At 50.2% G+C, this 112,142-nt stretch overlaps 8 protein-coding genes and 1 long non-coding RNA gene across 24 annotated transcripts; 7 read left to right on the forward strand and 2 right to left on the reverse strand.

Annotated features, from left to right (window-relative positions):
* The first annotated feature begins 3,806 nt into the window (after positions 1-3,806).
* XKR7 (XK related 7) lies at positions 3,807-11,935 on the forward strand. The gene is made up of 3 exons (XM_062589330.1): positions 3,807-4,252; positions 10,560-10,759; positions 10,983-11,935. Exons 1-3 carry the CDS (start codon positions 3,807-3,809, stop codon positions 11,933-11,935), a joined length of 1,599 nt encoding a protein of 532 aa, XP_062445314.1.
* Positions 11,936-15,277: 3,342 nt separating this feature from the next.
* Positions 15,278-20,255, forward strand: CCM2L (CCM2 like scaffold protein). Of its 10 annotated transcripts, none has more exons than XM_062589432.1 (10): positions 15,278-15,477; positions 15,707-15,874; positions 16,098-16,181; positions 16,264-16,447; positions 17,461-17,927; positions 18,000-18,070; positions 18,278-18,341; positions 19,235-19,382; positions 19,466-19,604; positions 19,697-20,255. In XM_062589432.1, exons 1-10 carry the CDS (start codon positions 15,448-15,450, stop codon positions 20,085-20,087), a joined length of 1,746 nt encoding a protein of 581 aa, XP_062445416.1. In that variant the 5' UTR covers positions 15,278-15,447; the 3' UTR covers positions 20,088-20,255. The 10 variants fall into 10 exon arrangements, with proteins under 10 accessions (XP_062445416.1, XP_062445419.1, XP_062445420.1 ...); XM_062589435.1 differs by having other exon boundaries at positions 18,045-18,070; XM_062589436.1 differs by having other exon boundaries at positions 18,045-18,135; positions 19,697-20,074.
* Positions 20,256-22,167: 1,912 nt separating this feature from the next.
* HCK (HCK proto-oncogene, Src family tyrosine kinase) lies at positions 22,168-32,938 on the forward strand. Its single transcript, XM_062589505.1, has 13 exons — positions 22,168-22,250; positions 24,076-24,193; positions 24,610-24,652; positions 24,758-24,851; positions 24,967-25,065; positions 25,246-25,349; positions 25,426-25,575; positions 25,662-25,814; positions 25,986-26,168; positions 26,381-26,457; positions 29,588-29,741; positions 29,988-30,119; positions 31,577-32,938. Exons 2-13 carry the CDS (start codon positions 24,077-24,079, stop codon positions 31,777-31,779), a joined length of 1,509 nt encoding a protein of 502 aa, XP_062445489.1. The 5' UTR covers positions 22,168-22,250; position 24,076; the 3' UTR covers positions 31,780-32,938.
* On the reverse strand, positions 31,277-33,631 carry LOC134147920 (uncharacterized). Its single transcript, XR_009960107.1, has 4 exons — positions 33,571-33,631; positions 32,378-32,482; positions 31,865-31,949; positions 31,277-31,744 (listed from the first exon to the last, which is right to left on the reverse strand). It is a non-coding gene; the product is annotated as an uncharacterized LOC134147920 (long non-coding RNA).
* Positions 33,632-33,635: 4 nt separating this feature from the next.
* On the forward strand, positions 33,636-51,337 carry TM9SF4 (transmembrane 9 superfamily member 4). Its single transcript, XM_062589507.1, has 18 exons — positions 33,636-33,682; positions 38,800-38,913; positions 40,501-40,600; positions 41,037-41,205; positions 41,286-41,415; positions 42,741-42,864; positions 43,716-43,834; positions 44,038-44,149; positions 44,647-44,717; positions 45,173-45,305; positions 45,924-46,005; positions 46,091-46,166; positions 46,533-46,616; positions 46,820-46,995; positions 47,344-47,407; positions 47,992-48,111; positions 48,687-48,776; positions 49,201-51,337. The coding sequence occupies exons 1-18, from the start codon at positions 33,662-33,664 to the stop codon at positions 49,348-49,350; spliced, it is 1,935 nt and encodes a 644-aa protein (XP_062445491.1). The 5' UTR covers positions 33,636-33,661; the 3' UTR covers positions 49,351-51,337.
* A 1,572-nt stretch (positions 51,338-52,909) lies between these two features.
* On the reverse strand, positions 52,910-68,055 carry PLAGL2 (PLAG1 like zinc finger 2). 3 transcript variants are annotated; one of them, XM_062588897.1, is made up of 5 exons: positions 67,957-68,055; positions 64,434-64,657; positions 62,391-62,789; positions 60,868-61,463; positions 52,910-53,613 (listed from the first exon to the last, which is right to left on the reverse strand). In XM_062588897.1, exons 3-5 carry the CDS (start codon positions 62,657-62,659, stop codon positions 53,579-53,581), a joined length of 900 nt encoding a protein of 299 aa, XP_062444881.1. In that variant the 5' UTR covers positions 62,660-62,789; positions 64,434-64,657; positions 67,957-68,055; the 3' UTR covers positions 52,910-53,578. The 3 variants fall into 3 exon arrangements, with proteins under 3 accessions (XP_062444881.1, XP_062444880.1, XP_062444879.1); XM_062588896.1 differs by lacking the exon at positions 52,910-53,613 and having other exon boundaries at positions 57,635-61,463; positions 64,434-64,653; XM_062588895.1 differs by lacking the exon at positions 52,910-53,613 and having other exon boundaries at positions 57,635-61,463.
* A 70-nt stretch (positions 68,056-68,125) lies between these two features.
* On the forward strand, positions 68,126-71,358 carry POFUT1 (protein O-fucosyltransferase 1). The gene is given in 7 exon segments (XM_062588898.1): positions 68,126-68,274; positions 68,377-68,498; positions 68,610-68,792; positions 69,416-69,528; positions 70,652-70,844; positions 71,118-71,167; positions 71,169-71,358. Coding segments are annotated over 7 exon segments (885 nt in total). The 5' UTR covers positions 68,126-68,159; the 3' UTR covers positions 71,278-71,358.
* A 5,168-nt stretch (positions 71,359-76,526) lies between these two features.
* Positions 76,527-91,565, forward strand: KIF3B (kinesin family member 3B). 3 transcript variants are annotated; one of them, XR_009960079.1, is made up of 10 exons: positions 76,527-76,594; positions 82,847-84,285; positions 84,908-85,009; positions 85,683-85,805; positions 85,923-86,041; positions 86,250-86,363; positions 87,057-87,162; positions 87,393-87,571; positions 87,837-89,649; positions 91,027-91,565. XR_009960079.1 is itself a non-coding variant. In XM_062589347.1 (9 exons), the coding sequence occupies exons 2-9, from the start codon at positions 82,903-82,905 to the stop codon at positions 87,928-87,930; spliced, it is 2,220 nt and encodes a 739-aa protein (XP_062445331.1). In that variant the 5' UTR covers positions 76,527-76,594; positions 82,847-82,902; the 3' UTR covers positions 87,931-91,565. The 3 variants fall into 3 exon arrangements, 2 of the variants coding, with proteins under 2 accessions (XP_062445331.1, XP_062445333.1); XM_062589347.1 differs by having other exon boundaries at positions 87,837-91,565; XM_062589349.1 differs by having other exon boundaries at positions 89,434-91,565.
* An 885-nt stretch (positions 91,566-92,450) lies between these two features.
* Positions 92,451-108,597, forward strand: ASXL1 (ASXL transcriptional regulator 1). 3 transcript variants are annotated; one of them, XM_062589317.1, is made up of 13 exons: positions 92,451-92,523; positions 97,621-97,703; positions 100,067-100,175; positions 101,315-101,435; positions 101,511-101,608; positions 101,954-102,047; positions 102,357-102,509; positions 102,966-103,129; positions 103,235-103,331; positions 103,779-103,884; positions 104,334-104,949; positions 105,631-106,227; positions 106,732-108,597. In XM_062589317.1, exons 1-13 carry the CDS (start codon positions 92,464-92,466, stop codon positions 108,568-108,570), a joined length of 4,137 nt encoding a protein of 1,378 aa, XP_062445301.1. In that variant the 5' UTR covers positions 92,451-92,463; the 3' UTR covers positions 108,571-108,597. The 3 variants fall into 3 exon arrangements, 2 of the variants coding, with proteins under 2 accessions (XP_062445301.1, XP_062445300.1); XM_062589316.1 differs by having other exon boundaries at positions 105,631-108,597; XR_009960078.1 differs by lacking the exons at positions 102,966-103,129; positions 103,235-103,331; positions 103,779-103,884; ... (1 more) ...; positions 105,631-106,227; positions 106,732-108,597 and having other exon boundaries at positions 101,315-101,416; positions 102,357-102,439.
* The last annotated feature ends 3,545 nt before the right edge of the window (positions 108,598-112,142 follow it).

Consider the following 112,142-nt stretch of genomic DNA (forward strand, 5'->3'; position numbering starts at 1 on the left):
TCAGGCCAGTGACAGAAGGCTCAGTGGGTCTGAAACGCTTGTCCTGCCGCACACAGGTGGATGTAGAGCCTGAAATGGGCTCTCGAAGTGGGGATTTGGCTGCACAGCCCCGAGCCGGGGACAGTGCTCGGGATGCATTGCCTGGCTGCCCACACCATCCCTGGCCGCTTGTGTTGGGGCACCTTTTGCTGCTGTTGGGCGGTGACTGTCCCCCTCCATCGGGCTGGAAACCTCCTCTGGACCCTGGGCCAGCTCCGGGCTGTGAGCTGAGCCCTCGGCCCCTGCGCTGCCCAGCGCGGCGGGGGGGGGAGTGAGCATGTCCGACCCCGTTGCAGGAGGGCTGGGGACGGGGCAGGCTGCAGCTGGCACGCGGTGAAACGAAGGCATTGCCTCGCCAGGGACGCTCAGCCCCGCGGAGAGACGGAGGCAAAACTCAGCGTGCGACTGTGCGGGAAGCAGCAGCTGAGGCTGCTGAGGGCAGGAGGCATCGCAAAACCACCACAAGCACCTGCAAAACCTTTTCGCAGCAGCAAGTGGCCGCTGGGCCCGCGCTCTGCAGGCCTCTTCGCAGCCGAGCTCCGAGCCAGCCACAAACCATCGCGGCGCTGCGGGCAGGCTGTTTGGATCCGGGCTCGGCCCGGACACCAGCGCCCTGTTTGGACCGGCTGCAGGTTTACAGCCCTCCCGGCAAACTGTGCAGGCGGAGTGACCGACCAGCCGCACACTGCCAGCAGCTGGCTTGCATTTCTCTGTATTTTGCTTTGGAAAGAGCAGGTTTTAGTTTCAGCACGTTCCCTTTTCTTCCTTGCAGTGCTTTTATTTACGCAGCTAAAAACCCTGCCAGCCTGCTGACAGCTGCATGGGAAGGCTGCAGGCTTGTTTATAGGGTTTTCTCTCTCTTTTTTTTTTTTTCCATCCCTTTTTCCCTGTGGCTGTTGGGGTTTGTTGTTAAGATAAATCAAGCTTCAAACCACAGGTCATATGTTTCCAGGCTATAGACGTTCAACTCCTCTTCCAGAGGGGCATTTCAGGATCCATGAAGACAGCTGGGTCCCTCTCCCTGGCTTGCCATATTCCCTTTCCCTGCTATCATATCCACTCTCCCTGCAGATGTCCTGGGTGCCCGGCCAGGGCAGCACAGCTCTGCACTGTGGCACAGCCAGGGCAGAGGCAGCTCTGGATTTCCCTCTGGCCTCAGTCAGATCCACAGCTCCTTCCTGACATCGCAGCCGAGCCCTGGGAACCTCCACTTTTCAGTGTCCTTTGCACTATCTGAACAAACCTTCGCAGCCCTGGGCTCGCTCCTGGACAGGGGGCATCAGCAGGCAGCGGTGCCGTGGGGTGGGGGGATTCCCAGGCAGCTGGGGCCAGATGACCCCCAAGCTTCCGGCAGCCCTGGGCCGTGCAGGGGCCGGGGGGTCTCCCTGCGTGGTGGTCTGGGGAGCCACGTTGCAGCCATTTGGGAGACCACTGCAGCAGGAACCCCAGGCTTCTCTTCCCATCCATGGGGATTGGACATGGCCAGGGTGGTGTGAAAGGAGCAGAGGGGTTTGGGGACGTTTTCTTGCTGGTCTGCATAAGGGCTGGCCCATCTGCAGCACCAGAAAAGCCTGATGGAAGCAGCAAGTCCCAGCTCTAGGAGCAGAGAGTGTGGAGCAGCACTTTGTCCCCAGCATCGCCTCCGAGGCCGGGCAGGATGGGGCCTGGACAAGGCCGGGGCTGCGCAGGCAGCGCTGAGATCTCGCAGCGTCCCCCGAGGCACCCGGGGGCTCTGGAGAGGATCCTCTGAAGGAGCCTCGCTCTTGAAAGGCCGGCTGATGAAAGGCTTCTTTCTCCGGGCTCTGGGATGATTGGAGCATCCCCTCCCCCTGGCAGGCTTTTGTCGGAGGGGATCTGTCAGGAGCATCTCAAGGTTAGTATTTAAGTCACATTACCCATGCTAATACGTGCAGCATGGAGGGGCCGACTCTGCTCCCCGGTGCTGACTAACGCCTTCTTCCTCCAGCTCCTTCCCTCGATTTCATGCACCAAGAGCCTGGGCTCGCCCCAGGCTTGAGCTGATCCCCTTGCTGCTGTGCAAGGCAGAGTTGGGAAGTTGGCTGAGTCTTCTGGAATAAAACGTGCCCCTCCTCCCTGCTGCGCACTGTGACATGGACACTGTGGGCCAGGCTCCATCCGCACATTTGGCTTCTCTGCAGGCGGGGACGCCAGGGCGAATCTCAAAGGCTGAACCACAGCGAGCGAGCAGGACTCCATCCATCTGGGCTGGGGGCTAAAGCTGCCCAGGCGTGCTGCTGTGCGTGCGTGCGTGTGTGTGTGTGTGTGTGTGTGCACACGTCCAGTGCGTGTGTGTGCTGAGGAGCAGCTGGTGTGTTGGGACACAGCATGGAGCAGAGCAGCCCAGGTGCTGCCAAGGGAAGCCACATCTGCCGTTCTCCTGGCACCAGCCTCACTCTGCACGGTAGCGTGAGATGTGAGTGCCCTCCCCAGAGAAACCCTGCAAAGGAGCAAAAAGCCCTTTCCCCTCCCAGCAGCAGGTCTCCAGCGGGATGTCGGCACTGTGCTCCTTATGCACAGCGCTTGTCCCAGGTCACGCCAGCCCCTCGCACCGAGAGAGCCAGCCCAAGACAGCCTGACTGTGCTGGACACTGCTCCCAAAATCTGATGTGCAGCAAGTAGGAGAGATGGTGGGGCAGAGCCAAGGAGCTGGGCAGCGCGGGGTGACAGGTGTCTGTGCACACGGGCTCCCTGCAGGGCTATTGCTGCAGGTCCACCCGGAGCCCTCAGCATTGCACAGCTGCCTCCACCTCCCCGCCGGCAGTGACAGCTTGACCTGGCTGTGCGGCTCCTCCCGGACTTTTTCCAAGGCTTCCAGAGTAGAGCTCCACTCTGGTTCTGTGGGTCACCACTGCCAGGGGAGGAACAGCCACAGCAGCTCTCCTGTTCCCTCCCTCAGGGGCTGCCGGGGCAGGAGACCGGCAGCCTGCGCAGGTTGCCTCCAGCCTTCCCATGGCCCCTCCAAACCCTCGAGGCCTCCCCGTGTGAGGAGGCACCTCTGCAGGGGCTGTGCTGCAGAGGTGGAGGATGGTGCCTTGGGCCCCGCTCTGGACCTGCAGCTGGAGGACCTGGTTCTCCATCCGTGCAGACCCATGCCAGGGACTCGCACCGTGACCTGCGCCAGAGCTGGACCCACAAAGAGGGTCTCGCCCGGGCTAGGGGCTCACACCCGGGGCCAGGGGAGCCCGGAGCCGCGCAGGGCGCTGCCTGCTGAGCTCCTGTGCCTGACAGTCTGGCCGGGGGGGGAGGCAGAAATGTGACTGGTGTCGTGGGGCTCCCAGCCAGGATCGCGGCAGGGTGCAGGGAGGTGCCGAGTGTCCCCGTCCCTGGAGGGGGCTCAGTGGCAGCCAGGCGGCCCTTGGTGGCGGGTTACGGGGTGGGTGGGTGGGGGAGCACCCGCCCTTTGCGGAGCGGGCCGGGGGGGTGCGGGGTGCAGCGGGGCCCCGCTGCCCTTCAGGGCGGGCGCCGGCAGGGCCGGTGCGGGCGGGCGGTGGCGGAGCCGGGGCCGAGCGGCGGCGGGGAGGCGGTGCGGGGCGGGCGGGGGGGGGGGGCCGAGACCGGGCGGCGGGTGGTGCCGAGGTGCCGGCGCGGCGGCGCCGGGGCCGGGGCCGGGGCCGGGGCCGGGGCCGGTGCGGCGGGCGCGGGGCGAGGCCGGCGGGGGCGGGCGCTGCCGGGGCGGGCTCGGCGGCGCCGTCCTCCCTCCGGAAGTCTCTCCCGCTCCCTCCTTTCTCCTCCTCTCCCCCGACAACATGGCCGCGAAGTCGGACGGCGGCGGCGGCGGCCCGGCCGTGCGGCTGGAGAGCCCGGGCGGCGGCGGCGGCGGCGGGGGGCGGCGGGCGGCGGCGGGCGGCGGCTCCCCGCCGGCGCGGCGCTACCGGCTGCGGGACGGCTGCTGGGTGCTCTGCGCCCTGCTCGTCTGCTTCGCGGACGGCGCCTCCGACCTGTGGCTCGCGGCCCACTACTACGTGCGGGGGCAGCGCTGGTGGTTCGGGCTGACGCTGCTCTTCGTGCTGCTGCCCTCGCTCGTGGTGCAGCTGCTCAGCTTCAGGTGGTTCGTGTACGACTTCGCCGCCAGCACCAAGGACAGCGCCGGCAGCACCAAGGACAGCGCCCGCGGCCCCCGCGGCTGCTGCCGCCTCTGCGTCTGGCTGCTGCAGGGCCTCATCCACCTGCTGCAGCTGGGGCAGGTCTGGAGGTACGGGCCGGGGGCGCCGCGGGGGCGGAGGGGGTCCGCAACAGGGCACCCGGCCTCGGGGGGTGGAGGGGGGACGGCTGCTGCGGGGCCTCACCCACCTGCTGCAGCTGGGGCAGGTCTGGAGGTGGGGCTGGGTCAGGGACCTAGTCGTGGAGGGGGCGGCGGGTGCAGCAGGGACACGCTTGAGGGTAGCAGTGTGCGCTGGGGACGCTGGTGGGGACGGCTGGGACACAGGTGGGGACAGCGGAGCAGCAGGGACATGTACGGTGATGGCTGGGGCACCGGTGAATGTGGTAAGGTGCAGTGAGGGCCCCAATGGGGATGGTGGGGTGCAGTGGAGACATAAGTGTGGGTGCTGGGGACACAGCCTGAACCCAGGAGAGGGTGATGAGGACCCAGGCAGGGACGGTGGGGCAGAGCAGGGACCCACACAGGGATGGCAGGGAGCAGTGGAGACCGAGGCAGCTGGGGTGGATGGGAACCAACCCCTCTGCAGCTGCAGCAGGAGGGACAAGGGGTGCAAAGCCCCCAGCAGAGCCTGTCTGAGAGTGAAGGTGGGTGTGGTGAAGGTGCCCACAGCCCAGCTGGGTGGTGCAGGCCTGCTCTCCCCGTGACTGGGCAGTGCTGGGCCTGGCAGGGTGATTGCCCGGCCCTGGCCGTGGAGCCAGGCCTGGTGGATGTGGAGTGACTCTGCCAGGCACCAGACAGATTCACCCCCCTGGAGCCTCTCTGTGCTCCTGCTCTTGGAGCCACTTATAGGCAGGGTCACCGGTGAGGAGGTGCAGTTTTCCCCCCAGTTTGTCCGGTATCCCCACTGCGGTGTGTTTCTGTTGTCTGCCCCTTCCTGGCCTGAGGAAAGGCGGTCTGTGGAGGCAGCCTGAGGGCACAGAGCAGCCCCGAGCAGGCTTGAGCCCCACTGCCTGCTTCTCCGTAGCCCCTCCAGAGGTCCGAGCAGTGGTTTATTGGCAGGACTGTTTCCCTTGAAGCTGTCCTTTCTTCCCGTTGCCTTAGAGCCGGCACCGCTCCCTCCCAGCTTGGCAGAGCTCCGTCTGCAGCATGTGCTGGGGAAGAGCCGGGGCTCTGCAACGGATCTGATTCCTGGGGAATGATGCTGGGAGGAGAGCGGAGACAATGGCAAATTCCTGAAACAATGCACTGAGCAAGCAGCGCTTCCGGGAAGTGTTTTGGTGCTGTTTCTCCTCATGAGCTACTGTGGAGCAGAGACTCTTCCAATCTCTGTTGTTTCCTGCATGCATTTGTCTGCTGCTTTTCCTGGGATGCTCCAGGGATCTCCAACTTTGTTTCACAGTGTAAGGTGTGCCTTGCTGGGGAGGTGGTTTTCCCCCACCGCAGACACAGTCACCCGACCCGCCCCTTCCCTGGGGCAATTGCAGGCGCCTGGGTATCTGTGGCTGCAGGATGGGTGTAAACCCTGGTTTTCATGTGCTTGAGGAGCCGGCAAGGGGGAGGGCAGCCACCCTGCAGCCAGGCCAGCCGGCTCCGCAGCTGCCCACGTTGGCCCTTGGCCCCCCCAAGGGCCCTGTGGCCGATTGCTGGGGCCCAGCCTGAGCTGGGGCCACGCCGCCGTCGGGGTTTTGCTCTCGGGTCTGTGAGCAAGCCGTGTCCTGATCTGCTGCAGCGCAGGGGCTCCTAAGCCCATTAAAGCAGTAACTCTCAGCACTGACCTTCCAGGACTTGTTGGTCTCAAGCTGCAGCTGAGGCTCTTTCTAATCTCGGGATTTGCGATTTGCTCGGGTGACCAGTTAAATGCAGTTTACTAAACCCATTAGCGAGGCTGGATCTGGTGCAGGTGGATATGACAGTTTAAGAAGTGTTGAATTATGGCTGAATAAATACTGTGTGTGTGTGTGTGGCAGGGGGGAGGCTTTTCTTTGGCTGGGGGGCTGGGCCCTTGCCCGGGCCCTTGCAGAACACCTCCCCCTTCCCTGATTTATCTGCACGTCCCTGGCCTGAGCAGCCTCACGACTGCCTTGGCATGTCTTGCCCCTGGAAAATCGATTGCTGCACAGCCCTGAGCCCCAGCTGTGATACAGCCAGTCCTACAAAGAAACTGAAATCACAAAAAATACAGCTGCAGGCCTCGGGGGTGTAAAAACATGCTCGCTAAAAGCACTATCTCGGAGATTCTTCCGAATTAAAGCTGCTGCAAGAATCTGATGAAGTTAGTTGCAGTCAGCACTCGCCACGCACACGCGAACACGCTGCCCCGGAGGCCTCCGGAGACGGTGTGGCTGCACGGACGTGTCCTCGGGTAGTCGGCAGCCGCCGGCGGAGCCGCGCGCAGAGCTTGCGCGGGCGCCGGGCCGGGGAGCGGGCGCCGCTGCCGGCTCCGTTCGGATGGTGCCTCTCCACGTGGCTCATGCTGATGCGATTTTGCAGCTCGGGAATTTGTATCCCTTTTGCTTGCAAAAGGTCAACCGCTTTTTCAGCAAATGTGGAAATACCAAAGGGAAGGGCTGCGCAGAGGGGCCTCGCCGTGCTCCCTGCCTCCCGTTGGCAGTGGCGGGAGCCTGCGAGGGGCCGGAGGGGCCCTTTCCCTGCTCTTTCCCTGCTCTTTCCCTTCCCTTTTCCTGCCGGCCCCCATGCCTGGACTCGCGCCGAGGCTTCGCTCTCCCTGCCCGGGGGCTGCAGCCCTCCAAGCCCTCAAATTGGGCGGCTTTTCCCTGGTGGACTTGTCCCCATGCAGGATGCTGGCTCTGAAGTTGGTCCCTTCGCTTGCCCAGCCCTGTGCACAGACCAAGGGGGTTTTTAGGGCCAGATTGAGTGTTTTCCGATGGCCCCAGCTGCTTCAGCCTGCCCCAGGGAGTCACGGTGCGCAGGGAGGTGTGGGCAAGGGGGGACGCTGAGCCCCTAATCACCATGCTGACGTGACACCAGCAAGCACGTGGAGCTCTCCCTAGTTATTTGGCTTTGCAAGATGCATAATGGATTAAAATGGCTGCAAAAGGAAAGCAGTTTTCTCCTTGTTTAAATGAAGGATTATGGAAAGATAGCCCAAATATTACCTTTCAGGAAAATTGTGCTCTTTATCACCTGCTCTTAGACTGGTGGATCCCTCTAGTTTTTTTGATAGGGACTGATGATTAATGAATTTGGTTATAGCCGGGGCCTGGCTTTTCTCCACACACTTATTTTGCCCCAACACTTGAAAATTGGAGCCCATAATTGCGACACCGTAAGGCCGGAGCTGGCTCAGCACCGGAGCGGAGGAGATGCTGGGATTGCTCGGGATTGCTTCCACCGCTCGGAGCGCGGCGAGCAGCGAGGCCCGCGGGCGGCCGTGCAGCTCGCCGAGGGTGAGCCGCCCCGTGGGAACCTGCGTTTCAACAGGTCGGATCAGCAGGAGGAGCCGGGAATGGAGCAAACCGCGCTGCCAGCAGCAAACCGGGCACTGGAAGGGCGCGTGGGGGACGAGCTCCCATCCATCGAAGCCCTTCAGATTCATTCTGCAATGGCTTTCATCGGGTTATTCTTCTTAATACAAAGGAGGTAGTAATTAGCCCTAAGAGCCCGCTCCGTTGGTTTCTGCCTCATCATCAGTTTTTTTAAAATTAAATGATTTTTTTTAAAGTAATTGATTCCGTATTTCTCATGCAGCTGCTGCTGCGTTTGGTTCATAAAAACCTCGCGGTGCTCTGTCAGTGCGCATGAGGATATTTTTCTGGGTTGAAACATAAACTGCATGATCAAATGCATAACAAATAAGAATCAACATTTCATTCTGGCAAGTTGATGGGAGATGAAATCTCGTTTTAATGAGATCTGTGGAAGTGACAGGATGATGGGAGAATAATCGTGCCCCCGCCGGAAGCGGGGGGAGGCGGGCGGTCACCTGTTGAGCTGCCGGCGAGCCGGGGCCCGGGCGCGCAGCACGTGGGGCAGTTTCCCGGCTCCCGCCCCTGCCTCGGCCGCGGCGCTGCGTGTGCGCGGCAGCCGCCGGCCGCGCGGGGCCAAGGCGCTGCTGGCGGATCGGCCCGCGCCGGGCTGCTGCGCGCCGCGGCCAGCGCGATGGTGGCAGCGACGAGCCCGGTTAGTGAGTTAGTGAGCTCGATTGCAGGCAAGGTCGCCGGTGCCCGGGCTTCGTGCGCCGGGGCAGGGGAAGGCAGGATCCTTCCCGGGAGCCGGGCTCTGCCCAGGAATGCGGGGCAGCTCCGCGGGGCCGGCATCGCTGCTAGGAGGCTGTGCATGCCCCAGGTGAAAAACTTTTCACATTTGCTGAAAAAGCAGTTGACCTTTTGCAAGCAAAGGAGATACAAATTCCTGAGCCGCAAAATCGCGTTTTCAGCCTGCAAAGGGCTGCATTCGGATTGCTTCTCCCTTTGCTTTCCCGCGCTGCTCCCTGGGCTGGCAGGTGAGTCCCCCCGGTTGGCTCCGCTGCCTGCGAGGGGGAGCACGTCAGCGCGCAGGTCCCGCGGGGCGAGCGGCCCTGGCAGGGCCGGGGGGGCCGGGAAGGGGCAGCGGGCGCTCGCGGCCGCCCTGGCGCCACGCTGGCAGAGCTGGCCGCGCCGGCCGGGAGCAGATGGTGGCAGCTCCCAGCCCCGGCCGCGAGCGGCACCGAGGGCCGAGCTCGCGTCCTCGCCGCGCGCCGGGGCTGCTCCTGCCGCCGATGCCACCCGGCTGCGCGGGGAGGGCAGGGAGCTTCCCCCGCTTCCCATCCGGATCCCCGAGAGGCAAATCCGCAGCGTGGGAGACGCAAGCCCAGGCGCTGGGGCACCGGGGAGCGCACGGCTTGCCGTGACCCTGCAGCTCTCCCAGCCCCCGTGGAGCCACGGGAGCGTGGGCGCTGCGGGCACCCCGGGCCTGGAGCTCCCTCCCGAGGATGCTCTGGGCATCCCAGGCAGGGCTTGGACACAGGAAGGTCAAACCCAGCTCCTTGCCCTGGGGCCGTGGGGATGGGGGAAACCTCCCATGAGCAGGGCTGAATTTGCTTTTCCAGGCCTTTTCCGGCGCGTTTCAGGGCTGGTGAGCCCCAGCTGCGCGCTGCGCCCGCGGGCAGCGATCTGCTCCCGTGCCTCCCTGCACGCAGGTCGCTCAGCCGGGAAGGCGGGAGCCTGGCAGACGCGGCCTCCCCGTGCTGAGCGGTGAGTTATGGGCTGCAGAAAGCACTAAAATTAGCCGCTCCTTTGGAGCTGCACGTTAAAGCCTCATTTCTGCACTAACGCAAACAAACAAATCGGAGCCCGGGAACCTGGCGCTGGCGGCAGGGTCCCAGGCCGGCACCCGGCGGTAATTGGCACGTAATGAAGCTGGGATGCGGCTATTAAAATCGCATTATCTGCTGACACCGATGCCGTGCGCGGCTGCCAGCGCTCGGAAGGCCTTTCTGTGGCTCCCCGCAGGACGGACGGGCGACACTCACCGAAAGGGAGGGGATGAGGATGGGCTGCTGACGCGGCCGCTGCGGCAGCTCCGGTTGGGCTGCTGGGGAAGGGGCGCGTGGGGAAGGGGCCTCCCGCGTGGGGCGGCCGGGCCGTGGGGGCTCTCAGGGCCGGGGCCACTGTGGCAGAGCACAGGACGCCCGGTCCCACCTGAGTCTCCCGCAGCTGGGCCCGGGGCCCGGCTCTGCCCTCCTCCGGGTGTCCCGCGCCCCGGCACGTGGGGCCCCTGGGCGCTGTGACTCAGCCGGGAGCGTGGCCGAGCTCCGGCGAGCAGATGGCCGGGGCCGGCGCGCAGCCCTGCCAAGAGCCGGGCAGCGGCCGGCACGACCATCCCGCGGGCTCCTGGCGAGGTCTCGGCCACGCCAGCTGGTCCCTCCTTCCTCTCCGCTCCGCGCGGCCGGAGGAGAGGGAAGGAAAGACGGGCGCTGCGCCAGCCGGGACAAAAATATCCCCTTTACGAGCCAGGCAGGTGCCGGTGGGCCAAGACCGGAACCCCTGCGAGGTGCCGGCGGTGCAGAGAGCCTGGCTGCGGGCTGGGATCCCCGGCTGCAGGATGCTGGACCCCGCCGCGCGGGCAGATGGGCGCAGGGGAAACACCGTGACGAGCAGAGGCGCCGGGGAGCGGCACGGCCCCGTCGCCCGCCGCACGGGGTGCTCAGCCGGGCACTCCGCTCCGGTGCTGCTGACGGTGGCTCCCACGTCGGCGCAGCGCCCCGGGGGCAGCGGGGTCCTGGGCCGGGTTTGCAGGAGCTCCCCTGTGCCCACCTCCCAGGGCCATTCGCACACGGGGACCCTCCAAGCTGCCCAGCCTCGGGGTGGGACGTGGTCGCGGCGCTCGGCATCGCCGCCTCGCTCGGCATCGCCGCCAGCCGCTCGTCTCTCAGCTCTCCCTGCCCTCCCTCGCGCAGGTACCTCCGCACCCTGTACCTGGGGCTGCAGAGCCGGTGGCAGACCGAGCATCGCCGCCGCCACTTCTACTGGCGGATGATGTTCGAGAGCGCGGACATCAGCATGCTGCGGCTGCTAGAGACCTTCCTGAAGAGCGCGCCCCAGCTGGTGCTGCAGCTCAGCATCATGGTGCAGCAGAACAGCGTCGAGCCGCTGCAGGGTAAGGGCGGCCGCGCCGCGCGCCCGGCCCCGGGCACGCCGGGCATGCCGAGCCACCGGGCATGGTGGCCAGTTTGGGGCCAGGCTGGCTGGGGAGGGGGACCCCGGGCCGCTCCGGTCCGGCAACGGCTGTCGCAGCCCCCTCGTCCCTCGCCGTTGTCCCCCCAGCCGTCCGCTCCCCCCGCAGCCCCGCTCTCACGGCCGTCTCCGCTTTGTGCCCGCAGGGCTCTCGGCCTCGGCCTCGCTCCTCTCCCTGGCCTGGATGATCGCCTCCTACCAGAAGGTGCTGCGGGACTCGCGGGAGGACAAGATGCCCATGTCCTACAAAGGGGCCATGGTGCAGATCCTGTGGCACCTCTTCACCATCGCTGCTCGCGCCATCGCGTTCGCCCTCTTCGCCTCCGTGTTCCAGCTCTACTTCGGCATCTTCATCGTCACCCACTGGTGCATCATGACCTTCTGGATCATCCAGGGCGAAACGGACTTCTGCATGTCCAAGTGGGAGGAGATCATCTACAACATGGTGGTGGGCATCATCTACATCTTCTGCTGGTTCAACGTCAAGGAGGGACGGAGCCGCTACCGCATGTGCATCTACTACGTCATCACGCTGTCGGAGAATGCCGCCCTCACCGTCCTCTGGTTTCTCTACTACGACCGCAAGACCACGTCCGACTTTGACGCCTTAATCCTCGTCTGCGTGGTCAGCTCCAGCTTCGCCCTCGGCATCTTCTTCATGTTCATCTACTACTGCCTCTTGCACCCCAACGGCCCCATGTTTGGCCCCCCATCCGGGGGCTGCATTTTCCAGGAGCCGCCGGCCCCAGCCCCAGGGCCGCCCGCGGACGTGGTCACCAGCCCCCCGCGCTCGCTGCCGCGGACTACAGGGGGGGAGCGGGAAGGGGCGCCGGGGGACCGGGACAGCTGCGTGCCCGTCTTCCAGGTGCGGCCCTGCGCCCCGCCGCCGCCGGCCGCCCGCGCCCCGCGGACAGAAGGGCCCGTCATCCGCATAGACCTGCCCAGGAAGAAGTACCCGGCCTGGGACGCCCACTTCATCGACAGGCGCCTGCGCAAGACCATCCTGGCGCTGGAGTACGCGTCGCCCACCACGCCGCGCCTGCAGTACCGCACGCCCGGCGCCGCCCAGGAGGTGCTGGAGTACGAGACCACCGTGTAGGGGCGCGGGGGGCCGGGGCCGCGGCGAGCCGGCGGGGGGGCAGTCCCATTCCTTAGCGTTTTGCCTTTTTTTCTGTTCGCCAGCGCTGACGTGCCGCCGGCGGCCCCGCGCGCCCGGAGCCCGCCGGGTCTCTTGGTGCTACCGCCCGCCGTGGGGGGCCCGGGGCTGAGACCTGGGCGCCTCGTCACACGCCGCGGCGGCCCCGGGGCGGGCTGCCCTGCCGGGGGCTGGGTGCCTCCCCCGTGCCTGAGCCTGCGCAGCCCCGCGGCGGTGCAGGATGGGGCCGGGCAGCGCCAGGCGGCCTCGTGCCACGGAGCTGTGATGCGCTGGGGTCTCCAGCGCGGTGCCGGGAGCACGCTGGGGTCCAGCCCTGGTCCCGGGGGGCATCAGTGCAGGGCCTGGGCATGGGGCATGGGCATCCCGGACGGGGAGCGCCTGTGGGTGCTGCCGCTGCCCACGACCCGGCTCCACGCTCGTGCTGGGAGCGGGATGCTGGTGCAGGGCTGCGCTGGGGGCTGCGCGGGGGCTGCCCAGAGCCGGGGCTGGGCAGGGAGCGCCCGGGGTGCTGCTGGCCGTGGGCAGCTCTGCGCGCCCCTCTCGGCCCCGCGGTGCCCCTGGGGAACGGCTTCTCATCGCGTTTTCTTTGTTTTCACCTGATAGGTGACGTTTTATGTGACATTTTCTACCTCGGTTGGCGCTGATGGCACCACGGGGCTGGGGGCACACGGGACCCCCGGTGCCCGTGGGGCACCCGGCCGCTCCCCACTCAGCGGGGACCCCGGGGCAGGATCCCCCGCTGCTCCCCTGCCTGAGCTGGGCATCGCTGTCTGTCTGGGAGAGTTTCCGTCTGTCCCCTGCCATCAGCACCAGCCTCCCTCCCCTTCGCCAGTGTAAAGCTGGGCCGGGATCTGGCCATCCCTCTCCCCTCCCACTGCCCCAGGGAGCTGCCCCCCTCCCCAGGGGCCGGGGTGCACGGCTGCACCGCGTCCGGGTGCGACCGCGTCCCCCTCCTGGGGCTGGGGTGCACGGCTGCACCGCGTCCGGGTGTGACTGCGTCCCCGTCCCGGGGACGGGGTGCACGGCTGCACCGCGTCTGGGTGCGACCGCATCCCTGTCCCGGGGCCGGGGTGCACGGCTGCACCGCGTCCGGGTGCGACCGCGTCCCCCTCCTGGGGCTGGGGTGCACGGCTGCACCGCGTCCGGGTGCGACCGCGTCCCCCTCCTGGGGCTGGGGTGCACGGCTGCACCGCGTCCGGGTGCGACCGCGTCCCCGTCCCGGCACCCTGCCCCTCCCGGCCGCCGGCGCACGGAGGCACCGCGTGCCCCGTGCCCAGAGGGCTCTGCTGAATGTACCCTGCCCCGCGCGGCGCCGTGTGCCTTGTCCGGCCGCCCCGGCCGCAGCCGCCCCGAGGCGCCAGCGTGACTCCCCGGCCCCGGGACCCCGGGTTCCCGCAGCGGTGCACGGTGCCCAGCCAGCACCCCGGCCGGGGCCGCTGCTTGCGGGGGCATCATGTTGCTTTCCCTTCCCGTTTCCCTGTAGCTCGGAGGCCCGGGATGGCGGCAGGCTGGGATGGTCATCGCTCGGGTCACCGATGCTAACTGGTGCTAACTGGACGCCTTGGAAAACCCTTTTGGAGGAGGCTGTGGAGCGTCGCGGGGCCAGGGCCGCGGGCTGGCCCGTCGCCACGATTCGGGGGCCAAACCCGGCTCGGCGCAGCCTCGCTGCCTGGGCAGCCGCGGCCCGGCGGCTCCGCATGCCCGGGGGCTCCACGTGCTCCGGCGGCTCCGGGCGCCCGGGACGCGGCAGCTGCCTGGCGGCTGGGCCCCCGCGAGCCTCTGGGTTTGGCAGCTGCTTTCCGAGCCGGAGGTCTGTGTTTCCCTGGGGAATCCGCTCCTGGGGTTGCCCGCGGGGTGCTGCGTGCCGGCTGGGGTGCGGGACGGCCCTGGCGGGAGCCCAGCCCAGCCCACAGCTCTGTGTCACCCGTGTGATGAGCTCCACGGTCCTCAGAGGGGCCGGGAAGGGCTGCGGCACGCGGCACCAGCGCGTCCCCCCTGCCTCGAGCCAGAGGCTGCCTTTGCCGGGGCCGGGGGATGCAGAGCCCGGTGCGGTGGGGGGCAGCCGGCGCGGGGGAGCTTCGCGGGCGCCCCGTCCCCACCGGCGCCGCCGGGAGCGGGCAGCCCGGCGGGCGTTTTCTATGCATTCAAGCCACGGTATCCTCGGCCTTCGGGCTGCTCCCGGGCGCCGGCAGCGCCCGCTGTAACGCCCGGGCCGCCGGCCGCAGCGTGCACGGCGCAGGGGAGCGCGCCGGGCCACGGGCTCCGGACACGGGCGCGCTCCGGGCTGCCGAGGCCCTGCCGGGACAGAAGCACCCGGTCAGAGGTGAAAACAGACCCCGGCTGCCGGGAACGGCGTTTCCAGCGGCTCCTGGTCCGCCCGGCCCCGGCAGGGCTGCGCCGCGGCCCCCCGGACGCCGTGGGGCGGGGGGTCCCAGCCATGGGGCCGCCCCGGATTCAGGGAAGGGGGCCAGGGCTGCACCGGGACCGATCCCCGCTTGCTCTTCGTCAGGGCTGAGTGTTTTCTCCAGGCGGGCGGCCGCGGCGGGCGAGGGGCCGCACGGCCGCGGCGCCCAGCCGAGACCCCGCGCCGCCGCCGCCCCCTGCAACCCCCCGCCGCCGACTGTAAATACTCCGTGTGCCACCTTCTTCTCTGAGACCCTCGGCGCGGGCGGGAGGGGGCGAGCGGGGGGGGGCCCGTACTGAGACTTTTTTGTATACCACAAACTTTTTGTATATTTTTAATTTTGCTGCAACATGAGATATTAAATTCATTTCAATAAACCCTGCCTGCGGGCCCTTCTCATTGCCGGCACGTCCCGCGGCGGCCGCGGCGACGCCGGGGCACGGAGCGGAGCCCGCGGGCTTGCCCGGCGCGGCCCCCCGCGGCGGCCGGCAGCAAAGGGGTGCCGGCCGCGTCGCCGGCGGGGCAGGATGCGGAGCGCCGGGGCAGGAAGGCCGCCGGACGCGGCCCCGCCGCCGGCTGCCGAGGCCTCTTCCAAGCCGGGCCCCTCCCTGCAAGGGGGCCCCGTGCCAGCGCCGACCCCTGCGGACCGCGGGGCTTCGGCGCCCGCCGCAGACGGGGTCCCCGGGCGGCGGCCGCCCCGTGCCGGCTCCGGCTCCGCGGTCCCCCGGCGCGGTTGCGGCGGCGGCGCGGAGCAGCGGGGATGGTGCCCGGGGCAGTTCCCCCCCCCGCCCCGGCCTTGGTCCTCGCCCCGGGGCAGGATGTGGGGCGAAGCAGCTCGCTGCCGGCCGCGGGCACTGCCGGCGGGTGCGGGCGCCGAGCGCGGCGGGGGCCGGCGGGGGCCGGGGCTCGTCCCTCGCAGGGCGGGCAGGAACTGGGCGAGCAGGCGGCCGAGCCGTCGCTGGTGGAGTTTCCGACACAGGAAAAAAACAAAGGAGCCGGAGGCAGAGGGAAAAGCTGCCGGCGGCGCGGCGGGGCCCAGCGGCACCGCGGCATGGAGCACGACGGCAAGAAGGGCAAGAAGGTGGGTGGGCGCCGCGGCGCCTGCCCGCGCGCCGGGGACCACGCCGCGGGACGGGGCGCGGGGTCCCCGCGCGGGGACGGGGCTGGGCGCCCCCGCGCCCGCCCCGCCGCTCCCCGGCGCCGGCTCCCTGTCCGCCAGCTCCCGCCGGGGACGGGGGCGGGTGGCACCGGCCGGGCCCTTCGCCCGCCGCCGCCGGCGACTCGTCCGCGCCGCCCCGCTCTCGCTGCAGGGCTTCGTGTCGCCCATCAAGCGGCTGGTCTTCCCCAAGACGGCGCGACGGCCGGCGCCGCGGAGCAGCGCGTGCCGGCGGCCGCTGCACTCGGTGCCGCTCTACCCGCCGGACTATCTGATAGACCCGCAGATCCTGCTGCACGACTACGTGGAGAAGGAGGTGAAGGTATCGGGCTGGGGGAGCCGCTGCCGGGCGAGGGGGGCGGCCACGGCAGAGCCCCCCCCCCCCCCACGAGGGAGCGGAGGGGCGGCATGGGGCCGGCACGGGACGGTCCTGAGCCCTGGGGTGCCCGGGGGTGCTGGGTGCCGGGGGGGCTCTGGGGGAGCGGGCTCCCCCCCCCCCGCCGCCCCGACAGCTGCCCTGGGTTTTGTCCCCCCCCCCCCCACAGTTTTTGGGCCACCTGACGTGGGTAACAGCCTCCTTGAACCCCTCCAGCCGGGATGAGGTGCTGCAGCTGCTGGACACGGCCAGGGTAGGCGGGTGCCCGGCGGGGCGCGGGGTGCGGGCGCGGGGCTCGGGCGCCCGGCGGCCCCTGGCACGCTCTCGCCCCGCAGCAGCTGAAGGAGCTGCCGCTGCAGACGACGCCGGCGCAGGACAGCATCCTGAGCCTGTCGGCCCGCTGCCTGCTGCTCACGTGGCGGGACGACGAGGAGCTCATCCTGCGCATCCCCACCCACGAGATCGCCGCCGCCTCCTACCTGCGCGACGACGCCCTGCACCTCCTCATCCTCAAAACCGGTGCGGGAGCCCCCCGGGGGGGGGGGGCCGGCCCGGCCGTGCCTGCTGCGGGCCGCGGGGCAGCGCGCACCGACGCGGCCCGGGTCCCCGCAGCCCCCGGCCCCGCAGCCTCCATCCCTGGAGCCCCCAAACCCGCAGCCCCCATCCCCACAGCCTCCATCCCTGGAGCCCCCAAACCCGCAGCCCCCAAACCCGCAGACCCCATCCCCACAGCCCCCATCCCCATAGCCTCCATCCCCACAGCCTCCATTCCTGCAGCCCCCATCCCCATAGCCTCCATCCCCACAGACCCCATCCCCACAGACCCCATCCCCACAGACCCCATCCCCACAGCCTCCATCGCCGCAGCCCCCAAACCCGCAGCCCCCATCCCCACAGACTCCATCCCCACAGCCCCCGTCCCCATAGCCTCCATCCCCACAGACCCCATCCCCACAGCCCCCATCCCCACAGACCCCATCCCCGCAGCCTCCATTGCCGCAGCCCCCAAACCCGCAGCCCCCATCCCCACAGACTCCATCCCCACAGCCCCCGTCCCCATAGCCTCCATCCCCACAACCTCCATCTCTACAGCTCCCATCCCTGCAGCCCCTGTCCCCACTGCCCCCATCCCTGCAGCCCCCATCCCCACAGCCCCCATCCCTGCAGCCCCTAATGTCACTGACTCCAACCTCACTGCAGCTTCTGTCCCTGCCAAAACCACCGGTCCCAGCCCCACCATCCCCAGCCCCACTGCCCCTAATACCACTGCCCCCAGCCCCACTGCTCCCAGCCCCATCATCCCCAGCCCCTCCGCAGCCCCCACCATCCCCAGCCCCAGTGCACAGACCCCACTGCATCCCGCTTTGCTCCCAGCCCCACGGCAGCCCCGACCCCGCAGCACCCATCCTGGGCCGGGGGGGACCAGGACCCACTCCCGTGGGCTGCCCCAGGTCCAGGGAGGGCCAGGGTGGGGGGCAAGCGCAGCCCCCAGCCCCAGCCCCGACGCCCCGCGTCTCCTCCGCCCTGCCCAGGCCTGGGGGTGGACCTGGTGCCCGCCGGAGCCCACCCCGAGGCGGCGGGGGGCGGCGGGCCGGAGCCGGCCCCCGCCGGGGCGGCCGAGACGAGGCCGGGGGGGCCGTGGCCGGAGCCGGGGCGGCTGGGCGGCCCCATGGAGCGGCGGCACACCATCTGCAGCCTGGACTGGCGGGCGGCGCGGGGCGGGCAGGAGGGCCGGCAGGGCGGCAGCCTGGAGCGCAAGGCGGCCGGCGGCAGCTGGGAGAAGCGGCAGGGCGGCCGGGCCTTCGGCAGCTGGGAGCGGCGGCAGCCCCGCGGCGGCGGCGGCGGCGGCGAGCGGCGGCAGGCGGCCGGCGGCAGCTGGGAGCGCGGCAAGGTCTACGGCAGCTGGGAGCGGCGGCACGCCGGCAGCAACCCGCTGGACCCCCAGGAGCCCTGCCCCGGCGCCTACTCCAACCTCGTCATCCTGGCCGTGGCCAACAGGGTGGGTTGGGGGGCTGGCGGCGGCGGGGCGGCCGCCGGCCCCCGCCCAGCGCCCCGCTCCCTCCCGCCGCAGGATGCCGCCGAGGAGTCCTGCGCGCTCATCTGCCAGGTCTTCCAGATCATCTACGGCGACCAGAGCATCGAGTGCGTGGACCGCGCCGGGTACCACTACACCTGCACGCCCGAGCGGCCCTGGCTCCGCAGCAGGAGTGAGCGCCGGGGCACGGGGCTGGCGGCGGGGGGCTCGCGCCGGGGCCGGGGCCGGGGCCGGGGGCCGGGGGCACGGCTGCCCGGGTGCAGCGCCGGGGGGGCTGCCGTCCCCCATCGCAGAGCTCGCCTCTCCCTCCCCAGGCGAGAGCTGCCGCACGGACGGGACGTACGGCTACGACGCCGACTTCAGCTGCTGCAGCTCCTTGTAAGGCTGCTTCCACCGGGAGCCCTGCCCCGTGGGGAGCTCCTGCCCCGTGGGGAGCCCTGCCCCGTGGGGAGCCCTGCCCCGTGGGGTGCGCCTGCCCCGTGGGGAGCCCTGCCCCGTGGGGTGCCCCTGCCCCGTGGGGTGCGCCTGCCCCGTGGGGAGCCCTGCCCCGTGGGGAGCCCCTGCCCCGTGGGGAGCCCCTGCCCCGTGGGGAGCCCTGCCCCGTGGGGAGCCCCTGCCCCATGGGGAGCCCTGCCCCGTGGGGAGCCCTGCCCCGTGGAGAGCCCCTGCCCCGTGGGGAGCCCTGCCCTGTGGGGAGCCCCTGCCCCATGGGGAGCTCCTGCCCCGTGGGGAGCCCTGCCCCGTGGGGAGCCCTGCCCCATGGGGAGCTCCTGCCCCGTGGGGAGCTCCTGCCCCGTGGAGAGCCCCTGCCCCGTGGGGAGCCCTGCCCTGTGGGGAGCCCCTGCCCCATGGGGTGCGCCTGCCCCGTGGGGAGCCCTGCCCCGTGGGGTGCGCCTGCCCCGTGGGGTGCCCCTGCCCCGTGGGGTGCGCCTGCCCCGTGGGGAGCCCTGCCCCGTGGGGAGCCCCTGCCCCATGGGCAGCCCCTGCCCCGTGGGGAGCCCTGCCCCGTGGGGTGCCCCTGCCCTGAGTGGGCGGTCACGGTCCAGGGTGGGTGTCCCTGCCTGGGCTGGGTGTCCTGTACCCTGGTGGGGGTCCAGGCCTGGTGGGGGTCCATGCCCCCGATGGGTCTCCACGCCCAGGGCGGGTGCTCGCCAGGCTGCAGAGACGCCCCAGCGCTGCGGATGGAGGGTGCCCCCGCGGGGGGGAGGGCAGCCGGGCTGGGCCGCGCGAGCGGGGGGCCGGGGCCCGCTGACCCCTTCATCCCGCCGCAGCAACGGCTCCCACGAGACCTTCGAAGCCTACTACAGCGGCGGCTCCTCGCCCTCCTTCCACCAGTCCCACCACAGCCTGGCCACAGCCTGCAGCGGCAGCGACCAGAGCGGCGCGGGGCTGGAGCAGCTGCAGGACTACATGGTGACGGTGAGGGGCCGGGCCAGGTGAGCCGAGCCGAGCCGAGCCGAGCCGAGCCGGGCCGCTGCTGCAGCCCTGACCCGTCCCCGCAGCTGCGCAACAAGCTCTCGCCCCCGGAGATCCAGCAGTTCGCGCTGCTGCTCCGCGAGTACCGCCTGGGGCTGCCGGTCCGGGAGTACTGCTCCGACCTCCTGCGGCTCTACGGGGACAAGAGGAAATTCCTCCTCCTGGGTGAGCAGCCCACGTGCCCGCCGGCTGCAGCGGAGCAGCCCGGGGCGACGTGCCGGCGCCGGCCGTGCCGAGCCTCTCGGCGTCTGTCGCAGGAATGAGGCCCTTCATCCCCGACCAAGACATCGGGTACTTCGAGACCTTCCTGGAGAGCATCGGCATCCGCGAGGGCGGCATCCTCACCGACAGCTTCGGCCGCATCAAGCGCAGCATGAGCAACACGTCGGCCTCGGCCGTGCGCAGCTACGACAGCTGGTCCCTGCGCTCCGAGTCCGAGTCCTTCAACCGCATGATCACGGACATCACCCACGACATCGAGGCCCTGGCGCGGGACGAGGACGAGGACGAGGACGAGGAGGAGGAGGAGGAGGACAACTACCTGTGAGGGGCTGGGGAAGGTCGGCGTCCCGCCTGCCGCAGCTCCCAGCCCGGTTTGCAGGGTGCTGGGCTCAGCCCCGGGGGGCCCCGGGGTGCGGGGGGAGCTGATCTCGCCCCCCTCCCCACCCCGTTGCTGCAGGAGGGCAGGTGCCTGCCTGCACCGGCGGCTCGTTAGCGTTAACGGGATCCCAGGGCGGCCCTGAGGTTGGGGGGCCCCCGGCTGGCAGTGGCACATGCTGTAATTAGTGCAATTGCAATTAAACCACAGGGCAGGGAGCAGAGCGGGTCTTTCTGGAGGGTGTCGGGGGGGGCACGGCCAGGCCTGGGGCAGGCGGGGGCCGGCTGGGTCCCGGCTGGGGACGGCGCGGGCTGGTGCGTCCCCCCGGCCCCGGCGGGACACGCGGTTGCTCCCGGCCGCTCCCGGCCCCGCAGGGCTCCGAGTCCACTCCAGCAGCGTGGGGCTGGACCCTGGGGTGCTGGGGACTGGGATGGGGATCAGGAGGCGGGTGGGGCGATGGGGGACGCGTGGCATTGGAGGGGGCGAGGGGCCCCAGCACCATCGGGGGCGGGTAGGAGGCACCGGCGTGCATGGAGCCTGGGAAGCGGCTCTGCAGGACCAGCACCCGGAGCAGGATGTGCTCCAGCACCGGGAGAGGCCGGGCGGGGAGGCGCGGGGGAGCCCGAGCCGGGCGAGGAGGGAGCAGAGGCCGGGCGCTGCTCCTGCCCGAGGCGCGCACACGTGCGCACACGCACGGACACGCGTGCGCCCGGGGCCGGCACGCGCCGCCGGCAGCCCCCGGCCCCTGGCAGCGACCTTGCGGCTGCTGCACCGGCCTCCGGCGCAACGGGCGTTGCGCAAAAGGAAGTTCGCGCCCTGAGGCAGGATTTCCCCCCCCTCCCCGGGCGCGGGGCGGGAGCCGCTTCGGCCGGCGGCGCCCGGGGACGCGGCGCGGCGGCTGCGGAGGCCCCGGGAGGCCGCGGCGCTCGGCCCCGGGGCGGCAGCGAAGCCGCCGGTCCCGGATGCGCAGGGCGGCCCTGGGGCCGCTGCACGGCTGCCGAATGCCGGGGCTGCCTGCGGCTGTCTGGTGCTGTGAAAGAAATTGAGCCTGCAAATCCTTGCTCTCGGGTTGCAAGAGTTGGGTGAGGTTGGGGCGATCCCACGGCCCCGTGCCCGGCCAGGGCGATCCCACGGCCCCGTGCCCGGCCACGGCGATCCCACGGCCCCGTGCCCGGCCGGGGCGATCCCACGGCCCCGTGCCCAGCCGGGGCGATCCCACGGCCCCACGCCCGGCCGGGGCGATCCCACAGCCCCGTGCCCAGCCAGGGCAATCCCACGGCCCCGTGCCCGGCCGGGGCGATCCCACGGCCCCGTGCCCGGCCACGGCGATCCCACGGCCCCGTGCCCGGCCGGGGCGATCCCACGGCCCCGTGCCCCGCCAGGGCGATCCCACGGCCCCGTGCCCGGCCAGGGTGATCCCACGGTCCCATGCCCAGCCGGGGTGATCCCGCAGCACCATGCCCGGCCGGAGCGATCCCTTGGCCCCGTGCCCAGCTGGGGCTATCCTATGGCACCATGTCTGGCTGGGGTGATCCCATGGCACCATGCTCAGCCGGGGCGATCCCACGGCCCCATGCCCGGCCAGGGCTTTTCCACGGGCCCGTGCTCAGCTGGGGTGACCCCATGGCCCCGTGCCCGGCCGGGTGCCCTCGGGCTGGCGTCGCCCCCGGAGCAGCGGGCCGGTTTGCTGCCTCCATTCCCGTTGGAACCTCCGAGGTTCGGGACTAAGGACAAACCAGAGCAAACGCAATGCCGTCAGTCCCGACCCGCCAGCGGAGCCCCTTCGGCAGTGCCGGCCCGCTCGGCACGGGAGCGCCGCCGGCTCGGGGGAGGCCCCCCAAGCCCGCCGCCCCCGCGGCCGTCGTGCCTGGCAGCGTGGCAAGGGGAAGCGCTGGGGAGAAACGCAGCCCGGGGCGCCGCCACCCGCGTGTCCCCCCGTGTCCGCCCCGGCGCCCCGGCCCCGGGTCGGCGCCGGTGGGGCGGGGCCTCGCGGAGGGGGGCGGGGCCTCGCGGAGGGGGGCGGGGCCTCGCCGAATGAGGCGGAGGCTCGCAGAGGGGCGGGGCCTCGCGGAGGGGGCGGGGCCTCGCGGAGGGGGCGGGGCGCCGGGCGCTCACCCCGGGAGGGCGCGGCGGCGGCTGCCCCGGGGCCGGGGCCGGGGCCGCGAGTGCCCGGGACGCCGGGAGCCGCACGAGTCCCGGGACGGCGGCCGGAGGTGGGAGCGCTGCGATGCGCCGGGGCCCCGGGGGAGGCACCGGGGCCGGCAGCGGTACTGAGGGCAGTGCCGGGGGCGATGCCTGCGTGCCCCGGGGGGAGCAGGATGCTCCGGGGGGTGATGCCCGGGATAGCGATGCCCGGTGCCCAGATCCCCCTGGCAGTGATGCCCGTCGCCCTCGGGGGGTGATGCCTGGTGCCCTGGGGGGCCTGGCAGCGGGCTGCTGGGGAGCCCCCACACACCTCCCCGTGGTGATGAAGGATTGGAGCTGGGCTCCTGGGGGCCCCGGGGCTGCCCCCCATTTCCTTCCCTCGCCAGCTCACTTCATGCCCTGGGATCCACCGGTCCAGGGGCAGCTGTGCACCTCGTGAGCCACATGCTCTGGGGTGGATGTGCCAGGAACGGCGGCTCCCACAGCTCCTGCCCTGAGCTGGTGGGTCTCAGCCCCTGCCACAGGAGCTGGGGGGCTGGCTACTGGTGCAGGGGGGGCTGGGACCCCATGCCGGGGGCAATGCCAACCTGAGAAGCAGCGCACGCTGGTGCTGCCAGGCACTCACTGCTGGCAGCACCTCCCAGCAGCATCCGTGTTTCCCGAATGCACCTGCCCGTGGGGAGGTGCTGAGTTTCGGAGCAGCCAGCCAAGCGCTCCGCAGCCGTGTAAGATTTCCAGGGCCGATGCAGAGCGGGGCTGCGGAGCGCCAGGCCAGCCGATGCGCAGGATGTGCTATCAGCGCCCATCATCGAGGGCTGCTGCTCTCACTCCAGCCCAGAGATGGGGTCTGGCTAACGGCCTGGCACAGGGGGAAGGATGAGGAGCATCTGCAGGGCTTGGCTGGGAAGGTGGTGGTGGTGGCAGGGCTGAGGGACAGCCGGAGAGGCCGACGTGCTGCTGTTGGCCCCGGCTGCTGTGGGGGGTGGCCGGTTCCCAGCCCTGCTCAGTGGGGACATGCCCCAGTGCCACAGGGTCCCACGCTCGAGCTCCTCGCTTCCTCTTTCACTGCTGGCATCCTTCTCCTTTCCCCTGAGGTCTCCACCGGACAGAAGGAAGCTGCCACTTTTGAGGGGAGGGGGTTCCTCTTGTGCGCTGCTTTTTGCAGTACCTTTTCCTGCTGAAGCTTCTCCCAGGGAGCAGGCAAAAGTTTAGCACTTGCACTTGTCCAGGCCCCTTCCCTGGCTCCTGGCATGATGCTGCCCACGGGACACCACTTGCCTGTGCACTGTCACCCTCTGCTGTGATAAACCTCTGCTCATTTCCCTTCTTTAAAAGAAATAAACAAGGAAACACCGGTTGCTGCGCCGAGCTGCAGCGGCTGGAGCTCAGAGGCCGCCCCGGTCGTTCGGCTGCGGCGGTTTGGTGCAAAGCGCAGCTCTTGGGGATGTGGCTCCAGCCTGGCCTCTGCCTCCACCGAGCACCGTGGGGTCAATCGGCGCGACCGCAGCCCGGCTCCTCTGCCGGGCTCCTGTCCGCGCCGGCTAAAATAGCCCGGGGCCGCGGCCGCCTGCGAGCCAGCGGAGCGGGGCTGCTCCGTCGCTGCCTGCCCCAAACCCGCCTACTGACACTTCTCTTTTCTCGGAACAAGATCCCTTTTCTCTTCGCGACGAGGCTGTGTCTTTGCTGGGCTCCCGCGGCCGCGACCCGTCCCGCCGGACGCTCCTGGCCTGCGGCACAGCCGGGGCGGCGGGAGCCGGAGCGTCGCCGGCGGCGAGCCAGTCCCGCGGCCGGCGGGAGCCGTGGTGCTGCTGGCCCGCAGCTGGCGTGGCAGAGCCGGCATCGGGCTCTCGCCGCCGTCGCAAACGGGCTTTATTTCCTCTCGGCTCATTGCAGGATGGGTTGCAAGAAGTCCAAGGAAGCTGGGGTCCAGGAGAAGGAAATAGAAGCGGAGCTGGGTCCCGAGCCCCAGCAGGGCCGCTATGTGCAAGACCCCACGTCCGCCAACAAGAGGGTGAGCGGGAGGCCCGGGGCCGGCCCGGCACGGTGCGGCGGGAGCGGGGCAGCGAGCCGGGAGCGGGGACACGCGCGGCTCCCCCGCCGTGCCGCTGCGGTTCGGGCTGAGCCCTGCTCCCCGGCGCCCGGGAGAGCGCTCCCGCCCGGATGGGAGCGCAGAGGCCACCCCGGATCGAGGAACTGCGGAAAAGGGCAGGATGCTGAGAGGGAAAAACGAAGGCCTCTGAGCGCGGGAGAGGGGGATGCGGGTGCTGAGCGGGTGGGGGACTGGGCGACCCGCCTGTGACGGGCTGCGGCGTGCTTTGCGGTGCAAGCTCCCGGCTCAGCCGTGCCCGCTCTCCCGCCTGCCTGGGGGCCGGTGCCGCGGTGCGAATCTCTGCCCGCCGCGACGTTGCTCTCCGCTTCGCTTTCCAGAGCGATCCCGCTGCCGGCGCGGCAGCGCGCCAGCCCGCGGATGGTACGTGCGGACGCGGCTGCGACGGGGCGCTCGGGGCAGAGCGGTGCAGGCCCCCTCGTCCCGGCACGGGAGAGGTGCGCAGGGCTCTCTGCGCCTCTCCCGCAGGCAACGGCGTGGTGCTGGCGCTCTACGACTATGAGGCCATGCACGCCGAGGACCTCGGCTTCCAGAAGGGAGAGCGGCTCAGGGTCCTGGAGGAGTAAGGGCTCTTTGCCGACCTTGCCCGTCGGCTGCAGCGCCTGGCTGGCGCCGGATGAGAAGCCGCCCCCAGAGCCGGGATGCCGCGGGCTGACAGATGCCGCCCCTGTCCTCAGGTCGGGAGAGTGGTGGAGAGCCCAGTCGCTGGCCACGGGGCGCGAAGGCTTCATCCCCAGCAACTACGTCGCCCGAGCCGACTCGCTGGAGACGGAAGAGTGAGGCGGCCCCGGCGCTCCCCTTCCCCGCGCTGCCCCGTCCCCCCGCTCCCTGCTCCTCCTGCCTCTGCCCCGGGCCCGACGAGGAGCCCGCCGCCAGCTCTGCCCCGAAGCCCAGGCTTTACCCGCCGCTTCCCGGCAGCAGCTTCGCGCTTGTCGGTCCCTTTATTTTCGCTGCAGGTGGTTTTTCAAGGGCATCAGCCGGAAGGATGCCGAGCGGCAGCTCCTCAGCCCTGGGAACGCGGTAGGATCCTTCATGCTACGGGACAGCGAGACGAGCAGAGGTAGCGCCGGGCGCCCGCCCCGCCGAGGGGCTCGGGAAATCCCGCGCTCCCGCTCAGCCCGCGCTTTCGCCGGCAGGCTGCTACTCCCTGTCGGTGCGGGACGGGGACGACGCGCAGGGGGGCACCGTGAAGCATTACAAGATCCGGACGCTGGATAGCGGCGGCTTCTACATCTCCCCGCGGAGCAGCTTCGACACGCTGCAGGAGCTGGTGGAGCACTACAAGGGTGAGCCGCCGGCGCGGCACCCCGCGTGCGGCACGGGCCGGCCGGCGGGCAGAGCCCGGCTGACGGCGCCTGCTGCTCCCCGGCAGGCCAGAGCGACGGGCTGTGCCAGAAGCTCACCTGCCCCTGCCGCGTGCCGCAGCCGCAGAAGCCCTGGGAGAAGGACGCCTGGGAGATTCCTCGGGAGTCGCTCAAGCTGGAGAAGAAGCTGGGAGCCGGGCAGTTCGGAGAAGTGTGGATGGGTGAGAGCGCCGGGGCAGTCGCGGGGAGGAAGACGAAGGTGGGGAGGAAGGAGGCCAGTGAACCGCGGTAGCCCTTTCCCTTCTGCTGGGCTTGCCTGGGGCTGGGCGCTGCCGGGCGGCCGCGGAGCCCAAAAGCCCGGCGGACCGGCCCAACGCCTCTCCTGCCCGCAGCGACCTACAACAAGCACACCAAGGTGGCGGTGAAGACCATGAAGCCGGGCAGCATGTCGGTGGCCGCCTTCCTGGCGGAGGCAGAGCTCATGAAGACCCTGCAGCACAGCAAGCTGGTGAAGCTGCACGCCGTGGTCACCACGGAGGAGCCCATCTACATCATCACCGAGTTCATGGAGAAAGGTGCCGCGGGGAGGCGGTGGCGTCCGCGGGACCCGGAGGGATGGCGGGAGCGGAGGAGGCCGGGGGGCCCGCGGCGGCTGGCGTGCCCGGCCGCATCCCGAGCGGCTTGCCGTGCCCCGGGGGACGGTGCCGGGCGCAGCCCCGGGGGAGGCGGCGGGGGCCCGGGCGGTGGGTGCCACGGGCTGCCGTCAGCCCGGCCCTTCCCCGCGCAGGGAGCTTGCTGGACTTCCTCAAGAGCGACGAGGGGCGCAAGCAGCCGCTCCCGAAGCTGATCGACTTCTGCGCCCAGGTGAGCAGGGAAGACAGCCGGACCGTCCCCAGCGCTCCGTGGGGACGTGCAGTCGGGAGGAGCTGCGCGAGAGCAGCCTGAGCTGCTGCAGTGCCCCGGCTCGGCTCCGGCTCCCCGGAGCGGCAGGAAGCCCTCGCTGCCCCGGGCGCCTCGGCCCCGGAGCAGGAGACCTCGAGCACCCTTGCCCTGCCCTGCCTTCGGAAGGCAAAGCCCGTGCTCGTCTCCCAGAGGTTGGGTGCCAACAGCTGCCGCCCGCGGAGCGGCGGGGGGCACCGGGTGCTGCCGGGGCTGTGGAAGGGGCCGGCAGAGCCAGCTGCCTTTTGGGCAGCTCCCTCCTGGGAAAGGAGCTCCCGTTGGTGAGTTTTATTCCCGTAGAGGCAGTAATCCCGGAGCGGGGAGGGCCAGAGAGCGGGTCCGTTTGGGAATCGAGGGGTGCCAGGCCAGGAGCAAATAGCGCAGGAGGTGCGGTGGAAAGGGCACGGGAGAGGGGGCGTCCCGGGGGCGAGCCGGCGAGGTTTTCCCGCGCTGCCGCCCGCCCGGAGGCAGCCGGCGGCTGGCCGCAGCACCGCTGGGAGCGCCGTCCAGGAGCAGGGGTGCGGCGAAAGGAGAAGTGCTGCGCTTCCTTCCCGTTTACCCGATAGCTGTAGCACAGGGCAGCGGGTGCGTCTGGGTCGCGGCAGGCAGCCCGCGCGGGACCCGGGTGGGCTCGCGCGGAGCCGGGCACCGTCTCCTCCCTCCCGGCTGCCGGGTCGCTGCCCCGCGGCTGCAGCCCCCGCAGCCGGCGGCAGCGGGCGGCCTCTGCGTGGGTCGCAGCGGGCGAAGGGGCAGAGTGTATTTTCGCTGGTTCGCATTTGCATGGTCCTCTCTCCGGGCTGCAGCCGCGCTGGGTGCTGTGGCCATTTCCGAACACGTAGCTCCCCAGGGAGCAGCAGTGAAAAGAAGTGTTGTTTTTATCCATTGCTGCTGCTGTGAGAGCTGTTTGTGAGTGACCCGTTCTGCATGAAAGTGCCAGGTCTACAAACCTGGCAAAGTTCCACAAGCCTGGCATTACCTAGCATCAACTATAATGCCATAGTACAGCATTTTAACTTGTTCTGGTTCTGCAGTCAGCCAGGGCACCTTTAGCTTTGACGTTAAGCTTAACATGAAATCTACTGCGTGCCCACTTTATTGCACTCACAGGATGTGAGAGGCCAAACTGATTTGAGCACAATTTTTAGAATGTGCATTACTTAACCCCACTGTGATGCATATGCAGGGTTTATGGCAGTAACCATGTTTAAGACTATTTTCTTGCCAAAAGGCTGTTAGTAGCAGGAAGACCACTGGGGAGGAAGGAGCACTGCATGAAAATACTTTGGGGGATATTTATTTGGGGGTGATAATTCTGAGCACTGCTGAGTGTGCTGTTATACACCCAGTGTTGTATGTGCAATCACTTGTGCAACCACTGTATTCTCACTGCTGCTTCAGAGGCCAAAGTCAAAGCTTTGAGCTAAGCTGGGTACCTCTGCAAAATAATAAACTGCTCAAGCCTTGAGCAACAGCAAAGCAAGGGCTGGAGCCCAGACAGGGGAGGCTTATGCCAGGGAGGCCCCCAGCTCCCAGAGCTTGCCATGTCAGGGGATGTGAGCATGTATATCAGATACGCAGTTGTGCACCAACCTTTTTCTACCAAGCTGGCTCTTGCAAACCATCTGCCTCTGCTCTATAACGCAAAGGGGCTGATTTCTTTAGCGCCAAGAAGCCAGTCTGAGCGCTTCCATGTGCAGACGGCAGGCTGCAGGCAGGCAGCCCAGCGCGCAGGCCTGTGCCGGGAGTGAGTCATTGCGAGAATGGCTGCTTGTGTGGCCGAGGAGATGATCCTTCCGTTCTTGCAGTGCGTGTTTACTTCTGTATTTTGTGGGTGAATAGCTGCACCTTGCTCTGGCCCAGTTTGCACCAGTCTGGCAGGGGAAGTGCATCTCTGCTCTGGCTCCTTCCCTGGCTCAGCCGCTCCATGCTGGGGGCTCTGCGCTGCCCACCGAGAGCCGTCTCTGGCTCTGCCCCGGTCACCTGGCTCTGTCCTGTGCTGTCCCGTGCAGGTTCTCCCTAAAAGCCCAGCCCTTGGGGCAGGAACCCTGGGCAGCCTGTGAGGACATGTCTCTGGGCACGGCTCTCTCCCCACCGCTGCCAGGGCTGGCGAGAGTGGCACGCTCCTTCCCCCCGTGCACCTTTGCCTCTGGCAGCCTTGCCAGAGACTGTTTCCTCCGCCTCGTCATAGCAAGAGCTGGAAGAAGGTCATCAAGCCAACGCGAAACTAGACACCAGACACAGATAGCGTCCAAACTCATAAAAATTTGACACAGATTTGGGTTGTGGTTTTGTACATATCAGTTTCCCTCTGTGTTGGTCAGGAGTTAATAACTGCATCTGATGTTGCGGTTCCTGAGAGCAGAGAAAGTGCTGGGGGAAATCTTCAGGGCTCATCCCCCCGTCCAGCCCCAGGGCAGGACAGACTCAGTATCAACTATCCTTGAAGACCTCAGGTGGCTCCCCACTCTCATTGGAAGACCCACCACAGTGCTTTTCCATCCTCACCAAGGAAGCTCTGTATTGCAGAGCAGCAATTAAAGCCCATTGCTCTTTGGTGCCTTCTCAGCAGGGAGACAGAATAATCTATTCCTTGCTTCTCTCAAGAAGCTGTTTATGTACTTGGAGACTTTGCTCATGTCCTCTCTTAATGGAGAAAGATTTACTCTCTTCACATTTACATGACTACAGATGAACGAGTTACACCTCCGTTTGTGGACAGCCACAGACACTTGTGAGCACGTCAACACTGACACCAGTTCTTGTTGCTGTTCCTATGCATAGACTTAAATGGGTTGCATTTGCCTGGTCATCAAAAATCCTGATCTTTTCAAGGGGCTCCCTGCATGTAGAGTAGTTCGCACACAGGAGAGCAAGTCGGGTTCCTACAGGGATTGCCCTGTGCCTGACCATGATTTAGCCTCCTTTCACCCTGCTCTCCAGGGTGAGATGGCCTGAAGCAGTTAACCTCTGTCAGGTCCTAGAAACAGTTGCTTTTAGGGTTCTTGTGGTATTTCAAACAGACCCTTTGCATTTTTTCTTATTCCACTTTTTACAGATTGCAGAAGGAATGGCTTTTATTGAGAAGAGGAACTACATCCACAGAGACTTGAGAGCTGCCAACATTTTAGTCTCAGCAATACTGGTGTGCAAGATTGCAGACTTTGGACTGGCCAGAATCATTGAGGACAACGAGTACACGGCTAGGGAAGGTACCAAGAGCTGCTGTGGGCTCTGGCCACTTTCTGAGCTCATTAGGGCTCTCTTTAGACCCACTTACTAATGTGTAACTTCTGTGGCGAGGGCCCAGGGAGGGATATACTGCATAAACAGATACATGAGGGGAAACTATTCTCATTTGCACCTCTTTACATCTGCCTGTATTTTTTGTTGCTTGTCAGTTTCTCAGTATTAATTCACAAGTTAATTCACGTCTCTTTTCGGCTCTCTTTGTCCAGGTGCCAAGTTTCCTATTAAATGGACTGCCCCAGAAGCCATCAACTATGGATCTTTCACTATAAAATCAGATGTCTGGTCCTTTGGGATCCTCCTAACCGAGATCATTACCTATGGGCGCATCCCATACCCAGGTAAGAAGGTGAAATGCCTCTTGAAATCTGCTTCCAAAGATGTGCTCTATTTTCTGGGCAGTGTTCTTAGCCCCAACCATGGGATCTGCTTCTCTATGAAGTTAGAGCACAGGAAAACAGAGTAATTCCTAAGAAATTCCAATCTTGCACTAGGAGCAGCACTCAAAGATAGTAGCATAAGCACAAGATCTCAATATGACAATTGTTTCAGTGAGCTGTGGAGAGGAGCCTAGAGCCCAGAACAGCCTCTGATCAGTATGTGCTTTTCCTTCAGCTACATCTACTGTTTGGACAAATGCTCACCCAGAATAGATAATTAGGAAGAGTCTCTCTGGAATTCCTCTGTCGACACTAGCTCTTCTCACTGACCTGAAAATGCATGTGAGATGTAACACAGCCCTGTGCTTTTCAGCTTCCTCAGAGCAGAGCTGAGAGATCTCCTTTGAGGAGCCCAAGAATGAACCCCAGCGAGTTCAGACTTACGGGTGCCTCCGCTCTGTGGGAGGAGGGCAGCTACCTTGTGTGCTGTCGGGGACGGACACTGAGAGGAGATGCTGAGCTCCTCCACCTTCATGAGAAACCAGCAGTACTCAGGATCTCTGAAAGATCCAGTCTCCTTGTTTCTAAAATAGAAGAGCATATTTTTAACACAAGAGGATAATTGATTTGCCCCAGCTTCTACAGCATGTCACTGAGAGAACTGTTATCAAACCCCAAGGGTTCCTGGCTCATAGGTCTACATTCACTAACTCATGTTCCTCCTCCTGTAGATTAAACATGTTTGGAAGTAGTGCATGAGTTCAGGGTTAAAAGAGGAGCCAGGTGTTTTCAGGAAAGCTCAAACAATCTGTAAGTCAGCAGCAGCAGGAACCACCTTGTATTTTATACAGATTTGTCTCTCTGGTGCCTTTTCTCAATTGGAAATGATTCTGTACAAGAATAGCAAATGTGGCAGTGAATCATTGACAAAGCACTTGGAATGGCTTAAAGGGTTGCTGAGGAAGGATCAGTTCTGCCTTTTATTCTTTAATTCTTTTTTTTCCCCTATTTTTCTTCCTTTAATTCTGCTAATTTATTTTTATGAGTGACACTGGAAAGAATAGCTTAATATTGGGAAATAGCTCATTAATAGGAAATGAAAATCCACATCCAATAGCTCAGTAGACAGAAAAGTTTGGCATTTATTTTTTGGAATTTTATACAAAATGATTACAGTTCCCATCTAATTTGCTCAGCTGGGTTACAAAACTGATTGTTGCAGCAACAAATATCTCAGCATCTCACTTGTTTGCATCTTTCCCAGAAAAGGAGTAAAATGACTTCTTCCCTCACCCTTGCTCCTCTAACCTGTCCTTTTCCTCCACCCTTTGGACAATGCCAGTAGAATGCTGGATTTTTGCCTTTTAAACAACCCATCAAGTATTCACGCAGGCTTCTACCCTGCCCTGTTTCTCTAGGGATGTCAAGCGTGGAGGTGATCAGGGCCCTGGATCACGGGTACCGGATGCCACGCACAGAGAACTGCCCAGAAGAGCTGTATGACATTATGATGAGATGCTGGAAGACTAAACCAGAGGATCGTCCTACCTTCGAGTACACCCAGAGCGTTTTGGAGGATTTCTTTACTGCAACAGAGAGCCAGTATCAGCACCAGCCATAATGCAGAGAGCTCGGTGAAAGCAGCAGAGACCTGTGCACTGCACATACTGCGCTACTGACAGCACCCATGCACACGCTGTTCTTACCTGTCCTAGTCCCAATATCCCCGTGCGTGCCTTCCTCATCTTTCAGCCCAGAAACCAAAGACTTCCTGACATGGCTTCATTGGACCTGGGGGCAGAATGAACCAAAGTCCTGGTCAGCCTCCCCAGGCTGTGTGACCAATGGATTAGCTGAGCGTCGTTATTCCTTGTGCCTCCTGCGGATGCAAGACTCCCAGGAAAGACCCGCTGCAGAAAGCACTCAGTGGATGGTGTTTAACTAGGGCTGTAGCACAATGCAAAGAAGGCCTGCAGTGTGCCTGCTTCAGATAAGAAACGGGGGGGGAAATAACTTTTTTTTTTTTTTGATTCTTTAGAGATCTTATCATGCCAAGTTTGCAGAAGTAGTTACGTCACTTCTGATATGCTGGCTGTAATGGCATTGCCTTCCAGTGAGCCTCTGCTGTACAGTCCCATGCGCTGGTTGTTAACAGCCCCTCGCACTTGCAGAGAAGCTCTGCCTTAGTAAAACCCTGGCAGATTTCCACCTAGGCATACCCGCACTTCCGCAGCTCTTCTTGTCACTTGTCATCGCCTCTGGAGCCTTTTTCGAATGCCAAGTGTCACAGAAGCATGCTTCTTTCAAAGCTGGACAGCGAGCACCTTGGGATGCGGATGGATATGGTGCTTTATAACGTAAGTCAGCGGCCTGGCACCTCCCTCCCCCCGTCCGTGTTGGGACGAACTTCCCGAGCCATTTCAGGGCGAGCACCAGAGCCCATCGCACTCCGGCGTCCTCCACGGGCAGCGGGCCGAGCCCGTTCCCTCGCCGCCACCCATCTCTGCTCATCTGACTCACGGGTGTCATGTAATTTGTACTTTCATTTGCATTATCAGCAATGAACCATGCATTTCTTGCACACAGATTTCATGTTTTTTCTTTGTTTTTAGTATTTAATGAAGGGCTATTTGGGGACAGGGGGATAGAGGAAGTAAATTTGTTTTTTATAAGATTGTCCTGTATTTCTCACGAGTTTCTGAGACTGTGACTATCTTTCCTCGTATAAGGAGACAACCATAGTAGCTTACAAGCTTTTATTTTAGCTTGGAGAAGCTTCTTTTTCTAGTCAATAAAATATTTTAAAAGTCTGGTGGTGGTGGCAGCGGCGGCAGCCCTTGCTGGAGGGTGAGGCGGGGGCAGCAGGGACCCCGGGACACGGGTGCTCTGCCCCTCGGGCACCGCGACCAAGCCCTTCTTCCCCCCAGGCCTTTTCCGTCCCCAGATCTCTTCCCCCAATCTCTTCCCCCCCCCCCCCCCCCGATCTCTTCCCCCTCCCCAAACCCTCCCCCCATCTCTCCCCTCCAAGCCCCGCTGTTTCTCCCCCGGTCGAGCCGAGGTGCCCCCGGCCGCCGCCCCTCGGGGGGCTCCTGCCCGGCCGCCGCCGCCCCTCGCGGGGCTCCGCGGGCTCCGGCCCGGCCGCGCCGTCCCACAGCGCCCGCGTCAAACATGGCGCCCGCGGCGTCGCGGCCGCCGTCCGGCGCGCGCTGCGCCCCCAGGGAACATGGCGGCGCGGGTCGCCCCCGGCCGCTAACCCCCTCCCCGGGGACGGGAGCCCGCCGGCGACGGGCCGGGGCCGCCTCCCGCGGGCCCGCCGCGCCCGGGAGCAGGCCCCGGCTCGGCTCGGCTCGGCCCGGCCCGGCCCGGCCCGGCCCGGCCTGCCCGGCGCGGCGCGGCGCGGCGCGGCACTCACCGCCCCCCGGCCGCTGTCGCCATGGTGATAAACGTCCCCAGCCAACCGGCACCCGCTTCCGCTGACGTCGGTGGCGACACGTGGATGCAAGATGGCGGCATCGGCGGCGATGGTGAGTGCGGCGGGGCCGGCGGGGCCGGCGGGGCCCGGCCGCCCCCAGGGCCCCCGCTCCGCCCTCTCGGCCCGGCCCGGCCCGGCGGCGGGGCGCTGCGGCGCGGCCCGGCCCGCGGCGCCCCCGGCCCGGTGCTGCGGGCGGGCGCGCGGGGCCGGCGCAGGCCTCGGGGCCTCCAGCGGCGCCTCCTGGGGGCCCGGGGAGGAGGGGGGGAGCGCGGCGCGGCGCCCGCCGGAGCCTGTGGCGGGCCGGGCCCCGGGCCGGAGCCGGCCGGCGGGGCCGGGCCCGGTCCGCCGCGGCGTTCCGGCGGCCGCTGTCTCGCCTGCTCCGGCGGGGAAGCGCCGGCCGCGGCCACCCGCTGTCGCCGCGGGGCCCGCGGTGCGGCTCGGCTCCTGTTTTTCCTGAACCCCGGCGGAGCTGCGGGTGCTTCTGGGGGGGGATCTGGCCGCGGGAGGCAGGCGTGAGGAGAGGAGATGGTGTGACACTAGCTGCCCGCCCGATGTCTCGCACTAGGAAAGTGGATTTTCCTCCTTGCTTTCATGGAAGGGCATTTCCTTGATAACGCGTGGTAAGAAAAGCTGTAGGAATAGATGATGTATGTTGATTTTACGAAGTACTTTGTTGGCCAGGTGATGAGTGTGAGGTGACTCATGTAGTGTGAAGGCCGGCAGAAAGTCGAATAGAAATTGGAAGAGTTGAAATGTTCTTTTATTTTGTTTCAAATGTCTTTCTGCTCTGCATGCTTCCTCCTGGCTAGGGCAGGAGGGAGTAGTTTCTGAGCTTGTTTTTAGGGCTGAAGATGGGTCTACCGGGAATTTCCTCTCAGCCTCCTCTTTTATGAAAAGAAGAGAAGACTGCTAACAGCTCTCCTGGTGTCAAAGGAGCTCTCTGAAATCATTGTGAATGCAGCACTTGTCTCCTTTCTAAAGCCTTTCAGTGACTTTTCTGAGTGGAAGTATAAGCTAGTCAGAAATGCAATAAAGATGAGCTTGTCCAAATAGTTGTTGAGAATATCTAATGAGGCAGCCCTTAAAAGGGAGAGGGTGTCAGCCTGGCAGCTCAGATGAGGGTGAAGAGCAGGTGCCACTAACATTATAGATGTCCTGCTAATGTGCCTGATGACAGAATAAACATTATACATAGGAAAGAGCTTTGCTTTGCTGTTATATGAAGCTTTTTGTTTCCTCCCCTCAAACTCTAGGATTATGTTTGTCTTCCCTTTCTGACACCTCATTAAAAAGACTTGGTAACTGGAATAAGATGGCAGATCTTTCTGAATCTGGTTACCTCAACTGTGCAAATAGGTTATATTTTCCCTACTTTTCTTCCAAAGTGCCTTTGGAGTAAGAAGGTCTTGATGATTCGTGTTTGATCTACATCTTTTCCCTTCTCTGCGGGGGGGGGGGGGGGGGGAGGGGCAGGGAAAGGGGAAGAGAGAGAGAAATCCCACTTTGGATCCCACTCCTCATCTTTGCATGTTTTTCTACTTCTTTCCCTCCCTTTGGGTAAATGTTATATTGTCTTCCGAAGTTTATGGGTATATTTTGAATCAGTCAGACTTAAACCAACCCTAATTCAGCACCAGCCTTATTAAAATGTTCACAGAATGCTTAAAATGCTGCTGTTTGAAGGCTCCTTAATGTGATTAGTCCCTAGAACATGTTTGCTTGTGTTCTGAGCTGGGATACGCTGGGCCTGAATGGGTCTGGAGATGCTGCCTCTGAATCATAATAAAGCGCATTGGCAGAGCGCTGCAGGGAAGAAAGCTTGTGGTGGCTTTCTGTTAATTTTGCTTCTGTACTCTCTTGCTTACTTCTCTTGCTTAGGGAATATCCTCCTAAGACAGGGTTATTTACAAGTGCATGTGTGTGCATGTAGCAAAATAAAAAGGTTTAGTCAAGCCAGAATATTTTTGTGTAAGTACAAGTCTTCTCATGTTCAGAGTTGTGTATGCTTGTCTTGCTGCTTGTTGCTTCAGTGTACAGTTTCCTGGCATCTTAGATGTGAGACCGTCATCTCAGTGATTTTTCCGATGTGTTTTGAAATGTGTATTGATGGAAGAGGGTGCAGAAGGACAGTCCCTTGTGTTCTGGAAGTCTGTGCCTCACTAGAGTGCTTCACTTTTATAAAGCTTGGTTCTGAAACCTTTGATCTTGCGTAGATGACAAGTTAGCCCAAAGGCATCTCACAAATGAGATGACAGCCTGGCCAAGCCCACAACTTATGCAGATGTTTTGGCATGTGTCCATATTGTCATTGCTTTGCTTCTGTCTTTATTTGGAGAAAATGAAGTGTGTCTGTAAATATGAGAGATCTCAGTAACAAAGGCCCTTGGCTTTACCCTGAGTGTGGTCTGTTGAGCAGTTGGTCCAAAAGCTGTTTGGTTAAGAACCTGTTTTGGAAAATCCCTTCAAATTTCACTTTCAGAGCTCACCTCTACCTGTTGTGTAGCTATGTTTTCATTTCTTCATAACAAATATTTGTTTCCTGATGACGCTTTTGGTAGTCCCCCTCTGGTCTGTTCTGTTGCCTGGTACTTTTTGAGGCATCATCATCTGTATGCAAGGAGCAGAACCTGTCTTCTGCCAAAGGTATAATCAAAAACTTCATCTTCTACATGCTTGCCTGTCTCCTGAGCTCATTCCAAAGTTCTGTCTTTATTTTGTTATCTTGCAAGCTGTTCAAGACAAGAATTGTATCTGTTTGTTTTGATTTTTTGTTTGTTTTTTGTTAAGTAACATTATGGTGTGTATTTCTGGCACTTCATTGACAAATAAAATGAGATAATTGCTGCAGGTAGCTGACAGCTGCAGAGCATGATGTGGGAAAAGTGCTGTGTTCTTATAGCACTTCATCTGCCTGAGAGACCTTTTCTTAATTGGTCCAAGAGAGAACTATAAAACATTCTTTTACAGAGAAGGAAAAACTTAAGTACAGAAAACAAAAGTAAGTACAGAAAACAAAAGCCACAGTGTTTCAACTGGATCAGTATTTAAGTCTAAGTGATTTAAAAAAAAATCATTCTATATTTACACTTTCCAGTTTCTTTCCAAATAAGCTTTCTGCTTGCTCTAGTTACATTAAGCAGTACTTAGAGTAGATCTAGAGATCTACATTGTAAGCAGAAAAGATACATCTGATAATTTAGTATTAACACATTTTAGGTAGGTTCCTAGTCTTCACATTTTAAATACATACTAGGTTAAAAATTCAATATTTATTGGCTACTATTTATCCATCTAACTCAGTGCCACTATTTTTGGATGCTTTATTGACTTTCACTGGTGTCTGGGCCAAATGTACTTTACTAGCCCCACAGTAGGGAAGAGGGTGTGGGGGCAATAAACCTGTGTTATTTTTTTATTTTTTTCCCCGACTCCGCACTGATAAAGAGCCTCCTAATAGAGCTGCCTTTTGACTCTCTCTGGTTTGCAAATTTAAGGGTATGTAATGTTTTCTCTTACATTTTGTGTATGCTAACTTACTCCAGGGTACTCCATTGACACACTGTGAGAAGGAAGCTGGGATTATACCAGTGTAGTAATCTGCCTCCTACAGTCAGAATGATCTGTCCTGTTGGCAATGCAAATATATTAGCAGAGCTGTATCAGCACTAAGAGCTCCTGCCAGCCCAGCTCTCTGGGGTCCCAGATCCTGTCTCCCCACATCCCGTCCTCCTAGATCTCTGCTGACAGGGCTGTAGGCTGCGGTTAGACTTGCAGTCTGGGGTGGGCTCTGTCTTGCCTCTTTGCAATGCTTGAGGTGGGTGAGCTGCTGGGAGTCTGAAGGTCATTTTTTTCCTCTATGGTTGTGTGTGGTGACTGACTTTTGCCAAAAAGGGCTGGACTTGTGTTTAATTCCTTTGTGGCCTGCCCAAGTGGTGTTACTTGGTGGGAGAGGCAGGCTGTGAACCCTGTGCCCTACTGCGCCAGACCAGGCAATAATCTGGTGGCTCATTTTACTCCAAGCCAGTCTGTCTTGGTCAGTCTGCTTCCTCTCTCTTTTCCCTCCTGTATTTAGCTCCTCATTTCGTGACTGCTGGTGCTTCTGCTTGTAGGTGTAAGGGCAGTAGGTCGCTGAAGCTAGCTTTGCTTTGCTTGCCGTATTGAGGAAGTGCAGAGGAAGGCAACAATTGGTTTATTAGCACCCCAACAGTAGTTCAAAAGTTGTCCCAAACAAGACTCTAGCTTTTGTGTAGTCTTTCAGCCTGAGTTAAATAGTGCATTACATATGCTGACGTGTAGGAAGCTAGTGGTGCAGAGAAATTGTACTGGAGTTAATATTCTAGTCTAGCCATTCTGCTGCTATCTAACATTCTTTAAAGTTCACTTTTTATTTCAGGGCCTTACTGCTCTTGTATGGATTGATTGGGATAATGGCACAGTTTAATGAAATTTTGCTGCCACATTTGTTATACTGTGTGTGGTTCTTGCGGGATCCCATCCTGAACTGATTCAGCTTGCTAGCTTGACCCCCACACCCACTCCCTGAAAAGGGGATGACTTTTTGCCATGTTGAGCTGAAATTGTGCTCCACAGAGTGAGGGGAAAGAAGAGTATGGACTAGGAAGAAGAGGTAATGTGACCAACCCCTTTGAATGCAATGAGCTGTTAGGTTGGCTTGGTTGTAGTATCAAACCATATCCTATTCTAAGTACTTCATTGAAGGTGTGTGTGTGTGAACATCAGTTTATAAGCTGGAGTAACTCCTGAAGTACACAGCTGACAGAAACCTACTGCCACAGTTAATGCTCCGTTCTCTAGTAAGCCGTGAAGTTATGTTGTTCTTCGCAAGAGTATTAGATGGGTGGGAGTAGAAGAGTCAGATGATGGCCTGGTAAGTGAAGCAAGTTACAAATATTAAGTACATCTTTCTCGTATCTGAGCGGGGACAAAGTTTTCCTAATTACAGATGAGCAAATGCCCAGAAAATGGAAACTGATTTGATGAGAGTCACAACTTTTAGTTAACAACAGTTAACTTTGTCATCTGTGTTTAGTTGCTTGAACACAGCCTTTATAATGTCTCAGATGAATACTTGTTGCTGCCCATCTCTAAAGCTGTTCTGAAGTTTGTATCTACTGTCTTGTAATTTAATATCTTTTTTGATTTCTGTAGGAAAGGCTAAGATATTTGCTGGTTTTGCTCTCATTGCTTCATGGTACAGACTCTTTCTACGTACCTGGTGTGGCTCCTATCAACTTCCACCGGAATGATCCTGTGGAAATTAAGGTAGGGTGAACTTTAGATGGAGCTGCTATTTTTTTTCCTCTTGTTTATATCATAGCAGCTAAATATGTCTGTCAAGTCAAACTTTGGAATCCTTTTATTAAAATTCTGGGGCATATATTTTCTTTTTCATAACATTTGTGCTGGAGGAAAGCAGCCTCCAGTGGTTACTATCATCAGTTCACTCTGCTAGTCCCAGCTTGACTCTTTCTTGCTTCTTATTACTTCCTAATTCCTTCAGTAGTTACAGCAAAGTCCTCAAGGTGTTGCTATACTTGACAAAATGGCTTTCTTTTTCCCATTCTAGTTTTGAAGTGAATTTAATCATAGATTTTTTTTTCCTTTGGTATTGTACTGATTCTCAAAGTGAATATAGAGACTGAGTCTTTAGATGGTAGGCCAAAGTAATGATTTGAATCAGACCTTTACAGCTTTCTCTTCTACCCAGTTTCTACGTGTTGTGTCTTCAAGTCATGTGAAATCCACAATAAACCCATTCCAAGTACAGGCATTTGTCCTTGAGCATCATAATCTTCCAGCCTTGCTGCTGAAAAGCTGTTCCTGTACAGTATTGCTGGTAGTGAATGATGGAACTGCTCATCTAGTAAAGGAGGAAGCCAGCTTTGCTTCCAGACATCAGCAATTTAAAGCCTCCTTCATTTATTTTTCTAAAGATGTGGCCTCTGTCTCAGCACAGTTGGCACCCTTGGGGATGTTGAGGTTGCCTTCTCCCACAAGAAGCACAACACAATTTGCTCTCTGGCCACAGGCTGCCAGACCTAAGCTATTTTTAAGCAAATGAGACTGGCCTGTGGCTACAGTAAGCTTCCCTGGGGAAGGGGATATTGAATTGGCTGTTCTCAATGGGATTTTATGAGCCAAATATTTTCTCCGGTGATGAGACAAGTTGGCAGGTTTGCCAGCACTCTTCCAATAAATGAGCTTGGCTGCGTTACAAAATACTCTTACTTTTCTGAGCAACTGTGGCCTGGGCTATATATGGTATGTCTCTGCACTTCTCTTGTGCCGTGTGATTTGTGGGTACTCTCCTGAAATGTTTTGAGTTTTGTCACTATCCTTTGTTTTTCCAATCTGATGGTTCTCTAGCTTTCTTCAGAGATAAAAGTTGCTCAGTTTTTCATATCAGTAGAGGTCAGACCTCTAGGTCCAATGTGACTTGGATTTTTTTTTTTTTTTTTTTTTTTTTTTTTTTTTGGTAATAACTGCAGTCTTCCGTGGAATGAAGCTCTTGAACATCTCTCAGACACTTTGCACTTTGTTGTTTTGCAGGACTTCACTGGGTCATAAATTTGTGAAACCAATTTAATTTACCATACCTTTCTGCAGGTGTTTCTCTGTTAATAAAATAATTGCTAGCAAATCATAGTGTGGGGAATATACAACTAGAAATTATGCAAAAGTGAAGAAAGGAGATCTCTCAGGATCATCTGTTCTTTCTTGCAGTTTCTATAACTGAGCTTTATGGAAGATGTTTCTATGTGAGCTTCAGCTTCTAGTTGGCATAGAGAAGGTATGAAATCATCTGAGCTCTTTCATGTAGATAATTTTTCTTTTTTTTTTTTTTTCCAGGCTGTGAAGCTCACCAGTTCACGAACCCAGCTGCCATATGAATACTACTCATTGCCTTTCTGTCAGCCCACCAAGATAACATACAAGGCAGAGAATCTAGGTATGTATCTGTTGAACAGCATGCTACCTGTCAGTTAACAGACTGCCACTGATAAGCTATGTGAGGTTATGTTTACAGGAGAAGAAGCAATTGCAGGTGTCACCTCTAATAAACCGCTTGAGTTGAGATAAACTGCCTGTTCTCTTTATTTGTTATACACTAGCTGTTTGCAGACTAGAGTATCCATGCATCAGAATGTGGAAGCGCCTTTCAAAAAAGAGGACCTGTAACCAGTTTTGTAAGCAGTGCTCAGTATGTCAGGCAAATGACATAACCAGAATATCCTTCCATTTTTTCCACACAGCGGGCATCCATAGTAACACAGGAGACTTGTTCTCAGCATTTTAGTCATACAGAGCACTGCAAATCCTGTGGCAGTATGAGTGACAAGAAGCCTGGCAGCCCTCAACTCTGCCCTTATTTTCCTGTTTTCCAGGTGAGGTTCTCCGTGGAGATCGAATTGTAAATACACCTTTCCAGGTTTCCATGAGTGTGGAGAAGAAATGTGAGGTTCTGTGCAACTTTCCTAATAAGCCAGTCACTCTGACAGTTGAGCAGAGCAAGCTGATTGCTGAGCGAATCAGGGAAGATTACTATGTCCATCTGTGAGTCATCTCAGGCATGGGTTTGTGTCAGTGGGGATTCTGTGTAGTGGACAAATTTTATCTGAAATCTGTGCTTTCAGCATTGCTGATAACCTCCCTGTGGCAACACGGCTGGAGTTTTATTCAAATCGTGAGGAAGAGGAAAAGAAGAAGGAGAAGGATGTGCAGTTCGAGCATGGATACAGGCTTGGGTTTATGGACGGTAACAAGGTAGAGAATCCAGATGCTGTCTAAGGGGTGCCTAGAGGAGCTCTGGGTGTCTGTCAGATGATGTTAGAAGCTACCAAAGAGCATCAGGGTTGGGAATGTAACCAAAGGGTTTTATAAAGAGTGGATATAAGAATGGAAATGAGGAATAGATCTTGTACTGGAAGAGGGAGAGCAGGTGCTAAAATACTGGAATGAAAAAAGAGTTTTAGCACTAGCACTGGCTTGCCCCATGATGTTGGACAGCCTCATGCCATGGTTCTCCCTCGACAGAACAGGGGCAATGTACTTCCCAGAGATGCCCCAAAGGCTGGTTAGTCTTTAGCAATGACAGTGCCCCCTTCAGAGGGGAGGAGAATTGTCAAGTGTTTAATTTTTACATGAAACTGTCTGGGGTCTGACTGGAACTTTGGTTCAGTTCAGAAGATAGCAGTTGAATTCCTTCAGTATAGTGCGATTGCTTATGCCTGAAAGAAACAAATATGCTTAAGGAAGGGGAGAAAAGATACATGATACTAGGAAGAAAATAAAGAAGACTGCAAATAGTACAAAATGGAACATCTTTCTGCTTGTAAATATCTTGGGAAAAATGATTAAATTTGAAAATGAAAATTTAGCATGCCTATTTCTGCAAACGTTTTCCATGATTGCTTGCCCTAAAGATTAGTTGTTTGACTTAACAGAGGCATCTTTTTAGCCTACTCAAGTATTCAGCTATATGCATGGCTCTGATCACTTGAGACTAAGTTATTATGGATGAAAGAGCTTAATGCACCTGTTTCAAGTTGCTGCACTTCCTTTTGTCATAGGTGATGTGTGTGTGTAATTTTATATATATATGTGTGTGTGTGTGTGTATAAAAGCCTGTTGAAAGTGCAAACTTAGGGCAGTTGTGATCCCCCACAGAATCTGAATAATGTTTATTTATCTGGTGGAAAAGGTAGACAGGAAACTTAAGGTTGTAGTTAGTGAGGTGCTTCCAAGCCAATCCTATGATTTTTGCTGCCACTGAAGTCTCCAGTGAATGCATGGTTGAGATATGTCTTAATACATTGGTATTCTCCTGGCCAGAAATGGACTCAGACATTGTTGCTGATGCTTGGAGTGGTTGAGATGTCACCTTTTCAACGGCTATGTTCTCTCCTTTTGTTTCTTTAGCATTGCAGAGTGTTAGAGAGCCTGGTCTTGCTCTGTAGCACAACATATCTGGAGCGGTTGGGGTCTTCAGTTTCCAGCATTGAAACTGCTTTCTCTAGTAGCTGCTTCTAAACATTGCCTGTTCTTCCCTTGGGATGCTAACACTTTTGTTTAATGTCAATCCATTTTAGTTCTACCTGCACAACCACCTCTCCTTCATCCTTTACTACCACAGAGAGGATGTGGAAGAGAACCAGGAGCCCACATACAGGGTTGTGCGCTTTGAAGTGGTACCCCAAAGTATTAAACTGGAAGGTGAGAGATTTTTAGGCAATGGAGTTGGGGAGGAGAGTCTCTTGAAGGGCTGGGAGTTGAACACCACTAACACATCAGGGTAGTAATTGTTACTTCCATTGTAGATCTCATGGCACAGAAATAAGGGGGTCTGAATTATAAGAACAATATAAGGTCTTGTTAGTAAGGAAATATCAAAAATAGGGATATATTTTTAAAATGCAGCACATGGGAAATGAATCAATTTCAAGAGACTTGGGGGGTTTTCGCACTGTGTCATCTGATGTGTAGTATGCGTGGCATCTCGCGTCCATTGTGGCCCAGATCTCCCCCACTGAGACAGAACAGCAGGCATGCCAGTCCAGAGACCCACGGAATATTTGGAGCTGTTCTAGAGGGATTAAAACTTTGAATTTTTGAGTTACGGAGTTAATCTTCCTAGTTCAGTGGGCCCAGTATGAAACAGCAATCTCAAAGGGAGAAGTTGCCCATATCGTATATTGTCCCATACAACTCCTCTAGCGGCAGCAGCAGGCCCTGCTGGAGAGGCTTGTTTCTCAGCATCTCATGTGGAATAGAGGATTTGTTCTTTGATCTAGATCCTTGTTTTCAGATCCTCTAGCTTCTATCCTTTCAGTTAGGGAAAGGCTCACACATAGCTTTCCTTAAAGGTTTGTTAATACTGCTGTATTCCTGATTGGAAGAATAGTCTTGGAAAAAGCAAAGCAGCAGAGAAAGGAATGGATGCTTCCCCTGCAGTATTTGGAGTAAATGCAACACAGTGGCTTGTACTTGCGTCGGGATGGTCAGTGGGAGAGCTTGTGCTGTAGAGGGAAGTGTTGACCTAGTGTGTGCCTTGTTTTCTCTTGTAGACTTGAAGGCTGATGAGAAGGGTATGTGTACCCTACCTGAAGCTACAGGCTCTGCTCCCCAGGAAATAGATCCTTCTAAAGAGAATCAGATGCTCTTCACCTACTCTGTCCATTGGGAGGTGAGGGGATAATGCGAAGCTGGCTGCCAACTAACTCCCCTAACTGGCATTGACTGTCTGGCAGTTAGTGCTCAGAGTGCCTGTATCACAGAAGTGTTGTGGAAGGCACTGGGAACCCTGTGGTGTAACATGACATGGGGCTGTGATAACATGACATCGGGCGTTTCAGAAGGGTGTCTGGTCATGTGGGGTTGTTCTTCTAGGAAAGTGACATTAAATGGGCTTCCCGCTGGGACACCTACCTGACCATGAGTGATGTGCAGATTCATTGGTTCTCCATCATTAATTCAGTTGTGGTCGTCTTTTTCCTTTCAGGTGAGTGATGTGTGGGATGAAGAAGGCTTTCCCATTTATCTGCAGGGAGTTTGCTTTAAGCTTCAGCTGCAAGTAGCCTGAGGAGGATGTGGCCAGATCTGAACTGTCAGAAGGGCCAGGAAACAAACGTTAGCACGTATAAAATCTTCCAGTTCAGGCAGCACCCTGTAGGGTTGGGCTCTTACTCGCTTCTGTTCTCCAGTTGGGGCACTTGGGGAAGGGTAGAATCATTAATGTGGTTAATGCGTCTTGTATGTCCACATTTAAGAAGAATAAACAGGAAGGCCACAGTACTGTATTCATATGGGAATGCTGCCTTCCTTATCTCCTGGAGTTTTGCTCCTGTCTTTGCTGAAGGCTGGGAGAGATGACTAATGCTCAGGGCCTCCTCTGCTAGCCAGAACCATATATTCTGGCGCAACCTTGTAGTTGCACAGCGTCAGAACAGTAGGGCCATCTGGGAGCCTCTGAGCCAAATTCAGTTTGTGTGTTTTCAGGTATTCTCAGCATGATCATCATCCGCACTCTCCGGAAGGACATTGCCAACTACAACAAGGAAGATGACATTGTATGATGTGTTCACTCTTGGGGCTGGGATCAGAGAGGGAGGGAAGCACAACTGAGGAGGGATCTAGTATGAGGAAACTAGATGTATTTTCTCTTCTATTTCCCTAGTTTTGCTGCTAGTCTTGAAGATGGGAGGGAGAGTTCTGTAATACACTGTCATGGTATCTTTGGCTCTCTGTACAATGGCAGATCACCAGTTTGGACATTTTCAGACCTAAGTAATTACTGTTGACACTTTTGTAGATGAGTGCCTTGGCATTGGTAATCCAGGCCTAAACTGATTGTATAGACCCTCAACCTAAAGCCTAGGAGGAAAGAAGTTTCTTAACTAGGATGATGTAATTCTTTTAAAGACCTGGTTACAAGGAAATTCACCTCTTAGACTGGCTGTGGTAGGACATTCATTTCCACTGACAGACAGCATCTAAGTACCTTCTTTTTTTGTTGTTGCTACAGGAAGATACCATGGAAGAATCTGGTTGGAAACTTGTGCATGGAGATGTCTTCAGGCCTCCGCAGTATCCTATGATCCTCAGCTCTCTCCTGGGTTCTGGGATTCAGCTCTTTTGTATGATCCTGATTGTCATCTGTGAGTGGCACATGTTGAGTTGGGGTGGTTTTAACAAGAAGAGAAACAATGCTCAAGGGCATTTGTAGCTCTCATTGACTTCAGCATATGCTTGCCTTTGCTCAAGTTAAGCTGGATAAGGCCTACTTCCTGTTGCAGGGTTGATCTAGGCTGCAGGCCTATGGCCTAAATGGCTTCTAAATCTCTAGATACCCTTCCCTAAATGAAAGCCTTATTTTCTGCATTTGTATTGTCTTTTATCAAGTTATGAGGACAGGGATATTGTGGAAACACTGGGTGGTAGCAAGCTGAGGGACTGTTGCTTATGTGTACTTTGCCTTCTGAGCTGCACCTGTTCAGCACTGGAAAAATGAGGCTGAAACATGTCTGTAGCTTGAGATCAAAGCTGTGGCTTTCTCTCTGGCTGATGCTGGAGGCTGTAGATGTATTATGCTGCAGGGGAAGTGAGATCTGTACAGGAGGCAGAGTCATTCCAGGCAGCTGCAATCTGTCATGTAGCAGAGGGCCCCTGGCCTCCAGATGCTGACTAGCACACATACATCGGAGCTGCTATTTCTCGTGATTTGTTTTTTTGTTTTGTTTTGTTTTTTTGTTTTTGTTTTTTTTAACCTTCTGCAGTTGTTGCCATGCTGGGAATGCTGTCACCTTCTAGCCGGGGTGCACTGATGACTACTGCCTGCTTTCTCTTCATGTTCATGGGGTAGGTGTGTCCACTGCTTCCCACTGCAAGATTGTTTTCTCCCAGGGAAGGGAAACTAACTTTGTCTTGGTCTGTTTTTATCCAGAGTTTTTGGTGGATTCTTTGCTGGCCGTTTATACCGGACTCTGAAAGGACATAGATGGAAGAAGGGAGCCTTTTGTGTAAGTCTTCTGGTGTGCTGTGCTGCTCAGCCATCTCTGTGGGTGGGTAATACCTGTGGATAAGCTCCATGTATGTTTCTGGATAGCTGGGTGCAGCCTGGCTGTGTGATAGAGATTTGTTATGGATTGAGACCTTGTAGCTTTACACAAAAGGGAGGACACCAGAGCATGTACCATAGTAAAGCAGGAGGATTGTCTAATATCTTCCTCATATACTTCACCATAGTCTTACAGCACTAATAAACAGAGGATGGAAAAGGGATGCTTCTTCCATGTGTGCTTCATCCCAGCAATGGAGTCATTAAAAAGAAACATCTGGTTTGTAATAGCCTCATGTTTTCTCTTAACTTGTGTTTGTTCTTGCAGACAGCTACTCTGTATCCAGGTGTAGTCTTTGGTATTTGCTTTGTCCTGAACTGTTTCATCTGGGGGAAACACTCCTCTGGAGCGGTAGGTACCCTCCTTATCCTGCAGGTGTGCCAGAGAGGGGAGGAGGGTGACTGGAGTGTCAGAGTTGCTTAGTTTCCTGGCAACTTCCTAAATGTGGGTGCCAGCACAATGGTTAGCTGAAAAGTTGGTCTGGCCAGTGACTTCAGTCTCCAGGGCAAGGGAACTTGCTGGAAGTCTCACTTGTGACATTGATGTGGTTCCAGGTGCCTTTCCCAACTATGGTGGCCTTGCTGTGCATGTGGTTTGGGATCTCCTTGCCATTGGTCTACCTGGGTTACTACTTTGGATTTCGCAAACAGCCATATGACAATCCTGTACGGACCAATCAGATTCCAAGACAGATTCCAGAGCAGAGGTGGTATATGAACAAATTTGTCGGGTGAGTGATGAGTGTCTGGGAAATATGGTGAGTTAAGATCTCCCCCACCTCAGTCTCTTTAGGCTGCTGAACATCACGTTTCTGCTAGTCTCTGGACACAGACAATTCCTTATGAGGAATGCGATATTACGGACTTAATCTTGACAAGCTGTGGTATGACTCTGGTGCACAGAGAAGTGGTATGCACTAAAAGATAGGAGCAGCTGTGTCATTTATTGTATGAAATTTATTCCAGTAATCTGAAGCTGTAGAGCTTTTGCTAGGAGTGCCTTTGTGTGATTGCAGGTGACTTTTAATAGCTAGACAGTTATATTGTGCTGCTAATTATTTTCTTTTTTCGTTCTGTAGGATTCTCATGGCTGGTATTCTGCCTTTTGGAGCCATGTTCATTGAGTTGTTCTTCATTTTCAGTGTAAGTATTAAACCTGCTTTGCTTCTGAATAGGATACCTATCATGCCAAAGCCAAGGTGGTTTTGAAAGGGAGGGGGCGTCCATTTGGAATACGGTCCTATTTCTGTTCTTACTGAAGGGGCTAACGGTTCTCCTTGAGGCCTTTCAGTATTGCCTCCAGAGAGAGCAGGGGCATGGATGTCTTCAGTCTGTTTTCTTGCTGGAGATCCTGGAGATGTCTGTAAAACTTTCTTGGATTATATGAAGGACAGTGGCAAAGATGAAAGCCATGTAACATCATGCCTCGGAAGGGTCCTGGCCTTAAAACATTCAAATAAGACTGCAGCTGTTCATTTTTCCACTTTTTTGTGAACAGTAATAGGGAGATAATGGATATGAACAAAATACCTCATAACTATCTTTGGGCACCTTGCAACCTGATTCTTTTGAAGGCACATTGTGAAATGCGCTTGATTTAAGGCTTTGTCTGTATGAGGCCAAGGTGGCCCTTATTTCTCCTAGGGTCATCCAGTAGAATTTAATCTCGTATTCCCTGTTTAATTGCAGTAGCATAGAGACAAATTTATGTTGTGTCTTTTTTTCAGGCAATCTGGGAGAACCAGTTCTATTACCTTTTTGGCTTTCTCTTCCTGGTGTTTATAATCTTGGTGGTATCGTGCTCTCAGATCAGCATTGTCATGGTGTACTTCCAGCTTTGTGCTGAGGTGAGATTTCCTCTACTATAGTTTTAGTAGCTGACAGGAGCAGGAGGAGTTCCTGCTCCTGGAAAACCACAGATCACTGTATGGCTGCTTCTCAGCAGAAATGTAGTGTGGCCCAGCTTCATCAGTGCAAGTGTCCGTAACACCTTTTGACTTCAAGGAGAGTTGAAGCTACTTGTTATCTGCTCAGCTGAGGAGGTTTTCACATTGGAAATTCTGCTTGGGGCAGGATGCTTAGAGCTGACTTCTCTTCCTGAAGAAGCAGTTTCATTTCATCTGTGTATGAGGGAGAAATGCAAGGCCAGAGGCTGAGCAGTGTTCTTCTGCAGCAAGTGCTGTAACGCTGGCCTGGCTTTGTTTCACTGTCAACTTTTCATCCTCTTCATTTGGAAACACTTCAGTTACTACTTCTGTAACAAAGTAGTTCCCCACCCCAAACTGTGGTTATCTTTTGGAGGAAAATAGATGATGATCTGACTGTCTCAAAGTTTGTGGTCACCTGAGTCAGAGGCCCTGGTGACACAGGAAAAGGAAGCCTGTGGGAGAATGCTAAGGCTTAAGGCTTTTTACCCTCTCAGGATTACCGTTGGTGGTGGAGGACCTTCTTGGTGTCTGGAGGATCTGCCTTCTATGTGCTGATTTATGCCATCTTCTACTTTGTGAACAAGGTATCGTTATCCCTATTGTGTAAAGCTAACACCTTTCTAGAGATTTGGAGAAGGATTTAGATTTGGAGAAGGAAAATGCAAAACTGCCTAGTTATGGTGTGAACCATGCCAGGATAGGGTAGCTCACCAGGCAACTATGCTAATAATTCTTTACAAAGGAGAGAGCAGATCATAGGTACGTGAGATCCTGGTCTGTGCTCACCTGTGGGGAGTGATCAGTTGCGAGTATAAGTGCTAGCATGATGTACCTTAACCCTGCTTCGAAGGGGATGTCTTTTCAGCAAACCAAAAGAGATTCAGTAGAGGGTTTCTTTTGCTTTTTTGCTGAATGTGCTCTTGTAGGAGGCATTGGCTGAGTTGGGAAGGTGACTCTTGTTAACCCTGTACTCAATTTTACTTGTTTTCTCCTCCTCTTCTGTTTTAGCTGGATATTGTTGAGTTCATTCCCTCCTTACTATACTTTGGCTACACCGCCCTTATGGTCTTGTCCTTCTGGCTCCTCACTGGAACCATTGGCTTCTATGCAGCCTACATGTTTGTCCGGAAGATCTATGCCGCAGTGAAAATAGACTGAAGATGCACAGATTCAGCAGAAAGTAGACACCTCTGTATGCGTGTCCTCTTGAGAGTGAAGGGGTCCTCTTCTCCCCACTCTTTTAAGGAAACGAAACGCAGTGGGAGAGTGACAAGAGAAATAAATAACTCCTCATTTTGGAATGTAACTTTTGGCACAGTGTACATGGATTCTGGGCTACTTCTGGGGGGAAGAGGGGTCTGTAGATACCTTGCATTTTAACTTTATTATCCTATTCCAGTTTTGAGGGAGTTTTTTAGCAGAAAAATGTCCCTCTGTATAAGCAAACACTTTTTTTTTTTTCCGGCTAATTCATCTTTTTTTAATGATGATGAATGGATTTGAAACAGCAGTGGAAACACTTGTGAAAATGTTTTCTTCCAGCCCCTAGGGTGCTCTAGGATTCAGGGAGACTCTTCAAAACAGTATCAGGCCGGGTTTCTTTCCTGCCTTCATGTCTGCATGGAAGAGGGAGCTTGAATATGGCAAAATAAGAGGATTCTAAAGGCTCACTCTGCGTGACTGTGGTGTGCTCTGACTGTATAAGTTCTGGCTCCAGCTTGTTTACGGTTCCATGGAGGTGGCACTCAGAGCCTGGGAAGTGCAATTTGACACAGAGAGCACGAGAACCTTCTCCATCACTTCTTCCCTCTGGCCTTGGACAATATGTGCTTCCACTGGAAGGGCTTTAGGGAGGGTGGGATTTCCTCTCTTTTTGAAGATGCAACTGGATGCAGCAGGATGAAACGTTCTTGTGGAAGCAGCGTGATTCTGCTGGTGCTAGAGTACGCAACTAGAAGAATGTTTGAGGTAACTGCAAGGGTCTGTTCTGTGATACGATAGTTTTGCTCCTGCCACATGAGGAAACAGTGTAGACTTCCTTCCTAGGAACTCCTCTGGGACTGCATAGAGAAATCCACTGTGGAGAGAAATCCACTGTGATGTTGCTTTAGTGCCGAGGAATGTGATGCAGTGTTCGGGCTCGGCTGCTGTGAAATGTGTGCAAACCATGTAGAAGGGGCTGGGAACAGAGTGGCCCCAACAAGTTCTCCCATTGCCAGAAGTGGTCTGTCTCACTACCTGCCCTGTTTTCCAGCTGCTCTTGCTGCTCTCTTCTCCTGTTTTAGATTCTCTACCTCCAGGCTACAGAAAAAGTGTACACCCCAAAAGTTGTGTTTTGTTCTTCTCTGCAAAATGATCCAAGATCTCTGGAATAGCCAATATGCAGAGCTCCTCTTTTTCCGTGGCTTGATGCTTGAATCAGCACATGGGAAGTTGTTTTTTAAATGAGGTTATAGTTTTATTTTGGTCACTTAAATGATGTTTACCAGTAAAAAAGATTCCACGTTATAGTGAAGGCTCCCTCCATCCCCTGATTAGCTTGATTCAGTCAGGGTTACAGGGGAGAGTTTTTAGTGAGATCCATGGAAGTTCTACTTTTGCTTCTTTCTGTAGTAAGAAATAAGGTCTCCAAATAGTCAGCTGCCACAGGTTGCTATTCCAACACAGAACTGTGAAAAGCCCTCCCAGTTACCAACACTGATGTATGCACACTTAAGAGTTTGGGCTTTTGTACTTTATCCAAGTCACTGTAAGAGTCTCCACTGGGCCTGCGTCTCATAGCAATGGCATTTGCTGACTTCCCCAAAGGCCTGTTTCCTTTTCAGCACTTGGTCTTTACAGTCTTGCCCAATAACTTCAGCTACCCATCGTGCCAAAGTTCAGTCATCCAGAAATCAAGGATGGAAAAAAGGAGCATAGGATACACAAGCCAGCTGTGCTGTGGAGTTCTCCACTAGTTCTAATTTAAGATCTTTCTCTTGAGATTTTTTTTCTCTCCCTCCCCCCCCCCCAACTCAGTGGAGAGGTTCAGCCAGCATTGATTTCTCTCCTTTCCCCAAAGTGTTTTCTTTGTATTCTTTGTAATTTTTAATTAATGTATGTATTCTTTGTGTCCTATTGTAAATAAATCTGCCATTGTCCTGTTGTCCTGCTCTCCTGGGTTCTCCTGAGCCACTTCTAATGATTTTCTTTTCATATCACGAACTCAGACATTGTTTAAACACCTGCATGGTCTTTGACATGTAGCTTCAATTAGAAGCACAGCCCAGCACATGCTTAAGTTTTCTACATAATGTTTTTCCCCTGGTGAACTTCACTTGGCAGTGAAGTTTCTCCCAGTGCGGCATGTCCTGCATACTGCCAGGTATTATAATTAAAATGCCACCAGTCAAGGCATTTTTATTCTGCTTCTCACTGTACTGATTTCATGTGCTATGTAAGACTGCTTAAGCAGCTCAGTTCTCTCATGTGGAAAAATGTGGTTTGACTTCTGTAGCACTAATGGGTGGAGGATCACAGTTGTCAGGCGACTGACAGGGTGACACTGTTCTGCAAATAAAGCATCTTCCACAGTGCTTTAAAGCAACAGTCAAGGATATGAGTACAGCTAAGAAGAGAGCTGTCATTTCCTTCCTTGATAGTATTTTGGAGGTGTGTTGGTGCTGTGGAAGCTGGACCTTCATTGTTAGCTTTCAGCTTAATGTCTTCACCAGTACTTACGTGAAACGCTGCAGGTATTTTTGCTTTGTGGTGTAATGTGACTAGACAGCAGCAAGCTTCCTTTAAAGAAGATTAATGAGGGCTATGTCTACTGACTTAACCTTTTTGAGAAGTTCTGCCTAGCAAAGCAATGGGAGATCCACAGCCTTAGCTGTAGCTGGTAACAGTTTACTGGGATGGCAGTGTTCACAGCTGCTGAACCTCTGTGGTGCTCATCAGCTACTGAGACCAGAGTGGGCAAATAATTTGAATTTCGATTCCCGATTCCTTAAAAAAAAAAAAAAAAAAAAAAAAAAAAGCTTCAGTTTCACCAACAAGATAATCTCTTCTAGTCCCTTTAAAAATGAAAAGGAAAAATTGGAAAAATTCAGCAAAGTGGGACTACCTTAGTTGTGAAAATAGCAATTTCTTCTGGTGTCCATACTGAGCATTAAACTAGTTCATATGTGGAGAAGTATATGAATGCTGAAAGCTATTTTCAGCTTTTAAACTGTATGCTGGAAATGGATCTCCGAGGGCAGGATTCTCTTCCGATACTCTCTGTCAAAGTGGTACTGTGACTGGTGTTAGCAGATGCTTGTTGCTTATGCTTTAAGACTTGGTTCTTTCCCTCATTCTGGTGCTGACTTTGTAGGAGGGGGCACACACAGGCTTGGGGCAGTTAATTGTGTCGGGGCTATTGGGAAGGGAGGAGCAGGTGGCCAGAGTTATCCTAAATGCTTCCACACTGCTGGTAGTTGTAGTGCAACCAAGCAACCAGAACTTCCTTGCTGAAACAAGATAACGGCATCAGCTGTTACTACACTCAGAAGCAGGGTGCCTTTTCATTTTTTGTGATCTTATTCTCTGCTTGAAAGAAATTTGGATTCATGTAGGGACCTGGGTCTTTGACTTGCCTTATGATTCTGCATTTATTTAAAAAGAAATCATTCCCCTCCAAGGAGACGCTTAGGGCAGATAATTCAAATGCTTTTATTAAACAACTTTGTTATAAAAATGCTTTCCATTTGAACTTCATTTTGTAAAACAATGAAAAAACTAATTAAAGAGATGAACTGTACATTTCCTAATGGCACTTAATATTTTTACAATTTAAAAAACTTATCTTATAAAGCCCCAAAAATATTTCGTTAAAAGAGGTTATTCACTGTGTGTAAAAGTGCTAGAAAGTTTCCTTTTAGAGAAAAAAAATGTCAAGCTCTAACAATGGGAAGCTTTTGCCCTTGACAGCTGTAGGAAAGGAGACCAGATACTGGTACTTCTGAGATACAGAAATGACAGTGTGAATTGCAGTCACAGTGGAAGTTAAAAGATGCTGCATCCCTTCCATCAGCTGTGATGGCTGAGAAATTCCAAGCTGTTTACAGATGTTTACAGGCCCTGGATCAAATGCTGCCCTCTGGTCAGAAACTCGCTCCCGAACAGCACCGTCAAACAGGTGCTGTATGCTGGTACCTGAAGGCAGAATTTGTCCTGCTGTGCCATGGTGCAGCCCTGAGGGGAGGAGGATTCGCAGTGTGATTCCGTCTTAGCCGTAAAGGCCACTCAGTAGCTTTTCCTCCAGCGGCAGTTTCAGAACGTAGCTGCTTCCAGGGGTGAGTCTTCAAGGCTTCCAAGAGTTCCCTGTGCTTGTCCCTCTTGCAAGTACCCAGTTGTCAGACTACCTCTAAGGCAGACTTTTCTCCTTCTTTGTTAAATATCCTTGTTAAAGTAAATTGTTGATACAAACGTTACAAATTTTCTAAAAATAGTTTCTAGAAATTAGGAAACACTACCCCCCCCCCCCAAAAAAAAAAAAAAAAAGTCAAGGCTGAGGTACAAAATAGGGCAGGGAGAAGTCAAACTCAAGACAGGTTTATAGCAAATGTAATTGAATCTGCTGTGCAGATTCCAGCCCACTCAAAGGACCCAAATGTCAGCTCTTTGCCCAAATGTGCTGGATTGTGCACTAGTTTCGGTTGCATCTTGAAGCAAGGTGTGCTGGTACATTCCGTAAGTGTGAGCTTATGCATTCCCTTCAAGTGCAATACAAGGAAATGCAGAGGTAAACGGACTGCTAAGGCAGATGCCAGTAAGTGATCATTTCCTCTGGATGCTTAAACTAGCCAGGATTCCTTTGCTGAGTGATATGTTGTTATTATTTGTTATAAAATGTTGTTATGAATACAGCTATTCCTGTACTGTAGACTTTTATACAGACCTTTCCCTTTATCATCTCAGTATCTTTTGCGTTAGACTTGATTGTCTACTTGCATAGTAGCTGCAGAGAAAAATACTGTGTACGAAGCAAATGCTGAGAATGAAGGTGAAGGTAATTGTCAAAATACATGGGGGGTGTTTGGTTTTGCTTGCTTGTTTGTTTTTTCAAACAAAGAAGCTCGGACTTTCATGTTGAGGATTATATTCCTCTAACAGGAAATGAAGAGCTGACTAATAATAATAAAACAGATTCCAAATTTCATGTTCTTCATCTTTTGTAATGCCTTTGTCACTGTTACTAGCTGTTTTTTCTTATGTGACCTCTCAATACACAGAAGGTATTTCTGTCATGTATATTCATTGTGCATGCTGATACTTAGAGACTAATGGAAAGGCCTGTCGAAGACCTAGCTTCAGATAGGAGCATTCGGTGTTGAAGATGCTTCAGTCTCTTCCTATAGGACTATCTATATACATAAGCAATAAAGGGTACTTTTGATAGGAAAGCAAGAAAATCCCATGTTGTAATTTGTGAGAAGCAGAACATGATCTTTTCTGTGTCTGCCTTTCTGATGATCATATTGAAGATTTCTTTGCTTAATCTGCTTCTGTAGAGGTCTAAAGCATTTACTTACAAATGCTCTGCATAATGGTGGAGCTGGAGATGGCTCTGGATGCAAATCACACAGGAATCCACTAAGGGAATGCCCTGGGAGAAAACTCTTACCTTTCCAGATCAGTAAAACCACAAAATGTCTGCAATATGAGGAAGGATTCCTAAAAGATTCTGGTTATTGACCTGAATAAAGTGAGTACATTTTGGGAGGTAGGGGGGAATGGACGTGACACACAGGAAAGCCTAATGCAACTATGCATGAATTCATTGTGCAGCAAGGACAGCAGCACCCGAGAGGAATCTACTGCCACTGGGGAGAAGGTGGGAGGGAAAAGAGGTAAGAAACAGGAAAGAAAGAGGTCCTGTAAGAAGAGAGTTATGTCAGGAGTAATGATGGGTTTCCAGGTGTAGAGGTTGCTTTACAAAGGCAGTCATCCCAGCACTCTACAGGGAAAGAGACAAAGGTTTGGGAGGGTTATCAAGGTCCATGATGCGCTATTGGCTAAACCAAACTGCCTTCCCATATCATGCAGGTGTCAGGTACAGTTGTATTTAGAGCTATAGATATCAATTCTCATCTTTGAGAATAGGGAAAAATACAAGAGCTAAGTTACGAAAAAGAAACAAGCAAATTTTGGATAAAGATGGAAACCCATAACATCTTAATGAAGTGGTGCCGTTGTTTTACATGGATTCACGTACTTCACCCTTCGGTGGCAGAACAGCTAAAGGACTTGGACAAGCCATTAACTAAAAATAGGCACCCAAGGGAGAATCCAGTGAGCCTGAGTAACTAGGCTTAGAAAGGATAAGCAAGAAGGTGGGGTGACTGGGGAAAGCATTTTTGAAGATTTTTTTTGGTAAAAGTCTTAATTGCAGGAAGTAGAAAATGCCTCTGCAGGATTATTCTTTCCAGACTGCAAGGGTGATGCCATGTCAGAGAAAGGAAATGGGGATTTTCAGAATGAACTGCAGGAAATCTTCCCAGCAGCTGCAATTCACCTGTCAGCAATGAAGGAATTAAAGAACAAAGAGGTGAGCTTCCAACAAAAGTACTAGAATCATCAATCTATCTGAGAAGAAGAAAGGGAACCCCACTGAAGTGACATTTTCCAATGTTATTTGAGGCTAAAGGCCAGGCACTATTGTGAGACGGTTGAACAGGATGACAAAATGCTGTACGTGAAATTCAGTGGAAACAAATACAAGTTAATGTGTTGTTCCTTCATACAAATGAATTTTGAGCCAGCTATAATCCCATGGGGAAAAGATCTTCAGCCTTTCACATAGCTCTAGAAATCTGAGTCTAGGAAGGACTGATTAGGAGAGTTAACCTCATGCTGCCATGGGAATGGCTTATCTTGTATGTTTTCTAATGAGTGAGCTGGAATGGTACTTATCTCTGGTGAGACATTACGCCCTTCTCTTTTTGAGAATTTAGGGAGATTCTGACTTACAAATGCTGACATGTTTGTGTCCTGTCCTTTCACAAATTTGCTCTAAGTTTTAGCTTGTCTTCACAGTTCCTGTGGATCTTAAACCCCCAAGTCAGTTTAGTAAATAGGTGTTCTTTTTAAAGAAGTGTGGCTAAACCCTTCTGGGCAATTATTTGCTGTAGCCGTTTCTCTTGAGCTCAATTTGTTGACACCTTTCTGCTATAGCTGTGCCTGGAATAAAGATATTATGGGATGATTCACAGGGCTGTCCTACTGAAGCAGTCCTGGTCCTGTAGCTAGCAGTTGTAATGCTCATCTTTGGAATCTTTCTGCTTTGTACTCAGTGGGATAAGAATGTGACATTTGGGCTTGCATAGTGCTTATCACAGATGAGTTTTATCTGTTCTGACAGATTCAACCTCTGAGTGGTATTGCTCTCTCAAACAACTGGTGCTTAGTGTCTCAAATATCGTAGAACTTCTCTGCTGTCCTCTCTCAGTGTAAAAACAAATCTTCCTGGCTGTCTTTTATTCATTTAGCCTCTTTCAAATATTGCTTTAAAAATGCCTCTCTTCCATCCAAACTATTTTATGTCTTCCAAGATGGCTTAACTTGTATTTGTCATGAGTGAATTGCAATAATATCTTGCACCATAGAGTTCCTACTCTTGGTCCCCCAATGATCTGCAAAATAAGAATGTATATATGCAAATATTATGCCTGATCCTATATTTACTAACACTGATGCTTTGAGTCTTTGGAGAGAACTTTCATATTCGCCCACCACTCCCTACAGTTTCCCTATCTTAATAATCATCTTATGATAGAAAGTAGCATGGTGACTTATACATCCCTAAGTCTTGATTTAACAAAAAACTTTGTGACAAAACTTTTTTTTTAACCCCATAATGAGCATAATGGGATGCCGTTCCCTCATGCACAAGTGTCACGAACATAAACAGTACAGTTTTTCAGACTGTGCTACAGCAATCATTCTCACAGTGTGGTAAGTTTAACATTATACTTTCTCTACAATTGCATAAGGAAGAGGTTGTCTAAGCTGACTTGTAATCATTTTTATAACAATTTATTGAAGCTCAGTGCATATTTCCTAATGAATTTAGATTCTGAAGTGGTGCAGTTCATACATTCAAAAATTTCTGTTATGAGCTAACTGAAAAATTTTCACTAACTTCACAAAATAATTTATTATGTGAATAAAGTACTCCGTATTTTGATTCGAAGTTGTCTCATTAGTTTTAGACTGGCTGAGAAAATATTTGCAAATGATTAGTTCTGTTGGGAAACAGGAACTCATATTCAGGTTCCAGTGCAAATACTTGGTATTAGCATGAGCTTGCCTTCTGTGAATGTGGTCCCTTTGTTGGTTTAAACTTTCATTTAATTCACAAACGTTACTGCAATTTTGCTCATTAGAATAGCTGTGAAAAGCAAATAACACATGCAAATAGTAGTGAAATGAATTCCATTTATTCTTTGACAGACTACTGGTAGGAAAGAGATGTCTGGCTCTAAGTTTAGCTACCACTGCTAAAGAAATTCAGTGATGACAGCTGTTCAGAGTACAATGCAGGCATAAAGCAAGAAAGCTGAATGTTATGAAATGGAAGAAAAAAATATATGATGGCATTGCAAAAATCTGATATATCTTCACTTGCAGGAAGTGATCAGTTCTGACCACTTATTTTTCAAAATAAATTCTCTCAACTGAAGATGGATAAGGCTTGCATATGTTTTAACATTATGAAACACTTTACTTTGCAAAGAGAAAAGCAATAGAAGACAGGATTGAGGTATTTAATGATGGTAAACAGAAGAGTAGCTGACATGTTCTATTTACCTTTTCTATGTTAGAGAACAAGAAGGCACTCATTGAACTTTGAAAGGCAACATTTTAAGTGGAGAGAAGGAAGTACTGCATTTAACTCAGGGTCATTGCCACAGGATATTGCTGAGGTAAATAAATCTTATATTACATTTTGATACAAAAGTATTATTTGCAGCATTGCTGGCTAACCTAAAACAATTGATCTATGTTTTGGAGAATCATTGGATCACTAAAGAGTCATTCTGGGAAGAATTACTAAACTAAATTAAAAATAAAATTCTTGAGTAAAATGGAAGGGGGACAAGCCTATGAACAAACAAAGCACAGCTAATCTCATGCTGTGGTATCAATGGCTCAGCAGAAAGTAAAATGCATTAACTGAAATGGATGTATTCTGAGGAAAGGAGGGAAGACAGTATCTGACTTCATTGAAGGAGCTGAGATAACAAAGTAGAGGTAGATTTTGCATTTTCTAAATTTATGGAGAACAATATTGATAGGTTTCCTAGTTCATATTGGCCTATGATGATTCCTGCACGCTGAGGCATTAAGATCTGCGTGTCTATATTCATAAATACGCACTAAAGTATAGCAAAATTGACCTTCGTATGTTACTATCCTGAGTACAAGTGCCCAGGAAAATGAGAACAGGAGACAATACAAATGCTAAATGACATTAGCAGCTCACTCATTAGCAGCTGTTAGTGCCACTTAACAGTTTAACTCTTTTGCTATCAGTAGGTAAACATTCCATAGAAGAATTTTAAGAGGTGGTACAGGGAGCAAGGGAAGCAGAAATTTAAGTTGAGGAGGCAAGGCTTGAGGAAGAGAGAACAAAAAAGCTTGTGGCTCCAAATCTTAAGTGAAAAGGCAACTGCAGATCCAAGCCCTCAGCTTTTGTTAGAACTATTAGTGTTGGGGAAAATGTTTCAAATACAGTGACAAAGTGTAAATGAACCTGGGACCAATTTTTTCCTCCTGATTCCTGGTTGTCATCATCCTAGATTGGAGGTCAAATTGTATCTCTTGAGCTCAAACAGCATGGTATTGACCTCACTGAATGGTTATGTTAAAAAAAAAAAAAAAAGAAAGAAAGAAAGAGAAATTCATATTCTGTCCCTCATTTCAAAACAGATGTCAGAAGTTTGTTCTTGTACAGTTCTGGTATGACAGCACTTGATGCTGCTAGCCCCTACCTAGCTCCTCACCTTGCTTTTTCACATCCTTTGGTTTCCAGAACAGATGCATGATCTATTTGCCTGTATGCTTTACTTAAAAGGGCTCTATCCATACACCACAAAAATAAGCTAAGTTGCGAGAGTTGCGCTGTCCTCTTGATGCATATGGATAGCCAGAGGGAATACGCAGGAAACTGCCACTTACAGCAGCAGGGGCTGAAATGGTCCAAAAAAGCAGTGTATTTCCCCATGGGGGAAGAACTTGAAAGTGAAGAGAAATCAGTGCAACCTGACTTCATTGTGTAAACAGTGTTCTAGCTACACTAGATATAAAACCAGTGTATTCTGATGCCTCCTATTTTTGTAATGGTGGAAACAGATTTACGTTGTGTAAACAATGTTCACTGTAATGAGTTTAACCTAATGGCTCCGTAAAGAAAAATGAGGTGATGTGTCTGAATTCACTGTGTAAACGGTCTTGTTACTTAACACTGATGTGGAGTAAGCTGTATTAGGTGGAGTAAGCTGTATTAGGTGATAGGATGAGAGGTAGTGGGGAAGGGCAACCTCTTCCCCATTGGCTTCATATAGAGTGGGTATCCTGACTTCTCCTCCTCCTCCATGTGGAGGTATTGACTATTTTGCCAGAATTGCAGTGTGATAATATGAAATGGAAGCTGGACTCTTCAAAAGTTTAGCCCAAGATGAAAGAGCCTCAACTCCTTCTCTGGGTCAGTCCCTTCCCAAAGAGGAACACAGCTCCAGGATCTTAGGGAAGGTCAGTGCTAAGTGTGGCTCCTGATTCACAGATTAAAAAATAGATAAAATATATCCAGTCTATTAGATGAAATCTTTTCACTATACAGGACTGGGACTTGCATGGGAATATCTGCTGTTCCAGTCTACAAGTGCTCCCTCCAGTGATCAGAAACCTCCTGTCTGAAACAGCTTTGGAAAGCTTTCACACCCCAAAGGGAAGTAAGAGTTGTGCGTTTTTAAGGCTCTCCACAAAAGGGTGACAGAAAGATCTGTTCTCCAGTGCTATTTTCAGCTTATTGAAATGCCTGGTGGAAACGTGGCAGTGTGGTTGTGCTCAAGCTGGAGGTGAAAACAGGGGGCAATGAATGAAGGGGACCAAAGTTCAGTGAGGCCCCAGTTCCAGGGGAGTCTTGAGGTTGATGTTGCAAAGTGGTAAGCAGTGGCTGTGTCTCTCCCTGTGAGTAGCCCATGACCAATCCCCCTGAAGATACAGGTGGATTGCAAGGAGGAAGATTTAGGGGGAGGAAGCCAAGAAGGTGAGAAAAGTCCATGTTAGCAGCACAGAGAGCCTCTGAAAGGTTAGCAGGGCTCTTGGAAAGCAAAGCCTCGTCCAGAGAGGGTGGCTGAGGCGAAGAGGACTGAGGCTCACCAGATGAGAGAGACAGGCTGCCAGGGAAGTCTGACAAAAAGCTGTCCACCTCTACTTTGGGTAGTTTCTCAGGCAAATATGAGGTAGGTCCGAGCTGATACTTTGGAGGAGGTTGCGGTGGGGAGGAGATGGGAGAAGAAGACTCCAGAGGATAGCTCATTCCCATTGGAAGAGAATTAGGAACCAAAGAATGGGGCATCCCTGAGCTTGGCATGGTTTGGAGATGTGTACTGTACATGCCCACAGGCAACATGCCAGGGAAGCTCTTACCACCTATCATGTCTCTGGATGCCATACATAGGACTGGACTCAGCTCTTCTTTCACTGCTACAGATGAGCTGCAGCTTAGGAGACCCAACATGTCAACTGGCTCTGTCTTTATCTTCAGCAGTTCCTGGGAGTGGCTTTTCTTCATGTGCCTGGTCAGATGATCTTTCCGCCCAAATCTTTGAGCACAGTATTGGCACAGGAAGTCCTTCCGCCCCGTGTGTACTACTAAATGTCTCCGCACATCTTTCCGAGTGTAGAAGCGCCGATCGCAGTGGTCACAGGGATGTTTCTTTTCTTTTGCTCCACCAGAGGCCCGCCTAGAATGAGCTTTGAGGTGCTCCAGCAGGACTTGCGTACTTTCGAATGTCTGGAGACATACTTTACAGCTAAGATCACCACTAGCAGCTGCATGCATGGCCAGATGTCGCCTAAAGCCAAGTTTTGTGTTGTAGTTCTTGCCACACTCAGGACAATGGAGGGCCTCCTTGTTGGGATCATGGGTCTGAAGGTGGTTGCGCAGGTGATCTTTCCGGTGGAACATCTTTTCACAATACATACACTGATGAGGCTTCTGAGCAGAGTGAGTGGCCATATGCCTTTTGGGAGAAAAGCAGGAGAGTTTAGACTAGAGTTCAACCCCTAAGAGAACACATGCTACTTTCTCAAGTTTTTCCTTGTCCTACACTTATTGGCACAAAAATGCCAGCTGGAGTTTTAATGCTACTAAAAAGATGCTGAACAGCCAGCCTAGGCAGCAGTGATTCTCCAGGCACAGAAGCACATTACTAACAACAGTTACAGAATCTAAGTGGTGCCTGTCCTGCCTGGAATGCATCACCTCTGCACTTGATTACTTCAATCTTCTACTCATCTCCTGTTCTCTCTGTTGAGGCTACCAAAAAGGGAAATGACAAAGACAGCCTTGGTAGTTTATGACAAGAAATGCTTGTCTACTGGTGAGACCATTTCATTTCAAGAGGCATCAGTTTGTGGCAATGTCTTTTGACTACCACTGTTGACTGATCTCACCTTGGTATCCTTTACTCTATGAAACCATGTTCCTAGTGATTTTATAATTTATTTTTCTACCCTATATTTCAGTACACAAATAGAAGCTCTACTTCTTCATGCTAGAACAATAACTTTCACAGAAATGCTGCTGTGATTAAAATTACAGAGGTAGGGCTTAGGTAATACGAATGCTATTCTTGCTTTTCAGGTTGTGTGTTTTTTTTTTTTTTTTTTTTTTTTTTGTAAACTTCACTTTATGCTTCAATTTCCTCCTTAGTAATACAGAAAATATCTTGAGCTCAGGATAAAGTATTGTCTGAGGTTCTCTGGAAGGTGCTTAAACAGATGCCAAGTATGGTAATGTCTGGGACTCAACTGCTTTGCAAGGTAACAAGGGCATTCCCCCTCCTCCACCTTCTCAGAAATTATATCAAAAAAACATCATGGAGGGGTTTTCCCCTCTCTTCTGGTAGGAGAGAACTGTTCTGCAGAGGCACTCAGCAGTTACCTACCTATATAGCTTGTACTTAGAAGCAAAGGCTTTGCCACAGTGCAGCTGAGGACAGTTGTATGGTCTCTGCTCAGTATGAGAAAGTGTGTGAGCTCTTAGCTTGTCCACATTAGGGAAGGAGGTCTCCGATATTTCACATTGGCATTTTCCCTGACTTTCAGTCTCTTCACCTCTTGGCCTGGAGACTAATTTCCAGCCTGTCTCCTCCTCCTCCTCCTCCTGCTTTGCATCTTGAATCCAGTTGGGGATACTGGGGAAGAATGCCGTCATGGCAGGTCTAGTAGAACATAGCCATGTCAAGCAGAACTCAAGCCTGCGGGCATCTGGCTGTGATGTCCTGGTACAGCCGTCAGTTGGAACCTTCTGTGGTGAAACTGCTTTAATAGCAAAAAATCTTCATCTGAAATCACAGAATAGTGTTAAGATACTGTATCTCTCATCTGTGCACACAAAGATGTATGAGCATTCAACAAGCACTGTAAGTATGTGAAGATGCTTGTCTTGCACGTCGCTTGTTCGCAGACAAGGGAAACTCCCACCTCTAGAATGTCTGTGCTTTGCAGAATAAAATGTAGTCAATTATGTTACAGTGTGGTAGAGCAGATCAGCTAGAGAGTGCTTCTAACGTGGGAGCACTAGATTTGAGTTTAACCCAGGAATATATCTATATGGCAATCCAATATATGAGATGAAGTGCCAGCAGTAGTTGATGCATTCTGAGCACAGCAGAGATAATTTACTGCTGAGCAGAAAGACATTAAATCACTTCTGTAACACAGAGGATGAGGTTTTATTCTCCCTTAACCCCCTGTTTCTCTTTAGTTCCCTGAACAAAATAATGTTAAATTTCTGTGAATAACATCTTTTTGCAACTATTAAGAGCCTGTGTCACTTGCGTTCGTTTTCTTCTGAAATATTGCAGATAGGTGTGTCTCTGCAGCTCTACCTCACCTTTCCCAGCTTTTTTTTATGGATCTCTTTTCATACTTTTTGCTTATACTTTATAGCTTATTCTTACTTGCTCTTGATTATTATTCATGTGCGAGTATCTTCTAAAGCTTCTCTGAGAAATTAAGGTTCTCATGTAATTTTTTTTCATCCACTCTGCTACAAACTTGGTGAACTGTTAAGACCACCTCCAAGCAAACCAATCTGAATTACCATACATGGGTCAATAGGAGAGTGGAGGAAAACCTGCTACTCTCAGCAACACTGCACATTTTTCAAAAAGATAACAGATTCTGCTTCTCTTCAGAGTATGTTTAGTCATGGTATTTTCTCTTTTCTACTGCAGGGCAGATTCCACCTCTCTCAATTAGCATGTTTTCTATAGTAATGAGCAAATATCCTTCTTTTACAGTCTCATCCATTGATATAGAAGGTCAAACTGTTTCCTCCTCAACAAAATATACCTCCTACATCCTCTTCATCTACGGGTATTTTTTGTTGGCTTTCATATCCGTGAACATCTATATTAATCGCTGTTAGTAGGTTGGTCTTAAGTTGTATTTGTCTTGTGCATAAAGTCCTGCATTTTTATAAAGTTCCACCAGCACCTGAACTGTTAAATGGTTAGCTGGAATAAAAACCTCAGAATAGATCCTTTTCATTAGTTAGCTGCCTGAGAAACACTTCTTAAAGTAACACAAAACCCTCAAACTCTTTCTTTCTCCATGATTGCTTCAGAAGGAGGAACTTCCTGCCTGCACATCAACATGAGTGCCAGTTGTGGGCAGGATGTGCAACTACGAGGGAACAAACCTATCCCCATTAAGAAAGTGCATGACTGAACGTTATGAATAGATGAAATGACACTAATTGTAACTACACAATCAAATCACGATACCACGAATGGTTCCCTCAGGGTGAAAACACTGGGAAATGGCATGATTCTAGGAATGTATTTCACTAAGCATGAGGTTTCAAAATGACCATCAGGGACAGAATTTGATTTTATGAGGACTGAGCCTACTCGAGCAGAGCACAACAAAGAAAGGATTAAAACTGCTGAGATACCACAGTGTGATGTGATGGCTCCTTTTACCTCTCAGGATGCAGGTGTCCTGCGTTTCAGAATAATCTTTCTTTGTAGGTGTCTAACACTATGAGTATTTCACCTCTTTTGAGGTGGGTGCTGAAAAGTATAAATGAGCTCTATCTCCTGCTTCAGAGTTTTGCACACGTTCCAAGAGTCTTTACCACTTTCTCCAGGTATTTGCTTCTTTCCCTCTGAACAAGCTCAGCCATCTGTTCCAGTTTCAAAGCTACCTGAAAAAAAGACAAAGTTTAAATGTTGCCATCTTTAATATTAAGGCACATGAACTATCACCTTCCAAGCAGAAACTCAAATACTCACAAATGAATTAAAAAATAATTTTCCTGTAATCAATTACTGTAAAATTTCATAAACCTTCCTTTAAAATTTTAAGGTTCTAGAAAGAAAAAGGGCTAATTGTTTGGGTTTCTTTCTAATTCTAAACACTTATCACAGGACACAAGCAGCTGTAAATTAAGAAAAAAATACAGATGAGGATCTTGCATAGTATCAGTGAAACTATTGCAACCTAGTTTTGCTAAAAGTAGTAGCATAAAAATAGCAACAGATCTTTGAAAGAGTAACAACACGATTCATGCTTGGCTAATAAACTCTCTGCATGATCTATATTTTAATTTTCAAAAGATCTTGGCTAGGTTTTTTATGCAACATTTCCCTAAAGAATGTTTCCAATATACTCCCTGTTCAGAATAAGTCTGTAGCTACCAGAGAGAAACAATTACTGTATTTTTTTGAACTCTCAGATATTTTTACCTATACTTCTTCAGAAAACATCTTTCTGATCACAGAATCTATACCAGGACTGGGAAACTTGCTCAACATAAAAGGTTCAGTACTTGTCCTTGAATAATATTTCTAGCCCAAAGAACTCAAGAGATCTCAGATCTGATGGTTACAAAAAAGTCCCGTCACCAGGTCAGTCTTCCTCTCCTTCAATGCTACAGAGGTTAAGAGGTTGTCATGGTGAACAGAGAGCTGGAAAAAGTTTCATCCATCTGAATGCTGGGTTCCTATAGGCTGCCAATTAATATGAAATATTTCATTTCTACATATATCAAGCTTGTGCAAATTAAAGCTAGAAGAGATCATATCAAGTGATGGAGCATATACTGTGTATGAGATTCCACCCATTTATCTTTGCACAGAAAAATGATATGTCTGAGTAAGTACATAGCACAAAAAAGCACTCAGCCTTGACTGAAAGACCTTGGGATAGAGAGCATACCACCTGCTTTGACAGTTTGTTCCGGTGTTTAATCATTCTCAAATCATGGTTCAATTATGTAGCACTTAGTGCTGCACTGCACTATTTCTGCATCTAGATATCACTCTGGTGATGCAGAGTACCATTCCCTCTGTTGCACATGAAAACTCTGTGACCTGTTCTGGGAACCAGATCAGGGAACTGATCCATGTTAAAAACAATCAAGAAAAAATAAAAGGTGCCTGGGTCAGTTCTCTGATCTGAGAACACAGTTGTGCTAATCCTGGTGCAAAGGGCTTACAGCAATAGGGAAGTAGGGACAACTACCCTGGAAGACTGACTGTTGACCTCCTGTATTATGGAGCTGCAGTTTCTTTTTTCACAGAATCAAAAACAGTTGGGGATGGCAGGGACCTCTGGAGATCACCTGTCCAACCCCCTGCTAAAGCAGGGTCAGCTAGAGCAGATTACCCAAGGCTATGTCCAGATAGGTTTTGAATATCTTCAAGGATGGAGACTAAACAATCTCTCCAGGCAGCCTGTTCCATTACTCAACCGCTCTCACGGTAAAAAAAAAAAAAAAAAAAAAAAAAAAAAAAAAAAAAAGTGTTTTTTTTTTTGTGTTCAGATGGAATTTCCTGTGTTTCAGTTTGTGCCTACTACCTCTCATCCTGTCACTGGCAACCACTGAGAAGAGTCTTGCTCTGCCTCCCATATACTTCCCACCAGATCATTATACACATTGATAAGATCCCCACAAGCCATCTCTTCTCCAGGCTAAACAGTCCCAGCTCTTTCTCTAAAGGGCATCTCTCGCATCTAATTCAAAATTGTCTGTCCTTGGCTTCTAGGTGCTGAGTCTCATTATGCCTCTGCTAAGGAGCTGCACCAGTATTGTCACTTTTCTTTCTGAGACATAGCTCTCGGAATGGCTGAGCTTCTGTATTTTGTGGTGGGACTGGGGAAACTGGCCTACAGAATCCTGTGCCCGCACAGTCCTGATCGTCTGCTTCTGCACTGTGCTGGCAGAGCTATTTGTATATCTGCACAGTGCTGTGGCCAAAAGAACTGAAAAGTAACTTCTTGAAATTCTCCTCTCCTAGTCAGATCAGTTCCCCAGTCAGGTTTGCGACAGTATTTAAAGTTTTTAAACTAAAGCAGAAGGTACTAGCTGTGCAGGAGAAATGGGAGAACAGAATCCAGGAGGGAAACTCAACTGAGTACTGGAACTCAACTACAGCCCAGTGTCATAGCTCAAACTCACCTTCTGGACAACCTAAGCCTGAGTGTCAAACATAGCATCAGTTTGTCGGAGACATGGGTTCGCTTATCTTTTATTGATTTTGCTACATGTTGACCACTGACCATAATGCTTTATACTGCTGCAACGACATTTATCAGAGCTCATCTTTCAAAGCCTTCATGCATCATACTGAAATTATTCTATGCTCTTCCTCACAGTGCTCTAATTAAGTTCAGCTCTAATATCTGACTGTAAGGTATTAGTTCCAGATCCCAAATCATTTTTGTGGCTTTTTTTTTTTTTTGTGTGTGTCCAATGCTGTTTTCCAATATCCTTTTTTTAAAAAAGAAGCGAATACCAGAGCTACACGCAACGCTTCGGTACTAGCCTTGCCAATGCAACACATGGATGTAAAAATCACTGTCCTGCTTCCCTGCGCATCCAAGGCTTGTGTTAATCCCTGCTATTATACTTTTGCTACAGCATTCCATGCTGACTGAAATGTCATTCTGATTCCTAATTTCCTCTACGGAAACCACTGTTTTCTCGCAGTGAGTGACTTTGTTTCTAGATTTGTAACTTCTTATGCCCCAACCCGGTCACTTTCCCGACTGAACCGCCCCCAAGCCTTCTCACCGCTTGCCACTCGCGTGGTCCCCTACGGAGCCCGCACACCCGCTCCACGCTCGCTTGCAGACAAGAGCTTGCCGCCCCTCTGCCCCGCGCTCCGAAGAGAAGCCCCCTCCCCGGCTGACGGCAGCCCCCGCCGCAAAATGGCCCCGGGCGCGGCGGCGGCGGCGGCGGCGGCGGCGGCGGCGGCGGGGCCCGCGCGGGGCTGCGCGGGGCGGCGGGAGGCCGCGGCGCCGCACGTGCCCCCGCCCCGCCCCTCCCCCCGTCTCCATGGCGCACCCGGGGGGGAGGGGCGGGCCCGGCCTACGCCCCCCTCGCCCGCCCCTCGCGGCCCCGCCGCCCCCTCGCGCCGCCGCCGAGGGGAGGGCAGGGCAGGGGGCGGGAGGGGGCCGCCGTGACGCCGCCCCGCTCCCGCCCTCCCCCGCCGGACTCACCCGGTTCCCCCGGGCGCCGCCCGGCGCGGCTGCGGCCCCGGCCCCGGCGGCCCCATTGTGCGGGGCATTGTGGGAGTGACGCCGCGCTCGCGCTCGCGCTCCCGCTTCCGCCTCGATGGTGGCCGCTTCCCGCTAGAGCGGCCGTTCCGGCGGGCCCCGGGGCATGCCGGGACGGCGCGGGCCCGCCTCCCTCCTCCGCCGCCATGGCGGCGCCGCCGGTCGCCGTCCTCCTAGCGCTGCTGCCGCTTCTTGCGGGCGGCGGCGGCGCGGGGCCCGCCTGGGAACCCGCCGGTTACCTGCTCTACTGCCCCTGCATGGGTGAGGCCTTCCGGCCGGGGCGGGGCGGGGCGGGCCCCGGCGCCGCGGGGGCCCCGGCGCCGCGGGGGCCCCGCCTCAGGCCTGCTCTCGCCCTTCTCGCAGGCCGCTTCGGGAACCAGGCCGAGCATTTCCTGGGCGCCCTGGCCTTCGCCCGCGCCCTCAACCGCACCCTGGCCGTGCCTCCCTGGATCGAGTACCGCCACCACCGCCCGCCCTACACCAACGTGAGCCGCGGGGCCCCGGGGGGCGGGGAGGCGCGGAGGGGGCTCCGGGCGGGCGCGGCTGGGGCTTGCCTCCTCCCTCCCCGGGAATGAGCCTGTTCCTGCCCTTCCCAGCTGCACGTTTCCTACGCGGAGTACTTTAAGCTGGAGCCTCTCCTCGAGTACCACCGCGTTGTCAGTTTGGAGGAGTTCATGGAGCAGCTGGCGCCCACCCATTGGCCTCCGGGCAAGCGAGTGGCTTACTGCTTCGAAGCAGCAGCTCAGAGAAGTGCTGACAAAAGCACTTGTCCCATGAAGGTAAGATTCCTCTCCCTCTCCACCTGCCCGGTTTGATTTTGCTAGCTTTGATGAAAGCAGTGACCGACTCGCTGAGGTTGGCATTCGTTTGCGGCTTTGTTTAGGAGGTGCACGCTCCCAATCGTTCCCAGTAGCATTCCTTTCACCACTTACCAGCTCAGCTGGCTATGCCCTATTTTGAGTCAGCTCCGTGCCTTGCTTTATCACCACATGCTTGGGATTCAGTTAGACTGTGTAAGTAGGTGTTGTCACTACAGAATTGGTTATGACTAAAAGGCAAATAGATCCGTAACAAAAAGCTTATCTGCTACGGGTCTTTACTTGTTTCCATGCTAGAGTTGTCCAACTGGATTTGAAGCAGCCACCCTAAAATGCAAGTCTGTAGTATTTGAGATTTTTTAGGGCAGCCTTTGTATTAGTTCTCAGTAGACTTTTTAAATGTGTTTAACTCGCTCCTCCTTATGGAGTTAGGTGGCAAGCAGGCTGTTATTTTCAGTATGCTTTCCTCCTATAACAGAAAGAGCACCTGCAGAACTCCTCAGCTTTACAGGCCAGGATTTTGTCCAATCTGTGTTTTAAGGCTCTGTGTATGTATTGAATGAATGCTTGTCTTTCCTTTGCAGGATGGAAACCCATTTGGTCCATTTTGGGATCAGTTCAAAGTGGATTTTGATAAGTCTGAGCTCTTCAAGGGAATTTCATTCAGTTCCACGTATAAGGACCATTGGATCCAAAGGTGGCAAAAAGTTGGGGAAACTTTAGCATGCTGGTGTAGGCATTTAAAGTAACTCTTAAAAACAGTTATGCCCATCACTGTGCTGTCTTTATCATCTTGCGGGGAGGGGGGGAGAGAGATTGGAGTATTTGTTTAGCAATATAATTGAAAACCTTAATGCTCTTTCCATGAAATACTGGCTGAATGGGTTCTTCCTGTGGACAATACTAGCAGTGAACTCTGTTAGCTGATTGATTTCTGAGCTGGTAATTAACACTTAATGGCTGTGTTTATTGACTAAATGTTTAATTGCTCCTCAGAAAGATTTTGGTTCTCAGATACCAATCGTGAACCTTTGCAGGTTATCTCATGTTATCAGAGACACAAGTGAATTTGATCGTATGAGCAGGATTGGATGACAGAATTGCTGTAGCCTGGGATGAAAAATATAATCTCTCATTGCTTGCTAGCTCATTATTGAATGTATCAGATTCTTATCTTTGTGTTGTCCATCAAATGAGATTTGATGAACAACACTTTTTTCACATTTGTTACCAGGTCTGAGGTAAAAAGTAGTATCTGAGTTTTGCTTCTGTTCACATGGCATAATGATTTGGATTCGTCTTGTGTAAAGTGCTCTATATTTCAGGGTGCATCATAATTCCATTGTAACCTTCAAAAAAATCAATCTGCAGCAATTTTGTGTGAGGTTTCAAACTTGGAATATGGAGCTAAGGATGGCATCACTTTCTGAACAGGACTAACTAGTTGACCAGAGTTCAGGCCAGAACTCAGGTCCTGTTTTATGTATGTTTGTTCTAACAGGAACAGAAGTCAAATAGGCCTTCGCTATCAAGTTCCTGAAGACAAAAAAGAGGAAGAGCTTTTCTGCCCTACCTTTTTTGGAGATAGGGGCTTCTAGTCCAGAACTTGTAAAAATAAAGGATGTGGATGGAGCAGTGAAGGCTGGGTCTAAGGCATAAGGCAGCTGCAAGAATTGGGGGCTGAAGAAGCTATTTTCCTGGTGCAAGATATAGTTTACCTTTTTTTTTTTTTTTTTTTTGTAACTATATAATACTACAGTGAGCCGTAAGACTGTTCAGCAGAAAAGCTGAAAGCTTGTGTTCCTGTGTTTAATTTCTAGGTTTCCGCCCTCTGAGCATCCTGTACTTGCCTTGCCTGGAGCTCCAGCCCAGTTTCCAGTCTTAGAGGAGCATCGACCTCTGCATAAGTATATTGTGTGGTCTGACGAAATGGTGAAGAAAGGAGAATCCTATATTCATTCTCTCCTGGTTAGGCCCTACATAGGAATCCATCTGAGGATCGGCTCTGACTGGGTATGACTACTGTGTAGTGCTTGTTGCTGTAGTTCATGCAGTTCCCATAGGCTAGCTGTCATTCTGTGGAAAACACTATCAAAAGAGCATCTCCTGTTCTGGGATGAAAACTTAAACACAGCTCACATTCAGTAATTCACTGTTAGATTATTAGAAATACTATTGAGATTCATATTTCAAACAGACTAACTCTGCCTGCAGTGCAAGGTTCTGTTGGTACCGTTCTCTCTAGCTGTTGCCATTCAAATGTGGTGTTTTTTCTCCTTCCAATAGAAAAATGCTTGTAATATGTTAAAGGATGGGACAGCTGGGCCTCACTTCATGGCTTCACCTCAGTGTGTGGGCTATGACCGAAACACTGCTGTATCTCTTACCATGGACATGTGCCTTCCAGACCTCAAAGAGATCAAGCGTGCTCTCAAGCTCTGGGTAGAAAAGACAGAAGCTAAATCTGTTTATATTGCTACTGATTCTGAGCCCTACACCAAGGAAATACAGCAGTTCTTCCAAGAAAAGGTAATTCTTTCAGAAACTCATTCTAGCAGGAATGCTTTAATAAAGACTTTCCTCAGCTTCTGTTCTGTTGCTGCCACAAGCAGCAGACATTTCAGTGAAATTGAGGTTATGTTCAACAAATAATGGGAAGTACCAGTGTGACCTACTGTTGAAGTAAAACTTAAGACCGCCTAGTGTGCGAGTCAAATGTTGGCATGTTGGTTGTCCTTTGACATACTGAAATATCGATATAGTCCTAAGGCATTTGGAATTTTGTACTAAAATGAAAATAAGTAACTGGCTGTGCTGAGAACATCAGCCACTCTTCTCACTGGATGGATAGACATACTTAGGCAGAGTGTTTCCTGGTTCTGTTTCAGTGTGGTCCTCTGGCTATTAGGTGTCTAAAATGTTTCATGTCCGTTACAAGAAAGTGTCCCCTATAAGTAGCAGCTGGACTAGGTGCAATGGGAGGTGGGGAGTGGATTTTTGAATGGGGAAAACTGTTGGGTTAAATTAGAGAATGAAATTTTGGGAGAAACAAGTTGTGGTAACCCATGTCTTTGGCGAGTGGGCTTGGTATTTGAGCTAGTTGGTGTCAAATAATATGACACTATCTTTAGAATAAAGGCAAATTTTAGAATCAAGGTTTAGGATAAGGCAAAAATAAGGCAGTTGGGATCTAATAAGTTATGTGGCTTTTTTAATATAGCACACAAGTGTGGTATATGTATATCCACAGACAAATATTGGCATCTTGGAGAGAATTTTGTTCAATAAAAATGAAACTGTAAAACTGTTTGGAGAACTCCCTCTTTCCTAGAGGCTGAAGAGCATTGACCTGCATGGTAGTGAATTTTTGACTGACAGATTTCAGTTGAAGATAAGTGATGTCAGTGACTTGTTCATAGAACAATTGTAGTGCAGCTTAAGATAGAGTCCACTCTCTTTCATGTTGTACATCCATATTCCCATTTCTAGTGTTATGCTAAGAGATTTGGATCATATGAGTAGATGTCTGGATTAATTTACTTTCCTTATTTCCCCCTACAGATCAAAGTTGTAACCTTACAGCCTGAAGTGGCCCAGATTGACTTGTATGTTCTTGGCCAGTCTGATCATTTTATTGGGAACTGTGTCTCTTCATTTACCGCCTTTGTGAAACGAGAGCGTGATGTGCATGGAAAACCCTCTTCGTTTTTTGGCATGGACTACCCACCAAGGTTACGGGATGAATTCTGACCAAAAGAGAAACAGGCTTGATAGTTCTCAGAGCTCTGAGCTCAGTACTTTACTGAGGGACCACTCAACATTAACATTGTTCTGCCGTGTGTAGAACATTCAGCCAAACTATGGCAGACTGGTTTTCAAACCTTCGTTACTCTCCACAGTGATTACTAGACTATTCTGTCTGACTTCTCAGTTCTCCCATACTTCTGGCATGAGATCAGACAGAAAGGAAACTTTAGATAATGTAGTTTATAGGAAACTATAAACTACATAGCTTATAAGCTATAGTTTATATAGTTTTCCGTTCTCATTATTTGGGATTTGTCAACAATTATGATCTAGCAGCTGCTCAACTTTATTCTCCTTTATTTTTTTTCTCTTACATCTTAATCATTTTACCTGGAGATGTTGAAGTTTCTTGTTGTCCAAAACTGACCATAAGTTCTCTTTAAGTGCAAAGTATTTTCAGGAAGATCATGTTTCCTGAAAAAGAATGCAAGATAAAACTCAGGCTTGAGAGTTAGAAGGTCTGGGGTTTATCAAGTACTGCTGCTGCCTTATAAGAGCCAATCACCTCTGTGCCTTCATTCCTATTCTCCTGTGAAAAGGGGTTTAAAAGCTACTTCACAACAGTGTTGTGAGAGTAAACACTTGTGGAGCCCTCTCATAAGTGGTGCTACAGAAGTACAGTGGTGTCATGTTGTAACATTACCATTGCCAGTTCAGCCAATCTTAGTACCTGTATTGTCCTGAGGAAGGTGGTTTAGAGGGATGCAGACAGGTAATTTTTTGTAGATAGTCTTAAGTGGTGAATGAGGGTTTTATAGCTGTTAATTTAAGGTGGAGGTCTGTGGTGGAAATGTATCTTTTATTTTTGCGCTAAGAATTCTAAAATAGCCTTAGTATAGATGGATGTATGTCTTATCTAGGTCCACGTTAATGGTTTTCTGATTTTTGTTGTAGTAAAATAATCCCTCTGACAACACAGTTGTCTGTAGGATTGGTTCCCATTGTAGCTATCTGTGGAAATCATTAGCTAATGATGAAGCAGTAACCACAAAAAAAGTTAGTTTGACCCAGTGCAGTTTAGTGCTGTTAACAGTGGTAATCCCTATCTGATAAATATCAATTTGACCAATGCCTTTGGTTACTCCTATGATTTTTTTCAAAGACTGAGTGTAGAACTTTCTGTTTACTCTTTAAAAATGATGACTAGATATGTCTGTAGTACCAAGGTGGCTTCCTCTGATGCACTGTTATTGTCTACAGAATGCTCTCTTAGGTCATTTACTTGGGTTTAATTCTGAATGCCTCACTTTCCCCTCTCACTTTGGAAATGTTTCTGTGGCTTGAAGGAATTTGAAGGTTCAAAGCAAAAGAGGTCTGAATTATAAGTAAGATTCATGAAATGTTAGTGTGGCATAAACTTGTGTCTTGATTCCTCAGTGCTAGCTCCCAGAAACATGTGGGACTGAGTTGTTGCAGGGAATCTAGCTGTTCTTTCATCCTGTAATTGAGTGATTAGAGTTGATGTTTGATTAATACTTTTTGAGTAAAGCACAAGCAGTTTTCTGTAATTGAAGGTTGCTGTTGAGAGCTAGTGCAGGAGCACCAACTAGGGAGACAGCTGAGAGGTTGAGATGTTTTAAGGTGATGATGCATGGCTTGTAGCTAACCTTGTAATTGCATCACATATTGCATCACCTGTTCATCTTCTGCCAAAAGACTGGTGTGAGGGGAACAAAAGTCCTGGGAATTCCATCTGGTTGGCCAAATAGAATTTCCTAGGGTGTTAAACCTAAGGTTGGAATATATGTCATACACTTAGTGTCAGTGGTAGGGCTTCTGGCCACTTAAACCCTGTTTTCCCTCTTCAAGGATGGTGGTCATCCCATCTGGCAATTGTAAAGTTAGCCCTCTCTTGACATGTAACGATGGCTTGGGTGTTACACAGCAGGTCTCTCCCTAGTAGATTATTTGGACTTCCTCTCATTATTAGAAATTCATGCCAGAAGGAACAGTTACCAATTTCTATTTCAAAAGGCTTGGTAAGAGATAAGGTCTGTGGTCTTCAATTCCTAGGATACATACAGTCTTTTCGGACGATGGACTGATACGCCAGTTCGACATTGAATAGATGGCTCTGATATTCACCAGTAAGATTTGTAAGACTATCCCCACTTTCAAACAGGTTCCGAATTGTTCCCCTATCACAAGTTCATAAAACTCTTAAATTTCTGGCTCCCCATTCTGCAGTCATTGATTATACAATAAATCCATGGGGCATTTGGAGGGTGAGCTTCTCCAGTAGCCCCCGGTGAGGTTCATAGTGACCATTCCCATAAACACCCTTCATTCTTGACGGACATTCTCTTTTTCAGTGTGCGGCTTGTTGGTAATAGTTTCTGCAAACTCATGACATGAGACCCAGGTCTACTCTCGGATCCATGGCTTCTTGCCCTCCCCCAGATACTGAAAATCCCCATCATCTGCCTTGCTCCTTGTCTTTTCTTGTTCCTGTTATACCACGTGGGGCTTGGAAAGCCACTACAAGTAAGCTAGCTTCTTTGCTTTTTTTTCTTGTTGCTTTTCTTTTTTTTCTTTCTTTCATCTCTCCCATTAAACACAAAAGTAGCTATAGAGATTACTTCTGTGAGCGGCTTCCCTTGCCATCCGGGAGCATATTTAGTGAAGTATTTTTGGATGTGTGGAGCTGCTTGGTTCCCAAGCAGGCTAGACGTCAGTGGTTCATTAAAATTAGTCTGTCATGCCCCCATGTCGTAATAGGCCTGTTGAAGACAGGGTGCATATTCAGAGGAGTGCTCATGAGAGAGAGAGTACTGACATGTTTCTTGAACTTTTGTCCAATTCACCCTTGTTGAGGCCATAGGAGAATCTGGTCCGAGTAATCCTTTCTGACCTCTCCTATGGCAATCGTTGACAAATCTCACAGAACAAACACACGAACTTATGGAGAATTTATTTTGCCAGGCAAAATAGTGTCTCCTGCAGGAGAGACCTCTTACCCCTGTACAGCCCTCAATTTATACACAACTGGTCATCATGCATATTTGATTTTTTTCTTACAAAGTTCTTCCCTGATGTGGGCAAATAACCAGTTCTGAGTTTGAAATCTATTTATGTCCAACAACAAAAGCTATTAAATATTTAGCTCTGTTTGCTGTGTAGGCCTAACAAAGAAGGAAGTTTATGTTAAGAAACACGGTGAATCTGCACAAAATGGCGATTTTCCTGAGCAAGATGGAGGTAACCAAAGTCTCAACAATGTTCATCAGTGTAATGGTCTTGAGCAATGCTGTCACAAAACCAAATGAGACTTTCCAAATGTTATTGGGAATACTGTGTATTAGGAGAGAACATAAAGAAAATTTTGTACTTTTTTAACAGTAAAAAATTGACTGCGTTTAGTAGTATTGGACTGAAAATCCTCTTTCTTCCTCTCGCCCACCACCCAGCCTTGCCTGGCTCGGCCTGCGCGGCCCGGGCGCGTCTCGAGAGGGCAGCGGTGGGCGGCTGTGCCGCCTCGCCCGCCCTGGGGGCCCTGCGGCTGCCCGCGCCCCGGGGCCGGGAGGGAGGCGGCCGGGCCGGGGCTGCGGCCGGGCCGGGGCCGCTGCCGGCTCCTTTGTTCCCCTCCCCGAGGCCCGGGCCGCCGCCGCCGCCCCCCGCGCGGAGCCGCAGCGCTCGGGCCCGGCCCGGCCCGGCCCGGCCGCCCTCCTTCCCCTCCGGGCCCGGTTTGACGCCCGGCCCGGCCCGGCCCGGCCCGCTCCGCTCCGGCCGGGCCCCGGGGGGGCCGTTGCTAGGGAAGCGGCGGCGCCCCGCCCCGCCCGGTCGCTAGGGAAGTGTGCCCGTTGCCAGGGCGGCGGTCGCTAAGGAAGTGATGGCTTGGGGGCGGGCGCGCGCGTTGCCAAGGAAGTGCGCGGGGGGCGGCGGGCCGGGCCCGCCCCGCCGTATCCGGTGCGGCGGGAGCGAGGCGGCCGGGCGGGGGCTCCATGGTGACGGCGCAGGTGAGTCCCGGCCCCCAGCGCCGCGGGCCGCGCTGCGCGCCGGGGCCGGGGCCGGGCCGGGGCGGCGGCGCGGCCTGGCGGCGGGCGGGCCCTTGCACGCGCGTGTGCAGCGGCGCACCGAGGCGGCCCCGTTGCACGGGCCTGTGCAGCGGGGCACGTGCGCGTGCCCGCCGGCGAGGGCGCGGGGCGCCGCGCGCGCACACGCGTGTGCCGGGGCTGTGTGCATCCCTGTGCGCACACGCCTGTGCCAGAGGATCAGTTCATCCCTGTGTGCACACGTGTGTGTCGGGGGTGCATGCATCCCTGTGTGCACACGCGTGTGCCAGGGGGTCAGTTCATCCCTGTGTGCACACGTGTGTGTCGGGGGTGCGTGCATCCCTGTGCGCACACGCCTGTGCCAGAGGATCAGTTCATCCCTGTGTGCACACGTGTGTGTCGGGGGTGCATGCATCCCTGTGTGCACACGCGTGTGCCAGGGGGTCAGTTCATCCCTGTGTGCACACGTGTGTGTCGGGGGTGCGTGCATCCCTGTGTGCACACGCGTGTGCCAGTGGGTCAGTTCATCCCTGTGTGCACACGTGTGTGTCGGGGGTGCGTGCATCCCTGTGTGCACACGCGTGTGCCAGTGGGTCAGTTCATCCCTGTGTGCACACGTGTGTGTCGGGGGTGCGTGCATCCCTGTGTGCACACGCGTGTGCCAGGGGGTCAGTTCATCCCTGTGTGCACACGTGTGTGTTGGGGGTGCGTGCATCCCTGTGCGCACACGCCTGTGCCAGAGGATCAGTTCATCCCTGTGTGCACACGCGTGTGCCAGGGGGTCAGTTCATCCCTGTGTGCACACGTGTGTGTCAGGGGTGTGTGCATCCCTGTGCGCACACGCCTGTGCCAGAGGATCAGTTCATCCCTGTGTGCACACATGTGTGTCGGGGGTGCATGCATCCCTGTGTGCACATGCGTGTGCCAGTGGGTCAGTTCATCCCTGTGTGCACACGTGTGTGTCGGGGGTGCGTGCATCCCTGTGTGCACACGCGTGTGCCAGTGGGTCAGTTCATCCCTGTGTGCACACGTGTGTGTCGGGGGTGCATGCATCCCTGTGTGCACATGCGTGTGCCAGAGGGTCAGTTTATCCCTGTGTGCACACGTGTGTGCTGGGGGCACCTGTGTCCCCGTGTTTACAGGGATGTGCCAGCCCAAGGGGCACATGCATCCCCATTTGCACACGCGTGTGCTGACCCACGGGGGTGCGTGTGCATGCATTATGCATATCCCTGTTGGTTTCGTGCTCGCGTGCAGCCCGTGGCGGCGAAGCCGCGTGTGGCCGTGCGAAGGGTGGTGCCGTCCCCGCAGCCCGTGAGGGGCCCGTGCCCCGCTCGAGTCTGGGCACGCGGCGCCCTTCCCGGCCCCGACGGCCACCTCGCCCACGGCCGTCGCCCCGCGCGCTCCCGTCCGCGCCCCGCCTGGGTGCCGCTCGCTCCTCGGCTGGGCAGGGCAGCCGCGATGCCGACCGAAGAGCTGACGCTTCGCACGGTTGCTGCGCGGGCTGTCGCAGCTGTACGGGCGAAGCGCCGGTGAACGGCGTCAGAAATGAAACAACAACCTCGACTGCACGTGGGGCTGGGCGTTGCGTAGCTCTGTAATCGCTCTGCGGGAGGGCGACATCCAAGAAGCAGCGGTGCTGAAACAAACCAAGATGATCACAGGCAACAAATTAAATAAGGGCTTACGGTGTCGGGGTAGCAGAAGATGTGTTGTGGGCAGAGAGATGGCAAATGTCTGCCTAGCTCAGCCAATTGCACTGGAAATACCATGCTCGGTCCTTGGCGATGCACTGGAGAGAAACTGGAGGGAGTTTAGAAGAGAACAACAACAAAGAAGTGATGAGCTTACGAAGAAAGGGTAAAAGACAAAAGCAAATAAGCCGAGATGCAACAAGTCCACAAATATTTGAAGGATTTAAACTGCAAGAAGGCAATAGTATTTTTTAAGTCATACCTGGAGATTAGACAGAAAAACATGAGATAAAAATTTAGGCAGCCTACCAAGAAACTCTTCCTGATCAGATCTTTAAGCTCAAACCAGGAGGTGGAGAGGCTTCGGGACTGCAGCCCGCGTGTGGGGGATTGAATAAGCAGGGATAGATACCTCCTAGGAGCTGAGCCTTCCACTGGCATGGGCCGGCTGAGCTGACCTCCTCTAACGTCTAAACCTTTCTGACGATAAGTGGTTACGTTAATTTAGAGTCAAATTGTGGCATTGCTTATTTTCCCAGGTGTGATCTCAGGTTGTATGAAAAGGAAAAAAAAAATAAATGCTTTGATTTCTACCTGTCTTCCCCTCTTGGTCAGCTGGAATACATTTTAAAACATGTTCATCTCAACCTTGAAATCTAACAGATTAAGATGCTTAGGGAACTGATCCAAATTGCTTTAGGCTTAATAATTTTACAGAACAAAATCCTTCCCCACAGAGTAAGAACAAATGGTACTGTGACCTGAAGTAGACTTAATTTCCAGGCTATTCTAGGTGGTCCTTTTCCAACTGCTCCGTGCAGTTCAAGCTTTACAGTAGTACTTTTGGCCAATATAAATGCTAAAACTAAATTGTTTCTTGCTTTTTAAATCACATGTTTGGATAAATCTGAGAAGAAACATAGTTTGTTATGCTTTCAGTAAACTGTTAGTCGCAATAGCTAAATTAAGTGGAAATGTTTCATGGCATATTGTTATGAAAAGAGCCCAATCAGGGGTGAGATAAGTTTTTTGTGACTTTGAAAAGAGACTTGGAAGTGAAATGGGGAACTGTGGCAAAAGATTATCAAGCTCACATCAATGAGATATACCCAAAGGAATGGGGAATATACGTCATAATTCTTGTTAAATTTATACCTCTGCCAACACTGGATATTTTGCTTTTAACTTCCAGGTAACTGTGAATAATGTTGGGGAAAAAAGCAGACTACTAAAAGTTTACTTATATTTGTTTAATTCTACCCAGCATCTCTTAAAAAAAAAAAAAAAAAAAAAAAAAAAGCTGTACTACTTATCCAAATAGTATTTTGGATATTAACCTTACTATAATAAATCAAGGCTCCTCCTTTCAGAACTCATGCCTAATTTGAGTATTTGCCAACGTGAACATTAACCAGAATAGGGCAGGCAAGTGAAGCCTCATTTGTTACAGAAACTTATCTGAAAAAAATGGCTCTTGTATATTTGGAACAATAGGATTATCTCAGGTAAATATGGAATAAGCACGTATTGGTAATGATGAGTAGAAGGAGAATTGCTTTTTATGCTTCTGCAAGTCTTGTCCCCGTTTCAAATATTTTCTTTCTCTGTTCATATTCTAAAATACATATTCCTTGTGGCTCAGACAATAAGGTCATGTTTATCTGGAGTTGTCAATCAGGAGGGAAATGTATTCCTATTACTCAGTAGCAATCCAAGATTCCTATAGTAGATTGAATTCATTGTGCAAGTTGTCAAGCACTTATGGATGGTCGTCTAGTTTGGTCACCTCAAAACACCCTCCTCATCTTCCTCTTTAACTAGCAAGTGCTTTTGTGGGAATAACAAGGGAGCAAGTAGTTTTCCCTCATGACAACGAGGAAATTCTGAAGGTTATATTGAGGTTTCCAAACACTTTATTAAGTGTGTGTAGTCGTTGCCCTGGTGTTCTTTTTAGTGGGGACCGACAGTAGGGATATTGGGGTAGAAATGTGCTGCTTTCTTTCCCAATCCTCTAGCTGTGCTCCTGAAGTTCTCTGTCATGTTATTTGAGAGGATCTCCTGAGACAACAAGCAATTATTGCATCAAAAAAACACAGGTAAAAATGCATTGGTTTTGCTGCAATCCAGCTGGTAGAGGAGTGGCAAGAAAGTCATGAGGAGGCCAAACTGAATGTATTTCAATGCTGCCTGGGATTTCCACATTGTATTTGTTTTACATTTACTTGCAGTATGTGCATGTGTTCAAAATCCTACCTGAAAAATACATTTTAAAAAAGCTTATTAGAAATGTCCTCATTGTGTTTCACCAACTGTGCAGTTCTAGATCTTTAGTGTAAGGCTTTCAATGAGTAATAAAACAGTTGTCTTGTTCTGATTTAAATGGTAGCTCACTGTGCTAATGACTGAGGAATGCATCAGCATGTTTCTTCATCTCTGCAGCACAGAGTCATAAGCAGCATGAATCCATAAACTGGATTTTGTGCAACATGTGTTTAGACTAATGCTGAATCTTATAAACCAGATGGTATTGAATCAAGTGGTGCACCAGAGCAGGAGCATGGAATATACTTCATTGTAGAGCCAGCTTTTATGGAAGATCCTGATAAAAAGTATATCGGCAAAAGAAAAATAATAGTATAGATCTGTTTGAAGCAGTTCTGCTTGAAGTATCTAAAGCAAGTATGATTGTCTTCAATTTCCCCATGAAAACAGATGCATGAGTTCTAGCTGAGAAAGATCCTAGGGTTAGTTTGCAGAATCCATCCATAAGGGCAATCACATTAGAGAAAGAATAGGGTGGGCTCCAATCACTGAGTGCTTTATGAAATTTTTGTAAGAAGTGGTATGAAAGGAGTTGAAATTCTCCCTCTAAAGTGTATTGAGAAGGGCATATCCTGGCTGATGTCCGTATCGCACCCTGATGGCCTTCGGGTGCTTGAGGAATAGACAACACAAAATGCAGGTTATCCCACCTTTATAGCTTTCCCTTCTGGCCTCTACTGAATGCAAGCTGGAAATGCTGCCCTCGATTTTAAGTATGCTAATGATATTTGTGCTAATACAAATCCGTAACATCGACAAGGAAGTTTTGGAAATGAGATAGAAAGATCATGAGTTCTGTAGCTTCAAGGGACGCAGACAGCACAGGGCCTTGAACTGTTCCTATCAGAGGCGGTCTGGCTTCTGAGACTGGCTAGAACATGCTTCTCCCTTCAGTCCCCCTCGTGAGCAGGATTAGAAGTGACTTTGAATTTTGTGGTATGAAAGATTTGACTTTACAGCACTGAAAAAATGTCCTGAGTGATGGCACAAACATGGGCTAAACAGGCATTCTAGGGTAACAGGCATCGGAGCTTAGCTAAACTAGGTGCAAATATTACTCTTAGTTGCCAACTGATTGCAGCATCCATCTCACTGGGGTACTTTACTCCTCTTACTCATTTGTTTTATGATATTTGTTAGTGTTAGAAGAGTATGCTACATTTGGTTGCTTTAATGATTTCCCTTTCAGTGAGGTAGATTGCAAGACTGTGTGTACATTTTTGTGTAGCAATTATCTTCTGTCACTTGATTCTTTGACAGACAGTAAAATTAACATTATTTCCTCCAACTGTAGAAATGCAGAATATGCAGGAGATACGATGCCTTGGAAATGGACAAACTATGTAATGATTTTATCTTGTGTTCTAGCAGTGGCTGCAGTCCAGCCAAACATCTATTATGCTGTAACTAGGCTTTGAGAAAGTGGCTTAAAAAGTTTTAATACAGAAGAGAGAAAAGCATCTGGGCTGCATTCCAGAGGACTGTTTTCTTTAACAAAACCTAGTTAGGAGGTTTAAACCTTTGTGGCCGGATGGTCCTGATGACACATCACATAACATGTGAAGGGGATTGGCAAAATTACTGTAATATAAATGTCTCATAAAAATGAAAATGTTTCCTCAATAGACAGGAGACTTAAGAAGAGGCAGCTCTGAAAGTGCTATATTTCTGGTTTACAATCGCTCTTCAATTCTGGTGAGTAGGTGAAGCACTTGGTCTAAGTACTTGGCTGATTTCCTTTCAAGAACCTGTGAACTGCATCCTGAGCTATATGGAAAGAGCAACTCTGCACTGGATTTTCACAGTATGAGATTTAAAACAAAAAGCTAATACCAGACCACAAAGGGTATCCATGGTAAAGCATTATTATTTTTAAATAGTTTTGAAAGTATTATTTCTATTTTAAGGGTCAAGAAAATGATCTCTCATAGCTGTAAAGGTGTGATTCAATGAAGATTCTTTGCAGTGTAGCTTGTATAAATGATACTGATTGATAGCCAGGCTTTTATAAAATAGTATTTTGTCAGTTCAGCACTTTTTAAAGTTTTAATCTTGTATATTATTTTTATGCTTCAGAATCCCTCAAAGCTTAATGAATGCAAAATGCTGTTCAAATAGATGAACTGAATCTTTGCCTTTGTGTAAAATTGTTGTCTACTGAAAACTGCATTCATATGTTCTTCCTTTGTTTCTTCTTTAGGTTTCTGGCATTGGATCATTCATTGGTCAGATCATACCAGCCATAGACCTGCTGTCATGTCCAAGTTAAAGAGCTCTGAGTCTGTTAGGGTGGTGGTACGATGCCGGCCAATGAACAGCAAAGAGAAGACAGCTTCGTATGAAAAAGTAGTTAACGTGGATGTCAAATTAGGGCAGGTTTCAGTGAAAAATCCAAGAGGAACATCTCATGAGCTGCCTAAAACTTTCACTTTTGATGCTGTGTATGACTGGAATTCCAAACAGGTTGAGCTCTATGATGAGACCTTCAGACCTCTTGTGGACTCTGTTTTGCAAGGGTTTAATGGGACAATATTTGCATATGGGCAAACTGGGACAGGGAAAACATATACCATGGAGGGAGTGCGTGGTGATCCTGAGAAAAGAGGGGTCATCCCTAACTCATTTGAGCATATTTTCACCCACATCTCTAGATCTCAAAATCAGCAGTACTTAGTTAGAGCTTCTTATTTGGAAATTTACCAAGAAGAAATCAGAGACTTGTTATCAAAGGATCAGTCCAAGAGGCTGGAGTTGAAAGAGAGACCAGACACGGGTGTGTACGTTAAGGACTTGTCTTCCTTTGTTACAAAGAGTGTCAAAGAGATAGAGCATGTCATGAATGTGGGAAACCAAAATCGCTCAGTTGGTGCCACCAATATGAATGAACACAGCTCTCGTTCTCATGCCATTTTTGTGATCACTATTGAATGCAGTGAGTTAGGACTTGATGGAGAGAATCACATCCGTGTTGGAAAACTTAACTTGGTAGATCTCGCAGGCAGCGAGCGCCAAGCAAAGACTGGAGCGCAGGGGGAAAGGTTAAAGGAAGCTACTAAAATCAATCTCTCCCTGTCAGCTTTGGGCAATGTTATATCTGCCTTAGTGGATGGCAAAAGCACACACATTCCATACCGGGACTCAAAACTAACTAGGCTTCTTCAAGACTCTTTAGGTGGCAATGCCAAGACTGTGATGGTGGCCAATATAGGCCCTGCTTCTTACAATGTAGAGGAAACTCTTACAACACTGAGGTATGCCAATCGTGCCAAAAACATCAAAAACAAGCCAAGAGTGAACGAGGATCCTAAGGATGCTCTGCTACGAGAATTCCAGGAAGAAATTGCTCGACTAAAAGCACAATTGGAAAAACGGTCTATTGGCAAAAGGAAGAGGAGGGATAGAAGGAGAGATGGTGGGGAAGAAGAGGAGGATACTGAAGAGGGAGAGGATGAAGGGGATGACAAAGATGACTATTGGAGGGAACAACAAGAGAAGTTAGAGATCGAAAAAAAAGCTATTGTTGAGGATCACAGCTTGGTAGCAGAAGAAAAGATGAGACTGCTGAAAGAGAAGGAGAAGAAAATGGAGGACCTGAGGCGAGAGAAAGAAGCAACAGAAATGCTGAGTGCTAAAATCAAGGTAGAATTCTTCCTTGTCACTTTTTGAAGTGAATTTAGGGCTGTGGTGAGAACGGCAGGTTTCCCAATTTGGAAAGATAACTTATCACTGTTTTGAAATCCTCTTTTGATATTTTAAAATAACCATTTCTAAACGGAAATTGAAATTATTTTAATTTGCACCATTAATTCCATATTTCAACATTCACAAGTTTCTTCATTTTTTTTTATGTGCTGTTCTTGTAGTATCTTAAGCAATCAGCAGAATAAAATGTGATGGTAAATCTTTTTACAAGCCATAGCACAAAAATGCTTCATTCTGAAATGAATCATTAAAAAGTTGTTTGTTTTTTTGGTTTTTTTTCCTTTTTACATGAGAGTATGCATTTTAGTTCTTCAAATTTGCCACACATTGCAGCAATGTGAATTCTAAGCAAGTTAACTGTTTTATTAACCCCACAGTTTTATAGGAATTCTAAGAAGTAGTAATTCTTGAAGCAGATGACTTAAACAGGATGTTAAGTAAGGGAACTGCCCTCATAAAGAAGTTGTATACACAAGAGAGAAAAAATGTATTCTGTGGAAAGGATTGATCAGATGATCACTGAAAGAGAAACTTAGGACCTTTTTTTTTCCTCCTTCAGGCAATGGAAAGCAAGCTTCTAGTGGGAGGGAAAAATATTGTGGATCACACAAATGAACAGCAGAAAATCCTGGAACAGAAACGTCAGGAAATTGCAGAACAGGTATGAGGAAGAACATTTGTTTTAGCTGCAGAACTTTCATGAAGCATTATATTAGGAGAAACTAAACAAATTTGCTGAAAATTAATGATGAAATTGGTTTAATGGCAATCATTAATTTCAAAAGAAAGGGGAAGGTCTTGTGTCCTTTTTGTTGCTATATGAAATAGCAACGTAAAGAAAGTTCATGATAGTTTTCTTCTAGATTTTCACACCAAAGATTTGTGTCCTATCTTGACTGGAAATACCTATAAGTGAAGAAATAATTGCAAGATCCCAGAGAGTGATAGTTTAGCAGTTAGTTTAAGGGAGGGATGTTTGCTGTGGGATAAAAGTTTTTCTGTTACACTTTTTTGTTGATGATTGTTTAATCGAAATGACTAGTATGAATTGATAAATAGAAGAAAGAAAAAGAATCTAAACACAACATTTAATTCCTTTAATTGAAGTCTGAGAACTTATTCACACTATCTGATGACAATTCCAATAGGCCCTTCAGCAAAATAAAGACCAAGAAGAGCACATGCTTCTGGTATTTCTAAGGCAAGAAATAGGAAGAACTAGAAGCTAAAGCAAAAGCCCTGGATCCCAGGGAAGTAAAAACATCTTGAGTGTTGGTTTCATGTATGTCAGGCGCGTAATTGTGGTCTGTAATATAGTATATCACGTCTTTTAGAAACGTCGGGAGCGAGAAATCCAACAACAGATGGAAAGTCGGGATGAGGAAACACTGGAACTGAAGGAGACCTATAGTTCGCTACAGCAAGAGGTGGACATAAAGACCAAAAAACTCAAAAAGGTAAAAAAAAAAAAAAAAAAAAAATCCACGTGCATTGGGTTAGGAAAAATCAAGGTATATGTGAAACTGAGAGGAACACTGAGGAGTTATGACTTTGGCTCTTCTTGTTTGTTCCAGTTATTTTCCAAGCTGCAGGCTGTGAAGGCAGAGATCCATGATCTTCAAGAAGAGCACATCAAGGAGCGTCAGGAACTGGAACAGACTCAGAATGAGCTTACCAGGGAACTAAAGCTAAAGTAAGTCCCAACATTTCACTGCATGCCATTAACTCTGACAGAGGTGGTTTCTTTGGATGAGGAGTGAAAGGAGGGACTGCATTCCACATGCTTTTAGAACAAGATTTAAACATGATAAAATGAATATTAAGTCTGTGTGAGAGGAGCAGTGGGGAAGGTCATTCATTCATTTTCTTGTGTATTTCCCGTTTTTTGTGTTTGCCTACAGGCACCTGATTATTGAAAATTTTATTCCCCTGGAAGAAAAGAATAAGATCATGAACAGATCATTCTTTGATGAAGAGGAGGACCAGTGGAAACTGCATCCCATAACTCGTCTGGAGTGAGCATACTTCTAAGTTTTTATTTAGGATGAGATTATAGGTTATGTAAAGCAAGCCCTCAGGATGTCAAGAGTTACCCCAACAGAGGGATTGAATTGGGGTTTTAACTGGCCCCCTGCAAAGTTTTTAACTTTTTACTGTATTATAAAATAAAGATTTTATTCTTCTTAGTAGATCTAGTAAAATATGAATGTAGGGTGAGGAAAATTCTTGGAAGATTAAAATCTTTTTTTTCCAGATGACCCCAATATTATATATAATTTAGATATAATACTGCATTAACCATTAAAATAGCATAAGCTTATATCATATTTCTTTCCTATTTTAAACAAGAAGCTCTCAGAAATGATTGTGCAAGAGCTATGGATAGATCTTGACCCTCTACAAAGGGAATTCCCTAGAGCAGATTTAGAAAATTAAATGCAACTGAATGCATCTATGATCTGCGTAGTAAAAATATGCAGAAATCCTCTCCTTTGTGTGGGCAACAGGTAGCACGGGATAATTATCTTACCTCATTGTCTCTAACTGTAGAATATAATGTGGAAGACTGTTGCTAGAAATGCAGCCTTGGTAGTTTCTGCCCACTTGGGATATATTTCCATATGGGATTTACAGTATATGAGCTCATATACCCAAAGAGGAGCCTTTTGTTTTGGTGTGTAATACAGTCAGTATCCATGTTTCTCCAGTAACCAGCAGATGATGAAAAGACCAATATCCGCTGTAGGATACAAGAGGCCATTGAGCCAGCATGCCAGGACATCCATGATGATTCGTCCAGAAGCCCGGTACAGGGTAAGCTCAGATGTGGTTACAACCTTCATGTGTTCATACTTCTGACTGCAGGGGCGGGGGGGGGGGGGGGGGGGGCTGTGAATTTCTGAGGATTGTTAGTTTTTCTATGGGATGTAAATTTTTACAGTGTCCTGCATCTATTTGTAAAGTTCTTTAGAATAAGCCTATGGAGGGAAAGAATTAATTTGCATGAAAATATGTAGACTTTGATTCTGCTGCTACTTTCTCAGGCAGAAAACATTGTATTACTGGAGCTTGACATGCCCAGCCGAACAACTAGAGACTATGAGGGTCCAGCCATTGCTCCCAAAGTTCAGGCTGCTCTAGAAGCTGCTCTGCAGGATGAAGATGAGATACAGGTAGACGCTTCAACGTTTGAGAGCACTTCAAATAAAAAATCAAAATCCAGGTGAGTTCAATTTTTAGTAAGCAGACTAGCTAACAGTAGAGGTACAAATACAGTTGCTATCTGTCTACACTTGTAACTAAAGTTAAGGCTGAATTGGCTGTGAAGCAGAGATAGAGAAAGGGGAACACAGGACAGAAGAGAAAGCTGAGACTGATTAGAGAATAAATCGAGTAGAAAATTGTCAGCTTTGGGGAGATTAATTTTGATGAGTAACAGGTGACATTGTTGGGATTTTTTGTTTATTTTTTCATTTTTACTTCTTCAGGCCTAAAACTGGAAGGAAATCAGGGGCATCCTCTTCAGCAGGCACCCATAGTTCTCAGCTTTATCCACAGTCACGAGGGCTGGTTCCAAAGTAAAACCAGCAATTTCTCTCCAGGGTGTGAACAGCCTTTGCCTTCTGAGAGCAGAGACAAGTAAAAACCTGCACAGAGAACTCCCAGCCAAACTCCAAACCCTTTCCCCTGGAGATGGCCTCTTTGCTGTTTAACTGACTTGTGCCAGTCCAGGTGCATTGAGACACAAGAAGATACGTGTTTGCCATTCAGCATTTGGCCTCTGTGGGAAACAGATTTTAGTTAGGAAATCAGAAATGCATGAGGTACGTTAAAGTGTATTAGAAGCAGTGGGAAGCATGGGGATCACCTCACAGCATCACCGTCCCTCCTTCTGCACTAGTCCTTTTGCTGCACTGGGCTTTTGTTTTTGCTGTTGGGCAATAAGAAGATAGAGTTGAAAGTCATCTCAGCAGAACCACCACTACAGAACTTCATAGTGAGAACCAAATGAGGTTAAAAAACGGAGGGTATATCCAAACTTGACTAGGTGTTTAGTTTTTTTCTCTTCCTGCTTAAAAGACTGGCATCATCATTTGGGGTTAATAAATTGGTCTGAACAGTCAGGATGACAGCTGTCATCATGTACTCACAGCTAGATAGCTGTGCCTCCCTTTAGAAATGTAGAAAAAAAGGGTCTTGGAAGCATCTTTGTGCTCTCTGGAAAAGAAGCAATAGAAACTGAAATCCTTCACTTGTTTACAGGCATATGTTAAGAGCTCCTCCAAACTGACCTCATATAGACCTTACCCCTATCAGTAGGAACCACCTTGTCAACAAATATATCTGCATACCAGTGCCAGCTCCATAGCAATCTTCCTCTCTCTCGCCTCCATTTTTACCCCTGGCATTTTAAACCAATATCCATACTGACTCTCTGAACTGTGGGGTGATGGATGACCGTATTCTCAAATCTCCCGCTGTTCGTATGAAATGTAGCATTGGCTTGGAGCTTTCTTCCTAGCAGGCTCATAGGGCTGAGCTCTCCCTTTTAGGCTGGGTAGAGAGCAGAGCTCCATAATGTGAAGCTATCTTTAAGTGCACTGTTCTTGTAAGTATGGTCCCTCCTCTTGATGTCTAAGGAGGTTCAGTATTTGATACCTTCTATGTCTTTCCTGTTCCACATTAGAACTTTTCCCTTTCCACCTCCCAGACCACTCAGGGCCTGGTGGGAGTGAAAGCCCCATGTAACTGAGTCTGAGTGATGGAATCTGGTATTAATTCCAGGGGTTGTACTTTGAAACAAGGGAGGAAGAACTCCTGCTTTTGATGGTCTCTTTCTAAAGCTGCCCTATGACTAAAGCAGGCTGCTGTAATGCTGCAGGCTTGTGTGGCAGAGTAGAGGGAAGTGGAACTGCCCTGTTGAAGACAGAGTAAGGTGTTTCTGTCTAGTGTCTCACAGCTCGGTTGTAACTTTTAGTTCATTGTATATTGAGACTTGGGATGTTACTTTTTCTGGTTGCTGTTGGCTGTCATCCTATGAATGTTTTTACCTGTTTCCTCTTCCTCACTGATGACTTCCTCCAGACTGACATGTGTGAGTGTATGAGGACTTGCCTGGTTTTAGAAATGCTCTGATGTATGGACTCTACCTTGTGTGCTCGTTAAGTATCCGCTGAGTGACTTCGTCCAGGCTGGAGAACTCCATTGTATCTGACCCCCATGAGCAGAAGGAACTGAACACTCAGCACAGAGCTCACCTGCATCTTGCGGGCATGATGCCTCGGTGAGCCAGCTGCCCAGGTGGGCCCAGGTTAAATTCTGACTCAGCTGCTTTGATTCATGGAGTACTTTTCTGGATCACAAAATTAATATATATATATATATATCTTAGTTTTGGTGGAGGAGAGAGGGGTTTGCCAGTAGTTGAAAGAGTAGCCATCTGACAAATTTCTTTCAACCTGAAAATGGAAACATGGCCTAATCTTTCTTTCTATAAACCACTGTTTATGTACAAAGAGTCTTTTAATTGGCTCTTGTTGCATAACATAGTGTCATCTTCTTTCCGTTTCCCTGCTTTTTCCCTCTAGCACATAATCTTCTGTACTTCAGTGTTTAAAAGATAATTGTACGGCTTAAGCACTCAGAAAAATTGAAATGAAACAACGGGATTCTACAAGCTGAAATAGCAACATAATACATATACACATATATGTACATATCTATGTACACATATGTTTCTATATGAATATGCATGCACAGACACAACTGTGTTTGCACATGTGTGCACTTCTTCAGTCACTGCTATTCCATAGGGAATTCTTTATTAAACTCAAAAGCTGAAAACTCCCCTTGTGGCAGGATTGGTACAGTGGAAATCACAGTGCAAACCCAAACTGTTCTTGTTGTAGTGTTAATAAGCTAGCTGGTTAATATGTCAGAAAGACTCTGCTTTTAATTTTGTAGAAATTCATTAGCAAGGTGAAAGAAATTCATTAGGATGGAAAAAGAATAAAATTGAATATTTAGTCACTGTATTTATATCGGAGCTGTGGATAGAGATGTGGTTAGTGTATTCATGGGCAATCTCAGATTGTTACAGAAGCTTTTAGATTCTCATTTTGTTTGACTTACCCATGAATAGATACTCAGTGGCACTGATATTAAGATAAAACATATAGTCATGGCCCTACAAAACATACTGAGTTCTGGCTTGAAGTTTTTAAAAAATGATTCTGCCAAGCTTGCGTCTCTCTGGATGTTATCTGAACCATCTGGGCTTCCTGCAGGTTAACAGCCAAAGACAGGAAATCCAGCAGACTCCTGGAAGAGGCCCTTGGACAGTGTGCACAATCATAGTCTCTTCACAGGAATGTTAAATATCCTTCTCATCTTTGCTCTGGTCTGTATAATGGGATCTAACTTTTTTAAAAGTTACACGCAGTAAAAGTAGGTCTTTGGCTCTGGGAGCAAGCACCACGTGAAAAAATGAAACATATGAATTAAAGCACTTTCTTAAAATCCTTAATATAGGTCTGATTGCCTTTTTAAAAATATTTGCATGCTGCTTGAATCTTCAAAAACACATACGTCTGTCCTAGCATTTTGGACTACATCGATGCATTATACAGATCAGGCTTCTGTTAAAAGAGTTTTTTTTTTTTTTTCCTTTTGATGTAGTAAGTCTGCCTTCACTGAACATAGAGTGTTTGCCAACTTTCAGACATCTCTAAAATGGATCTGTCCTCTCTTCTCATCTGTTTACCATGCACCAGGGTTTAAAAGGGAGCAGTGTGACAGTTGTAGGTCTGTTTCTGCTGTGTTGAAACACAAATCGGAAGAACATAACCTGCAACAGCCGTAATTAGATGCTGAGATGGGGGTGAATGAGAATACTCATCCTGTTTGCTCTGCACTGTGGAGTGGTGGGCTTAACTCTCTATGGTCTGGGCGCTTATTACCTTCTTCAGTTCCCTGTTTTTGAAATGAAGTGCCCGAGGGTCTCCTCGTGGGCACAGCTGTCTTTATGAGAACTCACAGCCCCTCAGAGGTACACTGATCTTGATTCTCTCTTAGGTGATCTGTAGACGAAGAACCTGTCAATAGTTCTGTCCATAGGTTTTACAGCTTGTATTTATTTGTATCATCTCTTTTGTCTAGGAATGTAAAAGTGATCCTAAAATACCATGTGTAATAAAGATTTATTGCATCTATCAAAACATGCCCTTTTGTTATTTTTTTGTAAGTAATCACTGGGTTCATTTGCTTATGTTTTACAAAATCCTCTGCGTGTTTCCTCCAAAATAATCTCTGAGAAGACTTAAGTTACGGTAAGACTGTAAAGGCAAGAGCCCCTGGTGCCTCTCGCTGGAGGGAAGCGAGAACGGTGGGGATACAGGATGCCCAGACGATGCCTAACTGCAAGCAGGGTACTGGGACCACCGGAGAGCTGCACCGGGGACACCTCCCCCCCGCAGATAACGAACTGCCTCGGGAAACAGCAGCCAGAGGCCCCGGGGAGCAGCAGGAAGCCGCGGGGCAGAGCATCCACTGGGCACGGCGGGGCTCGCGGCCGCGCAGCCCTCCCCGCCCTGCCCTGCCCTGCCCTGCCGCTCTCCGCGGGGGGCGGCCGGGCCCGCGGCCCCAGGCGAGCGCGCAGGCCGAGGGCGCGGCCCAGCGTGCCGCGCGGCGCCCGCGCAGCGCCTGCCGGGAGTTGTAGTCTGCCATCTGCGGCCCGGCCCTGGCGGCCCCGGCGGGAGGGACTACAACTCCCAGTGACCCTTGCGGTTTGTTTTCCTTCAAACGCGGCCCCGTCCCGCCGCGCGGCTCGCGCGCCCGTCCCCGCCCCTTCGCTAGCAGCGCGCGGCGCCCGCCGTGTCCCGCCGCGGCCACCGTCGGGAAACCCCGCCCCCTCCCCTCCGCGCCGAGCCCTTTGACCCCGTTGTTATGTCGGGCCCGAGCCGCCGCCGCCGCCGCCGCATTCCTTAGTGCCCGGAGCCGCCCCGCCGCGCGCCCCGCCCGCCCCGCCCCGCCGCGCGCCGCCGCCGCCGCCCCGCCCCGCCCCGCCGCCGCCTAACGGTTCGCGCCCGCCGCCCCGCCGCCCCGCGCGGGAGGAAGATGAAGGAGATGAAGCAGCGGAGGAAGAAGGAGCGCACGTGGGCTGAGGCCGCCCGCCTGGTGAGGGGGGCGCCGGGCCGGGCCGGGCCGGGCCGGGCCTCGCGCAGGCCCCGGGCAGGGGGCGCCGCGGCCCTGCCCTGGCCCCGAGGGGCCTCCCGGTGCCGCCGGGCCCGGGGCTGCCCGAGCCGGGCGGCGGGTTTGGGCGGGGGGGGGGGGGGAGCGGCGCCGCTCCGGTGCCTGGGGGGAACGTGGCCCCTTCCCCCGTGCCCGCGGCCTGCCTGCTCCCCGCGTGTTTTTCCTCCCGAGCCAGGTGGAAAGGGGGGAAAAAAAACCCTCACATCTTGCGTGGTTTCGCCCACAAAGAGGCGAAAGGCCCCTTCGGCGAGGCCCCCCCTCAAACGGGGGGCTGGAGCGCGTGCTTTGAGGAGAAAGTGGGCGCACGTGCCCTTTCCCCTGCTAGATAAAATCTTCTTGGAAAGAGATTGCCTGGAGTGTGTCGTTTAGCATGGTTTCTCAATACCTGTGCTGCAGGAGCTTCCCTCAAGGCTGCAGGTGAAGGTGTGCTAGGCTCTGATAGATTTTGGAAAGGGGCCAGTAAAAATACTGCTGTTTGGCAAGACCAGCTTTTAATTGTTTCCATCTTTCATTTTTAATTGCATCTCAGCAACAGCAGACAGCAGTCTGAGAACCGTTCTTAGCTTGAGAATGGTTTGTTTTCTTCTTTTCAGATGACTCTAAAACTCAGTGGGAGGAACTGGAGCCTCCTGAGAGGCCTGACTTGAAGTCTGAGAAATGCTGCTGTCAAAAGTTACCGCTTTAATTATTGAGACTCTAGGTTTCTACCATATGCCAACGGTGCCCAAAATATAGGCATCATAGATGAGATATTCAGTTGCATGTAGTAATAACTCTTTATTTGAGGTTAGTGTCCTTGTTATCAGAAGTTTTTTTGTTACGTATTTTTAGGAGGTGTTCCAGTATGTATGTATCATTTTTTTTCATTTAGGATTCTCTTTATTGAAGACTTAAGCTTAAAAATTGATATCTACTTGATTATGTTTCTGTAGTCTGCTGGAACATTGGTGGTGTTTGATCATCACAATAGGAGAACAGTCATTTCACTTTAGAAATAGTTCAGATTGCATCTCAGTCTTGAACCCAATTTATAGCCTAGGAAATGTAAAAAGTAAAAGAACTTTAACATCTAGCGAACGTGAACTAATCAGTAAGCTGCTTAATTTTATTTAAGAGAAAAAATGTTGAGATGTTTAGGCATGTTACTTGAGTTGAGTACTGAACTTTTCGCCTGTTGTTGAGCAGCTGAGGTATCGTTCTGGCCCACAACCAAGCCTCCACGACCGGATTCTCCCACTGAGCTGAAATGGAAATGGTCACGTTGCAAAAGGCATGGTCAGCTTTTTGCACACTGCATAGTGCTGATAGTTGCTGTTGTCTACTTCTAATGCTGATGGGAAGAAGCTTGCTCTTTCTAGCTTCTGTGTAGGAACTGCTCTCTCTTCATGACATGTTGAAATAGATCTGTGTAGACATATAAATAACAGTGTACGGAGTAAGTGATGATCCTGCTGTCTCTGTGCAGATGAAAATGGATTGCTGTGGTTTCTTTATGTTGGCTCTGTTGAGGGTACTTGAATCTTGATTTGAGAGGATATGGGTATGTTTGCTATGTAGTACGTGAACATCCAGAGAAACAGCTTTATAGGACTTGGGGGTTATTTTGTTTGCTTGTTTTTTTCTTTATTATTGTTGTTTCTCTTTTAATAACTTGGGGTATGCGTTGGTGTGTGTATACATTCAAAAGGAATAGTATGGATGAGCCCAACTGCAACTAATGTTTGCTATTGAGGGTATTCAAGGATGTGGTCTTGATGCTCCTTGAGTATAGAGTTTTTCTGGATATTGCAGAATTTTTTTATAATGCTCGCCAAGGGGAAGCCTAATCCGACCTGAATATCCACCTTCTGGTGACTAGTGTAATCTTTTATGTGAAAACTTTAGTATTTTAGACCCTTATGACTTTAGCCTGAAAAACTGTAAAGAGGTGTAAACTAGCTATTGTAGTATTTCACCGCGTGAATCTGTGTTTCATCATGTGTTTCTTTTTAAGATCCTAGTTCTGAGGTCAAGCTCTTCACTACAGATATTTGGGATGCTTTGCCAGTAGGTGATCATGGGGCCACAGCCAGTGCTAGGTGATCTTGCACAAAATCTTCTCTGATTCAAATGTGCTGAACTCTAATGGGTCATTAATCAGTGTTATGGGCTGCCCAAAATGCTATGCAAAACTGACTTCTGGAAGCCATCTCGTAATGTAGTCCCTCACCCATCATTTAGTGATGGGAAATGAACCTCTTCACAAATACAACTCCACTTCCCTGTTTTTTTGGCTAGAGCCTCAGCCACAGGCGTCCCAGATACATGAAATGTCTGTGCCTCAACTTCATCTTTGAGCAATTGATGAACCAGAAATAGAACAATCTCATACCAGATTATCCACTTAAGAGAGACCTACAGTTGTGTAGCTGCACTTCCAGCTTGCAGGACTGATTGTAAATCCACTAAAAATAGACCTTTAGTTAACACTAGGCTTACACATGCTCCCTGTCAAAAAGCTTTTAATTTTCCTCTCTGACACTTGCTATTATATTTTTTACTCCTCTAGGTGTTTCCAAGAATTGTAGGCAAAAGTGCTTTTCGGTGTTGCTGTTCTTACAGAGCTAATATTATGCATGTTCCATAAAATCTTTGAAGATTCATTTGAACACACAGAGCCATAGGAATCTTCAACAAGTGCTGTCAGGGCTAGACATCTATGCTATTAGTAAATTAATTGGGGGAGTGATGTAAACTTTGGTAACTATGGTTGTAGGAACCCTTGACTACCAGTACTATAAATAATCAAGGGGAAAAAATATCTTTTTGTGGGGAAGGAATAGCTGGTGTTGTTTAAGTCATAGCTTCTGTTGAAAGTTTAACACGACATTGGTGGTTTCAGGATGGAGACGGATGGGGGATAATTACTGAACACAAGGCTTTTGGTGGCTAAAGACATAGGTTCTTGGCTGTTGTGGTTCTTCCATAAAGTATCCAGTAGATTTGATACAGCTGTTGATTATATTTGTCTCCCTGAGCATAGATTCTTCTGTCTTTATGCAAATGCTTGTTCATGCTAAGTTTTGGGCTATGTGTTTTGCTTGCTGCTGTGTCTGACACTTGAGAGAGGTTTTATAAACTGTGAAGAATTTCCTTATTTTTCAAAACAGGCCTGTTCCGTTTCATGGACCTTGCATTTGATTCTCAAGTGACGTCTTTCCCCTTGTCAGATGTTTATTTCATTTGAGTGATGGAGGGTGACAGTTTGTGAAGGCGGCGTACAAAAACTGTAACCTATGGAGGTTTTTGAATGACATAGGAAAAAAATGATGGAGCTGTATTGATTCAAAATTAAAACTGTTTACTCTGTTTCAACATGGTCCATCACTTTCTTTGATTTTTTTCTTTAAACTTCTTGTGTTTTCATTATGTTTTATCTCAGTTATAGAGTTCTCAATTTTCTGTCCTCTGCCAGGTTAACACCATGGATTCTTGTGATCTTCAGGAATTTGAAAAATTTAGGGTGGATATGATTTAAGAAATTCCTTTTATGCCAAAATGTTGTCAAACTGCAGAACTCAGTAACACAGAAGTTGGGTTTATTTGCTTGTGGAGACTGGGAGACAGTGTGGGAATACAAATGGTGCCCTGCACAAGTTCATTTGCAAATGTCTTGCTAATGCAACTCCCCAAGACAGACTGCAAGCTTTATGCCTTCACATGTTGCTGCAGTGACTCAGTTCTAGATGCTGCTGATATAAAGGGGCATTCAGGTTTCTCCGTTGGCTTCTCGCACAAGTCAAACTGAAAGACAGTATCGTGTTGCTGACTCTTTTAAAGCATGGTGACAAATGAAATCAGGATTGTGCATCGTTGTAGCCCTTACGTTAGGGGAATTTAGTCTATGATTATGATCAAAAAGTTCCACATTGAATATCCATTGCTGCTTTTCTTGGGTGTTTCAGACCTTGTCAAATGCTTATATTGAAATCTTCATGCTGCATCAGACCTAGAGGTTTATTGAGTTCAGTATCTTTTTGTATTCAGAAAGTGACACTGGCTGTTCCAATGGAAGGCACAAGAAGCAGTGCATATTAGGCAGCTGTAGGGTGATCTGCTCCAAGAGAAATATCGTTTACATCAACTGTGTTTACTGCAACTTACTTTTCTTCATTGCTTCCTATTTATCTGGGCAATCTTCTTATCTGTAGAAATATCTAGCACTCTTTCTGAATCCTGGTGAGTTTTTGCTCAGAAAACTTCACAGGCTTAAGAAAAAAACCTTTTTTTAATAGCCTCTTTAATTTTTCCATACATGAGTAATGATTCTGTTCTTATGTAATGTGAAAGAATGAGCTGTTACTAAAGTCGTTGCCTTTTTGATGTCTCCTGTTACTCATTTACTTTCTAAAGCAAACAATCCAAATCTTTTCAGTGTCTCTAACCATATTTTTTTCCACATACTCTGTTGTTATTGTTCTTTTCTGAATTCTGTCTTTCTCTGGGAAGAATTCAGAGTTTTACATATGGTACCTGTCTTGAGATGGAATGAAGATGAAATGAACGCAGTATTTCAAGGAAAATACACTATTGAACTGTGTTGTTATGCAGCAATGTTTTTGTCACCAGCAAAATGCTGTATAGAGATTTAAGAAAGTATATATGGTAGAAAGAACCGTTATATAGTTTTGAAGGCTGTATGTGGTAACAGCTTGGTCTAGTGCGTATTGATGTCTGGTAAAGCTTCCATGGACTTTTATGTTATAGGGTTGGTCAGGGCCAATTTCTGCTTCTTTTTTCCTTCTTCATGTTTGTATTTCATTTAATTAGGAATGAGATGAAGGAAAGCCCTTTGTAATACTTACTATGATCTTTAGCAAGTATCTTTACTATCTTGAGGTGGTCTGAATTTTTTAGCATGCCTTTTGTACATAAATAAAACTTTAAGAGACATATTGTTGGATTTGAATCCCAGCTTATGGAATAATTCTATGAATATAGAAGCAAATTCTGTACTGACAACTGGTGTTTCTGTCTCTTCAGGTGCTGGAAAACTACTCTGATGCTCCTATGACCCCAAAACAGATTCTGCAGGTCATAGAGGCTGAAGGACTGAAGGAAATGAGGTTAGTATTGATCATCTTGTCTAAAGCATAGTGTGTGTGTGTGTGTGGAGCATGGGGGAGGCTGCATGTAAAGGCTTGGGTTGCTTCGTGCAATTCTGCCTCTCATCTACAACCCGCTTTTTCTTTTCTTTTTTTCTTTTTTTTTTCCTCTCTTTCCAGCATAGTGATTTGGGATGACAATACATACTGCCTGATTATCCTTGACAATAACTGGAATGTTTTTTTTTTTTTTTTCTTTGATCACATGCAGAACCTCCGTCATCCATTTACTGTAAAATAAAGGCCTGTTGCAGATCAAACCTCTGCGTTGTATTGCACCACTTGTATGTTTCTCATACAAGTAGCTTCCAGTAGTTTCTACTATTGCAATTCTAGTTTGGTAGCAGTTTAAGTTCCATTCCCCCTAATGCTTCATTTCTAGTGCAGATGTTACTTTCAGGGGAGGTGTGTTTTTTTTGTTGTTGTTTTTTTTTAAGAAAAACTCTATTTTGTATTAGTATGCTGGATTCTGCTTGGATTCTAGAGCGTTGTAGTGGTATCGCTGACACTATTATGGCTCTTGACATGGACCATGAGGGAGAGGAACTGTGCCAGCTTGTTTTGTTGCATTGATATCAGAGCTATTGGAACATCCACTTGTTACTCAGGATTCTTGCCGAATAGATTTTTTAATAGTACGGCTATGGGTAGCGGTTTCACAGTTCCGAGTAGAATTTAGATAGGTTTTAATTGAAACCTTCATACATCTTTCTGTTTTAATCAATATTCTGCATCTTTTTTATCAATCCTATTCCATCATATGTCCTGTTACTTAAGCAGATAGCTGAAGATCTACGTTCATAAGCTATCTTTGCTAAACGTACTAGCAAGTCTCTTTTCATGCATTAAGGTATCTTGGTGTTCTCCCAGCTTTGATGGGTCATCTGTCACAACAGGTGACTAAAAGCTAGCCTTTACTACATGTGTCAAGTTAAATCCCATAAAGCTAAATTGTTTATTTAGAGGTTTATGTTCTTCCTCTGGAATATCTGCTTTTCCTTTCTCTATTATTAATTCTTCTCTGTAAGAAAGGACTGCTTTCTTCAGAGTGTAATTGTTTATGGACTACAGGCAATGACCCTATCTAGCTAAATATGTGGCAAATTTTCTTGGTACTTTTATAGAAGGTCTTCCTGAAACTATTTCCTGAAGGAAATAGTTGACAACAGAAGAGATGGTTTTCCCTTTGAGTTAATATTGAGCCAGTGTTTTCCTGGTTTGTAGGGAATTCTGGTCCCCCTGTGGAAGGGGCATGGTCCTATGTGGCTTTTGCTCTAGCCAGGGCATTTGGGCCCAGCCCCATAACTGAATTCTAGCTCCTATGAACATTTTGACTTTCAGAGGAAACTATTCTTTTCCCATTCTAAAAGTTTACTCTGGGACTGGTTAGCTTACTTGAAGCATTCTATTAAACCCAGAAGGGTAACAGGACAAAAGACGGGATTTTTTTTTTTTTTTAATATAGCATCTAAAAACAGTGCAGAGTAATTTTGTCTGTTGCCAATGTTTGTGAAGAAATGTCGAAAAAACAAATACATTCAGAGGTGGAAACAAATTGTTTCAATCTGAGAAATGCTTCTCTTTGAAATATTTTGTCTCAAACCAGTTTTCAGTTTCACTTCCAATAATGAGATTGATACTGCTTTAGTGTCTTTTCCAAGTAACTTTGTGCATGTATATATGCAACTTACTGGAAAATATGATATTATGTGGCACAGATCTTCCATCAATGTGAGCGTAGGATGGCTGCTTTTATCACAAGTGGCAAAACCAGGGAGTTACCTAGGACGTGCCAAATTAGCACCTCAGAACTTTTATATTTAAGTATGCTAGTGCAGTTTTGTTTGTGATGTATCAAGGGAGAGACATTTCAGAAACATGTATGTGTATGATTTTTGTTATCCTTGCACCTTTATACTGCTACTACTTTATGTCAGTCTTTTTTTTTTTAGTAAAAAAAATCAATCCAACCCTGAAAAATTCCAGCAGTGAAAGGGAGGAAAGAAGTACCAAAAGTTAGAAACATCTAAGAGTGACTGAGAGTAACTTTTAAAATTAGCATAACGTTTCCTGTTTTCTGCAGACTGCTGCACTATGATGTGTTGAGGCTAATGTGTGGGTCAAAAAGGAAAACAGTAATGCTGTTTTGACTGAAATACCTGTCCGTAAAGTTAATGAGTATCATCTTTGGCATCATTTAGCTGACCGAAGGAAGCAATTTAAAGAGATCCTTCAGGCTATTTTCTTGATAAGGCCATTTATTTATTTATTTATTTATTTATTAAATTATAATTTGACTCCTCTCTTATTTTTCTTTGTTTCAGTGGCACTTCTCCCCTAGCCTGTCTCAATGCCATGCTTCATTCCAATTCAAGGGGAGGTGATGGACTCTTTTACAAACTGCCTGGACGCATCAGCCTTTTCACACTCAAGGTACATTTTGAGTTCCTGCTCTCAATTGAGGGGTAAGGTGTGAGTTCTACTTGTTATGCATAGCTGAGTGTTAAACTGTCACTGAACATCATATGAGCTGAACATGGTGCATGTGTGATCATCATGTGAAAGAGTGTCTGGAATTCATTGTTTTGTTTTAGTGTGCACCTTTCAGCCATATGTGATAAATTCTTATATATATATATATATAACTTGAATTGCAGAAGCAAGATAAACCCTCTTATTTCAGTATTTGGTGTTCAACTCAGGTGGCTGATTATCAGAATAGTCCTGTTCACTCCTTTTCCACCAGCTACAAGGGAATACCGTCAACCAATAAATTACACTGGTCTGAAAGTGTGTAGTTACAAGTAAAATCTTGTTAGTAAAATGTATATTCATTTTTCTGGTTGTTTGCTTTGTGTTTCATTGCATTTTTAGAGTTAGTATCACCATTTTCCTCAGATTTTGAGATCTGCCTGACATGTTTTTCATTCTAGTTTACTGTCCCAACAATCTTAATTGTTGACATGTTTTTGGTCTCAGTTTTTCCTTTTGTATTGTTCTGTACTGGTGGATTCCTTGATATTTGTCTATTAAGCTGATACTTATCTCAGCTATTTCACTTGCACCCTTTTTCTACTGTCAGAAAGTTTTTTGTTAAATTATGTTTTGTTGAACATGGATGAAATTGAAATGGTTTTGATTATACAAATAGTTAATTTCTTAAGCTTGATATCTTAGCATCAGAGCAGCTTGACACTATCTGTTCTTTATCAGCAAGAAAGACATTTCTCTTTATTAAAAAACTTGTTGAACTTTTTTGTGAGAAGGAGGCAAACAATAATTGACCTTGTTATGAATATATTTGAGTTACTCATCTAGGAAATGTCTATGAAGTGTGCTAATGGTTTTTCTTCTTTCTAGAAAGACAGTGTAGGTTAACTTAAATGAAGCTGATTACTTCTGTCCTATTAGGAGCTCAAGAATACTTAAATATCTTTCTGCAAAAGTGGATTAAATAGGGAAGATGAAGAAAGTTGAACTTTACCCACTGAGCTGTCTGTTCCCGCTGGTTTAACTCGTAGTGACTGGGAGGGAAGAATTGTAGTTATTTGAGTTCTGCTTGGCCCATTTAGAAGGATGCCTTGCAATGGTCTCGGAATCTGTCTGTGCCAGAAGGGGAGGAGCTGGAGGATACAGCAGATGCAGAAAGTTGCGAGTCCAATGAAGCAAGCACTGTGAGTGGTGATAATGATGGTAAGTGTCTGATAACATTAATCTTAAACTATAAGCATCTACTTTGATGTCTGACTGAGTGCACTCCTCTTCCAGTGTCTCTTGATGAAACATCCTCTAATGCCTCCTGTTCCACTGAGCCTCAAAGTAAGGGACCCTCTACTGCCAGGGAGAGCTACAGAACAGCCTCACAGGTAGGAAAAAATGGGAATAATGGGAATCACAAAGCCTCTCAAGGAGAGCTTTCACTACTGCATGATAGTTGGTTAAGTGTGAGAGGAGTTAGGTGTTCATAAATGGCTCAGAGAGCTATGGGGTTGTCTCTTAGCAATCACTTGTCACTTAGTAGTGTGAGGATCATATTCCAGGGAGATGATTTTGAATCATCTGTGCTATTAGTAAGTATTGTTAATGAGTGACGCTTGAAGACTTAACTGGGGAGCAAAGCAGTTCTTTAACTGGGAGATGTGCTGCTTGGAAGTTTATCTTGGGTCTCCATAATGTCTTTGATTGATGTTGTTTTCTTTTCTGGACCACAGACAACCAAACAAAAGAAAAAGACTGGTGTAATGCTGCCGCGTGTTGTCTTAACACCACTGAAAGTAAACGGGGCACACATGGAGTCTGCGTCCGGTGAGCATTCCTTTTGTTTGTGTGATTTTTCTGATGACTACATAGATAGCTTTTAATCAGTAGTTCCTAGTTGTCTGTATAAGCTTGCATGAAGAATTCTTTAACAGTTGCTGAGAACACAGATGACTATAGAATTGTGCTGTTGGATAAGGACTGTATTTGTTTATCTCAATCAAAATTGTTAGTAACTGGGCAGTACCCAGTAACAGTGGATCTGTTATTTTAGCATGTAAGAGTTACCTGCTAATCACTTTCCAAGTTGGGCTTCTGCTGTTCTTTGCATCTTTTGTGACATTGTTTTGCTCTTAGGCTTCACAGGGAGGCATGCTGATGGAGAGAGCAGCAGCACATCCAGCAGTAGCAGCAGCTCTTTGGCCTTGTGCAACACCACCATGCGCAGCAGAACAGAAATAAACAGGGATCCTCCACAGCTGCTGAGAGGTATCCGAAAGCCCACAGCTGGTAGGTGTTTCTGGTTAAAGTCAGGAGAATAATTGGCCATAAAAGGGGGCAGTGTTGATGTCTGCCTCTTTCTGAAGAAAGAATGTCCAGGTTCTCTTCCTTCAGAAGACACATAGCAATCTTAAGGCTCTTAAGCCAGACCTTCCTCTCCAAACTGTAGCGAGACCATTGTTTAGCTCTCTGCCTAATCTGATAAGCAGTGTCAAGAAGTGTACTTCATGTGACAGTTGTGACCAACTCTGATATGGTCATGCTAACCATCAAAATTTGAGAGGTATCTCTATTATTAATTAGTTTGACAGAGCCTTTCTTCATACTTGATTACTACAGTCTGTTCTTATATATCCTGCTCCTTTTGCTGCAGTATTTGGTGGCATGAGTTTTATGTCCACAATGGTGACTATTTTTATTAAAAAAAAAAAGTGTTAATTTTATTTGCCTGCCTTTAAACTACAGGGCAAATGAAGCGAAACAGGAGTGAAGATATTGACTTTGAAACGCCTGGTTCCATTCTTGTCAATACAAACTTGCGAGCTCTTATAAACTCCAGAACCTTTAATGCACTCCCATCACACTTCCAGCAGCAGCTTCTTTACCTCCTTCCAGAAGTTGATAGACAGGTAGGAAGGTGCAGCACTTGGTGTTTTCCATTCCCCATATTACCTCTTGCTTACAGAAGAGCTGAAGCAGATGTTTTCTGTCTGTTACGCTTCTTTTTCCCTTAGGTTGGGGCAGATGGGCTAATGCGTCTCAGTGGCAGTGCTCTGAATAATGAATTCTTCACCCATGCTGCTCAAAGCTGGAGAGAACGACTAGCTGATGGTGAGTAGATTTGCTTTCCTAGTTAGGTGGAGAATAGAGTTCTCATTTTTTTAGACTTTTTTGCTGTTCTCCTACAGTTACTGGAAAGCTGAACTACATTCACATTCATTATCTCTGGATATGTTGCCTACTTCTCATCTCTTAAAGTTAAAAATGTTTTTTCTTCGGTTCTTCAGAACAAGGTTCTTCTTTACACCTGGCAGAGGTGTAAAGGAATACTACTATCTTTCTGAAGTAGTGGTCTATTTCTGGTAAACTATGATATTCAGACTTACTTGAGGCTGTGTGACTGTTGCCCTTAAGTGGTTGCAGGGAATGTATGGATCCATACTAGACTGGAAAACAAAGTGATAACAGAAAATCTGTTGTTTGTATGTATAGCTGCTAAAATATGTATATAAAAAAAAATGCAAAATTAGAACTGAACTTCAGTCGGCTTTCCTGTAGGTGAATTCACTCATGAGATGCAAGTTCGAATTCGGCAGGAAATGGAAAAGGAAAAGAGAGTGGAGCAATGGAAAGAGAAGTTCTTTGAGGACTACTATGGACAAAAGTAAGTAATTTCACCTCATTGTTCCTGTTTTATCGAAGGCAGATGTTGGAGTATCTTTCTGCTTCCTGATAGCTGAGAAGAAGCATCATCAGCTCCTGAAAAAATCAGTTGTGGAATGAAGCATTCAGACTTGCTGCAGGGAAATCCTTAGGTGAAAATGACTGATTTACAGTAGGATTTTATAACCCATCTGTTCTTTTTGTTTTCAAGACAAATCAATATTATTAGTTTTCCATAACAGATCATTACATTTTCTAGTTTTCCTTGTTCCCTGTGACAGTAATGCAGGGTAGCAAATATATAGGTTATCTCTGCAGACTGATTTAATGAGGTTTTGATGCTTTGTAATCTGTGTGTTACTATGCATAGCAGTGACAGTAGAGCTATGAATAATAGATCATATGCTTCTATGAGAGTGGACTTTAACTAGTTTTATGTTTGCCCCATAGGTTAGGCTTGACCAAAGAAGAATCCCAGGAGCAGAATTTGGTGCAAGAAGATGCTGAGAACAGGACAGGATTGTCTGTTCAAGGAGAAACAAGACTACAGCGGGGTCCTTCTACACGGCAGAGAGATGGGCACTTCAAGAAACGTTCCAGGGCAGATCTGCGATGCAGAGCCAGGAGGAGCCTGTATAGAGCACGTGAACCTGAGCAAACAGAGGCTGACAAAGAGACTGTTTCCGTGCTACCAGATTCCTCGTTTCATAAGGAGACAAAGCCTGAGATAGATCTAAAGAAAGATGATCTAACAAGTGCTTCTGCTATAGTACTGAAGTCGGAGAGTTCAGAATTGCATCTCTCTCCAGAGACTTCCAAATTACACAGTAAATCAGAAGATCTGTCATTGGCAACTGCAAACAGAATTCCCAGTTTGCCCCAGGAGAACTTAGCTCGGGAGTCAAAGGATCAGAAGAGGAAATGCTTTGAGGAGGCTGCCTCTGCCTCCTTCCCCGAAAAGAAGCCACGGCTTGAAGATCGTCAGTCCTTTCGTAACACAATTGAAAGTGTTCACTCAGAAAAGCCACAGCCTACTAAAGAGGAGCCAAAAGTCCCACCCATCCGGGTAGGAAAGAAAATTATAATTGTTCATTATCTTAAGTCTGTCCTACTCAGTAGCATCACAACTTTATTAAAATGTCAGAGGTCATCACTTTCACAAAAATGTTTAATTGATAGAGCTGGCTAGGTTACTCTAATTACTACCATTTGCTATCATATTTAGGCAGGCAAAGAGAGGAATGGGAAAAATCATTCCAAGATCTTTGCACAAGAGCATAGGGTAACCTGGACTTACTCTGTTAGTTTGCATTTCTGTGGATACAGAAATCACTTTTTGAACTAGCTCTCAAACTAGCTCAATCTGTCTAGTTTCCCCAGTTTCAGTTTGCTGGTGCAGAATCTTGGTGTTCCTTCTGACTTTTTGCTTTTTGAGTAGAGGTATCCATCTTACTGGTAATCATCTTGATGTAAAAGAGATCATTTTTATTTCTAAATATCTTAATGTAAACCACCCATTTCATATTTGTCTGCTTGCTCTGATAAAATAGCATTAATATTAAGTTCTGCATACTGCATTAAAGAGCACGTAAACAGAGGTTATAGGGATCTTGCTACTCTTTTTCTGCTAAAATTTGTCTTTTAGTAGGAATTACAACTTTTTTGTTGAATTCTTGTGATAAGAATTGCAGTGAACAAATACTTAAAATGGTGAAGTGTTGGAACACAATGTTTTTCTTTCTTTCAGATTCAACTTTCACGTATTAAACCACCCTGGGTGGTTAAAGGTCAGCCAGCTTACCAGATATGCCCCAGGATCATCCCCAACACGGAGCCTTCCGGCCGGGGCAGGACCGGGGCCAGAACACTCGCAGATATTAAAGCCCGTGCTTTGCAAGCCCGAGCCCAGCGAGAAGCTGCTGCCACCGCAATTGGAGGTGGGGGTGGTCCAGGTGGAGGGAGAAGCACTGACAAAGGAGGTGGCGGAGGAGAATCCAGTAGCCATACAGAGCACAGGAGATCAAAGAGAACTCATGGAAAGTGTTCGTCAGATCTACAACGAACACAATTATTGTCGTGTCTCCATCTAAATGGAGAAAAGGCTGTCTCTGAGGTGACCACTCAGATGGCCAACGTAAATTCCTTCATCTCTTCAAGACAGGACCTCTTTTCTTCAAAGAGTGAGGGAAGCAGCGTTCTGGAATGCACTGCAGACACCAGCTCAGGGGAAGTTCAACTTGGCGATGGTTCACCCAGAAGGCAGGTCTGTGATGCTTTGACTGGGTCATCCTTTGACAGTGCAACTTCTGAGCAGCAGGAGACCCCTGAACAGCTCCTCTGTGATGTAAGGACCGAAAATCCCCCTTGTGTTGCATCACAGGACAGGCAAAGTACAAAGCTGAAATGTATGGTTTCTCCAGTAAATGGGCTGTCTTGTTCTCAGGTACAAGCAACTGTGATCAGTCCTATGGGAGACAGCTGGCTTGTATCAGGACTGAAAGATGTTAGTTCTCCCATAGTACAGTTGAATTATCATTCTGATATGAAGGAAAGTTCCTCCAGTTGTCCTAGTCTTCTGCCAGAGCTGTCATCAGATGGTAAAGAATGCCATGAGCCAAAAATGATACCTAGATTTAGATTTAATGGCTCTGAAACATTTATGGAAAAGTGTATCACTAATGGTGATAACTCAAAAGCAATGACTACTGTAATGGAGAAAGTGGTTCCTGCACTGTGTAACTTTGCACACCTGCAGGCAGAGAAAGAGAATGACAGTAAACTAAATAATGAAAAATGGAACACAGAGACTCTAGTGAAACCCTTTTTACATGATGATTTCCCTTCTCAGAATAGGATAGATGCTTCTGAAAAAGTTCCACAGCTGAGGGAGAAGCGACCCAGAACAGAACCAGAAAATGCATGTCAGCCATTGAGAGAGACTCAAGAGTTCAAGACAAATGGAGAAGATGACGTACAGAGTACACACAGTGAAACAACGGATACAGCTTCAGATTTTGAAGCTGAAGCAGCTGGTGAGAAGATAGAGATGGATGTATCTTTCAGAAATGTCAGTTTGAGGGAGGCAGCTGGGAAAGATTCCTCCTGTCAGAGCAATGCTAAGAGATGTGATAGAATTAGATCTAAATCATTTGTGGAAACAAATAGTCTTGCCTGTGTTGTGGATTTCCCCGCAGTCACAGTGATGAGCAGCTTACCTCTGCCTCAGAGATGGGGGCCACGAGCACAGTTGCCCCAAAAACCTGAGAAGCAGCATGTGCCGTCGGGTTCTGCTCGGCCCATATCCTCTGTTGAAACCAACAACCCGCTGGTGATGCAGTTGCTTAAGGGGGACCTTCCACTGGAAGAAGTTCTCCCAGTATCTCACTCCAGTATCAAGCTGGAAATCACAGAGTCACCTCTGGAGAAGCAATCAGACAGCCTCTTCTTGCAAGCAGAGAGGTGTAGCAGCGGCTATTTTGGCAACAAATCTTCACAAGATGTAGAAATAAAGATAAGTGCCCTAAGCAGGAGTGAAGACTTGCACTCTACAAGACCTTTTATAGACCCCCAGGAAAAGGAGTGCGGATCAGCAACAGCATTGCCTAGAACAGGCGGTATGGAGAATCCATCTATTCCAGAAAAGCATTCCAAAGTTGGCTCAGCTTTAAGCTGTCAAGATCAACAGGCAAATGGGGCGAGTGCCTCTCAGAAGCCTGAAGACATGGGCCCTAGGGAAAGAACACTTTCTTCTTATAGCTTTGAAGAGCAAAAGGAGTTATCTGAGGTCAATCGGGTGCCAGAGCACAACCCCTTGACAAGTGTCATCACAAGTAAAAGTCCAGAGAAGGTAAATCCATCTATAGGGCCTACGTTTTTATCTCCAAATATAATTTCTTTTGGACCAAATCAGACAGGGGACACCTCAGTCAATAAAAATTATACTGGAGTTCAAGGCAAAAAACTTTTTGGTTCTGGTTTTCCTTGCAACTCCAGTGTTAGACTACATCACTCAAGGGCTTCGGATCAAGTTTCAAGCATGGGAACCTTGTCCCCCAGCAAACAGTTGCCTCTGACCAAGAGCTGTGCATCTGGAGAAGGAATGCCAGCTGTAAGGGAAGAATGGACTTCAAAGCAGCACACAAACACCCTGGGAGAAATGAAAAATGAGAATGTGTTGGCGTGTGGCAGCCCAGCCAAGAATAATGTAGAGAATCAGAAGGATACAGCACAAAACCCTGTGGAGCTAACTGAGCATTTGCAAAGTGTTCCACTGGTTGTAGACTTGCCATTTTTCAAGTTTTCAAGAGAACTAGGAAAAGGACACAATCATCCTTTGGAGCCTTCTTCCATACCCTCTCAGCTCAGTATCAAGCAAGCATTTTATGGGAAGCTTTCTAAGCTGCAGCTTAATTCCACCAGCTTTAATTATTCATCCAACACTCCAGCTTTTCCCAGAAGTCTTGCTGGAAGCATGATGCAGCTAACCCACAAAGCGAACTTTGCTGCAAACCATAATACATCCCTTTCTGTGCAGATGTTTGCCAACAGCGGCAGTGTTGAAGAAATATCGTTCAAATGTTCATGCAGCCTTAAAGCCATGATCATGTGTAAAGGCTGTGGGGCGTTCTGTCATGATGACTGTATAGGGCCCTCTAAGCTTTGTGTATTGTGCCTTGTGGTGAGATAATAAATTATGGCCATGGGACAAATTGTATATTCAGTGTGTGTATTTTGATAATGACTGTTCCTAAAACCTGTACACAAAATACTGTGTTTATAGTAGAAATGCTATTACACTTTGTTTTTTGGTGAGGAAAGTTGACTTGCCTTCCCACTAAAAACTACAGTGCAAAACCCTTTCTTGCTCACAATTACTCTGATATCTGTAGGTTGTGCCCCAGTCGAGCAATCCTTCTGCTAAATGCTATCATGGAAATACTGTTTGTGCTCTGGTGCACATGCTGAGGCTAACACCTGATTGAGAGGCAGTTTGCTGTGGCAATCCTTGGACCCTCTGTAGAGGAAACCTTTACATCCAAAGGAACTGGAACAGGGTGTTTTCTATTTAAGGGCTGAGCTAAGTTAGGCCCTGCAGTCTTCCACTCTCCCCTTCTGCCATCTCCATTCTTGGTTTGCGTGGAAAGTACCACTGTACAGTAAGTGTAAACAAAAAGCTGTTCCACAGGTGATGATTCTGTGCAGTCTTTGAATGCTACAGCAGAACATAGGAACCAGTAAAGCGCTCTGCAGGTGACTGTGGAGACGTATACAGTTAACCATATACTGGACGGAGCCAATTTAGAGGATGCAGGAAGCAAAAGGTGGTAGCTGCCAGCTGAATGCCGTCTGCTGGTCTGGAGGAACCAGACCTCTGTGGCCTCTGGAACTGTGTGCCTGGCTGCACTCTTGGACCAGCTGATGTGACTGCCTCTTTTGGCCAACTGTTGCTACCGATTAGTGTGAAAAGTCAAAGGTTCCTAGAAGCTCATTTATGTGGCCAGTGATCTCTCCGTATTGCAGCCCTACAACGAGGACCTTAACAGCATCTGACCACTTGCAAGTGTCGAGCTGTTCATCTGTGTGATGATCATCTAACATTTAAAGCAGTATTTTTATTATTATTATTATCTTTTCATTCTTGGATGTATAAAGTGAATTATTTGGCTCCTGTAAGTATCCTCTATGCATCTGTTTGATCATGTATTTATATGTTGTACACAGTACTGGCCAACTCTGTAAATGGATGTAATGTACATAGAACATGAAGGGTTTTTTTTCCCCCTCCTTCCCCCTTGATTTTTCAGGCTCTACAGCAGTATTGCATTAAAGTGGTGTTAGTTATTAATCTGCATCTGTAGTCAGAGCCACTGTATTCTGTCTTGCCTAATGTGAGGCTCAACATGCAAAGGTGTCTCTCTTGGTTCTGACGACCTCCCTCTCTGCCCAGCTCTCCGTGCTGTGTTGTGCAGGTAGATTGCGATGTGCAGGCTCGAGGATGACCTGCTGGGATCAGCCAAGCTCAGCGTACTTTGCTGTTCGCTCCTCTAAGCTGTTTCTCTGTGCTAGTTGCCAGTTGTTGTAACAGAGTCTCCTAAAGCTTTGTTACAGCTGTATTGCAAAAAGGCGAAGATACTTGTGCATCCGTGGATTGACCAAGAGCAAAAACACGATTCTTCCTCTCTGGAGCAATTACTTCTCAAGAGTGAATTGCTTCAGTGGGAGAAGGCGGCAGACTGCTGTTTTATTGAAGCAGACAGTAGCAAGGATTGGGGTTTTTTTTGTTTTTTTTTTTTTACTTTTTTCCTGTTTCTCCCTTTTCAAGCTTTATCCTACCTCCCTTAACCATGCACTTTTTTAATCATAGATCTCCCTGAGATGCAATCCTGAGGGATGCAACAAGTTTAGTCTCTGAAATGGTCTATCCTTAATGCATTTGACAGCCTTATATTGCAGACATGAGAGGGAAACCAATGTGTGCATGCACACACACGCGCACACACACACACACACTGGGATGAACTGAACTGCAGTATTAGTCTGAGCAGAGGTGTGAAAACCTGCTTACCAAAGATAGGGAGCAGAGCTGGGGTAGTCTGGCTCTGTCTCCTTTGGGGCCACTGTAGTGTACGGTTTGAAGCTGGTCTGGTTTGCAGAGCCCTCCAGAGGGTCCTGCTCATGTATGTCCCTTGTGGTATTGGAAAAATAAACACTCTGTAAAACCTGCATTTGTGGTTTCAATCCTCATTTTCTGGAATCCTCCTCTGTGCCTTTTAAGGCAGTGGTTTCTTTTTCTTTCTTTTTTAACTGGCATGAGTGTTCCAGAGCTGTTCAGCTCAGCTGATTAAGAAAGGGGCTTGCATTGTTGTCTGACCTTCGTTAAATCATTTCTTATGCACTTACAGATAATTGAAGACAGTTCACCTACTGCTGTCATTTTGTGGGGCTCATGGGAAATAGATGCTCTTAGCTCAGAAAGCAGCGGTTTGGGTATGGGACTCTGCTGGAGCGAAGTTTGCTGTTGTACAAGCAATTCGAGGCACTTGCCTTCCTGGGGCGACGCGCTACGCAAAACAGCACTAAGAGAGCGCCCGAAGCGTTACCAGGCATATCTTTTGTTTCTGCTATTATATGGCTTTTTTTATGTTACTGTCTCACTAAATTGTTGGATAAATGGATCTGAAAATGTTTTCAAAAGAATGTAACAACTTGATACCAATTATATTGTTTTTTCTTAAAACTACCTGTAAGCCTAGATTATTGATATGTTCTCCCTGTCTCTCTTTCTCTTTTCTAGGTAGTAAGTGTTTTTTGAAACAAATAACACAAATTATTATATTACGTGTCTCAGGTTTGGTCTCACTGCACGGATCTTCCCCAAGGCAGCCGGTGATCCCGTGAATTGGGCAGTAGGATTCCTTGGGGCGCTGACTACCGTGATATGTTATATAACTTCCTTGTATTCTACAGCGCTACGGTTAATAGTAATCTAGTATTACAAAATAGCAGTAGTGCTACCCTGTTCTTATAATTCCTGTATGCCATTAATTCCAGTTATTTGTGTGCACTAGCGTAGTGGTAGTGAAGCCTGGGTTCTTTGGTCTGCTTGCTTAAAAAAAAAAAATAAAAAGAAGAAGAAAAAAGGGAGTAAAAGCTGAGTGTTGCTGCATTTGAGCACAAAAGAAAGTTCTTTTCCAAGCATGGGAAAAGGTTTATGGTTTAAAAATCTGAATTAGTCTTACGTTAGGAGTCAAGATTTATCTATACATAAACATCAGTCCTAGCTGCAGCCTTCCAGTGGCAGCAGTTGAACTTGTCAGAAACCCTTCGACCTCGGGCATCTTCTGAACTCCGCTTCGCAGTTGCTGAGCGCGCGTGCTGCCGGGCCAGCCGTGGGCCGGGCCAGCGGCTGTTGACAGTAGCTTTTTAGGAAGAAAAAGTGCTTTTGTGTTTTTTGTAGTTCTCTGATGTTCTCTTGAGTCTAGGTGATTTTGTCTACAAAAACAGGTGTGGTTAAAGACATCCAGATAATTTAAATTAGCTAAAAATAAATAATGCAAAAAATTAGTAGACTTTACTTAAGTAGGATTTTAAAATAGCTAGATAACTGGAGTCAATCATTTTTTATTGGTGTGGAGAATGATGATGTCAGGATTAATTACATCTAGAAGACAGGAGCCTGGAAGTTTTGAAAGTAAAACCATGTTACTGTCAGAATTTCACACAGACTATAAACAGCCTTTTCTCTGTGGTATTTATCTG

This window comes from Rhea pennata, chromosome 16 (genome assembly GCF_028389875.1).
Source record: "Rhea pennata isolate bPtePen1 chromosome 16, bPtePen1.pri, whole genome shotgun sequence".
Lineage (NCBI taxonomy): Eukaryota > Metazoa > Chordata > Aves > Rheiformes > Rheidae > Rhea > Rhea pennata.

Bases quoted from the DNA above. Each gene is read 5' to 3' on its own strand.
- PLAGL2 (XM_062588896.1), bottom strand. From the start codon at position 62,659: ATGACGGCATTCTTCCCCAGTATCCCCAACTGGATTCAAGATGCAAAG. The intron at 61,464-62,390 runs GTAGGTAACTGC...TTCTCCCAAAAG, and splicing joins TCTAAGTACAAGCTATATAG to GCATATGGCCACTCACTCTG.
- KIF3B (XM_062589347.1), top strand. From the start codon at position 82,903: ATGTCCAAGTTAAAGAGCTCTGAGTCTGTTAGGGTGGTGGTACGATGC. The intron at 85,806-85,922 runs GTAAAAAAAAAA...TGTTTGTTCCAG, and splicing joins AGACCAAAAAACTCAAAAAG to TTATTTTCCAAGCTGCAGGC. The intron at 87,163-87,392 runs GTAAGCTCAGAT...CTACTTTCTCAG, and splicing joins GTCCAGAAGCCCGGTACAGG to GCAGAAAACATTGTATTACT.
- TM9SF4 (XM_062589507.1), top strand. From the start codon at position 33,662: ATGGCGGCATCGGCGGCGATG. The intron at 41,416-42,740 runs GTAGAGAATCCA...AATCCATTTTAG, and splicing joins GGTTTATGGACGGTAACAAG to TTCTACCTGCACAACCACCT. The intron at 44,718-45,172 runs GTATGATGTGTT...TTGTTGCTACAG, and splicing joins ACAACAAGGAAGATGACATT to GAAGATACCATGGAAGAATC.
- CCM2L (XM_062589426.1), top strand. From the start codon at position 15,448: ATGGAGCACGACGGCAAGAAGGGCAAGAAG. The intron at 15,875-16,097 runs GTATCGGGCTGG...CCCCCCCCACAG, and splicing joins ACGTGGAGAAGGAGGTGAAG to TTTTTGGGCCACCTGACGTG. The intron at 19,605-19,696 runs GTGAGCAGCCCA...CGTCTGTCGCAG, and splicing joins GAGGAAATTCCTCCTCCTGG to GAATGAGGCCCTTCATCCCC.
- XKR7 (XM_062589330.1), top strand. From the start codon at position 3,807: ATGGCCGCGAAGTCGGACGGCGGCGGCGGCGGCCCGGCCGTGCGGCTG. The intron at 4,253-10,559 runs GTACGGGCCGGG...TCCCTCGCGCAG, and splicing joins CAGCTGGGGCAGGTCTGGAG to GTACCTCCGCACCCTGTACC. The intron at 10,760-10,982 runs GTAAGGGCGGCC...TTGTGCCCGCAG, and splicing joins CAGCGTCGAGCCGCTGCAGG to GGCTCTCGGCCTCGGCCTCG.
- ASXL1 (XM_062589316.1), top strand. From the start codon at position 92,464: ATGAAGGAGATGAAGCAGCGGAGGAAGAAGGAGCGCACGTGGGCTGAG. The intron at 101,436-101,510 runs GTAAGTGTCTGA...CTCCTCTTCCAG, and splicing joins TGTGAGTGGTGATAATGATG to TGTCTCTTGATGAAACATCC. The intron at 103,130-103,234 runs GTAGGAAGGTGC...TTTTTCCCTTAG, and splicing joins TTCCAGAAGTTGATAGACAG to GTTGGGGCAGATGGGCTAAT.
- HCK (XM_062589505.1), top strand. From the start codon at position 24,077: ATGGGTTGCAAGAAGTCCAAGGAAGCTGGGGTCCAGGAGAAGGAAATA. The intron at 25,066-25,245 runs GTGAGGCGGCCC...TTTTCGCTGCAG, and splicing joins GACTCGCTGGAGACGGAAGA to GTGGTTTTTCAAGGGCATCA. The intron at 25,576-25,661 runs GTGAGCCGCCGG...GCTCCCCGGCAG, and splicing joins GCTGGTGGAGCACTACAAGG to GCCAGAGCGACGGGCTGTGC.